The sequence below is a fragment of the Cucumis melo genome, chromosome 7 (genome assembly GCF_025177605.1).
Source record: "Cucumis melo cultivar AY chromosome 7, USDA_Cmelo_AY_1.0, whole genome shotgun sequence".
NCBI lineage: Eukaryota > Viridiplantae > Streptophyta > Magnoliopsida > Cucurbitales > Cucurbitaceae > Cucumis > Cucumis melo.
The window spans coordinates 24,510,240-24,619,844 of NC_066863.1; the positions used below are offsets into that span (position 1 = coordinate 24,510,240).

Consider the following 109,605-nt stretch of genomic DNA (forward strand, 5'->3'; position numbering starts at 1 on the left):
TGAATTTGGGATCTACTAAACTTGACTTAAAAATTAAGTTGAGTTAAATTGTTCGGCTGTTAATTTCAATTTTCAAGTTAATGAAATTGAAAAGCAGCGGAGGTTTTTTCTAATTTATCGACCTATTACTTGTTCAGTAAAATAGGTACAGACTTTCAAAATTTAGAAATCAACATACTTAAATTTGTTAGTTTCCTGAAGCAGTCTGTTAAGTTGATTTTACGTTTATTAATTTGGAAACTTCCCGCGTTGGTTCCCACCAGGTGAGATTCAATTTTGAATGGAAAGATAAGGCAAATTGTCAAATATATTTTGTGGATAGAAAACAAATAGTTTTGACGGAAGTGGAGCACTCGTCTTTGTTAATTTTGAAAATACTGAATAGGGCGGTCCCACGCCCTCAATCAAATTAAATGTCTAAAAAAGCAAACTTCCCGAATCTCTATGCTCATTATACTCTTCTACTCCCCCACTCTCTCACCCCCTCTATTCCTTCATTATCTCTTCCCTTTTCTTTCTTTTTTTCCCTTACCCTTATAACATTTTTTCTTACTTTTACTTTTAATTAATACCAAAAAAATGATTATGAGTTTTTCCATCCGTATAAAAAAAAAAAATGATTGATATAATTTTATCATACTATAAAAACTCATCAAATTTATAAAACAAACAAAATGCTAGTGATTTAATTTCTTAAATATAATATATGTAGTAAATGTATTGATTTTTTTTTTAAAAAAAGTTGAAATATATAGTTATTAATTTGATTTCTTTGTTTCTAATTTTTAATATTTTTATAAAAGTGAGACATTGGTATTTTAAACTTAGGTTAGTATTCCAAAAGAAGTATATTTGTACTTTTAGAAAGTATTTAGAAAGTTAGAATGTGATCAAAATTATTGATAATAATGATGGAAATTCTAAGTACTTAAAAGAGCTCTAATGTAATTAGGATTGTTGAGAATCAAAAGAGTGTTGGAGGGTATGAATAAACAGTGAAAATAATTTTAGATTAAAAACTATAGGAATGGAATGAGTTTTTTTATTACAAATTAAATCTAAAACGTTTAATCCGACACATGAGTCTTGGATTAGATTACAATACAAATCCTTTCCATTATAATTCACTAAACATCCATATATGTTTTGAGTACAAATTAATGGTGGAAAATGTTGAACCATAAACATTTTGATCCTTGACACATTTAAATGTCCATTGAATTAAACTTTTACTAGTGTACGAGTATATAGATATAAACACACATCACGATGATATTGTAAAATTTTGTCTATTCAGAATTCTGACCAAATTGTCCCACCTATTTAATTTCTCACTCACCTTTTAGATACGGTGTGTGAATATGAGTTCAAACAAAATTGGAATTTAGTACTCTTTTGTTTTGGTTTTCATACCACCTTTATACTTGATAAAAGAAATACTTTCCTGCATATTTTACCAAATTGTTCAATCAAATTATATCAAGCTAAAAAATTTTCTTATTTTTTATGAAAATTTTTATATTTATTTTATATTATTGTTCGTCCAATTTTGCTTATATCATCGAACTTTTAATCTATTGGGGTAACAAAAAAAAAAAGGTTGAAAATTTAAATACCTATTTTACATTTGTTGAAGTTAAAGGAGCTTATTAACATGAAATTGAAAAAGTCGAAGGATTTATCCAACTTGTATAATAATCTAAAGTCGAGTTTAATAATAATAATATGGGTGAAATCAAATGTCTGTATTAAACAACTCCTTTTTTCTAGAAAATGAATTAAACAACTTTAGGTTATACATAATTGTTTTTATCTTTAATTTGCTAAAAGGAAAAGAAAGTATCTACGTCGAAGATTCCTTTGAATGAATTTTAAATATATATGTAATGATTCAAACTTAATAAAGTTAAAGTCTCGAGTTTGGACGAATGTATAAATTTGGTCCAAAGGTTTAAAAGTATAGTTTTATGAATTTCAAAAATAGGTTTAAAAGGTTATAGAAGTCTTCTTTGTTTATTCTTTAAAAATAAATAAACGAAGATATCTACTATTAGAAAGAAAAAAATAGTTTTTTCACAAAAAAAATATAATATATAAATTTTAAAATTAATTTTTTATATTTAAAGTGCATAAAATTATTTAATAATTTAAAATAAAAGGTGTAAAACTGGGTGAGAGATTTTTAAAAACTATCTTGAAAAACTTGATAAAAAAAACTGTATTTTGAAAATTGAGAAACGAAATAAGTTGATTATTATAAATTTAAGAAGAAATAATGTTATCTTTTAAAACCCAGAGACGAATTTTGGATTTAACAAAAGACTCAAAACGATCCATCTCATCCTTTGTTCTTAAAAACAAAGGAAAAAGGAAAAGCAGAAACCAATCCTTAGCCAAAAGCGGCAAAGTAATGAAATTTGCTTAGTGCCCAATCCGTCAAAACTCCAAAAAGCTGGAAAAGGGAAACAAATAGGTTAAATTTTGCAAAAACAACTCTAAAGTTGGATATTATTTGCAATTATATTCTTAAATTTTTAGAGATTGGATCAAAATCTTTAAAAATGTTAAAATTGGATTGTAAAAATTGAACCATGTATGTAAATTTAAATTTAAGAATCTAATTTTAAGATTTGGATAGAGTTGAGGGTTTGATTTTTAAATTCAAAAGTTTAAAGAATATTATTGCATCTATCTGTCCAGAGATGAATTTTATAATCCATACTTAAGAAATTTTAATTTGAGTCCTTATGATTCATAGAAAATTACAATTTTAATCCATATAATCTAACAACCCCGAGAAGTAATTAACTACTAATATTATTTATGAATGAGGCTTTATCAAATTATATACATTAAATTCTAATTGTTTTTAAAGTTGTAGGGATTAAATTATAGTTTTTGTTAGGACTTAAGAAAAGGAAGAGGAAAAAAAGAAGAATGGAAGTCCCACTTTGTTCTTTGTTTCAATTGCAATTATTCTTTGTTCATAACAACTTTCCTTTATGATTCAAAGCCATTAGATTTATCCCTAGAATTCAAATCAACCTTCAAATCCACAATAATGTTGATGAAATTCAGTGGACAAAACCAAAATCTAAGATCAGAATGAACCACTTTGTAATTTAATTGCACAAATTACTCAAGAGAGAGCTCGTGATCTTTTTGATTTTTTCTTTTTTTACACTTAAAAGAGTATGAGAATCTGAACACCCAACTGACCAAATTTCCCAGAAGAAGAAGAAGAAGAAGAAGAAGAAGAATTAGCAATGGAAACCTAACACAGATCCATCACTAACAGCAATGGCGACTCTGCAGCTCGATATGGCTTCCACATGGTGAGTGAAAAAGTTCAATACCCTAACCCTACCGGCCATATCCATCTTCGATTCAATCTCCAGTATGGGTCCGACTCTGTACCCGTTCATTCCCCCCGAGAAGGTAGGCCCAGCTCCAACGGCGGCAACTGGAGAAGCCAAGGGGAATGACTGGACAGAGAAGGTAGCTGCCATGTACTGCGTCTGACCGGCTTCGATTTTACCGGCGGGAATGAACATAAATCCAATTTGAGAACCGGAGTAGAGGAGTTGGAGCGAACTGTCGTAGTGAGAGAAAGAGGCTTTGTTAGGGTTTTTGACGGAGACGTACTGAGAGAAAGTGAAATTGATAGTGCCGCTGGTGACGGAGAAGGACGGCAACTGGACGGCGGAAACGGCGATCTTTGGATCCTGAGGCTTGAAGACAGTAAAGAAGACGATTAGGATGACGATGATGAGGAAGATTAAGAATACTGTGGCGACTACACAGGACGCCAAGTTGGTGCGGCCAGACGGCGGGTCTTCGCCGGGGATGTGTGGATTGCCCATGGCGGTGCTTACGGCGGAGTTGGAACGGGATCTGAATTTGGAAGAGAGGAGAGAGAATAGCGGTGTGTTTGGACACAAAATAAAATGATGGGGGAGAAAATAAAAAGGAAAAGTAAGAAGAAGCAGTGTGGAATTTGTGCAAATAAAATTACTTTTTTAGAAAAAAAGAAATTTGAATATAAATAATTAATTAAATAAATAAATTTATTAGATTTTTTTGGGTTCTAAATTTGAAAAGTGGGGTTTGTTTGTTGTCTTTCTTTGTCTTCTTGGATTTTGGGTTTTAAATGTTTGATTCTGTTACGATAGAAAGTGAAAAAAATTATTGGACTCGTAAATTTCTACACACTTTCCTCAAATAGGTTCGTATTATCTAACTTTACTGTTTGTATATTAATCATGTACATAAATTATGTTTACAGTTAAAAAGCTTTGAGTTTATCCTTTTCAAGATGGATGGTTCATGAAAATTCAACTTTAACTTAGTTAGTAAGACATTTAATATCTTTCGAGGTATAAGTCCATTTAGTGAATTCCCCTTATTTATATTGTTGAGTTATATTGACTAAAAGTTGTTCTTCTTTGAGACTTAATGTAGTTATGAGTATGATCAGACGTAAGAGGAATTCGATACTCTAGATTTACAAGAATCGTCCTTGTGACCGCATTGGACACACATGACGTGCATTGCTCTTCTAGTCACCAAACTGTGCATTCGACTGAATTGTTTCCAAGGTAGGCTAATTGTTAAATAGAAAAGATAGCTCCTTTTTAGGCATTTATCGATTAACGATATTATTTCGTTGATATTCAAGGTTCAATCTTTATCTTAAACTAACAATATATTATTAATATTAACAATTTATTAAAAATACAAGAGTCTAATAATATTTTTTCTTTCATTTTTAAAAACACTTTTCAATATGTTTTCAATCATTGAATTTTTTTTTAATAAATTTCGATTATATGAGAACTACACTTAATTAACGGTTTAAAATTAAATATTAAATATAAAATTAGTTTTGAGTGATTAGAGTCTTGGTTTACAATAATTTTAAATATAATAAAAATAATTTTAACTCGTTCAGAATCATTCTTAAACAAACACTTGACTACATGAATGAACACGTTATGTTTACATTATTGCACATACTAGGTTTTATTAAAGAAGTGTATTTAGGTTTTATTAAAGAAGTGTATTTAGACTAAGATGATTCTTTTTTTTTTTTTTTTTTATTTTAACATTTTGTTGAAGAACTATTTTTGTAGTTGAAGTAGAGATGGATAGTGGAAATGGTCGTGATACTAATTCCAAAATTAACTTATAAATAAATAAGATAACATAGACATATTCAAGTTGTAATTCACGAACAATTTTCCAAATCTTATATTTCACTTACAAGCCATGCTCTTTCTCCAAGATAAGAATATGCTTCAAACTTGAAACTTTGAGGTTTTACTTACAATGATATTTGGTGTTTCTTAAATCTTGGTGAATATAATCTATTTGTCTAAAAATATTATTAAATATAATGGGATTTGTCTCTTATATTTTTATTTCAAAAGAGAAAAGAGAACATGGTATAGTTTTTTTTTTTTAGAGTTAGCTTCATCCGTTTTTTTTTTTTGCATGGTGCTTGCACTCTGATAAGGGGTAGTCTTGCGTTTGTCTGGAGGTACTTTAAAGACTATTTTGTTAATCCCCTGTCTTAAAGGGTGTACATAAGTCGGGACGTTGGATGAAAATTATGAACCAACCCAAAGTATTCGGTTTGACAAAAAAAATGAACCGTATCAGTGTTTTCTGGCTAATCGAGATGAAGGACAGAGAGCTTCAGAGATTGAGTTCTTGGGCTAAGTCTAGTGCTTGTTCAGCTAGGATGGAAGGCAAAGAAGTTAAGAAGCGTAGAATCGAGGTTAATCTCGGTGTTTCCCAATCGAGATGAAGAATAGAAAGCTTAGATTGAATTCTCGGGCTAATCCCGGTGCTTTTCCAGTCGGGATGGAAGGCAGTTAAGAAGCCTAAAACTTGGGTCATCTCGTGAGTTCGGTCGAGATTGAAAACAAAGAAGAGAATTATATATATATTATATGCATTAGCGGATTGGGTTGGGGTCAACCCCAACCATCATTTGCACGACTCGAAATTTGGCTCATGTATTTTTTTTTTCTCCAATTTTCTAACCCAACCCAACACAAAATTTAACCCAACTCAACCCTTATGGTTTGGGTTGGGTAATCCAGGTTACCCGTTTTTTTGAACACCCCTACTTGTCTTCACAAAATTTAACCCAACTCAACCCTTATGGTTTGGGTTGGGTAATCCAGGTTACCCGTTTTTTTGAACACCCCTACTTGTCTTCGAGATGCTGGTGGGAATCTTTTTGTGCCTATATGATTCTCTTCTCCATGTAAGCGGATTTGCTTGTTGGACCTTTCACAGTCTTTTATTATAATTTTCTTTTAAAAAAAATCATTCTTCTATGATTGGACATTTTTCCACGTCGTTTACATCTTTAAAAAAACCTATTTCAACAATGAGACAAGATTTAAGTGAAGACCTAATAGATCATATAAATTCAAACAAATACAAACATCGATTGAATTTACAGCTATTTTTTTGACTTTTGGGTTTAGTTTTTTAAAATTAAGGTCACTTCTCTTTAACTTTCTACTTTCTACGATAGTTTTCAACTTAAGTAAAAAAATAAAATTTTTAATCAAATCCCAACCACCAAAAATAATACTTCAAATATATAGATATTTTTTGAAATGTTAGTAGATAGCCTATAACAAAACAAGAATTCTAAAAGTGGAAATGATGCTTATAACTTCAATTTTAAAAACTAAAAAAAAAAACCTAGTGATTTGGTCCAAGGAATTTAATTTGTTGATATCACTCCTAAAAAATCATCCATTTTATAGAAAGTTGACAACTCATTGTACTTCATATCATATCAAGTTCACAAATTCTACTCCTTACTCTAAACACTCCTAATATATATATATATATATATATATATATATATATATATATATATATATATATATATATATATATATATGTATGTATGTATGTATGTATATATGTATATGTATATAAGTGTATGTATATATTATCATAGCAAAACTTTCATAAATATAACAAAACACTAAAATATTTACGGCCCGTGTAACAAAACCTATAAAATTAACCATTTTTTAGATATTCTAAATTTGTCCTTTTGTCTTTCTTCTCCTGGTCTGTCGCGTCGTGTTTCTTCTTTTCTTTTTTCCTTTTTTCCATCTTCGTCTGTTTCATCTTTTTTTTTCTTTTTTTTCCAAAACGTTATTTGGTTCATCATGTATCAATCTAGAGTGTTATTTGGTTCATCGTGTATCATATATAAAAGATCTATTTTTTTCAAACTTTTTTATTTGGTTGTTCAAGATCGTGTACTAAATATAAAAGACTGAAAAAAACGACAATTTGGGTAGCCAAATCTAAACGATTGTGTAAAAAATAAAAGCCAAATCTAAATGATTCTGTACAATTTGGGTAGCCAAATCTAAACCCAATCTAAACGATTGTGTACAAATGTAGACAAATCTAAACGATTTTTCGTTTAGCCAATCTAAACAATTATGTACCAAATCTTGAAAAAAAAATCATAAAGGACCAAATATAAAACCAAATAATAGCCAAATTTATAATAGCCAAATTTAAACGATTGTGTACCAAATATCTACCCCGATCGTGTACAAACAATAGCCAAATTTAAACGATCGTGAACCAAATATATCAAGCGCGTTAGCAAATATATTATTCGCGTTGTTGATAGAAGATTTTTTATATTTTTCATGATGGCCTGTAAACTTTTTTTGTTTTTAGAATTGTTCTATATAGTATAAATATTTTGTCGCATTTTTATATTTTTAAAAATACCACGTTATCTTACATAACCTAAATCATTTAATTCTATATCTAACATGACAAAAATCCATGTGTGTAATATATATGTTAATTATGTTGAATAAATCAAGAACTTATCACAAAACAAAATTGAACTTTTAGTACACAACATTATATAAATTTAGAGGTTGAATATAAATATAAATTAGAATTTTCTTTGTGGTTTACCCTTGAAGATCATTTCAATTTTTTTTGGTTGATTTACCTTTTTAATCCCTTGGTGAACTTATGCGTTATGTATCTTCTTAGTCATCACATTTATAAAAATATATCCTTTCAGTTCAAAATGTATAAATTTAGTCTTTAAATTTTTAAATATAAATTTAAAAAGTTCTAAAATAATTTTTTGTTTGATTTTTAAAAACTAATCATATTTCATTTTAAATTAGGAAAAATAGTATCACGCAAAAAATATTCTGCTATTTTAAAATATCATATAATTATTTAAAATAAAAATACAAAATTATTTGAAAACTTTTACGACCTATATTAAAAAATTGAAGGACTAAAAAGTGACATTTTAAAAAATCGGGAGCCGAGTGAGTTAATTCTCATAAATTAAAGGACTAAAAATATAACTTTTTAAAATTGAAGGACCACAAAGACATATTTTATAAAGCTTGGGGGAAAGATGTAATTTTGCAATTTCTTTTTGCCTAAGAATTTGTCTATAAATTCAAATAATTTATACCGACATTTAAACATTTAACATAACGTTAATTTAGAAATCAGAAGGAAAGTTGAAAGTTTGAGGAAGGAGTTGAAGCCGTGATTTTCCCGCTTTCATCTTCTTCCATCGCAATCACAATCTTTCCGTTGGAATGTAAAATTAATGGCGCTTAATCTCTTAATTTCCCTATTCTTCATCCTTATTTCCTACGTTCTTGTTCAATCAACACCACCTCTCCCAAACCCAATCCCTCCCCTTTTCTTGGTATTCTTTGTTTCTTGATTCTTTTTGTTCTTCTTTCTGGATTTGTTATGATTTCTTTAAACTTTCTTTACGTTTGATTTCTTGTTTTCATTTTTGGATGTTCTCATCCCTACGTCTTGGACTTCCGTTTGTTTCGAGTTATGTTGGACACGTTGGAGTCGTGGAAGATATGATTCAAGGAATGAATTACGCATCGGCTAGTGATGGGAGTTATCTTCATTAGTGAATCCAAATCGGTACTTCTTTTCTTTCATTAATTTCCAATCGGTTTTATTCTTTGATTAAAAGAAACTCATCAAGAAATATATATGCAAATTGATTTCTATTTTGTTTTGACAATTTAATGTACTGCTATATATTAGTATATTCATAGGAGTAAAGAGGAATTTCATAAATATATTAAGTAATCTTTTTGGTTTGATTTAAAATGTTAGATACAATCGTTATTGTCATTTTAACTTTGTATGTATTATGCTTTCTTACATGTCAATTTTCTTTCAGAAATGTTATTTGTAACAGGACAACACATCTCCTTTACATAACAAATTTAGCAATTTGTTCTATATATGGGCGAGAAGGCTGCTGCCGATCACATTTCCAATTCAGTCTTTTGGAATCAAAGATTACATTCGTTACTATCTTTTTAATATATCTAATATTCAAAATCTTTACCCTCCGTGGAATTTTAACCAATTTCTTGCAGCCACAATCATACAGAAAATCAAGGTGATTTTATTGTATATAGTTCTTTGCTATATAATTGAAAAAAGTATATACATACATTACCCATTACGCCATCTCTTTGCCTTCATGATATTGTTGTTGTGCACATATTTTCATGTTCCAAAGTTTGAGCTTTTAGATTATTTTCGATATTGGAAACTTACTTCATCGTCTCCAGGTTTGCTAACTTGGAACACATGACGTGCCACTTTAGATTATTCCTTTGCGTCTCTTTTTGATCCTCTGATACTTTTAACACGAACTTCCATCTTTCTATAGGTTTTCCTTGGAGCCAGGGCTTCGGAGGAGGTCATATACGGTCGGGGACACGTCAAAAGCATCTATTAGCTATCTTGTTGATGCCTCTTGGCTTGTTTGTAAAATTTTAACAATGTCAGTTACAGTTAACACATCTTGATTACTTAACTGATTTTAACATATTGTAAAATGTGAAATCTTTTATACTTGTCAGAACTTAAAATCTTAACAATGTCTGATATTTAATATGTTGTTTTTCTTGTATACTTAGATAGTTTCTCATCAAGATCTTTGTATTACTAAAAATTCAACTTCTTAGTTCAAATTCAGTTCATTTGATGTTTCTTTTAAAACATAATGTCTCAATCTATGAAAGGATATATTGAATTAGAATATAGAAAGAAAGCAAATTAATTGTTATTTTGGGTTAAATTATAATTAAATTATAAGTTTAGTTTTAAACTTTGAAGTTTATGTAAGTTTACAAAATTTATTTCTAATGAAACGTAATTTTGTATGTAAAAAGAAAAATCAATTTTTAGAGATCAAAATTAGTTATTATTTTTTTAAAAAAGAATATTTAATGATCAAATCTACTCAAAATTCATATAAATAAATCAAACTACTTTTCCATAACAACTAAAACAAAACAAATTAAAATAAAGACTCCTTATCAAACAATTTACAAAACTTTTAACTTATGTGTAGCACATGATAAGATAATTGTATATATAGCCTAAAAATTTATAAAAGATTGAAGTGTTATCACCTTGCTACCATTTCAAAGGTTTTATTTTTTGGGTTCTCAAAATTGAAAACTATCGCTAATAATGATGTCTATAATCGCTAATAGCTTTTAATTCGAAAATTGTGCTATTACTTGCTATTTTTACAAATATTTTCTGCTGTACTTTTCGTTTATTTTCTAGATTGTGTTATTAGGTATAATTTTACAATTAATAAAATACGTATTTACAATAAAAACGAGTATAAAATGACAAAATTAGGCCACGAAAAACAAATTGACTTTCGCACGTTGGGAATTTTCCTCATTTTCGTTGTCAGTTACGATACCACTTCACAGGTCACCGAAAACATGCACCTCCTCCTTCCCCCCGTAAATATCGAAGAAATTTCAATGCTGTCATCATATATTATTTCCTCCACCGTCATCTTTGTCGCCAGCCAACACATTTGATCTTCCTACCTCCACATTTGCCCATAGTTTCCATACTTCACCTTCTCATGACCACAATGAGTTCACACCTTTCGCTGAAACTCGATGAAACAAATATTCTTAATTAGAGTTTCATGTTTTGTATGGTTGAACATCACACGGACAATTTCATTAAGTTCGAATGGAAACTTAAAAAATTCAAAGACTAAAAAGTTACACATTAAAAAATCGAGGAACGGATGAATAAATTCTAATAACCTTTTGACAAAAAAAAAAAAAAAAAAAAAAAAACCAAAAACACATCTTTTTAAAATACGGAGACTAAAACTGTAATTTTGCATTTTCTTCCCCAACAATTTCTCTATAAATTGAAATCTCTTACGGACATTTAATATTGTTTAGAAAATTCGAAGGGAAAGTTGAAAGTTTGAGTTGAAGCCGTGATTTTCCCGCTTTCATCTTCTTCCATCGCAATCACAATCTTTCCGTTGGAATGTAAAATTAATGGCGCTTAATCTCTTAATTTCCCTATTCTTCATCCTTATTTCCTACGTTCTTGTTCAATCAACACCACCTCTCCCAAACCCAATCCCTCCCCTTTTCTTGGTATTCTTTGTTTCTTGATTCTTTTTGTTCTTCTTTCTGGATTTGTTATGATTTCTTTAAACTTTCTTTACGTTTGATTTCTTGTTTTCATTTTTGGATGTTCTCATCCCTACGTCTTGGACTTCCGTTTGTTCCGAGTTATGTTGGACACGTTGGAGTCGTGGAAGATATGATTCAAGGAATGAATTACGCATCGGCTAGTGATGGGAGTTATCTTCATTAGTGAATCCAAATCGGTACTTCTTTTCTTTCATTAATTTCCAATCGGTTTTATTCTTTGATTAAAAGAAACTCATCAAGAAATATATATGCAAATTGATTTCTATTTTGTTTTGACAATTTAATGTACTGCTATATATTAGTATATTCATAGGAGTAAAGAGGAATTTCATAAATATATTAAGTAATCTTTTTGGTTTGATTTAAAATGTTAGATACAATCGTTATTGTCATTTTAACTTTGTATGTATTATGCTTTCTTACATGTCAATTTTCTTTCAGAAATGTTATTTGTAACAGGACAACACATCTCCTTTACATAACAAATTTAGCAATTTGTTCTATATATGGGCGAGAAGGCTGCTGCCGATCACATTTCCAATTCAGTCTTTTGGAATCAAAGATTACATTCGTTACTATCTTTTTAATATATCTAATATTCAAAATCTTTACCCTCCGTGGAATTTTAACCAATTTCTTGCAGCCACAATCATACAGAAAATCAAGGTGATTTTATTGTATATAGTTCTTTGCTATATAATTGAAAAAAGTATATACATACATTACCCATTACGCCATCTCTTTGCCTTCATGATATTGTTGTTGTGCACATATTTTCATGTTCCAAAGTTTGAGCTTTTAGATTATTTTCGATATTGGAAACTTACTTCATCGTCTCCAGGTTTGCTAACTTGGAACACATGACGTGCCACTTTAGATTATTCCTTTGCGTCTCTTTTTGATCCTCTGATACTTTTAACACGAACTTCCATCTTTCTATAGGTTTTCCTTGGAGCCAGGGCTTCGGAGGAGGTCATATACGGTCGGGGACACGTCAAAAGCATCTATTAGCTATCTTGTTGATGCCTCTTGGCTTGTTTGTAAAATTTTAACAATGTCAGTTACAGTTAACACATCTTGATTACTTAACTGATTTTAACATATTGTAAAATGTGAAATCTTTTATACTTGTCAGAACTTAAAATCTTAACAATGTCTGATATTTAATATGTTGTTTTTCTTGTATACTTAGATAGTTTCTCATCAAGATCTTTGTATTACTAAAAATTCAACTTCTTAGTTCAAATTCAGTTCATTTGATGTTTCTTTTAAAACATAATGTCTCAATCTATGAAAGGATATATTGAATTAGAATATAGAAAGAAAGCAAATTAATTGTTATTTTGGGTTAAATTATAATTAAATTATAAGTTTAGTTTTAAACTTTGAAGTTTATGTAAGTTTACAAAATTTATTTCTAATGAAACGTAATTTTGTATGTAAAAAGAAAAATCAATTTTTAGAGATCAAAATTAGTTATTATTTTTTTAAAAAAGAATATTTAATGATCAAATCTACTCAAAATTCATATAAATAAATCAAACTACTTTTCCATAACAACTAAAACAAAACAAATTAAAATAAAGACTCCTTATCAAACAATTTACAAAACTTTTAACTTATGTGTAGCACATGATAAGATAATTGTATATATAGCCTAAAAATTTATAAAAGATTGAAGTGTTATCACCTTGCTACCATTTCAAAGGTTTTATTTTTTGGGTTCTCAAAATTGAAAACTATCGCTAATAATGATGTCTATAATCGCTAATAGCTTTTAATTCGAAAATTGTGCTATTACTTGCTATTTTTACAAATATTTTCTGCTGTACTTTTCGTTTATTTTCTAGATTGTGTTATTAGGTATAATTTTACAATTAATAAAATACGTATTTACAATAAAAACGAGTATAAAATGACAAAATTAGGCCACGAAAAACAAATTGACTTTCGCACGTTGGGAATTTTCCTCATTTTCGTTGTCAGTTACGATACCACTTCACAGGTCACCGAAAACATGCACCTCCTCCTTCCCCCCGTAAATATCGAAGAAATTTCAATGCTGTCATCATATATTATTTCCTCCACCGTCATCTTTGTCGCCAGCCAACACATTTGATCTTCCTACCTCCACATTTGCCCATAGTTTCCATACTTCACCTTCTCATGACCACAATGAGTTCACACCTTTCGCTGAAACTCGATGAAACAAATATTCTTAATTAGAGTTTCATGTTTTGTATGGTTGAACATCACACGGACAATTTCATTAAGTTCGAATGGAAACTTAAAAAATTCAAAGACTAAAAAGTTACACATTAAAAAATCGAGGAACGGATGAATAAATTCTAATAACCTTTTGACAAAAAAAAAAAAAAAAAAAAAAAAACCAAAAACACATCTTTTTAAAATACGGAGACTAAAACTGTAATTTTGCATTTTCTTCCCCAACAATTTCTCTATAAATTGAAATCTCTTACGGACATTTAATATTGTTTAGAAAATTCGAAGGGAAAGTTGAAAGTTTGAGTTGAAGCCGTGATTTTCCCGCTTTCATCTTCTTCCATCGCAATCACAATCTTTCCGTTGGAATGTAAAATTAATGGCGCTTAATCTCTTAATTTCCCTATTCTTCATCCTTATTTCCTACGTTCTTGTTCAATCAACACCACCTCTCCCAAACCCAATCCCTCCCCTTTTCTTGGTATTCTTTGTTTCTTGATTCTTTTTGTTCTTCTTTCTGGATTTGTTATGATTTCTTTAAACTTTCTTTACGTTTGATTTCTTGTTTTCATTTTTGGATGTTCTCATCCCTACGTCTTGGACTTCCGTTTGTTCCGAGTTATGTTGGACACGTTGGAGTCGTGGAAGATATGATTCAAGGAATGAATTACGCATCGGCTAGTGATGGGAGTTATCTTCATTAGTGAATCCAAATCGGTACTTCTTTTCTTTCATTAATTTCCAATCGGTTTTATTCTTTGATTAAAAGAAACTCATCAAGAAATATATATGCAAATTGATTTCTATTTTGTTTTGACAATTTAATGTACTGCTATATATTAGTATATTCATAGGAGTAAAGAGGAATTTCATAAATATATTAAGTAATCTTTTTGGTTTGATTTAAAATGTTAGATACAATCGTTATTGTCATTTTAACTTTGTATGTATTATGCTTTCTTACATGTCAATTTTCTTTCAGAAATGTTATTTGTAACAGGACAACACATCTCCTTTACATAACAAATTTAGCAATTTGTTCTATATATGGGCGAGAAGGCTGCTGCCGATCACATTTCCAATTCAGTCTTTTGGAATCAAAGATTACATTCGTTACTATCTTTTTAATATATCTAATATTCAAAATCTTTACCCTCCGTGGAATTTTAACCAATTTCTTGCAGCCACAATCATACAGAAAATCAAGGTGATTTTATTGTATATAGTTCTTTGCTATATAATTGAAAAAAGTATATACATACATTACCCATTACGCCATCTCTTTGCCTTCATGATATTGTTGTTGTGCACATATTTTCATGTTCCAAAGTTTGAGCTTTTAGATTATTTTCGATATTGGAAACTAACCATGCATTGTAAGCCCGACATAGAAGTTTCCTTTATTTCCACTATGTTAATTAATTTACCAATTGTCCAAGAACTTCCTAAAAGACTTTGTGTTGATGGTCCAGAATTTGTATAACATAAATGCTAGGAGAATCGTTGTAATGGGATTGGCACTTATTGGTTGTGCTCCTTTCTACTTATGGAAGTATTGTAGTGAGAATGGAGCGTGTATTGAGAAGATAAATGATATGGTTATGGAGTTCAACTTTGCCATGAGATACATGGTCGAGGAGCTCAACACGGAGCTGCCCGATTCGAGTATAATCTTATGTGATTTGCTTCAAGATTCAATGAATATCTTGAAGAATAATGAATATTATGGTGTCAATGACAATCTAACTTCTTTTCACTCTCTTCACCATGATCCAAATTTGTCTCTCTCATTGTGTTAGTCCCTTCTTTTCCATGTAGGTTTCAATGTAACTTCGAGTGCTTGTTGTGGGTTTGGTCGTTACATTGGTTGGATCCGTGCATCTCACCAATTATGGCTTGTAAAAATGCTTCTAATCATATTTGGTAGGATCAATTTCATCCATTGGATGTAGTAAATGCTATTCTTGTAAATAACATGTAGAGTGGCCTCCACACAACAATATGTTATACAAAGAATTTGCAGGACGTGATAAACTCCCATGGATGAAGGATATTTTGGTCAGGCTTGTTCATTCACAAAGCTACACCAATACATTCCAACATAATAGTTGTTACCACCCAACCACTCCTCCAACATAATACTTTTTGTCGTTCCGAATTGCTTAGCAAATCATGGAACAGAGAGAGAGAGAGCTATGGAGAGTCTAACGTTGAGGAACCACAGATGCCAAATATTTATAAAAGATTCTGCATAAAATGAAAGAACAAAGTACTTAGGATGAAGAATATCCCAAATATTCAACATAAGGGACAGAAAGATGAACAATAGAGCTGGTGATTTCTCTAAACATGGAACTATACTTTTTTGCTTTTTGTTTTTTTGTCTTTTTGTTTTTTGTTTATTGTTTTAAATTTTGTTATTTGATTCTAAGACTACAAATGTTTTGAACGTGGAGCTTTTGTTTTGCGTGTAAATTCGTTGCTCTTAGTTTAAATGTTTTAGTTACTCTTTTAGTTGTGATATCATGCAATAAATATTATTCTATATTTGTGTTCTTGATACCCATATTTTTTTTTCTTTTTTGTTTAATTTCCATATCCACGATTAAGAAGTTGATTTTATGTTAAATTAAGTATTTAATGTTACGTTAAAAGTAGTAATTTTTAGATTTATTGCACACACATGCTTGAATTTTAAAACGTTTCTAATCCATGAAATTAAGATACATGACAATTATATTAATGGTACAATAAATAGTATGTATAAATGTATTTTATTTATATTTGTGCCTTTTAGAAGTGTTTTCTTTGGTATTATGCATAAAAAGTTGGTTATTATATAACGAAGGCTGGAATGAAACAATCGAAAAAAAGTTTCTTTTCTTTTGAAATCTATGAGATATATGAGATTTTAGAATAAAAAGTATAACCATATTCATTGTTTAATTCCATTTTCATTACTTAAAAAAAATTGATTTATTGATATGCTTTTGCTAGCTTCTTGATTCTTAATTGGAGTTTAGCTCTTCAAGTTTAATCTAAATTGTAGATTAAATATTTAATCTAAATGTCATTCTTGCGAAAAGAAAGACGTACAAAAACCGATTTCAAGACTACATATGTACTACAGCAAAATATAAGCTATAGTATTATTTCAATCTCTATCAATTATCAATATAGGCACCAATCACTACCATATTTCTAAAAAACAAGCATAGCATTTGGAATTCTTCTACAAGTTTATTTATGTTATTGTTTCCTATATGAGTGTTGCTGTTGGAGGAGTGGTTGAGCGGTAACAAGTATTATGTTGGAATTTATTGGTGTAGCTTTGTGAATGAACAAGCTTGACCAAAGTATCCTTCATCCATGGGAGTTTATCACGTCCTGCAAATTCTTTGTATAACATATTGTTGTGCGGAGGCCACTCCACATGTTATCTGCAAGAATAGCATTCACTGCATCTGTTGGATGAGATTGATCCCACCAAATATGATTAGAAGCATTTTTACAAGCCATAATTGGTGAGATGCACATGATCCAACCATTGTAACGACCAAACCCACAACAAGCATTCGAAGTTACATCGAAACCTACATGGAAAAGAAGGGACTAACACAATGAGAGACAAACTTGGATCATGGTGAAGAGAGTGAAAGAAGTTAGATTGTCATTCACACCATAATATTCATTATTCTTCAAGATATCCATTGAATCTTGAAGCAAATCACAAAAGATTATACTCGAATCGGGCAACTCCGTGTTGAGCTCCTCGACCATGTATCTCATGGCAAAGTTGAACTCGATAATCATATTGTTTATCTCTTCAATACACGCTCCATTCTCATTACGGTGCTACCATAAGTAGATTGGAGCACAACCAATAGGTGCCAATCCTATTACGACAGTTCTCCTAGCGTTCATAGTATACAAAATTCTAGATCACTAATACAAAGTCAATTGGAAAGTTCTTTGATCGATGGATAAAAGTAACATTGTGGGAATAAATGAAATTTCTATGTTGGGTTGCACTATTGGGTTAATTTTTAATATTTGAAATGATCCAAAAGCTCAAAATTTGGAAATGAAGACGTGTGCACATTAACAATACCAAGAAGGAAAAAAGATGTCAGGTAATGTCTATATATACATTTTTTCTATTATATAATACGAATTATATAATCAAATTACATTGATTTATGATTGTGGCGGTTAGAAACTAGTTTTACAAATAAATTTCTAAATTTGGGTTATTTTCAAATATAGCAAAATGATCCAAATATTTATAAATATAGCAAGATTTTTAGAAGATAGACACTGGTAGGGTCTGCCAGTGCCTATGGATATCTTCAATTTACACTTCTAAAATTTTGCTATATTTATAAATATTTTTCGGTAGTTTTGCAATTTTATTTGAAATAAATACCCAACTTAGAAATTAAAAGTTTGTAATTATTATTTTTATTTACAATAAAATGGATAAATTTTGGTTTTACATAAACCCCGTTTTCTTCAACCTCTTCCTATCTCGGATTTCCACTTTTCAAGCTTCGGGCAGCAGAGAAATGAAGGTGATTTCCATAGCTCTATTGAGTTCTCTCATCCTCTTCACTTTAAAACTCTCTAATATTTGATTCCTCTTTTTTGTTCTTCACAAATGGCCTCCACTGATTCACTGTTATCTCCAAGGGCCTTCCTTCCAAATTCCTCCTTCAACCCACTCAATCCTCATCTGAACCATCTACAAACTCTGCGTTTCAATTTCACTCGGAATCCCAGAACGCCATTTTTGTTTCTTCACCGAAACAGGTTTGCTTTCTGTTTGGCAGTTTCAAATTCTTCGGATTCACCGTCACAGTCCTCCGGTGGCGATAAAGCTGCCCGAGATGATTTTGTAACCAGGGTTCTGAAGGAAAATCCCAGCCAATTTGAACCCAGGTATTTAATTGGCGGTAAATTGTATACTTGGAAAGAGAGAGAGTATTTGAGTAGAAAATCGGAGGTGGGTGTGTTTGATATTGTGGTCAAGTGGTTGAATTCGAGAAAGAAATCGAAGGAGGAGGGAATTGAGGGTGGAAATAAGAGTGAGGCTGTGTATTTGGAAGACATTTTGAGAGAGTGTAAAGGGAAGCTTTATGTGCCTGAGCAGGTTTTCAATACAGAGTTATCGGAGGAAGAAGAATTTGATAGAAGTTTTGAGGCTTTGCCTAAAATGAGCTTGAAGGATTTTGTGAAAGCCATGGAGAGCGACAAAGTAAAATTGTTAACTTCGAAGGAGAGCATAGCTACCTTTTACGGCAACAGGTTCAGAGATTTTACTGTCGATTTAAAGGAAATTCCAGGCGAAAAGAGCTTGCAAAGAACTAGATGGTAAATTTGACTAGCTTACATCCTTTCTTCTTTATTCTTTCTCCATTTGTTCTAATAAATGTGCTTTTACCAGGGCGTTAAGGCTTTGACGAGAGTGAAGCCCAAACAGTACTGGAGCAGCATACAGGTCCGCAATACCAAATTGAGACGCATACTCGGTAGGCAATCAATTTCTCAAATTAGTTTTAGTTTTGACTGGTTGATTTAAGATTTTTAAGGTTGCAGAATCACTTTGCTCTGATTTTTTTTACTTTTATTAGGAATTGCCATATCATGTACGATCTTACTTGAACGCAATATGTTCCGTAGGTTGTACGGTTATCTTCATCGTCCAAACCCGATAGCGGGGGGTTTGTTCTCTTATACAAAATAATATACATGTATTTTTTTTTAATCAGAGTTGAACCTTACCTGGGATTGTTTGTTTCAATTGGAATCTGTATCCTAGCTTTTACAGGGTATTTCATCATTAGTCTATCCCTTCTTTACATAAGAATGATTTTCTATTCATGTGAAAAGAGTCTAGAAGATTTTTATGTTTATCTTCCTGGATATCTTGATTCTTATTGATACAAACAAGTGTTAGAAGTAAAAATAATATTGACATCTTTGTTACTTCTTCGTCACCATCTCCAAAGATCAATGACAAAGAAAGAATATCTTATTTTGATGGAAAGTGTATGAAATATTAACTTTTACTTGCTCTATTTATCATGTAGGAATTTTGACAAGGGATTGATTTTTCACGCCCCAGCTCCAAAGCAGAAGCTCGTGTTGATGTTAGTACTCATTTCAAGTTCTTATAGTCCTCTTAGAGTAAAGGAAACATATCCTAAGCGTCATCCTGTTGCTCTTAAATGAAAATTTTCAGGGTTCAACTGGGGTCGAGTTCAGTGATGTAGCAGGAATTGACGAAGCTGTAGAGGAACTCCAAGAGGTACTTATCCATCAGTTGAGGCCTTGCCCATCGTTCCTTTCCTTTATTAATTTCATTTCTATTGCTCTATGCTCAAAATAAACGATGGGATCTTTCATAATTTTGTCTTACAAAGAGAGAATTACATTTCCACCATTATCTCATAATACTTGGGACGAAATTTGAACCAATATGTGGAACTTTCTTTCCTTGCTTCAAATGTGAGTGCTCCAGCTCTTTATTATATTTTTAATGTTATATAGATGAAGATGTAAGGGAAATGGGAAAGGATGGGAGTGATTGGAGGAGTTGGAATTCATAAGCCAGATGTCCTGATACTGACAACAACTACATTTTTCTTAACAGAAATGGAAATCTAAACTTTTATTAGGACATGAAAGAGGGAGCGGTGCAAAATTTTAAAAAGATGTACAAGTTACAATAAAAGGATTCAGTTGTTGATAAAACTATATTCCTTCCTATAGTAGTAAAGGATTTCAATCCGATTTTTACACCTTATCCATGTGAATTCCCTGGAATAAGAGTTCACTTATATGGGATTTTATCTTGTCGTGGGTTGTAATTTTGTATCTGGTCGATAGGCTTCTCATCTCAATTTACTATTTCAACGATGTACATTGATATATTTATTGTAGATTGAAAGCCGTAAGTTTTAATCGAGTTGTGGATTTACTCTTTTATTATTTTCCTGTTTAGTTGGTGAGATACTTGAAGAATGCTGAAGTGCTTGACAAAGTAGGAATAAAGCCTCCTCATGGAGTTCTTTCGGAAGGACCTCCTAACTGCGGTAAGGTTATTTTCACTCCCTCTAGATCTGGAAATATTTGAGCTGCAAAATATTTCATTTACACAAGTTTAACTTCAGTCACATATTTCAGACGTTGGTGGTAAAGGCCATAGCTGGTGAAGCTGGTGTTCCATTTTACCAAACGGCTGCATCTGTGTATGTTGAAGTTGTAGTTGGTGGTTGTTCTGCTCGTATTAGAGAAGAGCGAAGGTGAGATACTTCAGTTCTTGGCACCTTGGCACTTTTCTATTGACAGTATGAAGTATCCTCTTTTATTCAATACGTATGTGAGTTCAAGCCACAAGTAAAAGCGACTTTAACTCTTCCAACAATACATCTTTTTCTTGGGTCATTCTTTATCATTTTGGGAACTCCTTAACTGATCAGCTAGTAGGATCTTGTATAAGGTTTTTGTTTTTACGTATTGACGATTTGCCTCATTGGCTAATCTATGTCCGGGTTTTGGAGAAAGTTGGGGTCTTCTCAGTAGTAGTTTGGAAACGAAAAAATGCCTCAGCTTACCTGTTAGCAAAGAACTATATATGTAGTTTAAGTGCAGAGTTTCACTTGTCCATTGTTTGTAAAGTCATTTCTGTATCTTATCTCTATGCAGGTCAGTTATGTTCATGGATGAAGCAACTAGGTATTCAGGACATTGAACTTCTTTGATCTATTTTAGTTAATAGATTACATTTAATACATCACACTATATGACATGTTATCATGTGACAATGGCAAGTGTCAATCATAGGGGCTTGGGGTTCACGCCCCCACTTTGATAACTTAATAACTTGTTGAAATCTCTCTAAAAATTAGTGGGGTTTCAACATCCCATGTTATTGGATATTAGATGCCATTTATTCAGTTAATCTATTTTGATGTATTTTCTTTCAAATAACAGCCAAGAGATTAGAATATCTATTTTCATCCGACTTCATTGTTATAAATACTATTATGTCTCAGGCGTCATGGAATTCTCAAAGAATCTACAGATCTTCTCTACTATGCAGCTACCCAAGAGAGGGAAACCACATTGAACCAACTTCTTGTAGAGCTTGATGGAACCGATACTGGAAAGGGTGTTGTATTTTTAGCTGCCACGAATAGAAGAGATCTGTTAGGGTCCTGCGCTTCTCCGACCGGGTCGTTTTGGTCGAAAGGTTTGACTTTTTGGTTCATGAATGCAATTGCTTGTTCTTCTGCCTGGGGAAAGTAAATATATCAAGTGTGCTTTTCAAATATTCTTGAAATGAAGTGTTTCTGAATGCATGACATCATTTAAGAATTTGAATTCCTGCATTTCTTGTGATAGAGAAATTGCAGCGCATTCAAATTAAAGATTATTCATGATGATGACCTTCTAATCCTTTTAAATATGTTTTCCCCTGGCATGTGGACAAAATTTTCTTGCTAATGTTATGTGTTGTGTTCATACATATGATATATAAAACATAAAATGTATACAGCATGTGAGCATACTTTTACGATTCTATATCTTGTTTGTTTACACCACTGAGTTCCTTCTTCGGGCATTCTGTGTAGATAAAAATCCATTCCCAGGGTGCAAAAGAGACTCGATATCTCGAAAATTCATGCAAGCAAAGTGTGAAGATCTCAAACTTTGTTGATTGTAAGAATCTATTCACGGAAGTTACCTGGTTTGTTCTTTTTTTGCTTTTTATACTAATCTGTAACTTTGTTACTTGAAATGACAATATCAAATAACCAGGTTGATCGGGAGCGAAGTTGGCTCAACTTGTCCAGGAAGCTGCTCTTGTTCCTGCGAGGAAAGGGCATGAATCTATCGTCCAGTCGGACATGGATGATGCAGTTGACAGGCTCACTGTTGGACCAAGACGGATTGGCATAGAGCTAGGTCATCCGGGACAATGCCCGAGAGCTACCACAGAGATGGGTGTTGCTATAACTTCACATTTGCTTAGGAGATGTGAGAGTGCAGAAGTCGAATGCTTCAATCACATTTCAATCATCCCTGTGGTCAGGTCTGTTCGAATGCTCCCTTATTTATTTGTTGTGATAAAACTTCCTTTAGTTGCATCGGTGTCAAACTGACATGTTAGGCTTAAATAGGAAAAAAACCAATCTTTCTTTTTCTCTTGTTTTTCTAGAAAACTAAACTGGTTGTCTGAATCATACCGTTGAGAGTTTGGTTTATATATTTTCGCATGCATATGTTGGTTTCCGCCCTCATTTGAATTGAAGGATGTCGCATCAAAGCCCAACTATCAAGGGTGTAAATCTGAAAATTCGTGCGAGTCAGTTGGGTTGTTATGAGGATCCTTACTTCCATAATTTGAGTGTTTGAATGTGTGTTCTTGGAGATTATTAGAAGAACTGGGGTATGTTTGTCGTTGGTTTTTTGTGATCAAATTCCAATGAAGTACTTTGCTGTAGACACGTTGATTTGTGGGTCAGTGGGTGGATATCTTTCTCCAACTCTCTTTTCTTTTGGCTTAGTGATCCGACCTTGGTTTTTAACTGAAATTGGTTTCTTATGAAAGAGAAATATTTTCTGCACACTGTCACAAGTTGTGTCCCACCGGCTCAATGATGAAGCATACATGTTTGAGCGACGACCACAATTACTTCATCGTCTCCAGGTTTGCTAACTTGGAACACATGACGTGCCACTTTAGATTATTCCTTTGCGTCTCTTTTTGATCCTCTGATACTTTTAACACGAACTTCCATCTTTCTATAGGTTTTCCTTGGAGCCAGGGCTTCGGAGGAGGTCATATACGGTCGGGGACACGTCAAAAGCATCTATTAGCTATCTTGTTGATGCCTCTTGGCTTGTTTGTAAAATTTTAACAATGTCAGTTACAGTTAACACATCTTGATTACTTAACTGATTTTAACATATTGTAAAATGTGAAATCTTTTATACTTGTCAGAACTTAAAATCTTAACAATGTCTGATATTTAATATGTTGTTTTTCTTGTATACTTAGATAGTTTCTCATCAAGATCTTTGTATTACTAAAAATTCAACTTCTTAGTTCAAATTCAGTTCATTTGATGTTTCTTTTAAAACATAATGTCTCAATCTATGAAAGGATATATTGAATTAGAATATAGAAAGAAAGCAAATTAATTGTTATTTTGGGTTAAATTATAATTAAATTATAAGTTTAGTTTTAAACTTTGAAGTTTATGTAAGTTTACAAAATTTATTTCTAATGAAACGTAATTTTGTATGTAAAAAGAAAAATCAATTTTTAGAGATCAAAATTAGTTATTATTTTTTTAAAAAAGAATATTTAATGATCAAATCTACTCAAAATTCATATAAATAAATCAAACTACTTTTCCATAACAACTAAAACAAAACAAATTAAAATAAAGACTCCTTATCAAACAATTTACAAAACTTTTAACTTATGTGTAGCACATGATAAGATAATTGTATATATAGCCTAAAAATTTATAAAAGATTGAAGTGTTATCACCTTGCTACCATTTCAAAGGTTTTATTTTTTGGGTTCTCAAAATTGAAAACTATCGCTAATAATGATGTCTATAATCGCTAATAGCTTTTAATTCGAAAATTGTGCTATTACTTGCTATTTTTACAAATATTTTCTGCTGTACTTTTCGTTTATTTTCTAGATTGTGTTATTAGGTATAATTTTACAATTAATAAAATACGTATTTACAATAAAAACGAGTATAAAATGACAAAATTAGGCCACGAAAAACAAATTGACTTTCGCACGTTGGGAATTTTCCTCATTTTCGTTGTCAGTTACGATACCACTTCACAGGTCACCGAAAACATGCACCTCCTCCTTCCCCCCGTAAATATCGAAGAAATTTCAATGCTGTCATCATATATTATTTCCTCCACCGTCATCTTTGTCGCCAGCCAACACATTTGATCTTCCTACCTCCACATTTGCCCATAGTTTCCATACTTCACCTTCTCATGACCACAATGAGTTCACACCTTTCGCTGAAACTCGATGAAACAAATATTCTTAATTAGAGTTTCATGTTTTGTATGGTTGAACATCACACGGACAATTTCATTAAGTTCGAATGGAAACTTAAAAAATTCAAAGACTAAAAAGTTACACATTAAAAAATCGAGGAACGGATGAATAAATTCTAATAACCTTTTGACAAAAAAAAAAAAAAAAAAAAAAAAAACCAAAAACACATCTTTTTAAAATACGGAGACTAAAACTGTAATTTTGCATTTTCTTCCCCAACAATTTCTCTATAAATTGAAATCTCTTACGGACATTTAATATTGTTTAGAAAATTCGAAGGGAAAGTTGAAAGTTTGAGTTGAAGCCGTGATTTTCCCGCTTTCATCTTCTTCCATCGCAATCACAATCTTTCCGTTGGAATGTAAAATTAATGGCGCTTAATCTCTTAATTTCCCTATTCTTCATCCTTATTTCCTACGTTCTTGTTCAATCAACACCACCTCTCCCAAACCCAATCCCTCCCCTTTTCTTGGTATTCTTTGTTTCTTGATTCTTTTTGTTCTTCTTTCTGGATTTGTTATGATTTCTTTAAACTTTCTTTACGTTTGATTTCTTGTTTTCATTTTTGGATGTTCTCATCCCTACGTCTTGGACTTCCGTTTGTTCCGAGTTATGTTGGACACGTTGGAGTCGTGGAAGATATGATTCAAGGAATGAATTACGCATCGGCTAGTGATGGGAGTTATCTTCATTAGTGAATCCAAATCGGTACTTCTTTTCTTTCATTAATTTCCAATCGGTTTTATTCTTTGATTAAAAGAAACTCATCAAGAAATATATATGCAAATTGATTTCTATTTTGTTTTGACAATTTAATGTACTGCTATATATTAGTATATTCATAGGAGTAAAGAGGAATTTCATAAATATATTAAGTAATCTTTTTGGTTTGATTTAAAATGTTAGATACAATCGTTATTGTCATTTTAACTTTGTATGTATTATGCTTTCTTACATGTCAATTTTCTTTCAGAAATGTTATTTGTAACAGGACAACACATCTCCTTTACATAACAAATTTAGCAATTTGTTCTATATATGGGCGAGAAGGCTGCTGCCGATCACATTTCCAATTCAGTCTTTTGGAATCAAAGATTACATTCGTTACTATCTTTTTAATATATCTAATATTCAAAATCTTTACCCTCCGTGGAATTTTAACCAATTTCTTGCAGCCACAATCATACAGAAAATCAAGGTGATTTTATTGTATATAGTTCTTTGCTATATAATTGAAAAAAGTATATACATACATTACCCATTACGCCATCTCTTTGCCTTCATGATATTGTTGTTGTGCACATATTTTCATGTTCCAAAGTTTGAGCTTTTAGATTATTTTCGATATTGGAAACTAACCATGCATTGTAAGCCCGACATAGAAGTTTCCTTTATTTCCACTATGTTAATTAATTTACCAATTGTCCAAGAACTTCCTAAAAGACTTTGTGTTGATGGTCCAGAATTTGTATAACATAAATGCTAGGAGAATCGTTGTAATGGGATTGGCACTTATTGGTTGTGCTCCTTTCTACTTATGGAAGTATTGTAGTGAGAATGGAGCGTGTATTGAGAAGATAAATGATATGGTTATGGAGTTCAACTTTGCCATGAGATACATGGTCGAGGAGCTCAACACGGAGCTGCCCGATTCGAGTATAATCTTATGTGATTTGCTTCAAGATTCAATGAATATCTTGAAGAATAATGAATATTATGGTGTCAATGACAATCTAACTTCTTTTCACTCTCTTCACCATGATCCAAATTTGTCTCTCTCATTGTGTTAGTCCCTTCTTTTCCATGTAGGTTTCAATGTAACTTCGAGTGCTTGTTGTGGGTTTGGTCGTTACATTGGTTGGATCTGTGCATCTCACCAATTATGGCTTGTAAAAATGCTTCTAATCATAATTGGTAGGATCAAAATCATCCATCGGATGTAGTAAATGCTATTCTTGTAGATAACATGTAGAGTTGCATCTACACAACAATATGTTATACAAAGAATTTGCAGGACGTGATAAACTACCATGGATGAAGGATATTTTGGTCAGGCTTGTTCATTCACAAAGCTACACCAATACATTCCAACATAATAGTTGTTACCACCCAACCACTCCTCCAACATAATACTTTTTGTCGTTCCGAATTGCTTAGCAAATCATGGAAAACAGAGAGAGAGCTATGGAGAGTCTAATGTTGAGGAACCACAGATGCCAAATATTTATAAAGGATTCATCATAAAGTGAAAGAACAAAGTACATAGCATGAAGAATATCCCAAATATTCAAAATAAGGGGTAGAAAGATGAACAATAGAGCTGGTGATTTCTCTAAACATGGAACTATATTTTTTGTTTTTTTGTCTTTTTGTTTTTTGTTTATTGTTTTAAATTTTGTTATTTGATTCCAAGGCTACAAATGTTTTGAACATGGAGCTTTTGTTTTGCGTGTAAATTCATTGCTCTTAGTTTAAATGTTTTAGTTACTCTTTTAGTTGTGACATCATGCAATAAATATTATTCTGTATTTGTGTTCTTGATACACATATTTTTTTCTTTTCTGTTTAATTTCCATATACACGATTAAGAAGTTGATTTTATGTTAGATTAAGTATTTAATGTTACGTTAAAAGTAGTAATTTTTAGATTTATTGCACACACATGCTTGAATTTTAAATTTCTAATCCATGAAATTAAGATACATGACAATTATATTAATGGTACAATAAATAGTATGTATAAATGTATTTTATTTATATTTATGCCTTTTAGAAGTGTTTTTTTTGGTATTATGCATAAAAAGTTCGTTATTATATAACGAAGGCTGGAATGAAATAATCGAAAAAAAGTTTCTTTTCTTTTGAAATCTATGAGATATATGAGATTTTAGAATAAAAAGTATAACCATATTCATTGTTTAATTCCATTTTCATTTCTTAAAAAAAATGGATTTATTGATATGCTTTTGCTAGCTTCTTGATTCTTAATTGGAGTTTAGCTCTTCAAGTTTAATCTAAATTGTAGATTAAACATTTAATCTAAATGTCATTCTTACGAAAAGAAAGACATACAAAAACCGATTTCAAGACTACATATGTACTACAGCAAAATATAAGCTATCGTATTATTTCAATCTCTATCAGTTATCAATATAGGCACCAATCACCACCATATTTCTAAAAAACAAGCATAACATTTGGAATTCTTCTACAAGTTTATTTATGTTATTGTTTCCTATATGAGTGTTGCTGTTGGAGGAGTGGTTGAGCGGTAACAAGTATTATGTTGGAATTTATTGGTGTAGCTTTGTGAATGAACAAGCTTGACCAAAGTATCCTTCATCTATGGGAGTTTATCACGTCCTGCAAATTCTTTGTATAACACATTGTTGTGTGGAGGCCACTCTACATGTTATCTGCAAGAATAACATTCACTGCATCTGTTGGATGAGATTGATTCCACCAAATATGATTAGAAGCAGTTTTACAAGCCATAATTGGTGAGATGCACATGATCCAACCATTGTAACGACCAAACCCACAACAAGCATTCGAAGTTACATCGAGACCTACATGGAAAAGAAGGGACTAACACAATGAGAGACAAAAGTTGGGTCATGGTGAAGAGAGTGAAAGAAGTTAGATTGTCATTCACACCATAATATTCATTATTCTTCAAGATATCCATTGAATCTTGAAGCAAATCACAAAAGATTATACTCGAATCGGGCAACTCCGTGTTAAGCTCCTCGACCATGTATCTCATGGCAAAGTTGAACTCGATAATCATATTGTTTATCTCTTCAATACACGCTCCATTCTCATAACGATGCTACCATAAGTAGATTGGAGCACAACCAATAGGTGCCAATCCTATTACGACAGTTCTCCTAGCGTTCATAGTATACAAAATTATAGATCACTAATACAAAATCTCTTGGAAAGTTCCTTGATCGATGGATAAAAGTAACATTGTGCGAATAAATGAAATTTCTATGTTGGGTTGCACTATTGGGTTAATTTTTAATATTTGAAATGATCCAAAAGCTCAAAATTTGGAAATGAAGACGTGTGCACGTTAACAATACCAAGAAGGGAAAAAGATGTCAGGTAATGTCTATATATACATTTTTTTCTATTATATAGTACGAATTATATAATCAAATTACATTGATTTATGATTGTGGCGGTTAGAAACTAGTTTTAGAAATAAATTTCTAAATTTGAGTTATTTTCAAATATAGCAAAATGATCCAAATATTTATAAATATAGCAAGATTTTTAGAAGATAGACACTGGTAGGGTCTGCCAGTGCCTATGGATATCTTCAATTTACACTTCTAAAATTTTGCTATATTTATAAATATTTTTCGGTAGTTTTGCAATTTTATTTGAAATAAATACCCAACTTAGAAATTAAAAGTTTGTAATTATTATTTTTATTTACAATAAAATGGATAAATTTTGGTTTTACATAAACCCCGTTTTCTTCAACCTCTTCCTATCTCGGATTTCCACTTTTCAAGCTTCGGGCAGCAGAGAAATGAAGGTGATTTCCATAGCTCTATTGAGTTCTCTCATCCTCTTCACTTTAAAACTCTCTAATATTTGATTCCTCTTTTTTGTTCTTCACAAATGGCCTCCACTGATTCACTGTTATCTCCAAGGGCCTTCCTTCCAAATTCCTCTTTCAACCCACTCACTCCTCGTCTGAACCATCTACAAACTCTGCGTTTCAATTTCACTCGGAATCCCAGAACGCCATTTTTGTTTCTTCACCGAAACAGGTTTTCTTTCTGTTTGGCAGTTTCAAATTCTTCGGATTCACCGTCACAGTCCTCCGGTGGCGATAAAGCTGCCCGAGATGATTTTGTAACCAGGGTTCTGAAGGAAAATCCCAGCCAATTGGAACCCAGGTATTTAATTGGCGGTAAATTGTATACTTCGAAAGAGAAAGAGTATTTGAGTAGAAAATCGAAGGTGGGTGTGTTTGATGTTGTGGTCAAGTGGTTGAATTCGAGAAAGAAATCGAAGGAGGAGGGAGTTGAGGGTCGCAATGAGGGTGGAAATAAGAGTGAGGCTGTGTATTTGAATGACATTTTGAGAGAGTATAAAGGGAAGCTTTATGTGCCTGAGCAGGTTTTCAATAGAGTTATCGGAGGAAGAAGAATTTGATAGAAGTCTTGAGGCGTTGCCGAAAAAAAACTTTGAGGATTTTGTGAAAGCCACGGAGAGCGACAAAGTCAAATTGTTAGCTTCGAAGGAGAGTATAGCTACCTCTTATGGCAACTGGTTCAGAGATTTTATTGTCGATTTGAAGGAAGTTCCAGGTGAAAAGAGCTTGCAAAGAACTAGATGGTAAACTTGACTAGCTTACATCCTTTCTTCTTGATTCTTTCTATATTTGTTCTAATAAATATGCTTTTACCAGGGCGTTGAGGCTTGGAACAGTGTACCGGTCCGCAATACCAAATTGAGACGCGTACCTCGGTAGGCAATCAATTTCTCAAAGTAGTTTCAATTTTGACAGGTTGAGTTAAGATTTTTAAGGTTGCAGAGTCTCTTTCCTCTGAATTTTTTTCACTTTTATTAGGAATTGCCATTTCATGTACGATCTTACTTGAAAGCGATAGTGGGGTTTTTTTCTTTTATACAAGATAATATACATGTATTCTTTTAATCAGAGTTGAACCTTTCCTGGGATTTTGTGTTTCAATTGGAATGTGTATCCTAGCTTTTGTACACGGTTTTTTTTTTTTTTTTTTGTTGAAGGGTTGTACACGGTATTTCATCATTAGTCTAGCTCTTCTTTTCATAAAAATGATTTTCTATTTCCTTTTATCAAAACGGAATATGAAAAGAAGCTAGGAGATTTTATGTTTATCTTCCTTGATATCTTGATTCTTATGATACAAGTGTTAGAGGTAAAAATAATATTGACATCTTCCTGACTTCTTCATCACCATCTCCAAAGTTCAATGACAAAGAAAGAATTTCTTATTTTGATGGGAAGTGTATGATATATTATCTTTTCCTTGCTCTCTTTATCATGTAGGACTTTTTGCGAGGGATTGATTTTTCACGCTCCAGCTCCAAAGCAGAAGCTCATGTTGATGTTAGTACTCATTTCAAGTTCTTATAGTCCTCTTGGAGTAATTTATATATATCATAAGCATCATCCTGTTGCTCTTGATTGAAAAATTTCAGGGTTCAACTGGAGTCGAGTTCAGTGATGTAGCAGGACCAGGAATTGATGAAGCTGTAGAGGAACTCCAAGAGGTACTTATCCATCAGCTGAGGCCTTGCCCATCGTTCCTTTCCTTTATTAATTTCATTTCTATTGCTCTTTGCTCGAAATAAATGATGGGATCTTTCATAATTTTGTCTTTCAAAGAGAGAATTACATTTCCACCATTATCTCATAATATTTAGGATGAAATTTGAACCAGTATGTGGAACTTTCTTTCCTTGCTTGAAATCTAATGATATATAGATGAAGATGCATGGGAAATGGGAAAGGATGGGAGTGATTGGAGGAGTTGGAATTCATAAGCCAGATGTCCTGATACTGACAACAACTACATTTTTCTTAACAAAAATGGAAATCTAAACTTTTATTAGGACATATGTAAGAGGGAGCAGTGCAAAATTGAAAAGAAATATACTAAGTTACAATAAAAGGCTTCAGTTGTTGATAAAACTATATTTGTTCCGATAGTATTAAAGGATTTCAATCTGATTTTTACACCTTATCCATGTGCATTTGCTGGGAATAGGAGTTCACATGTATGGGATTTATCTCGTCGTGGGTTGTAATTTTGTATCTGGTTGATAGGCTTCTCATCTCAATTTACTATTTCAACGATATACATTGATATATTTATTGTTGATTCAAAGCCATAAGTTTTAATCAAGTGGTGGATTTACCCTTTTATTATTTTCCTGTTTAGTTGGTTCAAGATACTTGACGAATTCTGAAGTGCTTGACAAAGTAGGAATAAAGCCTCCTCATGGAGTTCTTTCAAAAGGACCTCCTGGCTGTGGTAAGATTAGTTTCACTCCCTCTAGATTTAGAAATATCTGAGCTGTAAATGAAATATTTACACAAGTTTAACTCCAGTCACATACTTCAGACGTTGGTGGCAAAGGCCATAGCTGGTGAAGCTGGTGTTCCATTTTATCAAATGGCAGGATCTGTGTTAGTTGAAGTTGTAGTTGGTGTTGTTTCTGCTCGTACTAGAGATCTATTTAAGTGAGCGAAGGTGAGATACTTCAGTTCTTGGCACCTTGGCACTTTTCTATTTACAGTATGAAGTATCCTCTTATATTCAATAAGTTATATTAGTTCAAGCCATGAGTAAAAGCAACTTTAACTCTTCCACTATATATCTTTTTCTTGGGTCATTCGTTATCATTTTGGGAACTCCTTAAGTGGTAAGCTAGTAGGACCTTGTATAAGGTTTTTGTTTTTAAGCTTCGACGGTCTGTCTCATTGGCTAATCTTTTTCCAGCTTTTGGGGAAAGTTGGGGTCTTCTCAGTAATACTTTGGAAACGAAAAATTGTCTCAGCTTACCTGTTATCAAATAACTATTTACGTAGTTTAAGTGCAGAGTTTCACTTGTCCATTGTTTCTAAAGTCAGTTCTCTATGTTATCTCTATGCAGGTCAGTTATCTTCATGGATGAAATTCATGCCTTGACGGCTTGGTATTCAGGACATTGAACTTCTTTGTTTTATTTTAGTTAATAGATTACATCTAATACATCACACTATATGACATGTTATCTTGTGACAATGGCAAGTGTCTATCATAGGGCCTTGGGGTTCATGCCCCCATGTTGAGTACTTTTAACTTGGTGAAATCTCTCTAAAAATTTGTGGGGTCTCAACATCCCATATTATTGGATATTAGATGTCATTTATTCTATTAATCTATTTTCATGTCTTTTCTTTTAAGCAACAACCAAAAGTGCAGAATATCTATTTTCATCTGTCTTCATTCTTATAAATACTATCATGTCTCAGGCGTCAGGGAATTTTCAAGGAATCTATGGATAATCTCTACATTGCAGCTACCCAAGAGAGGGAAACCACATTGAACCAACTTCTTATAGAGCTTGATGGATTTGATACTGGAAGGGGTGTCGTATTTTTAGCTGCCACAAATAAAAGAGATCTGTTAGATCCTCTGCTTCTCCGACCGGGTCGTTTTGATCGAAAGGTTCGACTTTTTGATTCGTGAATGCAATTGCTTGTTTTTCTGCCTGGGGAAGATGAATACAGAAAGATATCAAGTGTGCTTCTCAAATATTCTTGAAATCAAGTGTTTCTGAATGCATGACATCATTTAAGAATTTGAATACCTGCATTTCTTGTGATAGAGAAATTGCAGTGCATTCAAATTAAAGATTATTCATGATGATGACCTTCTAATCCTTTTAAATATGTTTTCCCCTTGCAAGTAAACAAAAATTTCCTGCTAATGTTATGTGTTGTGTTCATACATATAAATATATAAAACATAAAAGGTACACAGCATGTGAGCATACTTTGTCGATTCTATATCTTGTTTGTCTATACTGCTGAGTACCTTCTTGGGGCATTCTGTGCAGATAAAAATTCATCCACCGGGCGCAAAAGAGAGACTCGATGTCTTGAAAATTCATGCAAGCAAAGTGAAGATCTCAAACTCCGTTGATCTAAGCATCTAGTCACAGAATTTACTTGGTTTGTTCTTTTTTTGCTTTTTATATTAATCTGTAACTTTGTTTCTTGAAATGACAATATCAAATAACCAGGTTGGTTGGGAGCGATGTTGGCTCAACTTGTCCAGGAAGCTGCTCTTATTGCTGTGAGGAAAGGGCATGAATCTATTGTCCAGTCGGAAATGGATGATGCAGTTGACAGGCTCACCGTTGGGCCAACACGGATTGACATAGAGCTAGGTCATCAGGGACAATACCGGAGAGCTACCACAGAAATGGGTGTTGCTATAACTTCACACTTGCTTAGGAGATGAGAGTGCAAAAGTTGAATGCTGCGTTCGCATTTCAATCATCCCTCGTGGTCAGGTCTGTTCAGATGCTTCCTTGATTGTTTTTTGTGATAATTTTTTTTTAGTTGCATCAGTGTCTAACTGACATGTTAGGCTTAAATAATCCAACCGTGTCTAAAAGCGGTCAAGGTCTGAGTCTTCTGTTTTACAGTTCGTTTTTGACCTTGAACCTTTTTCTGGAACTGAATGGCAGGTTCTCATCCTCCATGAGGAAATAAGTGGAGAAGAAATCGACTTCATTCTAGACAATTACCCTCCACAAACACCTATTGTGTTCTTTTGCAAGAGGAAAAGCTGGAAGCCTCCCATTTGTAAGACGAGAATGAGAAAAAGAACAAGAACGTGATTTCGAGTACCCTGCCATTCCTTAGTCGTCGATCAGTGAAGCCTGGGAAGGATGCAAAACCTGTATGATGTTAAATTGGAAACTGATGATGAGGCTCCATGACCTCTCTTTTTCGAAGATGATAGCAGAGATGGCAAGTATTGCCATATTATTTTCTCAATATTCACTTTTTTTTTTAACAGATTCTCATAGGTTAAATTTACAACTATGAAGTCAATATTATATATTCTGTGGGTAGAACTACTGATCTCTATATACTATATTTAATATATATACTTGGTAGTTTGTCATCAAGATCTTTATAGTAATAAAAACTCAACTTCTTGGTTCAAATTCAATATCAAGTTCAGTTCATTTGATGTTTCTTTTAATACATAATGTCTCTCTTTCATGAATTATTCATGGATTATGAATAAAGGATATTTTGAATTAGAACATATGATTAAAGCAAAGTTATTACTATTTTGGGTTTAATTATAAGTTATAGTTTTAAATTTTGAAGTTTGTGTAGGCAAGTTTACGAAATTTATGTCTAATGAAGCTCTAAGTTGTAATTTTGTGTGTAAAAAATATTAATGTTTCAAGATTATTTTTTTTTTCTTTTTAAAAAAGAAATTCAATGACGAAGTCAAAATTTGACTTTGGTTTCTTAGAATTGTAATAAAAATGAATCATTTTCCATAATAACTAGAACAAAACGAATTAAAATAAAGACTCCCTAACAAACAAATTACAAAATCCTTTTTGGGAAAAAAGTGAAAGTTGTAAAAAAAAAAAAAGAATAATTATAAAAAAATTCTTTTTGGGAAAAAAGTGAAAGTTGTAAAAAGAAGAATAATTATAAAAAAGGTAAAAGAGCTATGTCTATGAGCTGTAAATGTAATAGAGAATTTTCTCACTTTCCCAAGAATTAACATAAATACCATACCATATCTTAATTATTGTCACTAATTAATTAATTAATTTTTAAATTAATAATTATAAATTGTCTAAATGATATTTGAGCACAAAATTAATGGAATATATAGTATATAGATTTTATGTTTTAATAGAACTTTATCGATATCTAGAGTTCGAAGTTTTACTATATCGTGTAAATATTTTCTATTTTTTGTATGTAAGGTAAATTTTTGTGAATTTTTTTTTTAAATATTGCAATTTTTAAACCAAATTAAAGGTTTGAAAGAAAATTTGTATATCCTACTGGTTTGGATAAATTTGATATTTTTTTTTCTTATTTTGTCCCAAGTTATTTATTTTTGAACGATGGTTGAATATATATATCTAACACACATGTATACTACTAGTTGAACTATATTTACTTTTAACATTACATGTTGATCCGAACAATTTTATTTTTATCAGATTAAACATTATTTTGTAAGAAAAATTGTATTTTTATCAGATGATAGACAAATTTAGAAAAAAAAAAGTAGTCATATGTAACATTGCTCATAATAGCTTCTTCTCATGAATTGTATGATGTATGAGACATCATTTCAGTTATTTTGATTTAAAAAAGTTTAGTTATAACGTCTTGACCAATTTATTGTGATGTATAAAATTTGACCAATTAAGTATAATTACAAGGTTTAAAGAGAGTCTTTTCATTTTTTTTTTCTTTTTTGTGGCCTACTAGAGGATACGACTAGAAAAATTGAAAAGTTTATAGATTAAAATAGAACACTAGACGTAACTCGAAGCAATGATATTAAAATTGAATTAATTGAGTTCAAATTGCTCTTAATTAATTTAATCTCTAATTAGCTAATCAAATTGAATGCAAGTAAATTAAAGAAAACAACTCTAAGAAAATTATGATGAAACTTAATAATACATAACTAATAAAACCCCATTTCACTTTAAAAAGGAAAAAAAAAAACATGATGTGGATTAATAATATTTCTTAATTTAAACTTGATTCTTCATGAAATCATCTACCCAACTCTTCATCTGAATGTGAATATAATAATAATCCAAATAAAAGAAAATTAATTCATTAATTATACTTAAAAAGACTGAATCATATATTACTTAAATAAAATTTTATTTATATAAATGTCACTCAAATGAAATAATTAATAATGGGAAATGGGAAAATAACTTCAAATATATATTTAACAAAACATGAAAAGAAAAAATTAAACCTTGCTTAATTATTTCTATGGGCAATAAACAATCATGCATATATGTATGTAATTAAAAAGAGATTATTTTGGAACAAGAAAATGACAGCAAAATTATTTGAAAAAAAAGTACATATGAGAATTTAAAAGTTTAGTAAAGCTTAATTAGCTGCAAAAATTATATAATCTCTAAACATTAAAAAGAAGAAGATTACAAGAAAACCAAAAAGCTTAGGAGTACATATGAACTGTGAACACAATAATTATACACATATTAAAACCATATATAATCTCTAATAAAGCTAACTATATATATATATATATATATATATATGATTGATTAATATCTGGGGTTTAATTAACTTAGATATATATATGAAAAAAGAAAACAATATCCAAAATATTCAAAGAACACATGAGATGCCAATGGAGTTGGGCGTGAACCTCTCAGAAGCCGTCTTCTTCACCAAAGAGCTAATCTCCGGCGAAAGACCGGCTCCAAAGTCGGCCTCGGGGACTTCGGGAATGGTCGAGAGAGACCCAACTTCATAGAAAACATAAAATCCATCTCTAGGTTGATCTTGAGCACGAAAAATCGGGGTATTGGAATTAGGTTTTGGCCGGAAAAGAGAGCGGAGAATTTTGGAGAAGGACCGAGAGAACTTGGAAGAAGCCTTGGACGGGACACAAGTGCGGGGCGGTGGTGGGGTCGGGAGTGAAGCTTGGTGGTGGTGGCCGTTGGAGGAGGATAAATGAGGCATGGAGAAAGTTCGTGATGCTATGGCGGAGTCGAGATGTCGTTTGAAGGAATTGAGCTCAAAGGAATCATAGAGAGAGCTTTCGCAGTCCCAGAAAGGAGAGTTGGCGTTGTGACTTTCTTTGGTAATTTGATGAACTTTTTTTTCCATTTTTGTTTTTGGTAGAAATAAGGAAGAGGAAACTCTCTTTATTAAATTGATGTATAATTAATTATGTGTTGGGAAATTGGTTGGTGAAGTTTGAAAGGGAAATGGTTTAATAGCAAAACTAAAAAAGAAGGGCACTTTCCATTATAGTTCACGGCCATGCTATAATAGCCATATGTTTATATTTCTCTTCTACATATCTCACTAATTAATCAATCTTAATCCCTACTTTTATTGCAATACTTATGGTTTTTCTTTTCATTTAACACTTATATTTTCCCAAAAATACACTATTTTTAACCCTAACTTGTTAGAGGTTGGAGAAATAACTAAATAGTCGGTTATTCAAAAACTAAAATGAACAATTTTTAAGTACAAATATGTAAAAAACGAAAATCATTTTATTCATTGGAATCTTTTCGTTTTTAAATTTATACTCGATCTTTTAGTATGATTCGAACTTTTTGAACCAATTTTAGAAATTAATAAATTAACTATTTCCTATATATATATATATATATATATTTATTTATTTATTTATTTTTCTCACAATACATATGTTTAATTGAAAATATTAGAAACAAAAGTATAAGTTAGGTTGTGAACTAAAAAATTAATTGAAATAGAGGTTGTTAGTATGTACAAGTTGATGAAATCAACAAGAATCTAAAACCATAGCTTTGTGTCCATATAAATTAGGAAGATGTGATTTTTATGATTGTACTTTTCCAATCAAAAATTATTGTCAACAATTTGTTGCAAACAAATTTACAAATAGATTATGATAAGAATGTGTGATTTGATTTTCTAAAATTGGTTTGGATTTGGGAAATAAAATAGGATTCAGCTAAACTAAATTATTACCATGATAATGATTATTTTATGGAAAAATTATAACATAATTAAGGATTTGGAAATGAGGTTGAATATAATGTATATCTATTGCTGAAATTTGTGTTGCTTTGACTTGAATATTAATCCTAGTTGCCTTTAATCTTCAAATAATTATGTGGCGAGGTTGTTGAATTTTTAATATATATATGTTGAATGATAAATTATTTACGATAATACTATGCGAATGCAAAACTAATTGAAGAACAAGATTGTTTTATCTTAGGGACAGTAAGACAACAAATCTATTTGCACAAAAGAGTAGAGATGCGAAACGTCTTAAGGAGAGCGTTCCACGACTCGACCATTTACTAACCAATTTTTGTTTTGCAGATTGCATTTTTTAACCAGGCGTTTTAATCATTAAGCATCTTGATCAGTTGGCATTTTGATCAATAGTTGAGACTAGTAGGTGAGACGATCAGTGTGTGACTAGATTAGGCGAGATACAAAAGGCAAGGAAATACATGTTTTGTCTAGGACTAGGCGTTAAAGCTTCTTAACTTACTACTACTTTTTATATATATATTATTTATTTAAAAGAGTAAATTTCATACCTTGAACAATGGTGAAAAATGGTAAATTGGGTAAACTATTTACATTTCGGGATAGTAATTTAATTTTAACATAAAATATAAATAGTTTGTTTTATTATTCTTAAAAAACCCCGTTTCACATTTGCTTATAAATTTTTTTTTAATATCATATTATTTTATAAACACTTATGAGACATTTGAGATACAGAGTGAGTTATTATAGTACATAGATTAGATTATAATGTTTAGGGTACAAAGTATTATAATCTATGTTATTATAATATGTACTTAGAGGGCATATTACTATAGTCCAAATTATAGTAGTCTGTAAAATAAATATAATTGGTTATCCTAAATATATTTTTTTTAATTGTCAAATTTGGCAAAATGGACAAACTATTTATACTTTATGACAAAATCAAGTATAATGAGTTTTTGTCTTTTAGTGGTTTTTTTGCCAAAGAGTGTAAATAGTTTGTATTTTTATTATTCTTGAAAAAGAAAACTTAAAATAAACTAGTATTTTAATCTTGAATTCAATTATTGGAAAATTATAATTTTTTATCGGGTTATATTTGAGTATAAAAAAATCATAAATTTTTATTTTTATTTGACCGCTAAGTTTTTCTAACATTGTAAATTTTAAGTTTAAAAGATAATTTTATGTGTTCGAGCAAGTTAAATTGACCAACCGAAAAAAAAGAAATATGTTATTAAGCTAAAATTAGGGATTTCTACGCATATAGCCTAAATAAATATATCAATTATATATGTAGCATGGGAAAGTGCATTTCAAAAACTATTATTTTAATTAAACTAAGAGCAAACTTGGAATGACTTATAAAAATTGTTTTTCAAATTTTCATTTTTATTTAAACACTTTTGACAAAAGTATTTTAAAACTTTTTTTAAAAGTATTTGTATGTACAAGTTTCTTTTGTTTGTTATATATACCAATTAAAAATGTTTTAAATTTCAAGGTTAATTGGTGGCTTGCAATCAGAGGTTTGGTTGGCGATGGTTGTTGAAAATTCACCGGTAAAGTCACCAGAGGTGGTGGTTGGAGATTGGTCGGCGACGATCACAAGATCATGGTGGTCAAAAGTTTGGTTGACAAAATTCTCAACCCTTGAAACAAATACTACTAAAGTTGGAGAATAGCAAAGACACGTAGGTTATTTTCAATCACAATCCTAATCTCCAACTAAAACTAAACATTGCTCAAACAAGACATGGACTATTATAACCCATCCCCACTCCACTCTACTTCTGGCTCTAAACATGTTGATAGATGTTTAATAAACATTTGTTTTTCAAATTTCAATTTTTAAACATTAAATTTTACTTATCAATTTTTTCATTTTAATTGTTTACTTTTAAAAAGCTAAACTAAATTTTGAAATATTATATATATATATATATAAAAGTAGTTTTTAAAGAGAAATTGTAAAAATAGGACATTTGACAAAATATTTACACTTAAAAAATCAAGTGTAACAAATTTTGTTTTATAGTGGTTTTGTTCTATAGAGTGTAAATAATTTTTTTCTCCATTTAAAATAAAAAACCCTCTTTTTAAAACATGTTTTTACGTTTCAAAATTTGTCCAAGAATTTAAGTAATTTTAAGAAAACAAGCATAATACACCAACATAGTTTTTCAATTATATATAATGATTTATAATTTATATCTTGTGGCTTTCTTAGTACGATATCTGATTATGGGAAGACAAGTTGAACCTTTGATCTCTAAAGAAGAAGAAAATTATGTCAATTATTGTTGAGTTAATTAAGCTTATTTCAACCCTATTCGAAGAGTTTGCTTATAATTATTTTAAAATATTTTTAATACATACATATACAATTAAAATTATAGAAATAGGGAAAAGAGAAGAAGACACGAGTAGAAAGGTAAACGGAGGGGATATTTGGAAGTAACATAAAAAGAGACAAAATCATGTGAATATCTATATCTATATATATATATATATGAGTTGTATTTTGTTATCTTAAAAACACATTAAGATAACGTTTGGTATTAATTAGGTAAAACTTCATTATTCAATACACAAAGCCAATCCTCATTTTTGGGGACTTTGAGATTAAATGTTTTTCCCCATTTTCTTTAACATTATCCGTTTAACTTTAACTTTATTATTGTTACATCTTTAATAATCCAACTTCCAACATTAATTACTTTTTAACCAACCCTTAACAAAAATAAAGAAAAAAAATAAATAAATGAGAAAAAGATACCATTCATTTTGTAAGAAGTATTTATTTCAATCCTTGTAATCACTTTTTATATGTCATTTATTTTCAACCACTAGTTTAATACAACTCTAGTACTCGTTAAACTATTTTAAGTTGGTAGTCTTAACTTTTTACGTTTGAGTTTTGAAATTAGAGAATTAATTTGTTACATGATAGGTATTCCTTATTTCTTATTGATTTTCTTTTCACACTTTGCAACACAAAAGTGATGTTAAAAATTAAAAATGAAAAAATCTTTGCATTTCACTACCCTTGAAATGACCTTGTTAGATACACATTAACAAATTAAAATAAATAGATCATAATTACAATTATATATTCTCTCTATCCATTCACATCATTCCCAGCTTCACCTAATAACTCATCATAATTCTGAACTTCCTTACCCCTTTTCTAATATACAACAACAAATCAAGATATCCTCCCCATCCCTTTGGTTTGCATACAACTAATCAAGTTTTATCCAAGTGAAAAATCCTCACCCTATTTTAAGGGGGAAACGACACAACTTATTTTGTGGGAATCACAATAGAGATGGATTGTAACAATAATGATATGTTGCCTAAGACCGCAAACTAATGTTCAATCAACGACATCGTTGCTGAAGAGCTTGAACTGTTGGGCATCAAGAACAAGTTTTCTAATAGAAGAGAAAGCACCCATGAAACCAACCCCGGAGAAGACGATGATGATGGCGAGATTGGTGGAGTAGGTGAGGGAAGATTTAGGAGGGTTGTGAGTGATGTTGTAGAGAAGCATTGGCAAAATGAAATCAAGAGGAATGAAGCCAATAGCTCCCACCACAGCACTAATGTCACCAAAGAAAGGGAGCATTGCAGCAAAAAACCCACACATTATCATGTATAATGTACGAAGAATGAGCCTTGGAATTAGATTTCTTTTCGAAAACATTCCTTTCTTTACATCTGCTGATTGCTTCTCCATTATCTCGTATGCCACTTGTGAATATACCTACGTACAAATTTTCATATTACCTTTATTTATTGTTTTTATCACGACATCTAAAATAATGTTATCTTTATGAATGTGATTTTTTAAAAAATACAGTTGATCTAATGTTGTTTTTCTTTGAAATCATATCAATTTTGTATCATATAATTGTTTTTACTAGTTCATGAAAAATGTGAAAAAGCACAAATGAGAATTCTTTTTGTGCAGTTTAAAGTCAATTAAGATAGTAACACTTATCTAAGTTTAGGATAGAAGTTAGAATAAAAAGTCTCGAATTTTGCTTTTTATTTTTATTTCATTTATAGGTTTAAAAATGTTACACATTTAGTCATTTTTACTCTTTGAGATTTGAGTTAGGTTAGTCTTTATGTTTAGCTTGAAAATTGTAAATTTGTACCCTTGAATTTGCATACCAATATTTATCAACGATGGATATTGATAGACATTAATTGACTTCTATCGATATCTATTAATGTCAACAATAAACACTAGTAGACTTTTATCAATGTCGAAATTTTGCTCTTTTAAAACTATTGAGACCCAATAGAAAAACCGAAAAAGGTATATATTTCCTTAGTAAGAAGCTTGGATGGTTAGTAGAAGAATGATAAGAGAGGAGTGAACTAACCAGGCCAATGGCGAGGAGTTGAAGAAGAACAAAGATGACAGCAAGGCCCAAAATCCAAGTAGGAGCCAATGAAGGGCCATTGTCCGGCATCAAGCTTTGAAGAATATTGGATGTGGCCTTGTTTCCAAATACCCAATATCCTGACCCAGCAATTGCATAGAATGTTACAAATATCACACTATAACACATTATAAGTCCTTTCACCATCTTCCCACTTGCCGGAGGAGCTAGAGTTGCCTGTTCAAATTGTTATCATGAAACCAAACCTTTTAAATCAAAATCTTATTGACTACTTTAAATAATTATTAGGGAGGTAGGAGAATAATATGTAATATCAGCCTCTCACATATTTGAAATATATACTTATTTTACTTGAATTTCAGGGAGGATTCCGTTCCCGAAAATGGCTGCTAAAATGGAGATGGATGTGAATGCACTGAACGCCCTTGATTTTGTTGATGATTCTAATGAGTATTCCCTTGTTGGAGCCTCTTTACTCCTTGCTTCATTCAATCAAACAAAAGTTAAAGCGAATTTATACTATATCTTATCGGTTTATATGCACATCTCGACTAAAAATTAAGGTGTATACCTGCAATGATACAAGCAACAACAACAAGAAACGCGTAGCCCAAGCTGAGAAGAAGAGAACCCAGATTGACATGCCTAAGAGAGTGGAAAGTGGGAAGCTGAGACAAAATGATCATCACCCCCGTTACAATTGCTATGAACTCGTACAGTTTCATCGATCCATTTGGATTAAGGCTCGAATATATTATCTGTTCATTTAAGTACACACCAAAAGCACGTCAATTTTTCTTTCTTCTATTCTCTTCTCTTCTTTTACCTTGAAAAGATAGAAAAACTTCACGATTTTTCAAAAGATACATAATGTTAATTATGATATAAACGAAATCAAAGAATAAAAAATAAAAAATAAAAAAACAACAAAAGAATCAATACATTGATTTACATAATTCATTAACTATGTTAATTACATTAAAATTTGAATGTCAAAAGTATAATATTTGAAATGTGAAATAAAAGATTGAGATTCGAATGTCAATTAAACTCATAAATACTCCAACAGAAGAGTGAAAGGAGAGAAAAAGGAAGAAAACTCCATTGCACATGTTCTCATTGGGTCAACATTTCACACTAATTGTCAATTAAAGCAACATTATGATAACAATGATTATTATTATTATTATTATTATTATTATTATTATTGTCAAAATCTGTGGGTGAAGCTTGTAAGAAAGAAATAAGAAGTGAGATTTGATTTGATACCATAAGCATGATGATGAAGTATAATTTGAGAGTAATAAAAGATAGAGATGAAAGAGATATATTAGAGACCTCGAGGCATTGTCCTGCAAGTAAAATTGCTCCAATTCCAACTCCAGTATTGATTGCCGTTTGAATAAATATTACAAAGTAAAACATCCATCCAGATCCTGTTCTCAAAATTATATTTCAATTTAATTTAAACATTAATATCAATTTTCATGTTTTTCATATAAATTTATGTTATAAAATTAAGATCTATAAAAACATAATGATCCACCTTAGTATATAAACATATAACTATTTAAAAAATATTATTCAAATTATTCAACTAGTGGTTTCTTTACTTTAGCTCACATGACAATACTTCTCAAATTCTAAGTTTCAACACTTTATCCTTTCAAAATGCAATGATTGAGCCCTCAACTTCAATTTTTATTAAGTTAAAGTAATGCGATTTATTTATGTGATGAGACTAATATTGTCATACATACATATAATCTATATATCAAATCACATTAGACTTAATAGATCAATTATTATTGTAAAAGCTTATCGTTCCACTCTTCGTTTTTGTATGGTTGAAATTTAAAAAATAAAATAGAGACTTGTAAATAGAGTTGTCCCTTTCATCCATTTCAATTTCCAATCTCCAAAATATTTTCTTTTAGTTTGACAAAAATTGAGGATTCTTGCATGGAGAAAATTTTTGGTTTACTTTATTAATTTAATCTCAACTAAATAGATATTTTTTTAAAAAAATCATGTTTAAATGGATATTTTTAATATAGATTTGATTTAAATAAAAATATTAAAACTTTTCTAATGAAAACAGAAAAAAAAAAAAAAAGAAAAAAGAAACCCATGTGAAAAATATAATAATTTAGAAGTCCAATCCTTGTAAATATCACTAACATTTATGAACATAAAAGGCAGAAGAAGGGAGGCCTAGTTGGGTGACATGTCACTATTTAGCCAAGAAGGAGAAATCTCTCTTCATTTCCTTCTCCTTCCTTCTAGGATTTCTAGCTACATTCAGAGTAGGTCTCCGGGAGTACTTAAATGAACATCTGTAATTTTAAAACCACATTTCTAATAATTGAACCAAAAATCAAAATACATTGACAAAATTAAAAATAGTATATTATCAAAGAAGGAAAAATAAATGATACATATATATATATATATATATATATATATATATATATAATTTCTAAAAAGTACATGTTTGGAGAAAAGGGAGACATAGAGCTTATTAAATCAGTAGGCCCTTTTTTTCTTTCCTGAGACACTAATAGGTGTAGTATGAGAGGTGAGGTGTTAAAAAATATAATAAATCAGGTCTAGAGGGGGGCTGGCTGCAAGAAAGACACATTTGTAAATGTGTGAGATTTGTTTGTCAACCATATACTAAATTATATTTATTTGAAATTTTGGGTAATTTAGGAATAAGAGCGAACATGTTAGATTGAAAAACCAAGCTAACCGATCAAAATCAACCAAACCAAAAATGGTGATCAGAAATAAAAAGAGATTCGACCGATGTTGGTTTGAGAAAAACCTAAACAAAATGTTATAACTATAATTTTACTGGAAAAAAACTAATTCGGACCAACAGATTCTAACTCCTATTTAGGAGTGGGAACAGTTGCAACCCTAATCATTATGGTATTAAATGTGGACTAAAAAGCTTATATGGAGTATGCAATTACGCGTGGATTAATCTCTCTCTCTTCTTACCCACCAACCTCACCCCTTTTCCAAAATATATAAATATAACTTTGATATTCTTTCAACCTTCAAATAAAAATAAATAACAATGTCTTTCAAACACAGGTTCATTTAAACTCAATTTATGATACTACGACAAAACCTAATCGGTACCCTTTTTAACCTTCAAAGTGTTCATATGCTTATTCTCTAAAAAAATTTGAAATTTGATGTGTTGTTAAACTGAAAATAAAAAATGTCAAACTAAGTTTATTCCTAGGTAATTGATCATAATCGGTGAAAGGTTTAATATTTATCTTTACAATTGTTGTACTCAAAATAAAAATAAAAAAGGTTACTACCATATATATTTAAATAAAGGCTTATGATATCTTCATCCACATATATTTTAAAAATTTATTAAGCAATTGTTCTAAAAAAACATTAAGTGGTTAATAAAAATTAGGGGAAAAAATATTAAGATGGTTTATTATTGTAGAAATTATTTTTAAAGGGAGAACATATAAAAGTATAAAGAAAAAACAAGTCGCTAAAACTGCACTAAGAAAAAGAATGTGGGAAAACACTAACCACGAAAATCCAACATTATCAATCCTCAAATAAATAAATAAAAACCTAACATTTCGTCATAAATATGACACTATGACATATATATTTAAAATATTCTCTTTATAAAATGACAAAACAAAATCAAAATATTTTTTAATACAATAAATTATGGGAAGAAAAAATCACTAAAAAATTCAAAAGGGTCGATGTCAATTACTTGTTAAAAAGAGAGCAACAATATTGTTGAAGAATAAACTTTCAATCAATCTTACATTATTAGTCACTTAAAAATAAATTTTAAAATTATTGGCTAAATAATACTAATTAATAATTTTTATTTAAAAAAATATAATACATGTGAATACGGGTTTAAAATTTATTATAAAATGTTTAATAAATTAAATAAACTTAGGATGAAAATGATATTTACTATTTTATATATATATAAGGAAATATGAACAGAATTGAACTCAATATGCCATAAGTATATTGTTATATAATATATAGACTATGCTATTGCTATATATATATATATATATATATATATATATATATATATATATATATATATATATATATATATATATATATATATATATAAAAGTAGCTTTCACTTTAGCATCATTACTTTTCACTTTCCACAAGTAAATATGAAAACAAATACTAATGGGTTTGCAACTTTTTTAGTCTTTTACGTTTTTGAAGCAGAGAATTTCGCATCACATAATTCAGCCTAATTTTCTTAATATAGTTTTAAATCAAATTAAAAAGAAAAAATTAAGCTTTCGCCGGAAAATGCAATGGAGGAATTAATCAATTATTAAAAAGAAAAAAAAAATAGTTACCCAACACGTCGGCCGCGAGTTCCCGGAATCGGATGTGGCGGCGGCCGGCTTTTTCGCAGTGATCTAAAACCTTCGACATGAGAAAATACGAATAGAAAGTCACAACCGCCATGATCGTCAAGCAGAAAAACCCTAATCCCCAACCTAATCCTCTGAACGCGTACGGCAGCGTTAGAATCGTCGGTCCGACGATCGCCGTCGTCAAATGGAATCCGGCATGCCACCATTCCCCTGTTTAATCGTCGATCCAAAGAAACTTAATCAGATAAAATTACTCTGTTTTCGATTTTTCAGAGAATGGAAACAAGTGTGAAAACAGAGACGATTTGACGATACTGAAACCAATCTGTCCTTTTTGTGAAGTTACCTTTGGATTGGAGGACGAATGTTGCTCCGGCGTCGTTCTGGCGTTCGGTGTCGGTGAAAAGGTCGTGGGTGATGGGAGGAGGCTGATTCACCATCGCAAATGTTGGGGTGGAGGGGCGGGGGAATCCAGGGCCGGTGGAGAAAGCGAGGCCAAACTGAAATTGAAAGTGTCGGAGTTGGCATTCATATTTAAAGATGGAATAAGTCAATCACATTATTTTTTACGTTTTCTTCTGTTCTTTTTGTTTTTTTTTTTTTTTTTTGTTGGTTTCTCATTTATTAACACGTTTTATTTTTTGCAATGAGATTTCAAAATTCATCATTGAATATTATTTATGTACCCATTGAAAAACTATATATATTTATCCATATTTAGAACCAAAAAAAAACCTCATTTATATTAAATTTGTTATACACTTAATTTCATAAAACAATTGTGTTGATTATTTAGTAGTTCAAAAAACATAAATTACTTGTTTTTGATAAGGTTTGATTACGTACTCAATTCCTCGATCCTTAATTCATTCGATATTCTTTTTCTATTGTTAAAACGGTTTCCTAATAATTAAAACAAATATTAGTTGTCACTTTCATTGGATAAATTTTACTATGGACCTAATTTGAAACTTTAGTTTAAAACAAAACAAATTGAGAAAAAAGTTAAACTATTTATCCATCTCTACACAAAAGAATCACTAACGATAAAGATTCGTTACACCTGATTTTATCACGAAGAGTAAATATTTTGTCCACTTCATCATTTTTTATAATTTCCCTTAAATAAACTCTAATTTACTCTCTTTGTTTGATACTTGGAGATGTCTATGAAACTACGAAGCATAATATGATATCAAGATGTTTTTTAGAATTGAAAATTTTAGTTTCTTTGAATCTTTGAATTTTGAGAACTAGAAAAAGCTTGTTGGTAGTTAAATATTGAAAATAAAAAAACTACTTATTAAAGGGTGCATGAAAAAAAAAACGAAGTAGGTGTGCTTGTAAACTGACGTTGTGAATCTGAAACTGGTGGAGTGTAGTATTTTATTATCTCCAAGTAGCTATCAAATATCTATTAAAATATAGATATATAGATAGATAAGAACATGTAGAAATAGATATAGTATATGTCAGATATAACATAGTTTGATTGAAACGTACACATATTGATATCAACTAAGTAGACGGTTCGAATCCCTAAAATCACATATTGTATATTAAAATAGTAGTTTAGATGATAGGAACGCCATCAATTAATTTATCTAAATCATGATTCATGGTATGAAGTCTTTTATAAAACAAAACCATAATTAGTTGGATTTTTGAATATTTAATCACCAAAACATATTCCTGCCTTTCCTATTAAACTATTTATGTAACACTTCAAAATATATATATATATATATATATATTTTTTAAAAAAAAATTCTAGATTATTTATTTATTTAAGAAAAATATTATGAAGGGATTGAGATCCAAAACTTTTGAATTTTAAGCAATGAGATGCCCTCACCTGTAACCATTCACATTTATTGAAAAGACATTAAGGGCCCGTTTGGTAACATTCCTGTTTCCCGTTTTCCGTTTCTAGTTTTTTAAGAAACAGACGTGTTTAGTAACGTTCTTGTTTCTTATACCCAAAATAATTAGGAAACATTTCTAGTTTAATAAGAAATTTGTGGAAACGATAAAAAAGAGTTTCTCCTCATTCCGTTCCTATTCTCTCCTTCCGTTTTTTCTCTTCGTTTTCGGGCTTTCTTCTTCTATCTCTATTCTCCATTTATTCTCCAGCTCTCTTCGTGCTTTGTTTCTTCTTCATTCTCCGACTAAAGGTATGGTTCTCAATCCCTCTTTCTCTTGCCGATTTTACTGATGAATTTTTCTTTCAGATCTATTCTTTTTTTTTTTTGTTTTTGCTGAGAATGACCAGAGCTTTGTTGTATTTCTCTGTGCTTTTTTTTTTTCATGGCTCTCAATCCCTCTTCTCCTGCAAGATTGTTTCCCCTTTTTGTGTTCTATGTTAAAGGAAATTGAGAAATTCAATTAGCCCTATTTAAAAGACTTGGAAACTTTGGAGATTTAGATTTGGGCTTGAGGCCCATATCGCATTAATTTTGGGCCCCACAGGATCTCACGGCCTTTAAAGAACAATATAGAAATCTGTGAAAATAGTAAATATTTTTTCACTTTTTTTGTTCGAAATTATTTCTCCACGATTATCCCATGTATAAATACAGTATATTTGAGATCAAAAAATCAAACAAAATATCACATATCACAAATACAGTGTATTTGTAAATGCACCTACTTATGATAATTATTAGCTAAAACAAAAAATTATTATATTGTTTTAACATTTCTTACTTATCACGATAAAAATCAACAAATTAACGAAAAATAATTTCAAATATTCAATTTTTTATTTTTCGAATTATAGATTCAAAATTGAATACCTCTCTAAAATCTAGCTAAAGATAATGCAATAATTAATTATTATGATAAAAATTAAATCAACGAAAAGAATTTCAAATATTCAATTTTTTTTTTCGAATTATAGATAACAAATTAACGAAAAATAACTTCAAATATTCAATTTTTTATTTTTCGAATTATAGATTCAAAATTCAATACCTACCTAAAATCATGTAAAAGGTAATGCAATAATTAATTATTAGGATAAACATTAAGAAATAAACAAAAAGAATTTTAAAGATTCAATTCTTTTGAACATCGTACCAATCCCTCCCTAAAATTATGCCAAATATAATGCAAATAATTTTCATAAATTAGTTAAGTTTAAATTCAAAATTCAACCCCTAATACCAGTATTAATTGTTAAGATAAAAATTAACTAATTAAGAAAATCTAAATTAAAAGATTCAATTGGAAGCATCGATGGAAAACAATCTTAACAATCAACCGAAACGGAGGAGAAATGGCCGCGAACGAATAGGGGACAAATCCAAAAAATAACTCACCGGTTTAAAAACGAACAGATGGTTGAAGAAAAAACAAACAGAAGGTTGAAGACGAAACAAACGATTGAATACCCGAGCAAAGGTCGATGGGAAGCGATCTTAAAAGGAAACGATGGAAAGCGATCTTAAAAAGAAACGGTGGAAAGCGATCTTAAAAGTCACCGAAACGGAGAAAAGAACGGAGATGACCATGCAAACGAAAGTTTGAAGCAACTAATCGAAGATTTGAAGCAATGAAGATGCTAAAAGAAACAAAGATATGAAGGAAAGAAGATGACACAAAAAAATTCTAAAGTTTTCAAAAGTAGAGAAGTAAATGCAGAAGATGTGAAGTGGTTGCATGCAAAAGATGTGATATTTTGCAGAAGATGTTTTTTTTTTCTTTTTTAGGAGAAAATTAGAATATTCAAGTGTAGGTCATAGTTTGTATTAATTATAGGGTATTTGTGATATTTGTTACAATTGTATTTAGAAGTAACATTTGTCAAATAAGTAAGAATATTAAGTAAGAAATTTTGAGAAAAATTTTGAGTTAGTTAGTACAGGATATAATTATTCTCATGATTAATTGAAGTTCAACAAATTAAGAAAAATTTACAAAGACTTCAAAAAGATATTGAATACTATGATAGGAAATGGTTGGGATCCATGTCAATCTTGAAGATGAACACTGGAACGAACTTTTTAAGGTATAATAGTTATATTTTTTTTCCATTTCTAATCCTCTACAGGCGGAAAAAAGTGAAAATTTTACTATATTTACAAAAAATTTAAAATAATGTGTTGTGTTTATTATATAATATTTCAAAAAAAACTACCCACCGCAGTTTTTCTTCTCAGTATAGTCTTATTTTGATGCATATTTAATTAGCCCTATTTAAAAGACTTGGAAACTTTGGAGATTTAGATTTGGGCTTGAGGCCCATATCGCATCTCACGGCCTTAAAGAACAATATAAAAATCCGTGAAAATAGTAAATATGACGATAGAAAAAAAAAAGTAAAATAACAAACTGTTATATTATTTTGATTTACAGTAAAACTAACTGTCATAAATATTTTTCCACTTTTTTTTGTTCGAAATTAATTCTCCACGGATGACAATTATCCACTTTTTTTTGTTCGAAATTATTTCTCCACGGATGACAATTATCCATGTATAAATAAAGTATATTTGTTGAGATCAAAAAATCAAACAAAATATCACATATCACAAATACATTGTATTTGTAAATGCACCTACTTATGATAATTATTAACTAAAACAAAAAATTATTATATTGTTTTAACATTTCCTACTTATCACGATAGAAATCAACAAATTAACGAAAAATAATTTCAAATATTCAATTTTTTATTTTTCGAATTATAGATTCAAAATTGAATACCTCTTTAAAATCTAGCTAAAGATAATGCAATAATTAATTATTATGATAAAAATTAAATCAACGAAAAGAATTTCAAATATTCAATTTTTTTTTCGAATTATAGATAACAAATTAACGAAAAATAACTTCAAATATTCAATTTTTTATTTTTCGAATTATAGATTCAAAATTCAATGCCTACCTAAAATCATGTCAAGGTAATGCAATAATTAATTATTAGGATAAACATTAAGAAATAAACAAAAAGAATTTTAAAGATTCAATTCTTTTGAACATCGTACCAATCCCTCCCTAAAATTATGCCAAATATAATGCAAATAATTATCATAAATTAGTTAAGTTTAAATTCAAAATTCAACCCCTAATACCAGTATTAATTAAAAATTAACTAATTAAGAAAATCTAAATTAAAAGATTCAATTGGAAGCATCGATGGAAAACAATCTTAACAATCAACCGAAACGGAGGAGAAATGGCCGCGAACGAATAGGGGACAAATCCAAAAAATAACTCACCGATTTAAAAATGAACAGATGGTTGAAGAAAAAACAAATAGAAGGTTGAAGACGAAACAAACGATTGAATACCTGAACAAAGGTCGATGGAAAGCGATCTTAAAAGGAAACGATGGAAAGCGATCTTAAAAAGAAACGGTGGAGCGATCTTAAAAGTCACCGAAACGGAGATGACCATGCAAACGAAAGTTTGAAGCAACGGAGATACTAATCGAAGATTTGAAGCAATGAAAATGCTAAAAGAAACAAAGATATGAAGGAAAGAAGATGGCACAAAAAAATTATAAAGTTTTCAAAAGTAGAGAAGTAAATGCAGAAGATGTGAAGTGGTTGCATGCAAAAGATGTGATATTTTGCAGAAGATGTTTTTTTTTTTTTTTGTTTTTTTTTCTCTTTTAGAGAAAAATTAGAATATTCAAGTGTGGGTCATAGTTTGTATTAATTATAGGGTATTTGTGATATTTGTTACAATTGTATTTAGAAGTAACATTTGTCAATTAAGTAAGAATATTAAAGACATTATTCTCTCATTTATTATTTAAAAATTAACTGTTTTACTATTTTATCAATTTAAAAATAAAATTTGTCATTTATTTAAAGTAAACATCTAATTTTGCTATTTTTCTTGTCAGCCAAATAATGAAAGTTAGAGTTATCAAATTCCAACTTGTACATACCCTTTCCTCTTAACTTTATCATTGGAGCTTTGAAAGAGGTTTTAGCAAAAAAAATTTAAAATCACTTTTTCTATACATATTTTTAATAATTAAAAAATAAATCAAACATCATATTTAAATATAATATTTCTTAAAACAATTTTGATTTGTGACAATTTTATAATCTACTAGCCGCATAATAACCGCTTAAGTACAGAGGGAGGGAGAGAAGACCTGTGCTCTACTTTCTTTCTCCCATCCCACTTCTTATTTTTCTTTGAATCCGAATTCAATGGCTTTCTCAATTCCGAGAAGGAATCTTTGAATCACTCTATGGGATCAATGCTTTTTCTACATTAGTCAAAATGCACAAAACCCACTCGACTATAGGCGAGCGTAAATCATCTCAAGTCCAACTAAATCATATGAGTTCGCTCTCAGTCCTTGTCGGACTAGTGAAAAAAATCTAAATTTTGGGTTTGGTTTTATTTGGTCTCTAAGTTACAAATCTTATACTTTTATCTCTTAATTTTTTAGTCTAATTTCATTTGTTTTTAGAAGTTTACCTTTTTATTCTTCAAATTTTCATGAAGTTTAGTAATTCTTTTTTTAGAAAAGGGAACGATGGGTCAGCAGGTGCACCCGAACATCTCCACTAAGTGGACACCCCCTTAGCACCCGCTTTATTAAATAATCGGCAAGAACAATACAGAGAAGCGGGGAGAAAAAGCAAACACTAAAGAAGAGGGCTAGAGATAATCCCCCAAACCAAATAAAAGACAGGCAAAGAAGCTAGACAAAAGCATGTAAGTTCAGAGCTATGGAGGAAGCTTGATAACTAGAAAACAGATTTGATCTACTAGACCAAAGCCCAAATATTACTTTTATATTTTCCTAGATTTTTGTTGCAGTCTTTTCGTTGCCATTAAAGATTCTCTCATTTCTTTCCAGCCAAATACACCAAAGAGCATATGCAATGGTGTTGAATAGTATGATGTTCTTTTTACTCTTTTGTTTCCAACCGCAAATATGCAAATTTCCTTAGGCTGTAGAAAGCTATACTTCTTTTAAAGAGGAGGCAAATTGGTTCCAAATGATTTTTGCAAAGAAACAAGAGATAAAAAGATGGTTCCTGTCTTCTTCACTATTTAACACACCAGTTAGCCTTGAACAAAAATTAAGTTTAGTAATTAAAGTATAGGATTCTAAGGAGTTGGAATGCAAATGGTTTTTTATTCACATTCTAGAAATTAGTTACAAATTAAATATCTTACTAATTCTAATTAACGATACAAATTTAGACTTAAAAGTTGAAAAGTTTTTATAACAATTATTTCTACTATATAAAAGACTTCCTTAATTTGACTTCCTTCATTTTTTTCTACGAACATTATTATTGAGAAATTTGAATCTATTCAATAGATTGTGTAATGAGATAAGATTGTTATGTCGATTATTTAGCTAAAATATTATACATGCAACGAATACTATTAAACCCATCAAATGACAATGAGTTCAAGTTCAAGAGAGAACAATTCCTCATTCATTTATGTTTTACAATGACAATTAACAAATCAAAAGAACAAATAATTTCTAATGTTGAAATATACCTTCCTAGAATTTTAGTTAAGACAACAAAAATTTGGATTAAGCCTGTGACAATAATTCAAATTGTAGAAAAAAATAATGTTCATAAATGAATTTTTTATATATGCAAATCTTACATTTAAACTCTTATATTTTAATCTATTTTAATCTAATTATTGTAATTTCTTACCATGTACATTTGATTATTACATTTTAAGTTTTATACCTTTAATGCACAATCTATATACATGCATTATTTACAACCTAAAGCTACGTATTATACATGTCATGCACGTATCTTTTACTAGTAATACAATGTGAAAAAAGTTAGAAATAGTTCTTTTGATTTGTTAATTTAGATATATTATCAAAAAAAAATATCTCATAAGCACACATTGCACAACAAGAGACTTAAAAGAAAAAGAAGAAACTTAGAATTTCAAATAAAAAAAAATCCATAAAAATGCAAACAAACTAAAAAAAATAATAAATCTAAAGAAAAAGCTCAATTTCAAAACAATCCATAATACAAGCAAGCTAAACAATAATGAACCAAAATAAAAAATAAAGACAAATCGCACGACAAAGGACCAAAAAGAAAAGAAAAGACAGAAACTCAATTTTAAAACAATGGCTAAAAGAATAATAAATCTAAATTAAAAATGTCTCATAAAAAATAAAAAACATTGCACAACAAAGAAAAAAATAAAGAAAAAACCCTAAACTAAACAGTGCTTATTTGGCAACAAACTAAAAAATAATAAATTTAAATTGAAAATGTCCCGTAAAAAACCATTGCAAAACAAAGGACTAAGAAAAAAATCTACACCCATTCTAACAAGAAATAAATATAATAATATGATCATTCAATGTCATAATAAAATGAGTAAGATTTAATAAGAAAATAAAAAAGAAAGATCCAACAAGAATGAAATTAGAAGACATGTATCTTCCATGATGGTTGAGATAATATAGAAAAATTGATTACTGAACACCAAATTTTTCAGCTCAAATTAAAAAAAAATGTCCATAATAAATGATAAATGAAAAAAAAGTTGTAATACAAATAGGAAATCAAACCAGAAAATTTTCAAAATATATTTTTTTAAAAGAATCGAAAAACCTGAGAAAGCTGATGAAATTTGAATATGGAGCTATGTGTATTCAATCTAAGAGAATGACCAATATTAGTTTGATGAAATTAGAACCCAAAAGGCTCCAAGGAGGACAAGGAGGATTCTTTAGCATGATTGATTTCCCCAATTGAGGAATGGTTGTGGAGCCCTCAACTAGTACAATGAAAATATTAAAAAAAAACTCTATAATTAAAAAAAAAACAAAAACAACTATCAATGAAATTAAGGGGCGAGAAGAATGAAAAATACACACAAAAAAAACAAAAATGAAAACACACAAGTAAAGAAAAAAAAACTTCAGAGTAAAAAGTGGATTGCTGGTCAGGAGAGTAGAATAATATTGCTATGTTTGAACAAAGAAAATAAAGAAAATTATATCAAAAGAAACATATACAAAGAACTTATCTACAACACCGAAAACATCAATAATAATAGAGCTAAACCAACTAATAATAATAACACAAGAGTACAAGAAGTTCGCTCTAAATAATCATACACAAAAAGTTTTGAGAAGAGCGAGTGAAAAGAATTTAAACATCGTAGAGAAAATGAATTCCTCATTTGTTTGGAGAAAAAAAATACCAAAAGTAAAAATTTCAAAACAATCTCATACTAAAATACAAGCTAAAAGAATAAATCTAAATTAAAAATGTCTCATATCGTACCACAAATGACCAGAAAAATAAAAAAAAAAAAAGTAGAAAGTCATAATATAGAACAATCCATAATGCAAATAATAATAATAATAATAATAAATAAATCTAAATTAAACAATTAATAATACAAAATGCATGAGCTAAAAGATTTCTAAAAAACAGACAACTCACAACAAAAGACTTTAAAAGAAAATGGAGAAACAAAATTTCAAATAACACTCCATAATACAAAAAACTAAAAAAATAGTAAATCTTAAATTAAAAATGGTCATCACACAACAAAGAAAAAAAAAACTCAAAATTCGTGCAAGACTGCACAATAAATGAACAACAAATGATTGAAAAAAGAGAGAAAAAACTCAAAATTTCACAACAATTCATAATAAATGCAAGTAGGCTAAAAAACAATAAACCTAAATTAAAAATGAAAGAGAAGTCTCGCACCAAAGGATAAAAAGAAAAGATAGAAACTCAAAATTTCAAAATAATCTATAATAGCAAGCTAAAAAGATAATAAATTTAAATTAAAAATGTCTCCTAAGAAACATTGCACAACAAAGGATAGAGAAAAAAAAGTAACTCAAAATTTCAAAAAAAAAAGATATCCATAATGCAAAATGCATGCAAGATAAAAAAAATATTTAATCTAAATAAAAAATATCTCATAAAAGAACTGCACAACAATGGACCAAAAAAGGCAGAAGCTCAAAATTTGCAAGCTAAAAAGAATAAATCTAAATTAAAAATGTCTCCACAGCAAATGATAAAAAAAAAAATTCAAATATTAGAAAAGTCTATATATGCAAGCAAGCTAAAAAAATAATAAACATAAATTGTTCACACGTCAAAGGACAAAAAAACAAAAATCGGAAAATTTCAAATTAGCCAACAAAAAGATAAAAAATTTATCATAAAGAGACATTACGACAAAGAACCAAAAAACCAAAAAAAAAAAAAAAAAGAGGAAAACAGAAACTGTTTCATAACCATCCATAATGTAAATAAGCTAAAAGATAAACCTAAATTAAAAATGTCTCAAATGATCGCACAATTGATCAAAATAAACAAAACAAGCAAGCAAGTTAAAAGATAATAAATCTAAATTATAAATATCTCAATCATCGCATAACAAAATAAAAAAAAAGATCCAAAACAAGCTAAAAGATTATAAATCTAAATTAAAGATGTCACGTAAAAAATCTGCGTAACAATGGATTAGAAAAAGGAGAAACTTAAACTACTTTCAAAACAATGCAATGGTTAAATTAGACTTGCACAGAGAGATACAGAAATATAAGGTCACTACTTCTGAAAAGGAAAACCGGCAATCTTTCGAGATACTTATTTCAACAACCATGTGTGTACGTGCAAGCAGAAATATTAAAAATACTATATAGAGTGCACAAATAAAGGTCAAACTAGAAGATGCACATGTAGGACCTATCAAGGTAAAGTTAAGGTAATATTAGAAAAATTGATTCCCGGCCAACCAATTTTTCTTAAATCAACTCAAAATTACCAACGACAACCTCTAAAATCAAAATTAATAATGAGAAAGGTAAGATCAATAACAACATATACAAATAGCACACAAGCAAAATTCCAAAATTTTAAAGAAGAAGAATAAAAAAACCTGAGAAAAGGAAGTCACTACTTCTGAAAAAGAAAACCGGCAATCTTTCGAGATACTCATTTCAACAACCATGTGTGTGTGTGTAAGTGCAAGCAGAAAAACTAAAAATACTATATCGAGTGCACAACTAAAGTCAAACTAGAAGATGCAAATGTAGGACCTATCAAGGTAAAGTTAAGGTAATATTAGAAAAATTGATTCCGAACAACCAATTTTTCTTAAATCACCTCAAAATTACCAAGGACGATCTCTAAAATCAAAATTAATAATGAGAAAGGAAAGATCAATAACATATACAAAATAGCACACAAGCAAAATTCCGAAATTTTAAAGAAGAGGAATAGAAAAACCTGAGAAAAGGAAGTCTGTCTTTTTCTACCTTTTCTCTCTACATTCTTCCTCGTTTATCTCCTTCCTTAACAAATACATATTATTTTTGCACAGAGAGATACACAAATATAAAGTCACTACTTCAGAAAAAGAAAACCGGCAATCTTTCGAGATACTCATTTCAACAACCATGTGTGTGTAAGTGGAAGCAGAAAAACTAAAAATACTATATAGAGTACACAACTGAAGGTCAAACTAGAAGATGCACGTGTAGGACCTATCAAGGTAAAGTTAAGGTAATATTAGAAAAATTGATTTCCGGACAACCAATTTTTCTTAAATCACCTCAAAATTACCAAGGACGATCTCTAAAAATCAAAATTAATAATGAGAAAGGAAAGATCAATAACATATACAAATAGCACACAAGCAAAATTCCAAAATTTTAAAGAAGAGGAATAGAAAAATCTGAGAAAAGGAAGTCTGTCTTTTCTACCTTTTCTCTCTACATTCTTCCTCGTTTATCTCCTTCCTTAACAAATAAATACATATTAAATTTGCACAGAGAGATACAGAAATATAAGGTCACTACTTCTGAAAAGGAAAACCGGCAATCTTTCGAGATACTTATTTCAACAACAATGTGTGTGTGTAAGTGCAAGCAGAAAAACTAAAAATACTATATAGAGTACACAACTAAAGTCAAACTAGAAACTGCATATATAGGACCTATCGAGGTAAAGTTAAGGTAATATTAGAAAAATTGATTCCCGGACAACCAATTTTTCTTAAATCACCTCAAAATTACCAAGGACGATCTCTAAAATCAAAATTAATAATGAGAAAGGAAAGATCAATAAAATATACAAATAGCACACAAACAAAATTTCAAAATTTTAAAGAAGAGGAATAGAAAAACCTGAGAAAAGGAAGTCTGTCTTTTCTACCTTTTCTCTCTACATTCTTCCACGTTTATCTCCTTCCTTAACAAATACATATTAAATTTGCACAGAGAGATACAGAAATATAAAGTCACTACTTCTGAAAAAGAAAACCGGCAATCTTTCGAGATACTCACTTCAACAACCATGTGTGTGTGTAAGTGCAAGCAGAAAAACTAAAAATACTATATAGAGTACACAACTAAAGTCAAACTAGAAACTGCACATATAGGACCTATCGAGGTAAAGTTAAGGTAATATTAGAAAAATTGATTCCCGGACAACCAATTTTTCTTAAATCACCTCAAAATTACCAAGGAGGATCTCTAAAATAAAAATTAATAATGAGAAAGGAAAGATCAATAACATATACAAATAGCACACAAGCAAAATTCCAAAATTTTGAAGAAGAGGAATAGAAAAACCTGAGAAAAGGAAGTCTGTCTTTTCTACCTTTTCTCTCTAAATTCTTCCTCGTTTATCTCCTTCCTTAACAAATAAATACATATTAAATTTGCACAGAGAGATACAGAAATATAAGGTCACTACTTCTGAAAAGGAAAACCGGCAATCTTTCGAGATACTTATTTCAACAACAATGTGTGTGTGTAAGTGCAAGCAGAAAAACTAAAAATACTATATAGAGTACACAACTAAAGTCAAACTAGAAACTGCATATATAGGACCTATCGAGGTAAAGTTAAGGTAATATTAGAAAAATTGATTCCCGGACAACCAATTTTTCTTAAATCACCTCAAAATTACCAAGGACGATCTCTAAAATCAAAATTAATAATGAGAAAGGAAAGATCAATGACATATACAAATAGCACACAAGCAAAATTCCAAAATTTTAAAGAAGAGGAATAGAAAAACCTGAGAAAAGGAAGTCTGTCCTTTCTACCTTTTCTCTCTACATTCTTCCACGTTTATCTCCTTCCTTAACAAATACATATTAAATTTGCACAGAGAGATACAGAAATATAAAGTCACTACTTCTGAAAAAGAAAACCGGCAATCTTTCGAGATACTCACTTCAACAACCATGTGTGTGTGTAAGTGCAAGCAGAAAAACTAAAAATACTATATAGAGTACACAACTAAAGTCAAACTAGAAACTGCACATATAGGACCTATCGAGGTAAAGTTAAGGTAATATTAGAAAAATTGATTCCCGGACAACCAATTTTTCTTAAATCACCTCAAAATTACCAAGGAGGATCTCTAAAATAAAAATTAATAATGAGAAAGGAAAGATCAATAACATATACAAATAGCACACAAGCAAAATTCCAAAATTTTGAAGAAGAGGAATAGAAAAACCTGAGAAAAGGAAGTCTGTCTTTTCTACCTTTTCTCTCTAAATTCTTCCTCGTTTATCTCCTTCCTTAACAAATAAATACATATTAAATTTGCACAGAGAGATACAGAAATATAAGGTCACTACTTCTGAAAAGGAAAACCGGCAATCTTTCGAGATACTTATTTCAACAACAATGTGTGTGTGTAAGTGCAAGCAGAAAAACTAAAAATACTATATAGAGTACACAACTAAAGTCAAACTAGAAACTGCATATATAGGACCTATCGAGGTAAAGTTAAGGTAATATTAGAAAAATTGATTCCCGGACAACCAATTTTTCTTAAATCACCTCAAAATTACCAAGGACGATCTCTAAAATCAAAATTAATAATGAGAAAGGAAAGATCAATGACATATACAAATAGCACACAAGCAAAATTCCAAAATTTTAAAGAAGAGGAATAGAAAAACCTGAGAAAAGGAAGTCTGTCCTTTCTACCTTTTCTCTCTACATTCTTCCTCGTTTATCTCCTTCCTTAACAAATACATATTAAATTTGCACAGAGAGATACAAAAATATAAGGTCACTACTTCTGAAAAAGAAAACCGACAATCTTTCGAGATATTCACTTCAACAACCATGTGTGTGTGTAAGTGCAAGCAGAAATACTAAAAATACTATATAGAGTGCACAACTAAAGTCAAACTAGAAGATGCACATGTAGGACCTACCAAGGTAAAGTCAAGGTAATATTAGAAAAATTGATTCCCGGACAACCAATTTTTCTTAAATCACCTCAAAATTACCAAGGACGATATCTAAAATCAATATTAATAATGATAAAGGAAAGATCAATAACATATACAAATAGCACACAAGCAAAATTCCAAAATTTTAAAGAAGAGGAATAGAAAAATCTGAGAAAAGGAAGTCTGTCTTTTCTACCTTTTCTTTCGACATACTTCCTCGTTTATCTCCTTCCTTAACAAATACATCTTAAATTTGCACAGAGAGATACAGAAATATAAGGTCACTACTCCTGAAAAAGAAAACCGGCAATCTTTCGAGATACTCATTTCAACAACCATGTGTGTGTGTAAGTGCAAGCAGAAAAACTAAAAATACTATATAGAGTACACAACTAAAGTCAAACTAGAAGATGCAGATATAGGACCTATCGAGGTAAAGTTAAGGTAATATTAGAAAAATTGGTTCCCGGACAACCAATTTTTCTTAAATCACCTCAAAATTACCAAGGACGATCTCTAAAATCAAAATTAATAATGAGAAAGGAAAGATCAATAAAATATACAAATAGCACACAAACAAAATTTCAAAATTTTAAAGAAGAGGAATAGAAAAACCTGAGAAAAGGAAGTCTGTCTTTTCTACCTTTTCTCTCTACATTCTTCCACGTTTATCTCCTTCCTTAACAAATACATATTAAATTTGCACAGAGAGATACAGAAATATAAAGTCACTACTTCTGAAAAAGAAAACCGGCAATCTTTCGAGATACTCACTTCAACAACCATGTGTGTGTGTAAGTGCAAGCAGAAAAACTAAAAATACTATATAGAGTACACAACTAAAGTCAAACTAGAAACTGCACATATAGGACCTATCGAGGTAAAGTTAAGGTAATATTAGAAAAATTGATTCCCGGACAACCAATTTTTCTTAAATCACCTCAAAATTACCAAGGAGGATCTCTAAAATAAAAATTAATAATGAGAAAGGAAAGATCAATAACATATACAAATAGCACACAAGCAAAATTCCAAAATTTTGAAGAAGAGGAATAGAAAAACCTGAGAAAAGGAAGTCTGTCTTTTCTACCTTTTCTCTCTAAATTCTTCCTCGTTTATCTCCTTCCTTAACAAATAAATACATATTAAATTTGCACAGAGAGATACAGAAATATAAGGTCACTACTTCTGAAAAGGAAAACCGGCAATCTTTCGAGATACTTATTTCAACAACAATGTGTGTGTGTAAGTGCAAGCAGAAAAACTAAAAATACTATATAGAGTACACAACTAAAGTCAAACTAGAAACTGCATATATAGGACCTATCGAGGTAAAGTTAAGGTAATATTAGAAAAATTGATTCCCGGACAACCAATTTTTCTTAAATCACCTCAAAATTACCAAGGACGATCTCTAAAATCAAAATTAATAATGAAAAAGGAAAGATCAATGACATATACAAATAGCACACAAGCAAAATTCCAAAATTTTAAAGAAGAGGAATAGAAAAACCTGAGAAAAGGAAGTCTGTCCTTTCTACCTTTTCTCTCTACATTCTTCCACGTTTATCTCCTTCCTTAACAAATACATATTAAATTTGCACAGAGAGATACAGAAATATAAAGTCACTACTTCTGAAAAAGAAAACCGGCAATCTTTCGAGATACTCACTTCAACAACCATGTGTGTGTGTAAGTGCAAGCAGAAAAACTAAAAATACTATATAGAGTACACAACTAAAGTCAAACTAGAAACTGCACATATAGGACCTATCGAGGTAAAGTTAAGGTAATATTAGAAAAATTGATTCCCGGACAACCAATTTTTCTTAAATCACCTCAAAATTACCAAGGAGGATCTCTAAAATAAAAATTAATAATGAGAAAGGAAAGATCAATAACATATACAAATAGCACACAAGCAAAATTCCAAAATTTTGAAGAAGAGGAATAGAAAAACCTGAGAAAAGGAAGTCTGTCTTTTCTACCTTTTCTCTCTAAATTCTTCCTCGTTTATCTCCTTCCTTAACAAATAAATACATATTAAATTTGCACAGAGAGATACAGAAATATAAGGTCACTACTTCTGAAAAGGAAAACCGGCAATCTTTCGAGATACTTATTTCAACAACAATGTGTGTGTGTAAGTGCAAGCAGAAAAACTAAAAATACTATATAGAGTACACAACTAAAGTCAAACTAGAAACTGCATATATAGGACCTATCGAGGTAAAGTTAAGGTAATATTAGAAAAATTGATTCCCGGACAACCAATTTTTCTTAAATCACCTCAAAATTACCAAGGACGATCTCTAAAATCAAAATTAATAATGAGAAAGGAAAGATCAATGACATATACAAATAGCACACAAGCAAAATTCCAAAATTTTAAAGAAGAGGAATAGAAAAACCTGAGAAAAGGAAGTCTGTCCTTTCTACCTTTTCTCTCTACATTCTTCCTCGTTTATCTCCTTCCTTAACAAATACATATTAAATTTGCACAGAGAGATACAAAAATATAAGGTCACTACTTCTGAAAAAGAAAACCGACAATCTTTCGAGATATTCACTTCAACAACCATGTGTGTGTGTAAGTGCAAGCAGAAATACTAAAAATACTATATAGAGTGCATAACTAAAGTCAAACTAGAAGATGCACATGTAGGACCTACCAAGGTAAAGTCAAGGTAATATTAGAAAAATTGATTCCCGGACAACCAATTTTTCTTAAATCACCTCAAAATTACCAAGGACGATATCTAAAATCAATATTAATAATGATAAAGGAAAGATCAATAACATATACAAATAGCACACAAGCAAAATTCCAAAATTTTAAAGAAGAGGAATAGAAAAACTTGAGAAAAGGAAGTCTGTCTTTTCTACCTTTTCTTTCGACATACTTCCTCGTTTATCTCCTTCCTTAACAAATACATCTTAAATTTGCACAGAGAGATACAGAAATATAAGGTCACTACTCCTGAAAAAGAAAACCGGCAATCTTTCGAGATACTCATTTCAACAACCATGTGTGTGTGTAAGTGCAAGCAGAAAAACTAAAAATACTATATAGAGTACACAACTAAAGTCAAACTAGAAGATGCAGATATAGGACCTATCGAGGTAAAGTTAAGGTAATATTAGAAAAATTGGTTCCCGGACAACCAATTTTTCTTAAATCACCTCAAAATTACCAAGGACGATCTCTAAAATCAAAATTAATAATGAGAAAGGAAAGATCAATAAAATATACAAATAGCACACAAACAAAATTTCAAAATTTTAAAGAAGAGGAATAGAAAAACCTGAGAAAAGGAAGTCTGTCTTTTCTACCTTTTCTCTCTACATTCTTCCACGTTTATCTCCTTCCTTAACAAATACATATTAAATTTGCACAGAGAGATACAGAAATATAAAGTCACTACTTCTGAAAAAGAAAACCGGCAATCTTTCGAGATACTCACTTCAACAACCATGTGTGTGTGTAAGTGCAAGCAGAAAAACTAAAAATACTATATAGAGTACACAACTAAAGTCAAACTAGAAACTGCACATATAGGACCTATCGAGGTAAAGTTAAGGTAATATTAGAAAAATTGATTCCCGGACAACCAATTTTTCTTAAATCACCTCAAAATTACCAAGGAGGATCTCTAAAATAAAAATTAATAATGAGAAAGGAAAGATCAATAACATATACAAATAGCACACAAGCAAAATTCCAAAATTTTGAAGAAGAGGAATAGAAAAACCTGAGAAAAGGAAGTCTGTCTTTTCTACCTTTTCTCTCTAAATTCTTCCTCGTTTATCTCCTTCCTTAACAAATAAATACATATTAAATTTGCACAGAGAGATACAGAAATATAAGGTCACTACTTCTGAAAAGGAAAACCGGCAATCTTTCGAGATACTTATTTCAACAACAATGTGTGTGTGTAAGTGCAAGCAGAAAAACTAAAAATACTATATAGAGTACACAACTAAAGTCAAACTAGAAACTGCATATATAGGACCTATCGAGGTAAAGTTAAGGTAATATTAGAAAAATTGATTCCCGGACAACCAATTTTTCTTAAATCACCTCAAAATTACCAAGGACGATCTCTAAAATCAAAATTAATAATGAGAAAGGAAAGATCAATGACATATACAAATAGCACACAAGCAAAATTCCAAAATTTTAAAGAAGAGGAATAGAAAAACCTGAGAAAAGGAAGTCTGTCCTTTCTACCTTTTCTCTCTACATTCTTCCTCGTTTATCTCCTTCCTTAACAAATACATATTAAATTTGCACAGAGAGATACAAAAATATAAGGTCACTACTTCTGAAAAAGAAAACCGACAATCTTTCGAGATATTCACTTCAACAACCATGTGTGTGTGTAAGTGCAAGCAGAAATACTAAAAATACTATATAGAGTGCACAACTAAAGTCAAACTAGAAGATGCACATGTAGGACCTACCAAGGTAAAGTCAAGGTAATATTAGAAAAATTGATTCCCGGACAACCAATTTTTCTTAAATCACCTCAAAATTACCAAGGACGATATCTAAAATCAATATTAATAATGATAAAGGAAAGATCAATAACATATACAAATAGCACACAAGCAAAATTCCAAAATTTTAAAGAAGAGGAATAGAAAAACTTGAGAAAAGGAAGTCTGTCTTTTCTACCTTTTCTTTCGACATACTTCCTCGTTTATCTCCTTCCTTAACAAATACATCTTAAATTTGCACAGAGAGATACAGAAATATAAGGTCACTACTCCTGAAAAAGAAAACCGGCAATCTTTCGAGATACTCATTTCAACAACCATGTGTGTGTGTAAGTGCAAGCAGAAAAACTAAAAATACTATATAGAGTACACAACTAAAGTCAAACTAGAAGATGCAGATATAGGACCTATCGAGGTAAAGTTAAGGTAATATTAGAAAAATTGGTTCCCGGACAACCAATTTTTCTTAAATCACCTCAAAATTACCAAGGACGATCTCTAAAATCAAAATTAATAATGAGAAAGGAAAGATCAATAAAATATACAAATAGCACACAAACAAAATTTCAAAATTTTAAAGAAGAGGAATAGAAAAACCTGAGAAAAGGAAGTCTGTCTTTTCTACCTTTTCTCTCTACATTCTTCCACGTTTATCTCCTTCCTTAACAAATACATATTAAATTTGCACAGAGAGATACAGAAATATAAAGTCACTACTTCTGAAAAAGAAAACCGGCAATCTTTCGAGATACTCACTTCAACAACCATGTGTGTGTGTAAGTGCAAGCAGAAAAACTAAAAATACTATATAGAGTACACAACTAAAGTCAAACTAGAAACTGCACATATAGGACCTATCGAGGTAAAGTTAAGGTAATATTAGAAAAATTGATTCCCGGACAACCAATTTTTCTTAAATCACCTTAAAATTACCAAGGACGATCTCTAAAATCAAAATTAATAATGAGAAAGGAAAGATCAATAACATATACAAATATCACAGAAGCAAAATTCCAAAATTTTAAAGAAGAGGAATAGGAAAACCTTAGAAAAGGAAGTCTTTTCTACCTACTCACTCTCCTTTCTTCCTCGTCTATCTCCTTCCTTAATAACCTCATATTAAAGTTACAGAAATAGATACAGAAATAGAAGGTCACTTCTTCTGCAAAAAAAAACCGACAGTCATTCAAGAATCCCATTTCAACATCTATGTGTCCGTTAAAATGCAAACAAAAAAACTAAAAAATAATATAGTAGACGTAACTGAAGTGAAACTAGAAGACACACGTGTCTTCTATTAAGGTAGAGTTGAGGTAATATAGAAAAATTGATTCTTGGAAAACCAATTTTTCTTAAATGACCTCGAAATCAAAATAAATGATAAAGGAAAAAAGCAATAATATATAGAAAATTCACACAAGCAAAATTCCAAAATATTAAAGAAAAAATAACAGAAAAACCTGAGAGGGGAGCTGGTGAGGTTTTTTACAACGACAATCTTTTATTTCCTAAGCAGAATCTCCACAGAATCATCATCTTTGGAAGCTTTATTTACTTTTCATCTTGAGAGAAGCACTTCATATCCAAATTAGCAAGTGGTGTTGCAGCAATGTAAAGAACATACGTATCTTTGGAAGCTTCAAGTTCCTCCTCTGAGAGTTTCACTCCAGACTCCATCTCATCAACTTACACAGCCAAATCTTCATCTAATTTGCTTTTTGATTCATTAGTTTTCCTAGACTCAGTTTCTAATTTCGTATTTTCCTTCACGATTTCTGCACTAATTGTTGATTTATTTAGTAATATTTTTTTAGAAAATTCATTTAGTAATTTAACAGAGAGGGATAAAGTAGAAGAAAATGAATAAATAAACCAATTATTAGGAAATAAAATAGACCCTAATGATAACTTTTAGGCTTAAATATCTAACAAAATTTTGCATTAATACTTCAATAAAGTGATTCGTCTATTTTTCACATGTATATTATCAATTTATTATTCTAATTGAAATAGAAACTGCTGCTATTGTTTTAAAAAAGAAAAAGAAAGAACTTGAAGGATAAAAATTCAGGGAAAAAATACAGAAACAATCAGTTTAATAATTACTTTTGGTCTTAAAAGAAAAAAAGAAAAAGAAAAAGAAAAAGAGAATTGTTTAGTAGCAACGATTTATTTTAAATGTTTTATAAAATACACTTTTTCTAGTAGTTGAAATTCATTTATTACCTGAAGAAATATTTTCAATTTTTATTGATAATCATAATACAAATATAGGAGTGTAATAGGAACATTGGGGGAATTTTAAAAAGTAACCAAACCAGAATTAATAGGAACATTGGGGAAATTTTAAAAAGTAACCAAACCAGAATTTTAGAGATGAAATGAGTATTTATAGATTTAATTTTTAAAAAATATCAAAAAGAGGATCTTATTTATTTTGATATATATTTATATAAATATCTTAATTAAAAGGACATAAAAAGTAATGGGGTAGTACCTGTTAACAAGGGACGACTTTGGTTGCCAGAGGAGAAGCCTCTTTCTTTACAAGAAAGATGGTTGGATGATTGAGGACAAGCTTATTACTTGTTGGACAATCTCAAATACTTCTCTTTCGCTGGTTCTTGCTCTTAAGCCTAACTAACAAAACACCCCTAAAAACCATAAAAATTAAGGCTGAAACAAGAAAAATGAACTATCTCCCTTACTCTTAAGCATAACTCTATAAGACCACTTAAAGTTGACAAGTATAACTCTCTCCCTTACTTTTCTCTCTCCCTTCTTCCTCCTATATCTCCTACCTTAATAACCTCTCATATTAAAGTTGCACAGAAAGATACACAAATATAAGACCACTTATTCTGAAAAGAAAACCGACAATCATTCGAGAACCCCAGTTCAACAACCATATGTGTGTTTAAATGCAAGCAAAAAAAACTAAAAAATAATAATCGTCAAAATTACCAAGGACACTCTCCAAAATCAAAAAAGAACAACGCAATCACAAAATGCAAACCTAACATATCATCGAACTTGACATATGAACAATAATTGGCTCCATTTTCTAATTCCTTGTTTTTCTTCATGTGTTCTGCACCAATTGCTAGCAATCATCAAAATTTTCAACTAAAGGATATCGATATGCAAATCAGAAAAGAATAAGAAAATTACAAAATGCAAACCTGTTAGGCATATCATTGAACCACAGTTGGACAGTAATTTTTTCCATTTTCTGATTTCCCCTAAACTCATGCTGCACCTCGGCGTGATCGAGTAGTAATTACCTCATCATCGAGGGCCTTTCTTCTTTTCGAAGATCTCAATGTAGATCGTGGAATTTCCGAGGAAATAACCTCTGCTTTCATCAGCGATTCAGGTACTCCATATCTATCAAGGCTCGAAAACTGGTCGATTCCTTCAACCTATACCAAGAGCAAACAACGAAATATCTAAATTAACTTTCAAAAACCTAGAAAAAACTTATTTACCTCATAACACAATTAATACGCTTCATCTTTTAGGGCCTTTCTTCTTTCCGCCTTTCTTCTTTCTGAAGATCTCAATGCAGTAGGTGGAATTTCCGCCTCTGCTTTCAACGGCGATTCAGGTACTCCAGATCTATCAAGGCTCAAAAACTGGTCGATTCCTTCAACCTATACCAAGAGCAAATAACGAAATATCTAAATAAACTTTGAAAAACCCTAGAAAAATCCTATTTACCTCATAACACAGTAGAATTATATTATACGCTTCATCTTTTAGGGCCTTTCTTCTTTTCGAAGATCTCAATGCAGTTCGTGGAATTTTCGCCTCTGCTTTCATCGGCGATTCAGGTACTCCAGATCTACCAAGGCTCGAAAATTGGTCGATTCCTTCAACCTATACCAAGAGCAAATAACGAAATATCTAAATAAACTTTTAAAAACCCTAGAAAAAACTTATTTACCTCATAACACAGTAGAATAAATACGCTTCATCTTTTAGGGCCTTTCTTCTTTCCGAAGATCTCAATGCAGTTCGTGGAATTTCCGCCTCTGCTTTCATGGACGATTCAGGTACTCCAGATCTACCAAGGCTCGAAAATTGGTCGATTCCTTCAACCTATACCAAGAGCAAATAACGAAATATCTAAATAAACTTTCAAAAACCCTAGAAAAATCTTATTTACCTCATAACACAGTAGAATTATATTATACGCTTCATCTTTTAGGGCCTTTCTTCTTTTCGAAGATCTCAATGCAGTTCGTGAAATTTCCGCCTCTGCTTTTATCGGCGATTCAGGTACTCCAGATCTATCAAGGCTCGAAAACTGGTCGATTCCTTCAACCTATACCAAGAGCAAATAACGAAATATCTAAATAAACTTTCAAAAACCCTAGAAAAATCTTATTTACCTCATAACACAGTAGAATTATATTATACGCTTCATCTTTTAGGGCCTTTCTTCTTTTCGAAGATCTCAATGCAATTCGTGAAATTTCCGCCTCTGCTTTTATCGGCGATTCAGGTACTCCAGATCTATAAACGCTCGAAAACTGGTCGATTCCTTCAACCTATACCAAGAGCAAATAACGAAATATCTAAATTAACTTTCAAAAACCCTAGAAAAATATTATTTACCTCATGACACAGTAGAATTATACTATACGCTTCAAAATCACCAAAATCACAAGATTTAAACTACAGAATCAATAAACGATTCAGGTACTCCAGACTATCACCGTACAAAATCTCCTCGATTTCTTCAGCCTATACGAAGAGCAAACAGTCCAAAATCAGAAAACAAATCTTGAACAAAACAATCTAGAATCAAAAGATGAAACTACAAGAAAGAAATGACTCAGATTGAAAATCGAGCAGCAAGAGTGTCGGCATGGCGACATAAGTGATATTGGTTGGAACCTTATCTCTTGAGGCTTGGAACTCTCTCCTTGACAAGGTATGGAAATCCATGGCGAAAGGAAGATAAAATTTTTGTTTGCATGGAAGAAATTTTGGCACTACCATGGCTGTCAAAATTTCTTCAATCCAAATAAAATTTTGACGGTGCCACAAAGAAACGAAGCGAAGCGATCCGATGAAGATGATGAAGAGACAACTGGAGGGGCTTTAAATAGGAGGATCCTAGAGAAATGTGACCGTTAAGAGCGTGAATATTGAATTTTGAAAATGATGGGCCTCCAACAGGTCAATGGGCTTCGGCTTACTTACATTTCAGCATTCTTTTTTTTTTTCTGATTGAAAATTCATTATATAAAATATTTTTAGTTTTTAAAATTCTCTTTTTAAAAATATTATACTATAAGAAATTACATTAGATAGCAAATGTATTTTTATTTTATATATTAGTTATGTCATATTGCAATTAAAGAAGTAAAATCAATAGTTAGTTTAGATTTGATTTGTGATATTTTATTTTATTTATTTCAAAACTACTTTTAATAAAAAAATCAATAGATCATGTTTAAGATTTTCTTTTTATTTAGTTGTTAAGTTTTTTTTTTTTCAAATCTCGGTTTAAAGGTTTCAAATTTATTATGAGGAGGTTAATTGAGTTTTATGGTTTGTGTTCGAGATTTTAGATTGTGATGAGGGAAAAGCAACAGTCGTCACCATCATATCACCACAAGAACTATGTGATCGATCATTATTCCCTCACTAATTCTTCATAGGCAGACATAGAAAAACTTTAAATTCATTTTATTGTTGAAAAAAAAAAGTAAGAATCTAAGGATGTGAAAGAATTTATTATTCATTAAAATTATTAATTCTGATACACTCGTAACTTTCTTATTATATCTTGCCAATTTTCTTGAGATGAAACTATTCATAATGCACATTGGCTTTACGCCTCTCGGATTCGATGAACTTGCTTCAAAACCTTGAAGAGTGGAAACATTTGTAAAAAGTCAGAACAACTTGGAGAGAGAGATGGGATGAAGAGAGAGGCAAAGAAGACCTTCAACTCTAGTAATAAGTGGAAATATGTATAATGACTCCCTATGTAGGAAACAATTCCAAATCAATAATTAAAAGATGAAACGTTTCTTTGTTTGTCATCCACAAGATGGCCAATGCCCCTTTAGTTTGCTATGAGAGAGTTTCTTAGCTAGTTTCTTAAGAGAGCTAAGAAACATTGATTTGACAATGTTGGATACTTATTCTCTGGTTAAACAGGAATACATTAATCGATCCACCAAATATTATATACAAATAATAGGGCCCATTGAATTTATAGAAACATATATCTTTATTAAAAATCTTGACAATATCTTTATAAAAAATCTTGCCTGTTTTCTCTTCTCTGCGTTTTCCCCTCTCTTTCTCTTTCTCTCTCTTTCTCTTTCCCTCTTCTTAAAAAAGAAAAAGTCAAAACCAAGCTTAATTAGAACCTAAAAGAAAAATGTAAGTATACTCTCTCGTAAAACCCCTGAATAAAAAGGAACATATATATGAAATTCGTTGAGAGTGATGCTAGGGGAGCAGCACATGGTGTAGCATGTGGCTCAGAAATCATGCAAGGTCATGGCATTTGGGGGTGGCATTGTAGAGCGGCTTTGTTACATCATGTTTTTAGATGATCATGTGGTGTCACGCGATACTGTTTTTAAAAGTAAATTTCATCATTTTAACCTACATAAAGCCTTAGATGCTCAGTCAAGTTTCGAATAGCTCAAAATTAACCTTGAATTGTAAATATATATGATGTGCTTGAATTTCTATAAATATAAACATTTAAAGTCATTAATAATTCTAAAATACAATCACTAAAATAGCTTATTTTGATAGCGAAAGTTAAATTTTCAATTTCAAATAATATGAATATACACGTTCTAAATTTTAAAATATTATATAGGGGTACATATCACAAAAAATAATAATAATAATAATAATAATAATAATAATAAACATGAATATTCAAAAAGTTTGAAAGTAGTAAATATCACACATAAATGAAAATTTAAAATCCAAATATCATCCAACTTTAAGAATTAAGAAATAGTCAACTATACACAAAGTTGGGATTGCCAAATAAATCAAACTTTTGATGGATATTTTCTAATGTGATATCATAAGTTTAATGTGTGACATTCTTTTGGCCTTTGTTTAGTATTTTTTTTAATTATTATTACTATTATTAAATTTTAGAATCATTTCCTCCAAATTCAAGTGTTTTAAGGCAATAGGTATAAACTTGCAGCCAAGGCAATATATGGATTCACAGAGGTTAAGATTTTATTCCACATATTGATATTTTCAAACGGTTCGATATTGATTCGAGGGTTGATCGATCGTTATTTTAATTTTACCTTTTTATCCTCTAATTTTCACTAAGGCTCATGATGTAATAACGATGAGGTAAACTAACCTTTAATTAATTTTAACAGTGATGGAAGATTAAAGAAACTAATTTAATTACAATTTTGTTACATTTTTTAATTAATTATTGATGGAGGATTGAAAGAAAGTTTTTAAAGGATTTTTGGGCTGCCAAATTGGATTTGGTTGAGGGGACTTATTGTAGCCCACTTTTCATTTCGGGAATATGTTAAAGAAAATGGTTATAAAAAGTTTTTTAGAGGATTTAACTTAGTGGTTAAAGTAGACAAACCCAAGTTTCATCCCTTAAACATTTCCAATTGCTCTATCCTTTGACCACATTGACAACATCATCATCTGGCAAACAACTTTAATTTGATAACCATCACCAACGGCTAACTCACAAACGAAGACCACCTCTTTGGTGCAACTATTATCATGCCCAACTTCGTCAACCCTTATGGTGATTGGACTTGATGTCTACCTCCAACGGCCAACTTTGACTATATCTAAGGCAACCTAATGACCAAACTTTAAAGACTATCTTTAACGACTAGTTTGATCGATTATATATTGAAAAAAAAAACAAAAAAACAAAACTTGACCAATCGAATGTTTTTAATTACAACTTTGGAAATTATTAATTTATAGTTTTTAATCTTCTTTTGTATAGAAACACTTTTAAGTGTACAACAATCCAAACAAAACTTTTATATGAAAACAATTTTAGGGAAATATAACCAAACATATGAGTGTCTATTTTGACTTTTTTTCATATACATAAAAAGTGTTTAAATGAAAATGACCTAAAGAAAACCATCTTTCTTCAAGACAATCCAAACATGGCCTAATTCAAGGTTTTTTTTTTTTTTTTTTTTTGCTCTACGTTCAAATAAGATCAATCCATAGTAAACAAACTTTTTATTTTTATTTGCATAAAATATGATATAATTAACATATCAATACTTCAATAGTCCATGAAAAACAAATCAATACCTAAACATACACATCTTGAACCCATGATAAAATAATCAAACTCTCAAAACATAAGCTTCCCATACTAAAATCTATATACTCCAGACACAGATGATAGCACCAAAAATATGATATCTCTAACCTTGCTTAATTTGAGATTTTTCTAGAACTTTATGTTTCTATTTTGTTAATTTATAGGTTTGAACACATCAAGGGTAGAATCAGGCTATAATAACGAAGTAAAACTAAAATAGACGAGAACAATGTCTAATTGCATCGATCAAGGTGATCAAAGCATCATAAATAGTAGGCAATTTTGCTTCCACCTTGCATCATTGTGCTGTTGTAAGGCATAATGCCTCCTTTTCATAAAAGAATATACACACAACATCGCGATACTATAAAGACGATTCGCACAATATTTCCGTTGAGTGACTGAATCATCATGACTTTATCCGTAGGACCGCAACTCCATCGCGATGTTAGAAAAGCAATACTTTGCCACCTAGTTCAAAGAAAAGTCATTCCAGCCCACTCTCAACACCCATCTCTTTATATTTTCCAACTATTTTAGTATGTTCATGTCTCAATACAATTCCTTGGTGTTCATTATGAATATTATAGGCTAAGGTATTGTATTCTGGCTTATGTGTTTAGGATTCTTTTCTTATTTCGATGTATTTTTAAAGTTTCGTATTTAACTTTATGTTGTATATTGTTGATTTAGTTTTGTTTCCAATAGATTTTGATTATGCTATCGGACGTTTGGGGATTTTGTAATCACCGCTTTGATTAATTTATGATTTGTGATCGATCGTATATATGTTAATTATAATAAACAATAAGTTATGTTGGCTTGCCAACGAATTAGATGAGTATTAATCTAACTAATTTAAGGTTAAATCGATCAAAATAATTAGTTAGGCGACTAAAAGTTAATTATTCTGTTTAACGTCCCCTAGATTCTCAATGCAATTAGGATAATTCACTTACATATATGCATGCTTTTCATCTTGTTCAATTGAATTAATTTGTTATCTAAGACAATTCTATTAGTTTTTCTAATTGGTTGAGTGTTAAGCAATAAAGCATGGTCATTAGAATTCTATAATCAACTATGTTGAACAGGGAGGATATGTCACGTCCCAAACTAGACTTTTTTTAATTGATTCACAACCTTTATATTTTATTTTTTATTTTCTTGTAATTTCATTTATTGCAACAATTCAAATAAATAGCTCACATCTCGAGGGAAACCAATTATTTCCTGTGTTCAACTCGAATAATTCGCCACTATAAGCTGACTAATACTTGTGGTAGATTCAATTTAGTATATCTGAATTGGGTTTAGGCAATAAAATCCACCAGACCAATAGACTTTAGAACTCAAATTAAAAATACTTTGCAACCCTCAAACCAACTTTTCAACTCCACAAACTATATAATAACCAACTTTGCACCCAAATAATTGACCCTTTAAAATATAAGTTATCTCTTGAAGTAGGAGAAATCAAATAGAAAATGATCTCAAAACTCAAATTCTAAAAATATAACATTTTGAAGCCTAAAAACCGAATATAAACTAAAGCTCAAAGATAAAAATATATTAAAATATTTGATCAGACATTATAGCTAGTTTCATAATGTGAAGTACTTTATTTTATAATATATTTTAAAATCAAAGTAACCTACTTTTAAAGAAAATATTTATCATAATTTAAGAAATTTTGTGTTGATCACCATCTATCTTTTTTAAAATATTGTGTTTTATAAAACTTATTAAATTACATGAAAGTCTTATCTTTCGAATGCAAAAATCTTAACATTTTCATCTTTTCCCCTTTTTCCTTTTAGGTAATTTTTTTTTAATGTTTATTAAAGATACTTGAAGTCTATCTTTCAAATACAAATATTCTCTTATTTTAACAAATTTTTTTACTTCAATTATCTTTGCATATATAAATTTTCGAAGAGAATCCAAAAGGGAAAAAAAAATATAATTTAAAAATAAATGTTTGAAGTATCACGGACATCACACGTGTTAAATACTAAGTTTTATAAAAAAGAGGAGAAATGAATACTGATTTGGTACTTTTTTTTTTTGTAGAGTTAATGGGTAAACAGTAAAAAACAATAATATCAACAATAATGATAAAGTAAAATAAAATTAACCATCATTTACCCTCTACACTTGCAGCACTAAATCAATGCATTATAACCGTGTAATAAAGTGGATTGGAGCACTTTGTAGAATGGATGAGTATGACATGCCTTGTGATCGAATTATCTTCAAAGGGATGAGTATGACATGCCTTGTGATCGAATTATCTTCAAAGGGATGAGTATGACATGCCTTGTGATCGAATTATCTTCAAAGGGATGAGTATGACATGCCTTGTGATCGAATTATCTTCAAAGGGATGAGTATGACATGCCTTGTGATCGAATTATCTTCAAAGGGTATGCTACAACAATCCTAAGATCGAACACTTTGCTTAAAAAAAAATTCTATTACTCATAAAAAAAGAATTAAATTGGGCTAATTGAGATACATTTTGAAGTAAATTTAATCCCCCCAAGTATTCGAAACATATATGCACTGGTTTATAGAATAAGAAGTTTCTCATTAGAATTTAATCAATACATTAATACATTCAGCAAACCAAGATTAGCAGCTACTAATCAAAACCAGTCATTGTTAAGGACTGTTCAAAACAACACTTGAACAGCGAACTAAAACTAAACTACTAACTCTTCTCTTCATGATCATCACCTTTCATTTCAGCAACACTTTTGTTGTATTCCTCTACTTCCTTCTTGTAAGCTTCCATGGCTTCTGCAGCTTTGTCATTCCATATTTTTCTCTCCTCTTCACTTAGTTCCTATTAACCCCAAAACCAAATCACAAGAACGGAACAACCATTTATCAGAAACATAACCCAGAAATGAAAATTTTCTAAGAAAAAAGATTTGAATCAAAGTCCACTAAACCTTCCATTTTACTGATATCAGTGCATTCACTGTAGAGTTGCTTACTCCAGGCTTCTCCTCCATTACACTTTTCCTTGCTTCTTTACTGTAAACAACACAATAATAATCAAGTTAAGTAAATGAAATTCTCTAATTCCATTTCTTGTTAAAGGGTGTTTTGTTATTGTTGAACCTGAACAAGATGTAAGAGGATGCAGGCTTCTTAGGCTTGTTGGGATCAACAGGATTTTTCCCTTCCTTCTTCTTCTTCTGGCGCTCCTCCTTCGATTTCTTTATAATAGTCTCAGTTTTTTCTTTCTTCTTTAGCAATAGTAAAGCCTCATGTTTCTGGACCTTCATTTGCTCTTCCTCTTCCTTCTTCAGGATTGCTGCTTCCTCCTCCTTTTTCTGCTTGTAAATTTCCATTTCCTGCATGTATTTTTCCTTGTTCTTCTTTGCCATCTGCATATGTTCGCGAGTTAGTATTGAATATTGATCTTGCATGAAATTTTGATGAATGATACATTTTTGGAGTTATTTCTTGAATGAATCCTCACCTCTTCGTAAGGACCTTTCTGCTCCTCCGTCATGTTCTTCCACTCCTCTCCTGCTATCTTCGCTAGCTGAATGGGTAAAACAGTGGACAAAATTAGACTACAAAAGCAAATTAATTCCACCATTAACAAACACAGAGAAACCCCAATTCGAAAATCTGTTAATCTAACCTCAACAATGTTCTTGTTTTCAGCAACAAGAGATGCACGCCTCTCATTTGAGAAGAGAAAGAATGCAGACATGGGTTGTTTTGGCTTCAATGGATCTTTCTCTTTCCTAAAAGGCATTTTTTCGAACATTAGTAATGCACTAGAAAATTCCCCAAGTGTTTCTAAAGTTAACACAGTGCAAATATGGTTCTTACTTCTTCTTCTTGTTCTCCTTCTCTGCTTCCTCTTTGAATTGAAGGTACTGCTCAAGCAGCTCCATAGCCGTCTTCTGCTTCTGCTCTTCTTCTAACAACTTCATGGCCTCACTCTCACGCTTCTCTCTAGAAGTGATTCGCAAATAGGTTTCTTTTTCAGCTTGGTACTTCTCCTCATATGGCTTCTTCTCCTCTGCTGGAATAGTCTTCCATTTAGCCCCCAAAATGTTTGAGGTTTCCTTGAAATCAGCCTCTGGATTCTCCTTCTTGATCTGCATCAGAGGGCACAAAGCCACAAATGTGAATTTCAGAAGTCGTTACTTAACAATTTAATAACAATCTTCATCATAATCAAGTATTATCACCAGTTTATTAATCTACCTCGTTCCACTGATCTTTGCACCATAAGATGTAAGGTTGTGCCGGCCTCTTCTTTTCCGCGCATTTCTTCTTCTCTTTCTTATCTTGTTCCTTGTCTTTCAAAATTTGAATCATAGGGAAGTTCTGATTAAGAATGAAAAGAATTTCATCAATCGGAAATGAAAACCCCCAAACAGATCTTCCATCTATATCAAACAGAATTGCAATAATTTCTTGTTCCTTTCTACTCAGTAAGTAGTGAGAACCATAAAGAAAATACACGAGATTAAGAACCGAACCATAGTAGGTTTGAACTCCTTCAACTTCTGCAATTTCTTCAATTCGATCTGGAGTTTTTCCTGTTCTTTATCTCTCGTTTTAAGCTCTTCATCCTTCTGTTTAAGCATCTCATCTTTTTCTTTCAACAGCTCCTCAGTCTTCTCCTTATCCAGCTTCAACTGCTGCAGCATATCCTGCATTTCCTGCAAATCTTTATCAAAGGATTGTTTTGCCGGCTGCTTCTTTGCCGCGGCTTTGGATTTCGGTTTCTTAGCCGAAGATTGATTCTGAGAGAGGATCTCTCCTTCCGATGGTGTTGTAACTTTCGTAACCATGGATTGAGATTGTGGTACCTCCGGTGAAGAGTTTTTGTCCTTCAAAGCCTTCCGGCTGTTTCTTGGTTTCTTTGTCGGTACGGCCGGTGCACCGGAAACAGGAAGTTCAACAGTGGTGGAATCGGCCATGGGAGAGAAAATGAGAAATGAAGGAGAGAAGAAAAGAGGTTTGAACTCTGAAGTTGTAATGTGAAAAAAAATGAACGGAAGAGAGAGGGTTTTATAAAGGAGGGAAAGAAGATGAACGGTCGGATTTGTTTGTTTTCGAAATTCAAATGAGTTAAGGAGATTGAGGACTTTTTTTTTTAAATCCGGCGTCTCAAATGCATTTGACCGTTGGTGTATTTGAATTTTTTCTTTTTTTTTTTTCATTAAGAAAAATATTTGAGATTTATCGAAGAAATGTATATTATTAAACGTGTATGGTAATAAATTAATTGTGTTTAAGAAGTTAGATTAAAAATATTATTATTTTTTTTACTTCTTTTTTTCCTTTCAATTCACAACCAATTATCGTGAGAAATGTAAATATGTGTTAACAATAACACAATTAATCTCTTTTCTTTGTTTTTTTCTCTCTAAAAATAACTACACAAATGGATTATAATTTGTTAAAATACATATATTTTTAAAAAAATTGCAATATTGTTCCTAACCTTTTATAATTATTTTCAAAACTACAAATTTGGTTTCATATCATTACTACACTGTATAAGGTCTTAATTTTGATGATCTCATACACTATCATTGCTACACTATTTAAGGTCTTAATTTTAATGATAGTCTTATTTAGAACCAACGGTCAAAGGGTGTATTTTGTTTTCTCAAATATCAGGAATAAGTTGAAAATCTTCAAAAAAAGAAAAGAAATTAAACAATTAAAGAGTGAACTGCATTTGGTGATTTCTAATGTCTTAAACCATTACTAGATGTTTATTGGTCCTTTCTAATGTCTTAGGCCATTACTAGCAAGGTAGTTGAACACGATGCTAAACACCAACAACCAAAAAGAATAAAAACATATCAAACATCTAACAACTCATAAACAGAAAAATTCCCTGCAAGACAAGCTTCTTCATATTTATTGTGTCACATCGACGCATTTTTATAAAGTGGTCCTCAATAGGTTAGAGTCCTCTGATACTTGTTAAGATAAACTTATAGCGTAAATAATACAAATAAAGTATGACACACTTGTAATACTAAAAAATTTATCGAACATAACATATATTCCCAGCTATTCTAACAACTATATTAATCTTGTTCCTTGTACATGGATGAGAAATGCTCGCTAACATTTGAGTCAATAATCACCCCCCCCCCCCCCCAAAAAAAAAAAAAAAGAATACAGATAAATACGACCCTCTTACAAGCTTCAAGTTTATACATGTTCAATCTCACAATTCAGAAAGAATCTAAAGCAAATGAACTTGAGTTCCATAAAGAAAAAGGTATAGGTATAAGACATCAACCCCACTGATTTAATATACAAGGGTCTCGTTGCATCGGCCTTATTTTACCAGAAATGGAAGCTGCATCGATATCTGAAGGAAGATTTCCAAAACTTAAAGTCCTTGTGTGAGTGTATCACTTGAGTGTTCTTGGTACTTTCATGCCAAACCCATGTTTTACCTTCTCAATGCTGTTGTTCAAAGAATGTTCAAGGTCAAATGTCTTTCTAGGTGCTACTCAAAACAAATACGGTATATTGTTTTAGATCTCATTTCTTTTTTCTTTTATTTTTTTTTTCTTTCAAAGGAAAAGGGACTGTGATCAACCTTATCAAACTAACTTCTAAGTTCAGTTTATGAAAGTTCAAGCAAACTGATAGAAGATTTTAATGAGCAGTAGAACTTACGTTGGGGCGAGTTTTCCCAGGTTATATAACTCTTTTCCAGAGTCTTCATCTATAACTCTTCCCGAAATGTCGATTCTATACAATTTATTTGTAGTAGTAGGCAACCCTCTGCTAGAAAGCAACTCCAAATCCCTTTTATGAAGTTCTCTCCCATTGACAAAGATTCCAGTGTTTCCAGCAGCACAGTTCCTCGACATTGGATAGGTGAACTCGTCGATAAATGGCTGAATCACGAGCAGAGAAGAAGTTAGTTGATTATCGTAATCAACGACTTCGAGCTATTAAACCATAGAAAAGAAACTAGAAATCAACTGGAAACTCACAGGAATAATACCAAGACATGGATGGCCCATTACACCCCAGAATCCAGCTTGGTAATCATACCTGGTAACCACAATTAAAGAAGGAAAGCACAATGTGATGTCAGGAATTTTATTCATATAAGACTTCATTTATATGCATTGAAAAATAAAGACGAAGAAAGAACACAAGATCTACGTAAAAACCATAATACGATCTAGGTGGACACTGTAGTATGATCTACATGGAAACTATAGTACTGGGAGAAAAACCACAATATATTTGTTTCTTATTATTTTCTGATAATTATAAAGGTACAAAACACAACACGAGCCTAATTAAAAGAATAAAAAATTAGGGCAAAATAAATCTTGACTAACCATGAGCTTTCTTCAAGGCCCAGGTCCACTATTTCATACATTATGTATAGATCCTCTTTTGGCATTTTAAAAGAGAACATTTGTTCAACGTAAATCATTTTAACAACTAGTCTTTTTGGGGGTCAAATTTTTGAAGATGAGGAATGCATCCAAGAATTAGTTTGAGAAAGAAACTTACCAATAATCTCCGGGAAGAATGGGTCCAGCATGCTTTTCAGCCTTTTTAACTATATGAGCTGGTAAAGGCTGGCCATTAACCGAAACAGTAGGCCTTCCATTATCCGTAATTTCACTTGATCTTGAAAAATCTCTTAAGTTGTTTCTACTGAGACCCACAAAGAAGGTTTCAGATTCTTGATTGCTTTTGATCTTGTTTTGATCGTCTTCTCCTTCTTCTTCTTCTTCTTCTTCTTCTTTGTTTATTTCCACAGTATCAAGAGAAACATGAATGTTTGAATAATCATCAAAAGAGACGTCTAACTCACTTGGTTCGGTGACATCATCTACCAAAACTTTCTGCTTATTTTCACTTCCTTCTCTGTGTTCGCTAGGTTTATCATGAGAAGGGTTGTCAGAATTCTCCACAGTACTTATTACAGATGGTGTATCTTTCGGAGGCAGGTCAGCAGAGTCCGAGAGATTTTTCGGATCACAATTAATAGTTGGGGACTCTTTTTCCTTGGAAGAAATGGGAGATGAAGTTACCTCCTGTGTTTTAGCGCAATCTGAATCCTGGTCGTCAGAGGGTTTGTTGTGGTCGGTATCGATCACTTTGTGACTAGAATTATCAGAACTTTCTACGGAGCAGGTAGCATCGACAACGCTTTGGGGGGAACCATCATTAGGAGAAACTTCAGAAGGCTTGGTTTCTGCTGGAACGCTAATAACAAGCTTTCTGTTTTTTACTTTTACGATAATGACAACCGAACAAGCACCACACTGTAGTTTCTGCCAATCCACCTCCAACTTGTAAAGTTTTCTTGGCAGTTTCAGCAACTCCAAGCAACTAGAACATACAATGAATGGAGCACCGCCAGCGATTGCATCGCGAGATTTTCCATTTCTCTGCAAAACTGCAGCAGTTCTTGGTTGAACAAGACCAAAACCATCAATCTCTGAATCAAGCTCGCTAGGTTGTCTAGAGTGTGGAAGTGTATCTTGAGATGGAAAACGGCCAGCACGTGGCAGATTGGAAGCCACGAGGCCAACTGTAACAGGATTTTCATTATGATACGTGCTAGATTTGGTTGGCTCTTTCGGATTACTTACATTGATTGCAGGAGAATTTGGTGCTTGAAGAAGAGGCCCTTGCCTGTTCCTTTTGCCGCATTGTGAACAGGAGCAGGCAGGATGGTGAAAAAAAACATCTTCATCATGCGATGGAGAAAGAGGATCTTGTTTGAAATCCATTATGCTTTCTGGATAGTGTTGTCGTGGAGGATACTGATGGCCTGCCTGATGGTTAGTCTTCCTTACCATTTGCTCCTGAAACTGATCCTCGTACAATGGCATATCTTTCACAACGTGCCTCGGAGGATGTAAGAAATCCTCACCATTTCTTTGATGAGGACCTGTTGCTGGAAAGGTTCCACTTCCCCGACCAAAGTACTGAGGGCTGTTGATATGCTGTGGGCTCTTTGTCGAAGATCGCATTGAGACATTGTAACCAGCTCGACCGTAATATGGATCAACTGGAGCTCTATCAGCAACAACTCTTGGTCTATCTACCACATCACAGGACTTGATAATTTGGGCTTTCAACTCATCCAACTTTCTTAGGAGTTCAGCTCGATTTGGGTCTAAGCCTTCTATAGGACCTTCATAGTTACGATTAGGCTCGGGATGGCCATAGAACAAATCCAAGTTAGAACTTGAAGGTCTGTCACTAGAATAGCGGAAATTTGGAGCTCCTTTTCCATGAGCACCAGCCATAGAGTTTCCAGAATACCCTGTGAATGCATCTCTTTCAACTCTATGATGCTCAAAAGTAGCTCGGGTTCTTGCTACTCCAATAGGATTACGATAAGGTGCTGTACTTGGAGAATCATAATCATAAATGTTCATGTCTTGTTCAATATTATACCGCCGAACCCAATTTTCGATACGTTGTTCTGAAAATTGACTGTGCGGTTCTTCAACCGAACCAACTTCTTTATCTCCAAGCCTCTGCATAGTCCAAACTCCCTTAGTTTCCTTCCCAATTTTTCTCTCATAGTCATCTATATCCTCTCTATCACTTGTTCTAATCGGACTGTTGCTGAAGACAGTCCTTCTGGACCTCATGACTCTCTCATTTACAGTTGGCTCCATGCTTGGACTATCCCACTCAGAGTCGGAAACACCACCTAAGCTGCTACCTCCTTGTTCTGATAAATTCTCATATTTCTCACTGCTCCCAAAATCCCTTTTCTCATTAAAGAGAACTTCACTCTTTGCTGCACCATCAAAATTGTGATAAAATTTTAAATTCACTCAAAAGAAGGTCAAAAGGGCAAAACAAAGGTCAAATTATAAATTTAGTGCTTAGTGTGGTTTCTATCATTGCTAACTAAATGACAACATGACATAGATTGGGCAAATAGCATAAACGGCTAAAAATTTCCAACTCTTGACTTTTACTTCTATTTATAGAATTAATTAATTTCTCAGCAGCCAAATAAACAAGAGTAGAATCATACCTTTAAGAACAATACCACATCCACCACACTGATAAACGGGAAGTCCAGAAGGTTCAGGCAAGAGATTCTGGCATCTAGGACAACGAACTACTCGAACTTTCTGCGCAGTAGCCATAAATTCAGAACCCAAAATGAAGATCAAACAAAGAAACTCTTCAAACCCATCAAAGAAAAGAATCAATCAAACAATCCCAAAACCCAAAACCCAAAATCAACGAGAAAAACTCTTCAAACCCATCAAAGAAACATAAACCCCCACGAAAAGGAATCAACGCTTTTCCCAGTAAAATAATAAAGAAACCCACCCACCAAAATCACAAACCCATAAAAAGTTTCAACGCAGAGATATAGAATCCATACAGTCCCCAGAGAGAGAGAGAGAGAGAGAGAGCGAGCAATTGAATTTTAACAGGTCACTTGGAATTGGTAATAACGAGAAGATTACAAAGAAGGGGAAGGAGGATTGACAAATTGGCATCAAGATGCCGACACGGTTATCTCAAAGCCTCGCAACTTGGACTGTGAAAGGGAAGACATTGAAGAGTAAGAGAAACATGAAAACGGCGTCGTTTCGTATGAAAATTTCCCGCGTCTTGTAATAAAGGAGGATGGGCCAAGTCAGACGGAGAGCAATAGATACAAATCGAAAAGTATAAAAGTAAATAACGTTGACTAAACAGCAATATCCAAATTGAATTACCAATTATGCCCTCCTTGAAGACGTGGATAGCAATCAATCAGGTGCGGCAGGGTACACTATAATATAATATTAATTCCACCCTGCCCTTTTCTTCCTGCATTGTTGAAAATGATACACAACCACACCTCTCTTTCCCCTCAAATCTATTGCTTAATATATAATAATAATAATAATAATAATAATCATATAATGCTTTAGAAAATAAAAATTCATGGACTAGGTTTTATTGTGTTGACTTTTATTTAACCTTTTTTAAAAAAACTTAAAATTTTGAAACTTTTGATTGAGTTATGTTATAAAATAACGAGAGTTTTTTCTTTTGTTTTTTTGTTTTTTTCGTATTGTTGTTTTAAAGTAGTCAACGTTCTAGATGATTTGATAAATAGTGTACTGAACAATGAGTTAATGTGATAATAGAATTTAATAATAAAAACAAAATTAATAACAATGCTTTAAAAGATGTAATAAGAATTTGTTAAATTAGATGGAAATTAAGCGGTCAACCACAAGTATTGTTTCTTGTATCTAACCCTTGATTTTTTTTAATACTAACTATATTCTATTTAATTATCTCATAAGTAATTTATCTACATTTTATTTAACCGAGGAAGACAGTTCAATTGGAAAAAAAGGAAAACAAGTCATGTGTACATAAACATATCATGTAATTATGACAAACATTTAGCATATAAAAAACCTTTAACTCCATACCATTAATAGAATCTCATTACGGTTGATTAGGAAATCGGTAGACATAGTCTTAGTATATTATTTAATTTAATTCTTCTTTGGGGAACAAAAGTAGCACTATAAACATTGTAACTTAAATCCTCCATAAAAAACAACCAAAGGTCCATTCATCTATATGAATGAATAAGATTTTATCATTCCTTTAAAAGGAGTTTCCATTGACATCAAAGGGAACAAAAATCTACAACAAATCCTATAATACAAATATAAATGTACAAAAGAAAAGAATACTCAATATAATCTAATTTCTCAAGCCATCTCCCCATGTTCTTTAGATCTTCCATGAACTCTCTCGATGTGACTAGGTCTTGATCTCGACCAATCTACGTCTTCCTCTAGGATTACCAAATCCTCTAGTGCATTGACAAATTTTGCTTTCTACATAAAGGTCCCCATCACCCTAACCAAAATTAGGGATTTTTCATGCAATTTTATGACTAGCTATACAATGTCAAACTCTCTCTTTTGAATATAGAGAATTTGCATTTAGAAAAGAAAATAAATCCTCAATTACCCTAATAAAATTAGGGTTATCTTGGAATTTCACATCCACCAACATAATGCCTATGCAAGGAGCCACAATCCATGGTGCCTTTTTTTTTTCTCATTTCTCTACAATTTATCTTTTATTATTTCTCGAATAATCTCCATTATGTTTGTTTACATACCTACATACGAAAAAATAGAAGGCATTAAAATATCTGAAGTTAATATAAAATTGACCCAATTACCAAAATAAGACGTTAAAATACCATAAATAACAACAAACAAAAACAACGATTTTTCATAGGACAACACGTTTGACCCTACAAAATTTGGGTGTTACATATTGCCCTTTTTACCACTAGGCCAACCCATAACGGTTAGAATTTCACCATATTTACAAATTCATCATTAACATCATTAATTAAAATATAAGGAATCTAATAGATGAAAAAGGGAACCCCAAATTTTGCTCATATCTCTTCTTTGATGTTTGAGGGTACAGTAACTTTAAGCCCTCCATTGTAGAAATTCATGCTCTCAATTGTTCGTTCTCTACCTATTTGTAATATCTAAATTCGAATTGCTCAGGAATGATTTCAATTAACCACAAAAGTAAGCAGATCCATCCTGCCTTTTTTTTTTCTTTTGAGCTTTACGTAAAGTCATGTGACTCATCTTAGTTGATGGCTCAGCTAACAAGCAAAGGTATCTAGCAAGAACTAAACTATTTTAAGACTAACTTAAGCTCCTAATCCTCATCAATATTTATAAAAATATATAGGCCACCAAGCTCCCCATAGTCCAATCAAAAACGAAAACTTACTTCCTACTGAAAAGAAAAATAAAAAAAATATGAAGTCGTAGAAGAAACTTAAAAGAATAACTATAAAAAAGTCTAACATGAAACTAAATCTAAAAATAAACAAACGTGTTAGAGGCAAGAAAATGCAAGAAAATAAGCAATATACATTAAGAAAACAAAAGAAAAAAAAAGGTGGAAAGAAAGCAGGTATACCAATAGACGAACTGACTGATTAGGCACACCAAAAGAAGAATTATCAACATACCAAATAACAAAAAAGAAAAGACGATGGATGCAACCAAGAGAATTCACGAGGCAAAAGCAAAACTAGAAAAAAAGATGTGTGGTAAAGGGAGTGATGATTGACTTACTATCTTACACTCTGGCCTCCTTTAACATTCAGCTTTAAGACCTCATCTTTGAGAAAATCATAGCGGTTACGGTGATACTCGATCAACATGCAAAGTTGCCTTATCGCTTCTTTTTTCTCCTCTTTCAGGCCCAGCATACCTTCATTCTTCTCTTCCATCATCTTCTCTAGTTCTCTCTGTCTCTTTTCAAGTTGGTGGATTGCTTGAACCAATCCATCCTTCTCAGATCCTTCCTTGTTGACCTTAGTCTCCAATTTCTCAACTTGTTCTACAAGTATTGATTCTCTTTCTTTCTTATCTTGAAGTTGTTTGCCAAGGTTTGCCACCTCTTTTTTTAGGCCTTCTGTTTCTTGAATAGCTTTTGAGACCCAACTCTTTGCAAGCTGTAGATCGTGGGATGTCTCAATGACACACTTCTCATACTTTGCATAGTCCGATATGAACTTCCTGATGACACATTCCAGTTGGGAGAGGTTACTGTTAATGTTTTCTGAAACAGTAGATATCGCCCTTTGGTGCGCTTCATTGTTGGCAACAATCGTTGCAGAAAGTCCATGAATTTGTTCTTCAAGCAGTCTCTGTTGCTCTAGATACTTCAATTCAGCTTTTCGAAATATCTCTTCCTTTTCAGTTAATAATTGTTCTGTAACACGAAGCTTTTGGTTTGATAACCGGAGCTTGACCTCAATTGTGCGAACATTTTCAACCAGGCTATTTATCTCATCATTTTTTACTTCCAGGTCTCTTTTCAGATCCTCAGCCATTAGCTCCAGGTCATCTTTCACTAGGTCCTTTGATCTGATGTCATTATGAAATTCTTGGGCCATTACTGCCATCTTCACTTCTGCATTATCAAGCTTTAGCTTACATTCTTGAAACTGATCTTCAAGCAGTTTATACTCATCATTTAGCTTTTCATATGCATCCTCGTGTTCCTTCAAATTTCTTTGATGATCACCAATTGAACTCAATAACTCAACTTTCTCCTTTTCCAGTTGAGTTAAGGTATCCAAGACTTCTTGTTTCTCCTTTTCAACCCGCAACTCAAATTCACTTTTTTCATTCTGCAAAGAATTCAACTTCTCTTGCAGAGTTTCAACCTGAGCCACTAAGATTAGTTTTTGGCTTGAGGCTTCAGCTTCTCCATTTCTTTGTCTCTCATGGAGAGTAGCAAGCTCAACTCCTCTATCTGTCAAGTTACTTTCTAATTCAAAAAATTTCTTCTCCAGATCAAACTTTTCCTCCCGTAGTTGACTATTCTCATCCATCTGACTTTTAAGTTTCTCCTCAAGTTCGTGCTTTTCATTGCATAAGGAGTCAAATGCTGATTCAAGATCCTTGATTCGCACTATTAAATCTTCTTTCTCTTTCACTAATCTCTGTACATCCGAAATCTTGTCTTCTAATTCCTCCTTAAACTTTTGTATCTGTATTGTATATTCTGAAATCGTCTGAGTTGTCCTCTCAAGTTGCAACTCCAATTCAATTTTTTGGCTCTGTTGGACTTCCAACTGTTGCTGCAATGTATCCACCTGATCTGCCAGGCCCTTGACTTGCAATGAAGCTTCTTCATTACTGCATATCATCCGCTCTTCTAGTTCACCTTTTTGAGAATGTAAAGAATTAATCTCTTCTAGTAAGCGGTTGATCTCCAGAGTCAAATTTGCTGTGTTAGATGATGATCGATTCTCGCTGTCTTCAAGTTTCTTTCTAAGAATTGAAAGTTCATTTTCTCTCTCCCTAAATAATATTTCAATCTCTGAAACTTGGGCTTGTAATCCAATATTTTCCTCTCCCAATTGTTTTGCTTCAGCTGTTTTTATCTCCAATTCTTGAGACAAATCTTTCTCACGTGATTGCAATAACTCCAGTTCTGTTTCCAACCGTGTAACTTGAGCTTCTAGCATATTTACGCGAGTTAATGATTCATTCACATGTGCCTCGTGCTTCTCAACAAGAGTAGAACGTTCTGTTTCCCTCACGCCCAAATCTTCCTTCAACAGTTGCAACTGAGACACAAGTTCTTGGTTTTTCTGTTGAGCCAATTGAATCTCACTCGAGATCTCTACAATTTTCAAGTTCAATAATCTATTTTCTCCCTCAGATGTTTCTAGAGAATGCATTAATTTTGCAGCCTGCTGTTCAGTAGACTGAATTTGCTGCTTCAAGAAAGAACCTTCTCCTCGAAGTGTTTCCAATTCTTGGGAAATGGTAATCTTTTCCTCTTTTAGCTGATCACCAATCTCACTTAAATCCTTTATAATCTTCTCTCCCTCTTCAATCCTCTTCCAAGCAATTTCCCTTTCTTTTATCAAGTTGACTTTCTCAATTTCCACAATGTTCAATCTTTCATTAAGTTCTGTTTCTAACTTAGAAGCATAACTCAGTCTCTGATTCAACCCTTCAACTTGAAGTAACAGCTTAGATTTTTCCACGTCCCAACTATCTGCGTCAACTTTAAAATCTTCTATGATTTTATTTGCTTCTTGAAGCTTACTTAAGGTCATCACATGTTCTAAGCTGAGAGCTTTCTTTTCTTCTACTGTAATTGTCAATTGACTGTTCAGTTGATCAATCGTGGCATTTAATTCTTCTCTAACTTGTTTACCTTGTTCAATCTCCTTCCATGCAATCTCCTTTTCCTTGATCAACCCATCTCTCTCAATTTCAATATCTTTCAATTTTCCACGGAGTTCTGCTTCTATCTTAATAGCATCGCTTATTCTTTGATTCATCTCTTCAATCATGCAAAGAAGATCAGTTTTTTCGACGGCCCATGTTTCAGATTGTGTCTTCATATCTCCTATAATCTGATCAGCCTCAGTAATCTTGCTTAAAGCTGTCGCATGATCCAAGTTCAGAACTTCCTTTTCTTCAATCGTAGCTGCCAACTGCCTCTTAACCTGATCAGTCATGATATTCAGTTCTTCTATAATTTTCTGTCCTTCTTCAATCGTCCTATTTGCAGCTTCATTTTCCTTGATCAAGTTATCATATTCAATTCCAACAACTTTCAATTTCTCATTCAATTGTGCTTCCAATTTTCCAGCAGCATCCAACTTCTGATTCAGATCTTCAATCTCAAGGAGCAATTTAGATTTTTCAACACTCCAGGTCTCTGATTCGACCCTCAGATCTCTTGTAATAGTATCTGCTTCTTGTGCCCTACTTAAAGCTTCCAAGTGCTGGAAGTTCAGAGCTTCCTTTTCTTCAATTGTAGTTGTTAACTGCCTCTTCAAAGAATCAATTGTGGCATTTAATTCTTCTACAATTTTATCCCCCGCCTCAATTTTCCTCCATGCAGTCTCCTTCTCCTCGGTCAAGGTTTCCTTCTCTATTTCAATATCTTTAAGTCTCCCCTTCAATTCAGATTGAATTTCGCCAGCAGCACTCAATTTCTGACTCAGGTCTTCAATATCGACTAGAAATTTAGATTTTTCAAGACCCAATGCTTCAACCTCAGCCCTCAGGATTCCTGTGACCTTTTCTACTTCTTGTATATTGTTTAGCGCTTCCAAGTGTTTTAAGTTTAGAGTCTCCTTTTCTTCCATTGTGGCTGACAACTTCTCCCTCAACTGATCAGCCAAAGTCTTTAATTCCTCTATAGTTTTTCCCCCCTCTTCAATCCTCCTCCTTGCAGTCTCATTTTCTTCAATGAAACTATTCCTCTCTGTTTCCATGCCATTTAATCTCTCGTTCAACTCAGCTTCAATCTTACCCGCATTACTCAGTCTCAGATTCAGTTCTTCAATTTCAAGCTGAAATTTAGACTTCTGAGCATCCCAAGTCTCAGATTCAACCTTCAAATCTCGAATAATTCTATCTGCTTCTTGTATCCTGTTTAAAGCTGTCAGATGTTCTGAATTTAGAGATTCGTGTTCTTTAATTGTAGTAGCCAATATCCTTTTCAAGTCTGCTACTTCTGAAAGTGCTACTTCAAGTTCCTTCTTGATTTCACCAACTTCTTGGAATCCTTTCTCCAAGCCTCGATCATCTTTACTGACCTTTTTCTTTGAAGAACCATTTGAATCATCTGAATCCGAGTCAGATGAGCTAGATGAAGAGCTTTCCTTTTCCCTTCTTTTTTGAAATTTTCTTCTCAACTCTCCGGCCAAACTGTCGTATTGTTCATAGAGTGCCTGGTAATCTTTAAGGAAATCATCAATTAATTCATCAACGGACTGTTTGCCTCGATTTTCTGATTGGTCGTGGTCTTTTATTCCTAGATCTTCATCTTTTATGAGTTTTTTAATTTTATTCACCTTGTCCTCAACATCTGCGTCAAAAATGTAAAATTGTTAATATACACACTAAGATAATGGGAGAAAGAAGGGCACCATTAACTGTATAAATCAAAAGGAAAATATCCCTTAATTACCTGATTTACTCCCTTTGAGCCGTTGTTCTGTTTCTGGATCAAGGTGACTCCCAAATAGAGACTTTATAGAATCCCTGAACCGGTGCTTTGTCATCTCCTGGGAATATCAACTTATCCTGGCAAGCGCACAGTAGTTGAACATGGACATTCAAGAGTCCAAGACTGAAAAACGAAATTCAAGTTACTCGTACAATTTTGAATTTTATATCATTAAAGAACACGTAGGAGATAATATATTAAAAACGATTACACAAATGCTACAAAAGTAAATCCTTGTATATGTCTAAAGCAATAGATGTGGAAAGAGATCATTTTTTCTGGACTGTGATTGACAGAGCATTCCATTAGAAGAATAAGTTCAAAGGGATTATCATGACAGAAAGATTTTTTTTTTTCAATTACTATTTTGTTCAAAACTAGAATTAATACTACAGCCTTATAGCCAGACTATATCGAAAGTTTTTAAGACAAAGCCCATCTTTCAGTTTCAAAATAAACTGGCGCCTTGATATTATGTTTAATCTAATCTTTCTTTACCTTTCTCACTTTTACCCTGTCTACTAAAATTAAATAAACAAATGGTTTTTCACTAAACAAGTAGTTGCCAAACCATCTTAGTATCTAATAGACATGAATGTTAAATGACAGTTTTAAAGGTGTCTGATAAGTCTATAAACTTTCAATTTTAAATCTAGCAAGGAATTTAAGCAAATATGAGCTTGACTTAATAGGATTGATATGCAGTCCACCCCTAATGGTCGGAGGTTCAATTACTCATCAAGCAATTGTTGCACTAAAAAACAAGAAATTGAACGACCTAATAAATAAATTTTAAAGTTCAACATCTCTTAAAGCACACTAATAAGAGTTTAAGACTAAACTTGTAATTTTAATATATACATACATATGTATATATATATATGACAAACTAAAATTATTTCATCCTTCTTCCCAAAAAAAAAAATTTATTTCCGTAGCTTGCATGAATAAATAGACTCCATCAGATCGCACATGGGGCGGGCCTACTAACAAAAGCAAAGTTTATTACAATCTGAATCACCAAACGAAAAATATGAAAATAACATAATGCTTACATCAATTAAAATATTATAACTTCCTAAATGAAGACAACGTGACATGATTTATATGGTAATTAGAAAACTAAATCATTGTAATTCATAATGTAAGGAAATGGCGCATAGAAGTGTAAGCTCCATTTGCCAATTTATAAAAAGTGCCCAACTCGGCAATTACGATGATACCCTCAATGCCAAATTTAGATTTTAGAAAAGACAGCTAATTGGATCAGAAAAGATGAGCTGTTTCTTTTTGTTGGTTCTGCCATGCAAAACGACTACATCATTATCACAAATTTGAAATCTATACTAATTAAAAACTTCTTTTAACAATTAAAAATAAAATAATAATAAAAAATTATGTGTTATTTTTTCCCTTCCATTTCAGAGAAAATTAAATTAATTCTCAAAAAAGAGAAAGAGAGAGAAATGACGAATTAATTTCCAGTATTTTATTATTCATTGATAAATCTCGGAATATTAATTTTCAATAGAGACAAAAATCTACTATTCTCTAGTTATTCACCTGTAAATTTCACTTTACTCTTCCTCCGTCTTCCTCATCGCAGTTCAATGATAAGAGATATTTCTGGATCCGAAACCTTCACAGCAAGAAACAATAATCAATTAACAGAAAAAAAAAAGCACAAAATTAACAAAAACCAAAATATTTCTGAAACCTATTTTTACATTCCAGCATAATCGGAAACACGCAGCAAAAAAATAGATTCATACAGAAATTCTCGCTCAAATAGATTCGCTTAAAAATAGAAGCAGTAATCGCTTCAACACAATAAATTTAAAACCACGTAGTGCATCCGTCCATCCGTCCATCCGTAATCCAAAACTACCAATTTAAGCTCAACAGAAGATCCAATCAACCCAAACAAACACCGAAAAGCCAAAAAGAAAAAAAAATATCATCGAAAAATCGATATATCATGAACCTCGATCCAAACACAAGGATCCGATGAACCAGAAAATTCCAGGGATATAACGGAAAGAGACACCAAAAAACCACAAGTAAAATTGAATTAGAAATTCGAACATGAAAGAAGTATGAAGATTAAAGAAGTTGGTTCAATAGAATAATTAGAGAGAATAATACCTGCAAATCCAGAGGAAGACGGGTAGGTGAGAGAGAGAAATGGGAAATGAAATTTGAAAGAAACAAAAGAAAAGGGAAGAAAATGGAATGGAAGAGAAAAATGGTTAAGTTTAGGATTTTAGGATTAGAGCGTTCAAAACCCACAAGGCGAACTGAATTTAGCATTTTGGAGCTTCAAAATTTTGAGAGGATGGAATCTTTGGACATTATCGCTTACTTTTTGCCCTTTTTGGAATTAAATATTTACGGTAAATGCCACAGATTTTAATCCCCATTCCCCGCCCTTTTTTTTCGTTGTGAATTTCAACTTTTCGTCTCCGAGTCGTCGTCACAAATAAACAACAATTCTTTAATATATATAATTAAAACCATTATCATTTCATTTTATACTTTATAACAATCTTTTACTAAACCCAAAAAGAAAAAAAAAAAAAAAAAAAAAACACTCAATAAACTATTATATTATACAATCTAATTATTATAACTTACGATTCACTACAATACTACTGTTTCAAATATCTGTGTGATATAGTATTTATTTTTTACCATAATCTTCCTTTGTTATATTGTTTATTATTTATGAAACACAGCAAAATTTTTATATTCTATTCTATCAATGATAGATATTGATATAATCCAAAATTTTATTATAAATATTTTAATTTATTTTATTATATTTAAAAATATTTTCTTATAAAATATATATCGAAACTATTTAATAGTAATATTACATTTGGATGTAATTCACTATGTAAATATGTTCCACAGTTTAGGTTATTTAAACCGTTTGAGGTAAATAGTTGGATTATAATAGTTCGGGTCATAGTAGTATATGTTTGGGATATATAATTGTTATAGTTTCACAATTAAAAAAGTAAATATTGTAACAAAAATAAGAAGACAATAGACGTAGTAAAAACTACAGCAAATAGAGATTTTGAAATAGTGTTTAACTATAGATAATTGAAAAATACAAAATAGTATTTACCGTAGGAAGATGCGGTGGCTATTATATTCTCAAGATAGTCTTTGTCTTTGAATGCGTTCCAGTATCATATCGAAATAAAATGGAATAAAAATTTAGGAGCAAAAGAGGTATTTAAACCCAAAAGAAAAAACATTTGAAAAGAGGCCAAAATGGCTACTTTCTTTGATTTGCTTTATTTGTTATTTGTTTTCTTCTTTGTTAGAGTGGAATTTTGTTTGGCCTTCAATTACGGGAATTGGGAAAATGAACATCGAGAAGTTGGTCTCAGTTTTCAACGAAATTAGTTGGTAGAGTTCATACTGATTTTAGGTGAATTTCAAAATTATGTAATGGGGTTTTTGTTTTGTTTTGGAATTTATATATCCACGTGTGCCAGCAAAAGTAAGTAAAATGAAACAAAGAAATACGAACAGAGTAGGCCTATAAATGAAACTTGGTTGCTTCAAATTTGTCTTCCACTTTAATTGGAATTGCAATTTGAAATTTGAACGACTACATTTAATTCCACTTTACCTGTTTTGGTACAGTTTTCTAATGTACAAATTTAGTACTTAAAACAATAAACACTTTCGTGGTTAGTCCATGAGATTTTAATTTATGTGTGGTGCAATCGTTTAAAGCACTGTTCATAGATAGATAGAGTATTCAAGTAAAATTTAAAAAAAAAAAAAAAATTGAATAACTAGTACTAACCGACCGGGATTATTATTATTATTATTCTTTTTCGACTTAGGGTTGGGTGGGTTCTTTGAAAAACTATTGGGTTGGGAGTTTGATTGACCTAATTCAACATTGGGAGTATAAATTTGTTCAAAATCATTTACCAAATATATATAATTTTTGTTTATAATAAAACAAAATTTTAAAAATGGGAAAAAAAACAAAAATATCAATTTGAAATGGCTATCAAACGAAACCTCAATTCTTTGTACTTCGAAAAACTATATTACGTTATAGTAGGTAATTGAGGAAGTAAAACTAAAAGTAGAGAACACACTTATGCGTAACAAGAGATGTTTTTCGATATAATCTTACTCTCACCTTTTAGTTGTTAGTTATTTTATTATTATTATTATTATTATTATTATATATATATATTTCGTGTTGGTTATTCACTTTTTCAAAATCATGTACAAAGAATCATAAAAATAATAATTTATATTAGGGTAGCGAAATCTCATCATGTATTAAAAATATTGTAAAAAATCATTTAGTCAAATATAAATAATTGTGTATGAAAGAATATTGAAAAAATAAACGATCGCATAAACAAATCTTAAAAAAAATCGTTTAGCCAAATTTAAATCTAAATGTGATCGACAATATTGAAAAAATATATACCAAATATATTACGTGTCTTGTTGACGGCATGGTTTTTGTGACATTTTTAGTATTTTTTATTGTGGGTTTTTTTCGTTCGAAATCATTCTACTTTGTAAATATTTTACTATATTTTTTAAAAGAACCATTTTTTTTAATTACAATCTTCTTAAAATAATGTGTTTGGTAATTGATTCATTTTTCTTGTTTTTTTAAATAAGAAGCTTATTTCTAACATTATATAGGAAATTTGAAAATGTTTGATTTTATTGAGCATTTTTAACTCAAAAAAATTTAAAACATAATTGAAAGAAAAGAAAAACAAAAACAAAAAGTGAAACAATTAGGAAAGGAAATAACTTCTCAAGTTGTATTTTTCGTTTGAAGAGTTATTTTCATTAATTTCAAATTTCATTCTTTCTGTTTTCAAAATTATATTATATATATATATATATATATTTCTTTTAATTTTTCTTGTAATTTTATAAAATAAGTTCCTTATTTAAAAAAACAAAGATTAAATTATTACTAAACACACCTGTATTTTAAGATTAGTTTTAAAAAACATAAAACATAAAGCAAATAATAGTTTTTAAAATTTTCCTCGAATATTTTATGCAAATGGAGTGAATGATGCAAGCAAATAAATGGTAAAGTTATTTAATCATTGTGTACAATTGGAATCCTTTTGATTCTTCATGTTCCCTTTAAACTTTGACTCCACTCTTTCCTCATATGCTTTAACAACACCCTTCAATTGCATCCAAAACTATTTAGCTTCTTTGTTTTTCATCTTTTAGCTTTCCATGTGACCCATCAGCCATGTCATTATATATTCTTGGTTTAGGTAAAAATCATGTGATATAACACATAAATTTATTCGTTACGTATATGCATTTTCCATGTTTTTGGTTTGTGATCGTTGGCATTTTGATTTTGCGTTAAAAACACTAAAACTTCTATCAGTATCTATAGGTGCATTTAATAAGTATTGATAGACTTATATCAATATCTATAATTAATAGAATATGATATTTTGTTATATTTATTAAATATTTTCAACAATTTTATCATTTTCAATAATTTTCTATATTTTTCTTTATATTAATTATGCTTATCATTGTTTAACCATTTAATGTATTTTTAATTTTAAGAACTCAATATAACACTATTCTATTTTCAGTTTTGTACTTCTAAAGATGGATTCAAGTCTTTTACTGTGCATACATACCCATAAAAGACTTACTGTAACTCTTAAAAATATTTACAAATATAGTAAAATTTTAGAATCTATTATTGACCTTGAATACATTTGATGTTGTTTAACGACACATAAAACCTATTTCCAAACATGTAAACAAAAAATTCAAACAGGTTGAAGAACATAACATGCTCAATCCAATTGTATTTAGAAATTAAGTAATATCATCATTATTACCATTGTTGTTAAAATTGTGAATTTTGACACATTCATTGTTATCATCCCTGGGAGATGAGATGAGGGTAATAGTAATTATGGGTAAATGTGTCAAAATTCATAATTCAACGTAAACGTGATTAAAAGTAATCTAGTTACATTTGTAATTGTAGTTCATTATAATTACGATTGATTTATCAATAAAATTTCATTTCGTTTATACCAATCATTTCAACTATCAATAAAGATGGACAAAATGTGTTTTCTATATGTTACATTTTGTGAGTTAGGAGTGAAGAGAGACAATGAAAGGATCATTTGGAAAAAAGAAAATAAAACCTCATTTATACGTTTCAAATAAACTGAGATATGGAATAATGTGAAAGTGAGGAACAAAAATTTAGCAAAATTTTATACTCAAAGTTTATAAAGGAATGTATGTGTGTAATGTAACGTATATATCTTGTTATATAGTTCCTTTACTTTTACATTTACCAAAATTTTTCAACACAATATATATATATATATATATATATATATATATAAAAAAATAAACGATAGTTATAACAGAAACAATTAGCATCAAATCATTCTATTGTTTCTGACCTTCTTCCCAAGCATGGCGTCCTTGAGCTGATCGTAGCGGTTTCGATGGTGATCAATCACAACGCATAGTTGTCGAATCACTTCTCTCTTCTCTTCTGCAAGTCGGAACACTTCTTCATCTTTCTCCTTCAGTATATTCTCCATTTTCGTCATCTTCTTCTCGAATTGTCCTAACGTTCTGATCAGGTTCAGTTTCTCTCCTCCTTCTTTGCTTATTTTCGCCTCTAGATTCCATAGTTTCTCTCTTAACAAGAACTCCTGTTCTTCTTTTTCCTCCATTTGAGCAACGAATCGGGTTAAATTTGTTTTCAGTTGTTTTAACTCGTTGTTTCGCGTTCTAACCCAGTATTTTGCGAATGTAAGCTCCTTTGTGATCCATAATATATGATTTAGAAGCTTCGCGCTCTCTTCTTCGAATTTTCTTGCCATTCTGTCCATTCCGAATTCGTTCATGTTGCCCAGTTTCATCAGTTCCGCTTCGTGATTTACTATTTTTTGTTCCAACTGTCTCTTCTCTTGTTCGTGTCTTTTGTTTCTTGCTCTGAAGCTTTCTCTGCTTTCGTTGTGTAGTTGCTCTGCTACGAGAATTCTCTGAGATAGTAGACGGATTTTATCTTCCATGCCGCTTCGGAGCTCTTCTGCCAACTCTTCCATTTTTCTCTCTGCGCTTACCAGAGTCGAAGCGACGTCGGGTAAGCAATTTCTCGCTTGCTTGTATTTCTCGTTAAATGTGATTATTGTTTCGTCCTTTTCTTTTAGGATTCTTTCCTGATCGACGATTTTGCTTTTCAATTTGTTGTTTTCCTCCTCGATTTCGGAGAATTTGTGAGTAAATTCTTGTTTATATTGCTCCATTTCTTGCCCTAATTTGGTTTTTTCAGCCTGCGATCCATCCACACTCTCTTTCAGATTCTTGACTTGCTCCATCAACGCGATCATCTGAGAAGAAGCTTCCGTTTCTCTACTCGTCAATGCCATCTCCAATTCAGTATTCTTAGTGTTAAGCCATTGATTTTCGGATCTCATCCGAATATTTTGTTCTTCTATTTCCCTTCTTCGGTAATGTAGACTGTCTAATTCCGTTTCCAGGTCCTTAATTCGGATAAGAACTCTCTCTTTCTCTTCTAGAATCTTCTGTTCAACTCCAATCTTTTTCGATATTTCTTGTTTCAAATTACCTATCAAAGCCACATTCTCAGATATTTCCTTGTTTTTCCTATTTTCCAATTCGCGTTTCTGGCTTCGTACACTATCTAGTTCTCGATGCAGAAAATCAACCTTAGCCAAGGCTTCATTCTTTTGTACAATTTGCTTTTCTAGTTCATCGGCTTGAATTTGAGCATGGAAGTTGTTTGAGCGTTCATCCTGTAAATTATGAGCATTGCTGGTGTTTACTTCCTCCGACGAAAAGTATTCTGAATCGGAATCAGAACTAGAGCTTGAAGATGAAGAAGAGACATCTTCCTTGTCCTGTTCGTTTTCATTTTTGGAATTAAAGATTCTTTCAGCTTCATCTCGTAGATGACCATATTGTTCATAAATAGACTGGTAGTTTTTGTATAGATCTTCAACAAGGCCAACAACTTCCGTTTCTTTCTTCGAGTCCTTTGGCATTCCTCTGCTTTTTCCTTGATCTTTGTTCTTCATTAGCTTCAAGATTCTCGTCATCTTTTGTTCCATTTCTGAAAATTGAACAATTTCGGTTATCTTAAAAAAAATGAAGAAAGAAAGCCGCAAGTAATTAGTTTTATTTGTTCCGCATTTGATGCACTATAGTTTTGAAGAACAGTTATCAAGTAGATAATTTACGAACTTATGATAACAAAAACACAACAAAGGCTGCAATTTTATTTGTTATGAAAAAAAATGTGATGGGCAAGTCGATTCAAGCTATGACTATCAAAACCTGTCACCTCTATAATAGAAGGTCATGCCGATTATAGATAGATAAATATTTTGAGCTACACTATTTCTTAAATACATATATTTGGCTAATATTGGTAAGCTTCTTATGAATGAAAGAAACACATTAAAAGAGAATATGATATTAAAAATACTTCTAGTCTTCATGTGTTTATTTTAGGTCTAAGTCTTAGTGTTGTTAGTATGACTCCAGTCTCTAAGATTAGAATTTCTCCTATCTCATAGTTGTTGCATTAAAAAAATAAATTTAGTGCTTGTTTTTTAGTTTGTAAAAATGAAAAACAATGCAGGTTTTATCAAATTGCTTATTTTTAAATGTATTAAAATAAGTCAACTTATCAACTTACTATCGTCAATGCCTACTATTATTTATTACTAGTGGACAGATTTCATTAGTAAAATTCAAAAAGTGAAACTGTTGCATAAATCTTATTTATCATCTATGTTTGAGACAATTAGAAATCGTACCTGCTTTAGTCAACTTCTGTTGTTCAGAAATTTCATCGGTTTTTAGATCGATTCCATTAGAGTCCGTTAATCCTTTTCGCATATGATACTTCACCATCTCGTCAAAGCTCAACCCTAATTTTTATTTACAAATACATTAATTATTTAAGACTATAGTAGAAAATTTCCAGAAAAGTGTGGCTACTATCATATGCTACTCATACCGATATTCTCTTTTTTCTTCTACCTGTCATAATAGTGACTTCTACATGTCTACTCTTTTTTCATAATTGGATTAAAAAAGCCAATTCAACTTGCACAATAAAATGTCATAATAGTGAGTTATTTGATGCATTATTTTCCATTGTGCTATTAACTACCAACTTGGGCAATCTGTCCATTTTCACTCCACACAAAAAACTAGCCTAGCTACGTCATGCCCATATATGTTCATTTATGAATACTTTCTCTAATAGAGTATGGTTCCCCCACTCTCCTAATAATAGCTCAAAATTTCTCATTGCTAAAACAAATAACAAAATTCACCATCTCCAACTTGGATTATACAATAACCCTAGCTACCCCAAACATACCAACCCACTCTCCACAGCCATAACCCCTAGGCCCACACCAAAATAGTTAGCTTTCAATATTATAAGAGTACTAAAATTCCCTTTATTAGTTTTTCTTTTTTGAAATAATGTTTCTTGGGAAAATTAGATAAATAGCAAAGGGTAGAGTACACTGGGGACAAGTATTTATCATATACATATTTTTGGTGAAACACTCGTTTGGGAAAAAAAAAAGAAAGATTAAAAATATTAATGCTACAAATATAGCAATAGATTCAAAATTACATATACAGCAACAATTTTTAAAAAACAGCAAATATAATAAAATATGTCAAAGTTTGTAATTGACAGACCATTTGTAATATTGGTCTATCAAAGTCTATCAACGAAGTGTATTCATATCTTTGCGATAATGTTATATACTTAATTATTGTTTTTAAAACTGCTACTTATTATAATTATTCAAATATTTGTACGGGAACCAAAATTTCTAAACAAAAGTTATGTCACAATTTAAATATATAACAAAGTAAGTTAAAATATTTACAAAATATAATAAAATTTTAGAATCTTTCATACTAAATATTGATAAACAACAAATGTAAAATCTTAAAATTTGAAAACAATAGAAAATAGAGTTTAATTGAAAATTTTCTCAACGACATATGTTTAGTATTATAATTTCGGCCCAACATGTTTCATCTATACCTGAAATCTTTATTACACTACAACGCACTATCATTCAATATTTTTACAAGTATCTAAACATCCAGTAGCTATTTGAAAATTATGTTAGAGTGGATAGTTATTTAAGACTTACAAGCTAGTGCTAGGCTTTAACATATCTAATCAGGATGTCATTGTAATCTAACGATGTTTTTGAATAACAAAATGGTTCAATTCAATCCATATTCAAAGTTTTTGAACCTTCTAGATACGTAGATAAATGAGATCAAAACCCTACTATGAGAATATTAAAAATAAAAAAGCAAAGATTAATATTAAATGCAGCAATTCTAATGACAGATCAAAAACCAATCAATCAACATCTCAAACAGTAAATCAAAATGGAAAATTGAGCTGGATTCTGTTTGATTTCCAAAATTAAAAAATTTGAATAACACTACAAATTCCAAATAAATAAATAAATACCCATGCAATTTCTGAACCTTAGATTCAGAGATTTGGAGAGTGTAACCTAATTATGATAACTAGAGATAAAAAAATAAAAAAATTGAAAAACTTGATTATTTGAAAACAACAAAAGATTGAGATCACAAGATAAAGTTGGATTGAAAATGTTATAATAATTAATAGATCTAAATCGTTACAAACTCATTCTATTATGAATCATCAAACATCACACTTCATTCCCATTATAAACATCTCTTGAATTTCAATTCAACTCAGGTATAGACGAATCAAAAAAAGGAAAGAAAATGAAAATTTCACAAAGAAGAAACAGAAATTCATTGGGTTAAAAAAGTGAAAATTACCTGGAATTTGATTCTGGCTTTTTCACGCAATGAATCTATCTAGAAAAAAGAAAAAGAATTTTTACTTTTAAAAAAAAAAAAGAAAGAGGGGGAAAAAGAAAAAGAAAACAGAAGAAAACGTAAAACAGAACTTAAATAGAGACAGAAGATGAAATGGAAAAAGAAAATTTAATTTTATTCTAAATTTGCTATTTAATTATATATATATATATATATATATATATATATTTCTTTATCAATCCCCTCGTCTCGTCCTCTTGTCTTTCCGGGGAGATGGAAAGTTTGGGCGCTTCTTTCGCACATTTGCCCTCTCATTTTCAATATAATTACGAAACAAACCCAACCACTCGAATCTCTCTCATTTTATCGGGCCAAAAAAACGCGAAACGATATCTTTTTTCTGGCGATATTTTGAATATACTGTTCTCCTCGCCCTTACGTTGTTTTTGGATTTATATTCCGAATTTGCTTTTTGTGGATTTTTTTGGCGCAATTTCTAAATTAAATTATTTTTAATCCAGTTTTCAAAATAATTTACAAATTGAGAAATATTTTACGAATGAGTCAAATATATAGTTTGAGAGTTTTAGGTTTTTGTTGGCTTAAAAAAAGGGTTTAGTGATGTTTAAGTTTTTAACAATTCAAAAAAAAAAAAAAACAAAATTGTGGCTCGTTTTAATTGGAGTGTTAAGATTGAATGAGACTAATATGACTTTAGAAAAACATCAACATAGCCGAGTTAAGATTGTATTATAATTTATATGTTTTTTTTTTTCCTTCTAGAAATTAGTAATTTCTAAATAAAAATGCATTGAAGAGAAAAGGATTGGAAAAGTCATTTTTATTTTTGTATGTGTTGTGGTGCATTATTTATGGCCACTAGAAGCTGAAGAAATAAAGTTGTGAAAGATGAGGCACTTTTGGAACATATTATATCCATCACACCACTACTTTATTAAACTCTAATATTCAAAAGAAAAATAAAAACTTTAAGCTTCCAAATAATTGATGCCACTTTTTTATTTATTTATTTTAACCTTTTTACAGTGAAATTTAAATAGTGAATTTGTGTTGGGATCTTTGAGGTTTAAATTCATTGAAGTATTGATAAAACGTTTACATAATTATTCTTTTAAAATATTTAACTGAATAAATAAACATTTGTTTATTATTATTTTTTTAATATATTTAAATTATGGACATTTTGATTCTTTTTTTTTTTTTTTTAGTGTTTCATGTAAATTTATTATGATATTTGAAAATGTCAATTAATACCATACTTTACTTATATTCCTAAACCTATAACTCCATTGAATTTTAAGAAATTAAATAATCTTTTTCTTTATTAAACACAATAAATTAAAATTTAAATGATTTCTTAAAGTTTAAAACTATAAATGCTTTATAGTTGAGATTTAAAAATTGTTTAATATGTTTTTTACTTAATATTTCTAATATAAATATAGTTGGGGTGAGATAAATTTGGATTAAAGTGCTTAAAATGTAATAAGTTGTGTTAAAAGCAGGTATATTTGAAAAGCATTCCCATATATAGAGAAGTATATTCTTTTATACAAACAAGTATCTAAAAGAAGTATATACATATCCTCTTTGCTCATACCTCTAATCTTCCGGTGGTATCTATCATGAAAGCCCCATCTCCTTTTTCTCTCTTTATATTTTTGCTTCTTTTTGGCTTCAATTTACATGTGGATTTCCTTTGTCTACTTTATTAGCCAACTCCCAAGTTGCCATGTAACTTCAAGAATCTTATAACTTTTGGTATGATGTATATAATATATACGTACGCACGCATGCAAGTTTGTGTTGTTACAATAGGTATATTTCATTAGCTAAAAAGTGAAAGTTTGTTCAATTACTATAAAATTGTGCGTTTTCTTAATACAAATAGGACGAAAAGAGTATAAACTTAAAATCTCTTTATTCTCAACATATGTTGATGCCATTTAAATTAAATTGTTGTTAGCGAATATAAAAATATATGAATTAATTAAGAGCTATTTAATCCAAATGATGCATTCTTAATGTACTTGAAAAGTACTTTTCATTGAAAATATTTAATATTCTACCATAAAAGAAAAAGGAAAAATATATGTTTTGAATTTGTTTAAAATTGATACACCACAATTAAGAATAAAATTGATACATGGAATAACATATTAAAAATTTAAACCGATAATGAATTTAAAAACAAATTTAGGAAACAAATATGTTATTCTAGACCTAGCTATGTGACATAAATCCATCATAATTTCTCTAAATTAATGGTAGGTTTTTTTAGATAAAAGAATCTAAATTTTCAAATATTATATTCTTTGTCTTTATATAAACATATCATGCCTAATATTCTTGGACCTTTTATTGCAAAAGTTTGAAAAACATTTAAAAAATAAAATCATTTTATAAAAGTATACAAGTTTTTCTAAAAGAATATATAAAAAAACCACATCTAATATTAAAAAAAAGATTAAAAAGCAATTAAATATGCCATCTAGGTAAAAAAAATCAAACTAGTGTTTAGATTGTTAAAAAAAGAACAGAATTTATTACATTTATTTTTCTATAAAGCGTAAATATTTTATCAAATATCACGTTTTCTATACTTTTTTAAAATCTACCGTTTGCATCTAATAAGTTTGAAATTTTATATTTTTATAAAAATTTTAAAAAATACAATATTAATACAGAAGAAAATCTCAATATTCTGTCCCATACATATTTTAGAAAAAACCAGATTTAACTTCTTGAAAATTTAAAAACAAAATTATAAATGATGAAATTGGGCTTTTAGAAAAGGCCCATTGAGTTCAAAGCTCAGAAACGGCGGCGATTCGAGCATCCGCTTTTAAGAGACGGCGGGTTTACGTTTTCGAGGTTCATAGTCCTCTCATTTCCCGGCACAATTTCCATCATCAAATTTCTCGTTCGAAGTCTGATCTTCTTCTTCTTTCTTCAGCATGTTCCTTCACTTTTCTTCTTCACAGTGCTTCACCCATCATAGCATTTAAACCTCATTTCTCTCCTTCTTCAACGTCGACACAACACTCGACTCTGCGTTTCCAGGTTAGTTTCTCCTTCTTCAACGTCAACGCCCTTGATCATCAGGTTTGGTATCAGTCGGCATTTCAATGTCTACGGATTTTGAAATCGCGATTGAGTCTTGTGCTACTTTCAGTTCTGTTGATGATGGTAACTTTGAGAGTCGGAGTATATCGGAGTTGGTTTCGTTTTTGCGGACGGCGTTTAGGGCTAAAGATTTCGACAAGGTAGAGGAGGTTTTGGTTGCCAAAGAAGTAACCATGAGGAAGGAGATTGAGTTGCTCCAAAATAAATATGAGTTTTTGAGGCTTGATACTCTTACTCGTGATTCCATGGTCCAGCAAGACAAGGTTGAAGTTGATCCTAAAAGATTTGGGAAGAGGAAGGAAACATTTGAGGAGCTGAAGGAGATGGAGGGTCAGATCCAACAACTCAAGGAATTGATTATTAAAGTGAATGAGGATAGAGAGAAGAAGAAGAGTGCTTTGGAGGGGTTTGAGAAAATGCTTGAAGTGATTAAGGAAGCTCAGGAGGATGATAGATTGACCATACAAAAGCTTAACCACAAGAATTCAGAATTACAATCTGCAATTGAAGCGGATAAGAAAGAAAAGGAAGAGTACGAAAAGACTATAGAGGAGCTTAGGTTCAAGAATTTAAAACTGGAATATGCAATGGAGGAACTGAATGTCAAGAAATCAGAATTAGAAAGCCAAATAGTAGTAGTCAAGAAAGCAGAGGAAGATGGCCGAAGGAATATAAAGGACCTCGAATCCAAGTATTCAAAATTGGAATGTGTAAAAAGAAAAATCGAATATTATTATAAACTGCGTAGAAGGAAATATGATGAACTTGCGCATCGAGTATCGCAGTTAGAGAAAGTAAGGACAATTGTTGAAAATGGGGAGCCCAATGCTTCAAACAGAAAGTTTCTTTAATAAAATCGAGAACTGAGGTAAGCCATAAAAAGTTGAAATCCACTAAGCAGGTATTATAAAGTTTAGTTAGTATTTGCAGCTGCCTGGTAGATCTTTAATATGCATTAATAAATATATACACAACACATTTACTGTCTCTGAACCAGAGTATTGCTAGGAGAATCTTGTTATTAACTAAAACTTCGTGTATTTATTGAATAAAATGTTGCTAGGAGTTAAATCCATTGGTTACATGTAATATCTAGATTTAATCACGAATATATGAATACCATTTGAAATGCTTATTTATGTTGGCTTGAGCAAAACTTGTTACAGTTTTCATCACTTCGTTTTTTCTCCGTATATAGTTTTATGACATTATTTTGGATTGCTGCCAATTTCCCATACGATCAGTTTTGGTAGGCTAAGTTACAATAATTTTAAATTTATGTGCACACACATGAAACAAATTTGGAACTATTCATGTATAGTGGAAATTACTTATTCACATGATCAAGGTATTTGTCCTTAGGTATCGGAGGATGCTCTGTTGATCATCTTGCTCTAAGAAAAAATTTGTTTCGAGCACGTAGAAACCATAAAAGAAGATGGGGTTCATTGTTAAATGATTGTGAATATTACAAAGCCGAAAAGGAAGATGATCAGGTGGCCATTATTCTGCCTAGTGTAAGCAAGGGCAAGGAGTCATTGAAGAAAGTAGGGGCAATGTTTTCTGCATGTCCACATGGTTGACCGGACAAACATGCCTCAAAAATGCAATTTTCTCCTAAGTCCAATGATTTCAAGAACATCACAACCTCCTTAAGGGCTGCTACAGTCATAGGTATTTATCATGAAAGGCCCATCTTCTTTTTTTCTCTCTTTTTGTTTAGGAATATGTGTATATTGCTTCTTTTTGGCTTCAATTACATGTGGTTTTCTTTGTCTACTTTATTAGCCTACTCCCATGTTGGCATGTAACTTCAAGACATTTATTACTTTTGGTATATATATATATATACTAGTATGCACGACTGCAGGTTTGTGCTGTTACATTAAGTATAATTTCATTAGCTAACAAGTGAAAGCTTGTTCAATTACTATAATATTTGTGTGTTTTCTTAATACAAATAAGATGATAAGGATATGAACTTAGAAACTCTCGAATCTCAGCACATATTTATGACATTTAAAATAAACTTTTGTCGATGTGTATAAAAATGTCTTAATAAGAGCTTTTTAGTCCGGATGATTCATTCCTATTGTATTTGAAACTAAGTAAATTTCATTGAAAATATTTAATATTCAACTATAAAAGAAAAAAGAAAAATATATGTTTTGAATCAATAGAACTTGATTTGTTTTACTTCATTAAGACTATCAAATTCAATGTATTAAAGGAAAACGAAAACGAAGTATTTAGGCTACACTGATGGGTAACTATTTGACTTGTAAGACTATCAAATTCAATTTATTAAAGGAAAACAATGTATTTAGGCTACTCCAAAATTAAATTTAGATATATTATTTTTTTCTATCTAATCTTTTAGGAATGGTTTCAAAGTCCACGTCAAGTTTGACTTCCTTTTTTTTTTTTTTTTTTTTTTGTTAATTTGGCTGAAAAAACGAATGTATAATGACAAAATATAACATACGTTAAAGATATTGTATGAAAAAAAAAACCACATTTAAAATAAAAAAAATGTCTAGTAAAAAAATATAATGTATGTTATAAAAATTGTACGAAAAAAAATTAAAATCAAACGTTTATCAAACGAAATTATATTAGTTCGTGAATCACTCTACCCACAATCATAATGGTAGAGTTGAGAGATAATAATGTTTTTGTATTTAATACAATAAAACAATGATAATAATGTCTACGATTACGGTTATATGAAATAATAATAATGTTTTTGTACAAAATTTGGACTAATTAAGAATTAATATGTGCCTCTAAATTAAAATTTGGAAACAAATAAATGGTAAATGAAAAATTCTCAAGGCAATATGAACTCAATTTAATTGGCATTTGTATGTACACGATAAATATACGAAAATTTAGAATAAAATGGATACAAAAACCAATATGTTAAAAATTTAAACATCTTAACCTAGCTACATGACATAAATCCACCGTTATGTCTTTATATAAACATATCATGCCTAATATTCTTGGACATTTTTATTGCAAAAGTTTGAAAACCATTTGATAAAATTTTATTAAAGAAAAAAAAAGAAACATTTTACAAATATATACAAGTTTTCCAAAAAGAATGTATATTATATATAAATGCTTGAAAGTGGAGAAACTTTTTCCTCCCATTTATACTTTTGTTTTCCAAATCTCCTTTTGATTTAGTGGTAAGTTCATTTTTCATTTTATCTTTTTTTTTTTTAAACAAATTTATATGAACTCTCTCCCACTACTTTATTTGTAATAATGTATACGCTTTTTTTTAGGATGTGAAAAGTTGAATTAAAAACATAAAGTAGGAAGAATGTGAAAAGTTTGAAGGTTTTTCATTTATATTTTCAAAATTAATTAAAATTAAACATCTTACATTAATTCTAATCAATAGTAGAAATTTAAAAAGTTGAAATCTCAAAAGTTTTTTTGTAACATTTTTTTTTAACTTTCACTATTATATAAAAGGCTCATCTGATTTGTTTCTAATCACATTATTGGGTATTTTCTTCAAATCTTCTATATTTGAAGGTTTATTGATTTGAAAAATGTCAACATATGAATCCTATTGTGTGATTAAAGATTTGAAGCCTTTCAATAAATCATGGAGAATTAAAGTGACAATTCTTCGAAAAACAAACGTCCAATCTTGTGGTCAAAGAAAAAAATCTATCAATTTTGAAACTCATTTTGGTTGATGAAGAGGTTTGTTTTAAAGTTGTTGTTTCTTCTTCAATTATATATATTTTTTTAATTCAATCGTTGTTTTCACAATTAATTAAAAAATTAGTTATTATAATTTTTTCCTAATTTTTCTCTCTTTCATCACAAAGAAAGTAAACA

At 31.0% G+C, this 109,605-nt stretch overlaps 10 protein-coding genes, 2 long non-coding RNA genes and 2 pseudogenes across 20 annotated transcripts; 6 read left to right on the plus strand and 8 right to left on the minus strand.

Annotated features, from left to right (window-relative positions):
- Positions 1–3,095: 3,095 nt before the first annotated feature.
- On the minus strand, positions 3,096–4,024 carry LOC103493106 (uncharacterized). The gene has a single exon (XM_008453736.3). The coding sequence runs from the start codon at positions 3,861–3,863 to the stop codon at positions 3,261–3,263; it is 603 nt and encodes a 200-aa protein (XP_008451958.2). The 5' UTR covers positions 3,864–4,024; the 3' UTR covers positions 3,096–3,260.
- Positions 4,025–14,078: 10,054 nt separating this feature from the next.
- Positions 14,079–15,834, plus strand: LOC127150165 (uncharacterized). The gene is made up of 2 exons (XR_007822192.1): positions 14,079–14,513; positions 14,779–15,834. It is a non-coding gene; the product is annotated as an uncharacterized LOC127150165 (long non-coding RNA).
- A 2,619-nt stretch (positions 15,835–18,453) lies between these two features.
- LOC103493263 (probable inactive ATP-dependent zinc metalloprotease FTSHI 1, chloroplastic) lies at positions 18,454–22,689 on the plus strand (annotated as a pseudogene).
- Positions 22,690–22,708: 19 nt separating this feature from the next.
- LOC107990311 (probable inactive ATP-dependent zinc metalloprotease FTSHI 1, chloroplastic) lies at positions 22,709–23,855 on the plus strand. Its single transcript, XM_051087120.1, has 3 exons — positions 22,709–22,895; positions 23,430–23,511; positions 23,613–23,855. Exons 1-3 carry the CDS (start codon positions 22,709–22,711, stop codon positions 23,749–23,751), a joined length of 408 nt encoding a protein of 135 aa, XP_050943077.1. The 3' UTR covers positions 23,752–23,855.
- Positions 23,856–25,176: 1,321 nt separating this feature from the next.
- LOC127143807 (GDSL esterase/lipase At1g71691-like) lies at positions 25,177–26,850 on the plus strand. Of its 4 annotated transcripts, none has more exons than XR_007822189.1 (2): positions 25,177–25,611; positions 25,877–26,650. XR_007822189.1 is itself a non-coding variant. In XM_051087121.1 (2 exons), exons 1-2 carry the CDS (start codon positions 25,579–25,581, stop codon positions 26,691–26,693), a joined length of 360 nt encoding a protein of 119 aa, XP_050943078.1. In that variant the 5' UTR covers positions 25,239–25,578; the 3' UTR covers positions 26,694–26,706. The 4 variants fall into 4 exon arrangements, 1 of the variants encoding a protein (XP_050943078.1); XR_007822191.1 differs by lacking the exon at positions 25,877–26,650 and adding an exon at positions 26,713–26,850 and having other exon boundaries at positions 25,204–25,611; XR_007822190.1 differs by having other exon boundaries at positions 25,239–25,611; positions 25,895–26,650.
- Positions 26,851–29,371: 2,521 nt separating this feature from the next.
- LOC107991188 (probable inactive ATP-dependent zinc metalloprotease FTSHI 1, chloroplastic) lies at positions 29,372–34,305 on the plus strand (annotated as a pseudogene).
- A 2,262-nt stretch (positions 34,306–36,567) lies between these two features.
- On the minus strand, positions 36,568–37,411 carry LOC103493107 (uncharacterized). Its single transcript, XM_008453737.3, has one exon. The coding sequence runs from the start codon at positions 37,337–37,339 to the stop codon at positions 36,836–36,838; it is 504 nt and encodes a 167-aa protein (XP_008451959.2). The 5' UTR covers positions 37,340–37,411; the 3' UTR covers positions 36,568–36,835.
- Positions 37,412–41,254: 3,843 nt separating this feature from the next.
- LOC103493108 (probable GABA transporter 2) lies at positions 41,255–47,617 on the minus strand. Its single transcript, XM_008453738.3, has 7 exons — positions 47,416–47,617; positions 47,049–47,279; positions 43,996–44,093; positions 43,229–43,415; positions 43,009–43,139; positions 42,637–42,873; positions 41,255–42,008 (listed from the first exon to the last, which is right to left on the minus strand). Exons 1-7 carry the CDS (start codon positions 47,507–47,509, stop codon positions 41,619–41,621), a joined length of 1,368 nt encoding a protein of 455 aa, XP_008451960.2. The 5' UTR covers positions 47,510–47,617; the 3' UTR covers positions 41,255–41,618.
- Positions 47,618–68,277: 20,660 nt separating this feature from the next.
- LOC103493109 (uncharacterized) lies at positions 68,278–70,846 on the minus strand. Of its 3 annotated transcripts, none has more exons than XR_007822195.1 (6): positions 70,686–70,846; positions 70,505–70,532; positions 70,206–70,336; positions 69,754–70,110; positions 68,966–69,662; positions 68,278–68,874 (listed from the first exon to the last, which is right to left on the minus strand). It is a non-coding gene; the product is annotated as an uncharacterized LOC103493109 (long non-coding RNA). The 3 variants fall into 3 exon arrangements; XR_007822194.1 differs by having other exon boundaries at positions 68,966–69,436; positions 69,532–70,110; XR_007822193.1 differs by having other exon boundaries at positions 68,966–70,110.
- A 5,812-nt stretch (positions 70,847–76,658) lies between these two features.
- Positions 76,659–79,140, minus strand: LOC103493110 (high mobility group B protein 6). The gene is made up of 8 exons (XM_008453739.3): positions 78,627–79,140; positions 78,349–78,471; positions 77,968–78,239; positions 77,774–77,879; positions 77,606–77,671; positions 77,242–77,510; positions 77,070–77,154; positions 76,659–76,960 (listed from the first exon to the last, which is right to left on the minus strand). The coding sequence occupies exons 1-8, from the start codon at positions 79,068–79,070 to the stop codon at positions 76,826–76,828; spliced, it is 1,500 nt and encodes a 499-aa protein (XP_008451961.1). The 5' UTR covers positions 79,071–79,140; the 3' UTR covers positions 76,659–76,825.
- A 942-nt stretch (positions 79,141–80,082) lies between these two features.
- On the minus strand, positions 80,083–84,714 carry LOC103493111 (protein ENHANCED DISEASE RESISTANCE 4-like). Of its 4 annotated transcripts, none has more exons than XM_051087124.1 (6): positions 84,518–84,712; positions 84,158–84,257; positions 81,658–83,914; positions 81,123–81,183; positions 80,800–81,023; positions 80,083–80,583 (listed from the first exon to the last, which is right to left on the minus strand). In XM_051087124.1, exons 3-6 carry the CDS (start codon positions 83,787–83,789, stop codon positions 80,529–80,531), a joined length of 2,472 nt encoding a protein of 823 aa, XP_050943081.1. In that variant the 5' UTR covers positions 83,790–83,914; positions 84,158–84,257; positions 84,518–84,712; the 3' UTR covers positions 80,083–80,528. The 4 variants fall into 4 exon arrangements, with proteins under 4 accessions (XP_050943081.1, XP_008451964.3, XP_050943080.1 ...); XM_008453742.3 differs by having other exon boundaries at positions 84,467–84,712; XM_051087123.1 differs by having other exon boundaries at positions 84,463–84,712.
- A 980-nt stretch (positions 84,715–85,694) lies between these two features.
- On the minus strand, positions 85,695–93,994 carry LOC103493112 (COP1-interactive protein 1). The gene is made up of 5 exons (XM_008453744.3): positions 93,829–93,994; positions 93,247–93,322; positions 91,645–91,806; positions 87,267–91,542; positions 85,695–86,275 (listed from the first exon to the last, which is right to left on the minus strand). Coding segments are annotated over exons 3-5 (4,371 nt in total). The 5' UTR covers positions 91,739–91,806; positions 93,247–93,322; positions 93,829–93,994; the 3' UTR covers positions 85,695–86,274.
- Positions 93,995–97,939: 3,945 nt separating this feature from the next.
- Positions 97,940–102,778, minus strand: LOC103493264 (COP1-interactive protein 1). The gene is made up of 3 exons (XM_051087125.1): positions 102,598–102,778; positions 100,551–100,664; positions 97,940–99,841 (listed from the first exon to the last, which is right to left on the minus strand). Exons 2-3 carry the CDS (start codon positions 100,645–100,647, stop codon positions 98,136–98,138), a joined length of 1,803 nt encoding a protein of 600 aa, XP_050943082.1. The 5' UTR covers positions 100,648–100,664; positions 102,598–102,778; the 3' UTR covers positions 97,940–98,135.
- Positions 102,779–105,388: 2,610 nt separating this feature from the next.
- Positions 105,389–107,633, plus strand: LOC103493113 (uncharacterized). Its single transcript, XM_008453747.3, has 2 exons — positions 105,389–106,612; positions 107,107–107,633. Exon 1 carries the CDS (start codon positions 105,747–105,749, stop codon positions 106,593–106,595), a length of 849 nt encoding a protein of 282 aa, XP_008451969.2. The 5' UTR covers positions 105,389–105,746; the 3' UTR covers positions 106,596–106,612; positions 107,107–107,633.
- The last annotated feature ends 1,972 nt before the right edge of the window (positions 107,634–109,605 follow it).

Excerpts from the sequence above, each read along its gene's own strand:
- LOC103493106 (XM_008453736.3), bottom strand. The coding sequence starts at position 3,863 with ATGGGCAATCCACACATCCCCGGCGAAGACCCGCCGTCTGGCCGCACC.
- LOC107990311 (XM_051087120.1), top strand. The coding sequence starts at position 22,709 with ATGGATGATGCAGTTGACAGGCTCACTGTTGGACCAAGACGGATTGGC. Across the intron at positions 22,896-23,429 it reads AATCATCCCTGTGGTCAGGT|ACTGTCACAAGTTGTGTCCC; the intron begins CTGTTCGAATGC and ends TATTTTCTGCAC. Across the intron at positions 23,512-23,612 it reads AATTACTTCATCGTCTCCAG|GTTTTCCTTGGAGCCAGGGC; the intron begins GTTTGCTAACTT and ends ATCTTTCTATAG.
- LOC127143807 (XM_051087121.1), top strand. The coding sequence starts at position 25,579 with ATGGGAGTTATCTTCATTAGTGAATCCAAATCG. Across the intron at positions 25,612-26,366 it reads TCATTAGTGAATCCAAATCG|AATTTGTATAACATAAATGC; the intron begins GTACTTCTTTTC and ends TTGATGGTCCAG.
- LOC103493107 (XM_008453737.3), bottom strand. The coding sequence starts at position 37,339 with ATGGAAAAAAAAGTTCATCAAATTACCAAAGAAAGTCACAACGCCAAC.
- LOC103493108 (XM_008453738.3), bottom strand. The coding sequence starts at position 47,509 with ATGGTGAATCAGCCTCCTCCCATCACCCACGACCTTTTCACCGACACC. Across the intron at positions 47,280-47,415 it reads ATTCGTCCTCCAATCCAAAG|GGGAATGGTGGCATGCCGGA; the intron begins GTAACTTCACAA and ends ACGATTAAACAG. Across the intron at positions 44,094-47,048 it reads ACTCGCGGCCGACGTGTTGG|GATCTGGATGGATGTTTTAC; the intron begins GTAACTATTTTT and ends TTTTGAGAACAG.
- LOC103493110 (XM_008453739.3), bottom strand. The coding sequence starts at position 79,070 with ATGGCCGATTCCACCACTGTTGAACTTCCTGTTTCCGGTGCACCGGCC. Across the intron at positions 77,880-77,967 it reads AAGGAGAACAAGAAGAAGAA|GAAAGAGAAAGATCCATTGA; the intron begins GTAAGAACCATA and ends AATGCCTTTTAG. Across the intron at positions 77,511-77,605 it reads AGAAAGGTCCTTACGAAGAG|ATGGCAAAGAAGAACAAGGA; the intron begins GTGAGGATTCAT and ends GAACATATGCAG.
- LOC103493111 (XM_051087122.1), bottom strand. The coding sequence starts at position 84,272 with ATGGCTACTGCGCAGAAAGTTCGAGTAGTTCGTTGTCCTAGATGCCAG. Across the intron at positions 83,915-84,157 it reads ATGTGGTATTGTTCTTAAAG|CAAAGAGTGAAGTTCTCTTT; the intron begins GTATGATTCTAC and ends TTGATGGTGCAG. Across the intron at positions 81,024-81,122 it reads CATGTCTTGGTATTATTCCT|CCATTTATCGACGAGTTCAC; the intron begins GTGAGTTTCCAG and ends CTCGTGATTCAG.
- LOC103493112 (XM_008453744.3), bottom strand. The coding sequence starts at position 91,738 with ATGACAAAGCACCGGTTCAGGGATTCTATAAAGTCTCTATTTGGGAGT. Across the intron at positions 91,543-91,644 it reads GCTCAAAGGGAGTAAATCAG|ATGTTGAGGACAAGGTGAAT; the intron begins GTAATTAAGGGA and ends TTTTTGACGCAG.
- LOC103493264 (XM_051087125.1), bottom strand. The coding sequence starts at position 100,647 with ATGGTGAAGTATCATATGCGAAAAGGATTAACGGACTCTAATGGAATC. Across the intron at positions 99,842-100,550 it reads ACAGAAGTTGACTAAAGCAG|AAATGGAACAAAAGATGACG; the intron begins GTACGATTTCTA and ends TTCAATTTTCAG.
- LOC103493113 (XM_008453747.3), top strand. The coding sequence starts at position 105,747 with ATGTCTACGGATTTTGAAATCGCGATTGAGTCTTGTGCTACTTTCAGT.